The sequence below is a fragment of the Erigeron canadensis genome, chromosome 5 (assembly GCF_010389155.1).
Source record: "Erigeron canadensis isolate Cc75 chromosome 5, C_canadensis_v1, whole genome shotgun sequence".
Taxonomy (NCBI): Eukaryota; Viridiplantae; Streptophyta; class Magnoliopsida; order Asterales; family Asteraceae; genus Erigeron; species Erigeron canadensis.
This window is the reverse complement of record NC_057765.1, coordinates 5,963,093-6,107,271: the sequence shown is the minus strand read 5'-3', so window position 1 is coordinate 6,107,271 and position 144,179 is coordinate 5,963,093. Positions and strand designations below refer to the sequence as shown.

The following is a 144,179-nucleotide window of genomic DNA, read 5'->3' as shown; positions in this document are numbered from 1 at the left end:
AATTTTAAAAGTGTTCTCACCGGAGTGTTACCCTATATATAAGGTGACTATCAAATGAGAACCAAATTAAAATGAGAACAAATGAGAACAGTTAAAACCTACATTTTGATGCATTAAAAGTCCATAAAACTGACATAGTGCATAACTAATTATCATTATTTAAGTGTTTAATAACACATTGATCTGTCAAAATCGAAAAAATTACGTTTATTGTTAGATGCATCATTTTTATAAATATGCATCCAAGATGGGTGCACAAAACAAAAAACGTGATTTTTTCAATTTTGACTGATCAATGTGTTGTTAAACACTTAAATAATGATAATTAGTTATGCACTATGTTAGTTTTGGACTTTTAATGCATCAAAATGATGTTTTTAAGTGTTCTCACCGTTCTTATTTTAAAAGTGTTCTCACCGGAGTGTTGCCATATATGTATATATATATATATATATAGGACCCATATTTTGAAAACCCATTTTTTTGTAAAAACCTTGAGAACTCTTAAATTATGTATTGAATCAAATGTTTTTTTTTGTTCATTCACATGTGAAACGTTATAAAAATATATGTTGCAGAAGAAAGTTTTTTCAAAACCTTATATATACCCAGTTGTTAACATGTGAACGAAAACGTGAACATATTCACTCACAAGTTAACAAAAAACTATTTTGAAGGTTTTATAAAAAAGTTTCTTCTACAACATACTTTTTTATATCAGTTCACATGTGAATGAACAAAAAAAAAACATGTGATCCAATGCATAATTTGAGAGTTCTCATGGTTCTTCCAAAAAAAATTGTTCTCATAATAAGGAAAGTCTATATATATATATATGGGGAAAGATAAAATGAGTCCAGCTTATTTTGAGTCCAAAAAAAGTCCATTGATTTTCTTCCATCTCCTCCAATTCCAACCACCGCCACCATCATCTCCGACCACCACCATGATCATCCGGCGATGACGACCATCTCTGGCGAGACTTACACCTGTGTAAGTACAACTTACACATGTGTAAGTACAACTTATGTACACAACAATGAAGGTTAAAGGCGGAGCCCGTCAATCCATGGCACTATGGCAGTGGCCAAGGGCGGAGCCCGTGAGTCCATGGCAGAGCCATAGCGGCTAAGGGCAGAGCCCGTTAGGTAGATCACCCCTATGACCTATTACCCTCTATGATCTATCACACTATGACCTATCACCCTCAATGACCTATCACCCCCACCAGCTTTGGTTTACGAATATCCTTAAGAGCGAATCCCGCTCCGAATCATAATTTTTGACAACTACCACCAGTCACCATCATCGCCGGAAAGTTAACTTACACATGTGTAAGTCTCGCCAGAGTTGGTCGTTGTCACCGGAGGATCAAGGTGGTGGTCGGAGATGATGATGGTGGTGATGGTCGGAGTTAACTTACACATGTATAAGTTACATAGACTTTTTTGGACTCAAATTAGCTAGACTCAATTTATCCCACCCCTGTATATACAAGCTAACTATTTCATAAATAATTATATTTTTTGGGTTTCCTGCATCATAATTGAATAAGCTTTCATTTAATAAGACCTTGTCCGGCACATGCGGTCCTTATTTATTAAAAATAGTTGGTACTTTTAAAATACGAGTGTTACACCCGGTGTGGGGAACGAAATTATTTTGATAATTCATTGTCTATTTCCGAGCTAGGGTCCAATTTTTTAACATTTTCTAATATGACTCTTATAAGTATGACAAACAAGTTTGAGAATTGTCCTTCGCAAAAAAAAATTTGGCTCCGTTTCTGGTACAGTACAACACCCTACAGTTAATGGTAACAACTACAAAAGTTTATATATGGATCATCACCCAATAATAAAAGATGCATGCATAGTAATCTTGCATGTTATCGAAATTCTGTGGCCCTACTTATAGTAATATTGTTAAGAAAGAATATTAATATGAAGTAGTGATCTGACATTCACATTAATTAGTTTAATTATCTGATGAGTTAATTAAGCATCTAATAATGCAGTTGTTAGATTGAATTACAATTAAACCAAAAAACAAGTGACAGTGTTTACATTGATAACTTAAAGTTGTAACAAGAATTCTATTTCTTTGAAATAACTCGATCCATGTTGTGCATGATTGGTCATGTGATGTATATGCAGTTAGTTATTACATGAAATTGAAGGATATGATTTAGATGAAATGTTACATCAATCACCGTTCATAGAATTAAAGTCAACATATATGCAATGAATTTTAAAAGTTCAAGTGATCGAGTTCTCATAAATTTAAACTCTTTGTTATGACTGGAGTACGTAAAGATTTCTTTCTCATCATAAATTTGAATTCTTTGATTCATATGTAAACGAGAGCAAGTATCCGCGCATTGCGGCGGTGAAATAATGATGGTGATAGGTCATAGAAGATGATATGTCATAGAGTTTTATAGCCAAATGTCTTAGCCGTACAGGCTCTGCCCTCAGATTTAAAAAATTTCGTCGAAAGTATATCGAATGACATCTCTAATTAAAGAGCATGAAATTTTAAGAACACTCATATAAATTTTATAATTTATCGATGTACGGTTTTTGAGATAAAATTTTTTGAAAGAATTAGAGGAATAAAATGATTTATGGAGAAGAGGGAAAGTTGTAGGCATTGATGTATGATACATCATGCATTATCATGTGTATATTGTTGAAATTGAAAGTTGAAAGTTGAAACCCTATTTGCTTTATAATATAGTATAGATATATGTACGCTAATTTCATATATAAAGGTGTCATCAAAACATCCAACATGAAGGTGTCTTTAAAACAACACTAGATTTAGATCCCGCGTAAAACGCGGGCCTGTTAAATAAATCTGTTTTCGGTATATTTGATAAGGTGAAAGAATTAAAATTTGAGTAAAGTATATTTGTTTTTGTAACCAGATTAATCTTTATGCAATACCTCAATTTGATTGGAATAACATGACACAATTAACCGGCAAGTTATGTGCTTATTATATACTCATATCAAAAGTGGATCATTGTAGGAATGTAGAAGAGGTAAGCAAAAGATGAGTTCAAAAGTGAAAATGTACAATCATCCCAATCAGATCGACTAAAATTAAGCACAATGGAAAGACATTATCTCATACTTTCAGTTTTAACCAAATCCAAGTTGATTCAACGATAAGCTAACCCAAATCCAAGCTGACCCGAATTCAAGCTGACCTAAGTCCTTGATTCAACTCTAAGCTGACTCAAATCCAAGCTAATTTAGCTCTCTTGTCTTGTTCCTTGTTAACACGCAAGGCAAACCTCCTCCATTGCAGCTACCTCCCTCATCTTTTTTGCTGGTTGCCTCCATATCTTTGGATTGCTGAACTAAACATGTACCAAAAATGTGACCATTTCTCCTGCAAAGGATGTAAATAAAAAAATGTTTAAACCTGGACTTGTTACCCAACTTGTGCATCATGTCACTTTTATAAAATACAAATGATACATTCAGATTTAGGACCAAATTTTATCACTTTATGATCAAATGTACCATTTTTAAAGCTAAAAGAGCAATCATCGTTGTTGACCATCTGGAAGGGTTTTATCTTTATCTAATATATAAATCTTAATACACCAATCAATGTAATCATCCAAAATTTGTGAGCATTTGACAATAACCTTACCATCATGATAAACATAAATAAATAATTCAGCTACCTAAAACCTTCATGCACTTTGATGTTGGATACAAAGTTCATTACTTGGAAAGGACACCTGCCTACCGTACACTATCAACTAATGCAATTTACCCTCTAAGTTTATCATTAAATAAATTGTGTTGTTTCACCCAAAGAAAACTAATCATTCAACCTCTAAATATAAATATAATCAATAGCGTTGTTTGTTTATCCAAATATTAAAAGTTGCTGCAGATAATCATTTCCAAAACTAAAAAGGCAGATCCAAACACCGCCTAATAATCATATAGATTATTCATTGAAGTGTAACGGGTACCTGGTGAAGAAGAGGGGCATATTGCAAGCTCTTGATATCCTCTACTCGGCATTAGGTTGAAAATGGGAACCATAAAAGCTTCAAGAAGATTGCTCTTTCTTGAAGTAGTTTTAACCCCAACTTCATAGCCCCTAGCTCCTCTGCCAAATGCTTTACACCATTTATTCAGAACTAATATAGCTTAAATTACTCCAAATATCTAAAAAATAGTTACCAATTTATTGATATCATATAGCAAATGATTATGGACCAGACTAAAACCCACACTTTGTTTGCCAATACCAAATCTTGGAATTCCATACATTACATTTTGAAATTCCATCATTTTAGATTTGAAAGTATGAACATAAAATTACATTTTAACAATCATTCATGCTTCTCCCTAACCATTTAAGCTTGCAAGTGTACATAAAAAATATATGCCTTTTGTCCTTTTACATATATACACACATACACAAAATAAATATAGTATATATAACAAACCTTGTAGAAAAGAACACTTGCAGAATTGATCGAGTTAAAGTAACAAACCTGGTAGAAATGAAAACAATAGTCATATTGATGTTACTGTTCCGTGATATCTGTAACATATAAAATTGGCAGGCAAAAGATTTACGTAGCAGTGACGAACTACCTCCTGAAAAATTTGTGGTGAATCCTTAGGGTACAAAGCTTTCAATATCACAACTTTCACATTTTCCACACTTTATTTCCAGTTTGACTTCTAAAGTCAAAGTTGGATTTATAATTTCAAAGCATATAAGAATTTAATGTCATGCTTTTAACCTTTTGTAGCACAACTTACTTATTTGTGGTCATTAGGGTACAAAATATACCAGTAATAAACATGATACCAAATCCTATTGTCTCAACTCGGTTATAAGTATAGTATAGGTTTCTTACATCATGAGATGCTAGTGAAGAAATGAAGACATTCTTAGCCTTTGTTCCGCACTGCTAAAAAGGTAAGGCATGATCTCTCATCAACAGGCCTAAATGATAAGTACTTGCTTACTCCGTATTTCTCAATCCAAACTCATTGCATTTGCCATTCCATAAAGTGAGACAAACTCAAGTTAAATGAACACATACAATCTAACAATGTAAATACTATGCAAATGCAAAAAGTCACAAACGCAGCAATGTCGGTGTAATCGACTAAGAAGACGGGTTACTAAAACTTGAAACGTGTAATTACATGGTAGTATAACAACTTTTATTATTACAGTAGAATTCACAGTAGCCTTTATATACTAATTCAAAAATCCATTTATAAAACATAAGTGATGACACCACTATGTAGCTCGAATAAGGTATACCTTTCAATCATCACCTTCATTTCTCAAGATGCTTTATTTCCTTGAAGCCTTTAAAATCATCCTCTTTAATTTATCTGCCTGAAATAAAAACCATATGGAAAATTATTTAAAGCTTATTATGTCATCAAACCTATGAAAATCTTCAAAACCTTTAAGAACTAAGATTGAAATCAAAACTCCCATGTCTTCCAATTATATTACAAAAAGATATAATCACATACACCTTCATTATCTGATTCATATCTCTGCCTCTTCCATCTATGGTTTCCTCAGTCAACAAGTTCATATCTAAAAAAAATTCCGTATACATAAATAAATAAAAGATGAACAGAAAGCCGCGCGGGGGGGGGGGGGGTATATTATTTGGTTGGTTTACCATAAAATGCATGGGGGGAGGGGGGGCGCTTTTAGGTGGTGGGTGCATAAATGTGCATGAACATATTAGCTATTTAGCTTCTGTAAGTATTCTTTACACCCGCTATGTTATATTTTATGACGAGTTTATCGATTAGTGACCAAAAAAAAAAAGAAGCAGCATATGTATAACGCAGAAATTTAATCTCGTGTAATAAAAACTTTCCATACCTTTCGGTATTTATCCATACGCCTTCTATCTTCACCTCATCTTTTCCTCGTTTCACATGTATCTCATCACTGCCCATGAGTGGATCAAAAGCAATATATTACACATAAATTATGAGTGATGATTCATATAAAGAATTGAATTGAAAATCTTATGGAAAAAAACTTTGCAAGGTAATATATAGAATCACCACTTAACTCTTTCAACACATCTATGCATAGACTTTTGAGTTTGAATGTAATAATTATGAGTTTCGATGTACACCTAAACATGAAACATGGCATGGCAAGAGAGAAAACTCACAGTAAGATGTAAATGGCTACTTTGTTGAATTTTTTAAATCCAAAAATATTATATGTCAACACCTTAACAAATCCAAGTTGTTTTTGACTTTATGTCCAATCATATTATATGTTTTTATCAAACCCAGTTTTCTAAATTTGTTTCCATAACATTAAATTTATGAGCAACAAAAAGAACCACTGAGTTAGCTACAATCGAACATGTACCTTACTCATCCAATCTTGTAGCAGCAACCCTAAAGTTTTCAAATTTGCAAGGTATCGTATCTCATAATCCTCAGTATAAAATATATCCCCATCAGTTTTGCAATCCGTTCTTTTTACCTACATAACGGAAATACACTCATATCAAAATGTACACACACACACACATATATATATATAATATACATATATACATATAAACAAAATAATTTGCAAGTAGATATCAAACACTAAACATTATTTGCAATAATTGCCGGATCTTTAAACTACAAAGTTCACCATTCCTACAAGTATTCTTCTCTATTATTTTCAAAATACAAGTTAAAATCCATCATCAACGGAATCAAAATCTATTTTTGGAGTATAATAACTTACTCAATCTCGAATTTTGCGTCCATATAATATAGCCTTCTTCTTAAACCCGGTTCTTGAGTTTAACAAATTACGATCCTTTGATCTATGGTCTATATCAGATTCCTCAAGCCAGGTTCTTGAAAAGATGAATTTTAATGAATTAAAAAATTGTAATATAGTGGTTGAAATCTGCAAACATTATGATATATACATGAAGGAAGATGCAAACAATTTTAATTAAAACAATTTTAATTAATTCCTCACCTCGATTGCACTATAACTGCTGAAATCTACAAACATTATGATAGATTTGTGTATATATTATATGATAAACACAATCAATTCTATTCTTCCACAATCAATTCCCACCTAGTTTTGCAACCTTCAAAATTCATCATCGGATCAAAGAGAAGATAGAAAGAAAAAGAAGATGTAAGAAAGTACACATCTTTTGAGATCTGATCACAATAAAAGCTTTTTATTTTTTCTCTCTCCACTCTCCCTCCACTACCTTCCTTTTCTGGTTCAAACTCAAAAGGCCCGCCCAAATTCCAAATACCCTGAAACACTTTTATATATTTAAGATTTTATACACATAATTTACACACATTTAAAACACCATCAAATACACACTAATTTCATCATCACCTATGTCACAAATTAGTACGGATTAGTGTCATTGCTTGACAATTAAGACTTTCTTATGTCACTAAGTTTCCTTCTTTAGTAGTATAGGAAGATTTAGGAAGATAGGAAGATATTTACATGTAAGCAGTAGGATATATAATATAGTAATTGCTTACATATTAGTTCTATTATAGCTGTTCATGACTGGGATTAATAATTGTTAATATCACTACTACAAAAACGATTTTTCGGAACACTATTTTAGAACGGTTATAATAAAAAACCGTTCCAATGTTAATAAAAATATTTTTTGAAACGGGGCATAAGAAAACCTTTCTAAATTTATTACTTTGTTACGCCTTTTTTTAAAGGCACAAGGTAACACCACCAGAAAGAAGGTCAATCCCACCAGGGTATTAGCGGCGACGTCGCCGCTAATAGTGGGTCCCTGGACAGCCCTGTACATTTGACTGACAAAGCACATTTTCGACTCGCCACATATGAGTATTAGCGGCGATGTCGCCGCAAATAGGTATGACGTGGCCACTGAAAAACATGATGTGTCCAACAACCGTGCCGCTTGTCCATGGTCCCACTATTAGCGGCGACGTCGCCGCTAATAGTCCGACATGGACAAATTCTGAACCATACGGTCCAATTAGATATTTGTAGTTTAGGTATATATATAATCTTCCTTTCATTATCAAAAACACTCAAATTCTTTCCATTTCGCAAAATCGTATTCAAAGCTGCAGACGAATATTGATATCTTTTGCACATTCGTTTTCAAACCTGCTGACATTTATATTTCGCACAGGTATATTTCTTACGTAAACATATATTTATATATATATATATTATGAATATAGATATAGATATTATACCTATGCGTAAGTTATGTATTTAGTATGGATACCGTCAATAGTTACTGAACCAAATGTTTACTGAATTGATTCAGATGGATAGTTTTGAGGATATTTGGGCAGACCAATAAAATTACACTAGTATGTCACCACGGTGGACCACGCGATAAGAGGTTAATTGGGCCACCATAACGGTCCAACAAGATAGGCTGTCCCTTTACTTTGGAAGGCCGCCTCGGGCGTGATGATGGTTGGAGGGTAACTGTCAAGGACTAGAGACACAATCATGATCCAACTGCCGATTTGCATGGAAATGCATACGCGAGACGGATGACGGAAGAAGAAAAGAAATATGTGGGAAACCAATCGGATCGCGGTTTGTACCCACGTCAGATCCTGGTAAACCTCAAACATGAATTTTTGGGAAACCTGACTCGAAGAGGAGACATTACCAACTTTCTGAAATCGAGACGAAGGTCGTGCCAAGCTGGGCGTACTCCAATGCAGGTACAAACATCATATTAGTGATTATGTACTACGTTGTTGGAAGTGACTTGTTTACTATATGTTGTTCACTTTTCGCAGGTTATGTTCTCATTGGTGCAAGAGAAGAACTACTTTTACCAGTTCACTACAAATAGTAAAAATGAACGGTTGGAGAACCTTTTTTTCATGCATCCAACATCAATGACCCTATGGCGCGCTTTTCCCTGGGTTATTGAAGTTGACTCCACGTATAAAACCAACGTGTACAACATGCCGCTTGTTGAGATTGTCGGCGTGACTTCAATGGGCAGGACCTTCAGTTTAGTATATGCTTTTATCGTAAACGAGCACGAGGCTAATTATCGATGGGTGTTACAATCTCTGAAGTCCACCCTTGTTGAAGGCTTTGCCGTTCGTGTCGTTCTAACTGACAGAGAGTTGGCCCTGATGAGAGCATTGAAAGTTGTTATGCCTGAAGCGAAACAATTGTTGTGTAGGTTCCACATATGGCAAAACATAACCAAACACTGCGAACCGACATTGCGGCTGAAAGATGTTTCCATTGAAAGGCTTAAGGTCTGGTGGACAGGGGTCTATGAATCTCGGACTGTTGACGACTTTAACTCAAACGAGAAAGAGTTGAAGAAAAAATTGAAATATTTTCCATCTGTCTACAACTACCTGGAAAGATAATAGGTTGTCCCCGTACCGAGAGCAGTTTGTGTCATGTTGGGTCGATGAACATCTCAACTATCAGAACCACACCACAAACAGAGTGGAGGCTGAGCACCACTTGCTGAAGGAAGAGTTGAAGGGGAAATGTACGTTTACCAGAATTCTGCAATGTGTTGATTTTGTCATCATCGGTCAAGATACAGAAATAAGGGGGCAACTAGGGTATAGTAAGGGAACCAGCAGGGTAAACACAACTACAACTGTATGAAGGCTCTGCTGGGAAAGGTTTCACATAAAGCATTGGACATAATGGGCAATGAAATCGTTCGCTTAGATAAACAACTGAACAGGTGAAAAAGTGCGGGTGCAAGGTTCGGTCAAGTTGTGGGCTAGTATGTTTTTATATATTTTTTTTAAATCATAAAGACTTAATGTTGTAAAGTTATTGATATCTAAAAATGCAGAGAGTCGTATCCAGCCGAATGTGATAGACCCGTTTTGGAGAAAGCTTGACTTAACGCCGGCGACATGCGTAAAAGACGTAAACGATGAAGAAGATGTCCATGAAGTCGTAGGTCATCTTACGAATTTCTTGGTTAAGCAACCCAAGCCCCAATGGAAACATTGGTTGTTAAAGATAAAGGACATTTTTAAGCCGGGTAACACACAAGTGAAAGATCCTCTCGTTCAGAAGATCACACGCGGAAGACCAGTAGGGTCGAAACAAAAGCCGCCAAAGGTATACCAAATACATCATAAACTTTTTTGGTGATTAAAGAAATAATATATAACAACATGATTTTAACTAATTGTTTTTTACTAATGGTGTAGGTGCCCGATCTAAACAAAACCCCCCTTGGTTTCGGAAATCCAAGTCCAGTCGATCGAGGGAAGAAGAGATGTCCGATTTGAACAAACCCCCACCTGCGCAGCCCGCCAGACAAAGTGAGTACGCTCTTACCACATCACGGTTCGACAACACACATGACTTTTTTGATGACCCGCAGGGTGCGCGACACAGTATGTATGAGCCGTCCCAATCCTGTCGTCTCTCCGAGAGACGAAACTTGTTTGGGGAGCAGTCCGAATCCGAGTGGGTCAAAGATAATCCTGACTTTTTCGGAAACATGCACCCATATCCAGGTCTTGATGATATATATACATTCGGGGAGCCGTCCCAATCCTACGGGGTCGGGGAAACACCATATGTGACACAAAAATTATATGGCTTCGGGGAAACATCCCAATCCCATTGGTTCAACTATGACCAACCATATTCCAACTTAGTTGATGACTTCTTCGGGGCACCACCGACACAACCAAACTACACACCCATATATGAAACAACGCATGAACAGGTGTCAGAGCCAGAGTCAGATGCCAGTTGGGTTGAGTATGTTGCAGAACCGATGAACGCCATGCTGTCCACAAATTATGATTGGGTACTTCTAGAGCTACCATCGTACTTATGACCTTACGTTGTGGGCGCACAGAATGTAAAAGGAGATGGTAACTGTGAATTTCGAGCTACCACTGTTGCTTTGGGGCTAGATGAGGACTACGGTTCAGAGTGGGTTCGTATGAAATTGCTCGAGGAGTTTGAATCAGACCACGATGGGTATATGGAAATGTTTGGGGACAGAGAGGGCCCACGCATGTTACAGGCACTGAAAACATCTTATTATAAACAATGGCGACCCGAGAAATTTTGGAGGAGTAAAGTGTGGTTCCATATCCTCTGGCGAATAAGCTGGGTATAATAATCAACTGCATAAGCTTACGTGACCCTCGCACCGTATTCCCGATGCATCATGGGTTGGATGAATTAAAGTTAGGTCAACCGATAAGTATTGCTCTCATAAATTGCGAAACTGATTTTGTTGCAGTGCAATTGGCAGGCGAGTACCCTATGGCTTTCAAGTGTCCAGAATGGATTCACCACGCTACCGGTCCTGCACGTGCAGTGGCATCAATGTACGCACATCGAGAACAAGCATATCAGAATTGGATGTCTAAAAACTGCCCAAAAATACCAGCCGGGCCTCCTATTGTTATAAATGATTAAATTCTATAGATGTTGTATATATGTTGGGTATTATGTATTATGTTTGAACCACACCATATGTATTATGATAGAAAACGTAGAAAAAAAATTAGTACATATTCAAAATAACGTTACAAACCTTAGAGAGGAATAAAACATATTTAAAATACTACATAAACTTTTTAACGGAAACCGTCTTTAGCTTGCAATTTATAATATGTTGCAAAGTCCATTTTTTTGTCATTCAACTTTTTCTTAAGTTCGGAGGTTATTTCTTCGATCTTTGGTAATGTCATTTCAAGATATTCGCAATGCATATCTTCACTTATAATGGTTTGCCTGTCCATTTTCCTTTTTTATTTGATTTTCTTCTTATGTTCGACTATTCGTTGTTCCATAAGAAGCTTACAATCATTAATTTTGTGGTAAAGCTGATACCCATCGTCTATATCATCTTTACATTGCGCTTTCAATGCATGAAATGTTACCCTAGGTGGTGATGATGGCCCAGATGAAGATGAAGAAGCCATTACCTTTTTTGATAGGAGATGGTGATCGGCGGAAAATGGGTAAATGAAAGAAATATGGAGAGAATTTCGTATGTGGCCGGATGGTTTATATAGAAAACGGCACCTTATCCGCAGATTGGGACGGGACGATTACCGATGTGCCATGTGGCAGCATTTGCGGCGACTTCGCCGCTAATACGAAAGTAAAGACAACGTTTTGAACCATTCACTACAAGAAAAATCGGATTTGGCCACGACGAAAGTCGTGGCCAAAAGCCATAATTGTCGCAGCCAAAAGTTTTGGCTACAAAATTAGCCACGACAAAAAGTCGTCACCCTATGAGCGAATCCAATTCTTTTAGCCACGAAATTAGCCACGACAAAAAAATGGGTCCCACACCCGTAAAAAATAAATGGAAAAGAAAATCGAAAAATATTTGGTCACGATTTTTGCCACAACATTGTCGTGGTTGAATATTTTTTATTTTTTAGAAAAGATAAATTTAAAAAATATTTGGCCACGACTTTTGTCACGACATTGTCGTGACTAAATATTTTTTGTTTTTTAAAAATAAATTCGAAATTAGTATATTTAGTATTATGTATTATATATAATAGATATATAGGGGCCTCTTAAAATATGAAAATTTTTTTTATAAAAACCATAAGAAATTTTTTCTACATAAGGGTAACATGGTAGTTCAATAATCATTCATTATATTAAAAGCAATTAATATTAAATAGAGAACCACATAAAAGTGCATCGGTTATATTATTCTTCCTAATTTTACTCCATATCATTATCATCATCTGAGTACCTGCATCATCATCCCATCTCATACAACTTTGAATTGAAATATTGGAGTAATATTTTTTATTTTTATAACTGCTCAGCACATAATACTTATTCAAATTATTCCTACATTTATATTATTGTATTACGGACATCATCATTTGAAATACACTTTATTAATTCATTGTCATTTGTCACAATTGAACACAGTAATAAACAGATTGATATATGAATACATTACCACAGAACATATCGCACATTCATAAATGAACATATCGGGATATACAATCATTTATGAATACAAGTCATTCTTTGTGTGAAAAGGGTACATGTACATTCATATATGATCTTCGAAACGAAACAATTCCGTTATCACATATGAACACCAGGATATCACCGTTCATATATCAACAAACCCAAATAGATTTCCTCATTTTGCATATTCTAAAAACCCAAATATAATGTTTCAATACTCACACGAGAACAATAATGGGTGTTCATGAATGAACACAAGTCATTTCTAGTGTGAAGGTGGTATGCTCATATATGACCATGGAAACATTCATATATCTACATAAGAATATAAAACGTTCACTTGTAAATACATGTGAATCACGTGAATACTCCATTATCTGAACTAGATCTTGAAAACAATCTATAATGTTTCTAGCCGTTGGGTTATATAACTATTATCAAATCAAATCACAAAACACGCAGCGGAATATAAATTCTATGTAGTTTATTAATTAACCAAGAGAGAAAACGTGTACCTTAAATTGGAGAGAATAAAGCAAGAAACCTTTATAATAAGGTTTAAATTAAACCTCTCTACGATTGCACACACAACGTTGGAATGTATGTATGCTAGTACTTGATCACGAACCGAACAACCTTTGTTAATCACCCAATTACTCGAACCAAACAAAAACCCGAAACCCTTTGTTATTGTTAGGATCGGCCGAAGCCAAGAGAGAGGGAGAAAGAGAGATTTTTAGGGTTTTAGAAAACCTTATGAATTGTGTGTAGAAAATAATTAGATTTATGCCTCTATTTATAGGACTAGGTTTACTTGATGACCAAGTTTAGGGTTTATAAAACCCTTTCCTTCTCCTAGTTCGACCGTCCCCCTCCTAGAATATTCTAGAGGGTTTCCTAATTGTTTCCTAATTACAGCCCTCTTTTGTTAAGTCCGTTAATTAAGTACTGTTAACTATTTAACATTTAACGGACGAACGTTAGTTCTTCGTGATCAAATTAATTAATAATATACATTTAATATATTAATTAATTATAATTACATTCATGTTGAGGTGTGACCTCGTAGGCTTAAATACTTTCCGAACATACGTTCATTTTACGTGATCATATTCTAACACTAGCATGGCTACCTCGGTTTGCCTTCTCTTACACCCCGTTCTCTTTTGCCTTTACTACCCTTTTTTTTTCCTTCAACCCCTGCACACATATGAACAAGAACTTATATATGTCTATCACATATGAACAAACTAACATCAGTTCATATAATGTTCTTTCCAATCTCTCCTGTTATGTTTTTTCGATCTATTCCATATCTATCATCTAAAGTTGAACCAATCGTTGTTCACGCTGACGAATGCCAAACCCTTTGTTACGTATACATATAAATATCATCACTGATGTGATCGAACCCAAAAACCTCACAAAGTGTATATTTAAATAGCTAATAACCTGAATGCTTGTTCGCAGATACTAGTCGATTCATGATACATATTGACATATTGTGTTCTTTTAATCTTGTTTTTTAGGATCACTTTTTTTAGAGGGGTGTTTCACGAGTTCTAGTGCAGATGGATTGAGTTTGAAACAATAAAAGCTAACTTCACGTAATTAATGACTAGATATAAATTGCTATATTTTAAATTTTATAAAAACTATTTGGAAATTGACATTCACACCCTTGATTAATTAAATCCAATGATCCTAAATGGTTCTTATACTTCTTACATAATTAGAGGTTCTCAAAGTAATGACACACTCTCTCTCTCTCTCTATATATATATATATAGTGAAAAGTTATTTTGATAACTTTTTTTTGTGAGAACTTTTTTAAATCAAGCTCAACCAATGATTATTCTTTACATGAAAATTGTTTTTTGATTATTTTCTATATAACTTATGTGTAATTTTGAAGTATATAATTGTGTGGAGGCATTGATTATCATCCGTTATACGATTATGTGGAGATTTGGATTTTTGATCATATGTGCATGAATATTGCTATGATTACATGTGATTGACTTGCATACATGTGATCATAGCAATATTCGTGCACATGTGATCAAGAATTCAAATCTGCACATAATTGTATAACGGATGATAATCCATGCTCCACACAATTATAAACTTCAAAATTACACATAAGTTATTCTAGAAAACAATCAAAAAATAATTTTCATGTAAAAAACAATCATCGGTTGGGCTTGATTTGAAAAGTTCTCAAAGGTTCTCGCAAAAAAAAGGGTTTTCAAAATAACTTTACCCTATATATATATAGGGGTGAGTTATTTTAGGGACTCGTGCATACTATATATATAATTAGATGATCATGGTGGTATGTAAGTTACAAAAAACACGAGTCCCTAATGGTACCTAAAATAAGCAGTCCCTAAAATAACTTTATATATATATATATAGAGAGAGAGGGAGAGTTAGGTTATTACGAAAACTAAATATTTGTCGAGAATCGCGAGAATTATTTTAAACCATTAGATGAAATTAATCAATGGTTAGTAAATAGTATGCATTTAAAATAACAAATAAATAATTATAAAATATAAAAGGGTAAACATGAAATTATAAATTAATCAAGAAAAACGTATCTTACAAAACAAATCTCCTATAAATTCGGCACCCACATTTAATAATTCAAATAGTTACTGTATTTGATTTTAAAATTATTTAATAATTGTTAAGGTTAAGACTCTTATCCATCCATACACATACTTTTTTTTTTTTTTTTTATTCACTAACACAACTTCGTCAATTTAATTAATAATATATGTTACTAATAATAATATAGGATTATGAATACGTTTCGGTATTTAACTTGTGAAACTAATTCTTTTTTCGAAACTATAAATTTTATGATTGGTACACATGTAAATTAACATGTTCAAAAATATATACGTACATTTTTTTAATACAAAGTTTCCTAGTGTATTTAAAAACACATACAGTCAAATCTCTGTAAATTAATACTCGATAAATTAATACCTCAATAAAATTAATAAATTGTCCAGACTCAACTTAAGAGAACTAGTATAAATCAATACTCGATAAACTAATAACTCGCTAAATTAACAAAATATCTCAGTCTCAATACTATTAATTTATATAGGTTTCACTGTATATGCATTGTGTTCACATGTGAACAACTTTAATTAACACATGTGTATGGTGATGTTCACATGTGTACTACTTTTATTTACACTTTTATTAATGTGATTTATGTTTAAAACTTTATATTATATATATACTCGTAATTGTTAAGATTTTGTTAAACGATTGGACATAAAGTGTCAAATTGTAATTTGTTTTTAGCATTTTATTTATTAGTAGTACAATATTAGGAAACCATTTACAAAAGGAACACATAAAAATTATTTTTGTTGCCATCAATATTACTGTACATTATAATCAAATTACATCTTTTGAATTTTACTTTACTAGGATAAAAAAAAAAGTTTTCAAACGTGCGGAATGAACAAACGTGGGAAAAAATTGATTAATGTTGTAATCATAAAAACGGGTAAACATAATGTTTGGAGATACTTAAGGGATTCAAGGAATTAAATAAATATTTATTGTCATCTAATTATTAAAGTACAAAATTACTCTTATTTTATATGGTTCTTATGGTTCTCGACATATATATATATAGGGTAACATTCCAGTAAGAACGCTTTTAAAATAAGAACGGAGAGAACACTTAAAAACATCATTTTGATGCATTAAAAGTCCATAAATTAACATAGTGCATAACTAATTATTATTATTTAAGTGTTTAACAACACATTGATCCGTGAAAATAAAAAAAATCACGTTTTTGGTTTTGTGCATCCATCTTGGATGCATATTCATCAAAATGATGCATCCAACAAAAAACGTGATTTTTTCAATTTTGACGGATCAATATGTTGTTAAACACTTAAATAATGATAATTAGTTATGTACTATGTCAGTTTTATGGACTTTTAATGCATCAAAATGTAGTTTTTAAGTGTTCTCATTTTTAAACTGTTCTTATTTAATTGTCCCCCTATATATGAACATATTTATGTATTTTGCATCAATGTATTTATACAAGCACTAATATATCTATATTTTCAAAAACAAATTATTATTTATCTTAACTACAAAATTAAAATTTATATAAATAAATTAACATTATCATCATGATAGTATAAAATAAACCCACAAATTATTCATACAAAGCAATCAAATCCACAAATTTTCAGATACAATCATACACAAAAATACAAAAGATTTACAAATAAACTTTTCTTAATAACAAAAAAAAAATCAAGAAATATCTAATGTTTATTATGCACCTGAATTAACATCCAATCTCATTAGTGTTGGGCAACTACAATACAAAGGTGTAACCTTTGTGATTAAGAATGGGGTATGCAAAGTACACCATCCAACCAAGGGTCTTATACTTAATTCACCCATGACCAAGAATCGTATGTTTCCAGTATTTGGTACCCCTAGTGTGCAGGAAAGATGTAGGCAAGTAAGTAATATGTAGTGTATCCCAACTATGGCACAAAAGGTTTGTCCATATCAACTACAAAGCCATTAGAACAATGCAGTTCAAGAACATGGTTGAGGGCCTGCCAAAGAATGTTGAAAGGTCACAAGTGTGAGATTTGTGCTATTGGCAAGCAACAGAGGGAAGCCATTCCCAAGATGACCAACTGGCGTGCTACAGAAAGGTTGCAACTCATACACACCGACATATGTGGGCCTATTAGACCTTCCTCCAAAAGCAATAGGAGGTATGTTCTGGTATTCATAGATGATTTTACTAGAAAAACATGGATTTATTTGTTGACAGGCAAGGGGGAAGCATTTGAATATTTTAAGATATTCAAAGCATTGGTTGAGAATGAAGCAGGAACCAAAATCAAGTGCCTTAGGAGTGACAGAGGTGGAGAATTCACCTCACAAGAATTCAAGGAATTTTGTGCGAAAGCGGGCATCAAGAGACAACTTACAGCAGCCTATACCCCACAGCAAAATGGGGTGGCATAGAGGAGAAATCGAACTCTCGTGACATGGTAAGATGTTCACTTGCAGAGAAAGCACTGCCCAGGTATTTCTGGTCTGAAGCTGTAAGTTGGTCACGCCATGTATTAAATAGATGCATCAGTAGAAGCTTAGACGATAAGGTTCCAGAAGAATAGTGGACAGGTATAAAACCTAAAGTTGATTACTTTAGGGTTTTTAGATGTGTATGCTATGCCCACATACCTACCCAGTTGAGAACTAGTGATGAATCCAAGGCATATAGACTTTATGACCTTATTGCTAGAGAAATTGTTATTAGTAGGGATGTCACATTTGATGAAGAAAGGAAGTGGAACGGGAAAGATCAAGAAGTCAGCAATGAAGAATTGATCATAGATTCAGAAAGTGAGAACACAGCCTAATGACACTACAGGAGATGGAACATCGCCTCTGATCAATGAAACAAACTCACAAGTTAAACCGAATGGCACTCAAAACCAACAAAGAAAAGAGCAACAGGAGTCACAGTCAGGTACAAATGAAACCACTAATGAATCTGATGTGCAGGGTACTGAATCTGGTGCAAGAGTTAGGAGGCCACCTAGATGGATGGATGATTACTACACTGAATTTATAGAGGAGGAAACAGGATTTGTTATGTTCAGTTCCCTTGATGACCCTACAACTTTTGAAGAAGCATGTAAGGAGGAGAAATGGGTGAGGGCAATGGAAGCAGAAATGGTCGCTATAAGGCACAATGATACATGGGAACTGATGGAAGCTCCTCCAGAAGCAAAGCCGATTGGAGTCAAATGGCTGTTCAAGACCAAGTACAATGAAAATGGGGAAGTGGAGAAATATAAAGCTAGATTGGTAGTAAAGGGGTGCGCTCAAAGGAAGGGTGTTGATTACAATGAAGTATTTGCTCCTGTGGCTAGGTGGGACACTATAAGGGCGATGTTAGCTATCGCGGCAAGGAGGAAGTGGACTGTTTACAAACTAGATGTGAAAAGTGCATTTTTACATGGAGAGTTGAAAGAGACGGTGTATGTAGATCAGCCACTTGAATTTGTAAAGCCGGGGGAAGAGAAGAAAGTTTACAAGCTGAAGAAGGCGTTATACAGGCTCAAACAGGCTCCTAGGGCCTGGTTTAACATAATTGAAGCATATTTCAAGAAAGAAGGATTTAAGAGGAGTGATTTTGATCACATTTTATTTATAAAAGAAGTGTGACACAAAATATTAATTGTTAGCTTATATGTGGATGATCTTATTTATGCAGGAAATGATGTTATGTTGCTGGTGATGATACACCCCTCCGGAGCTCTATCTCCAGAGATAAATCTGCTAGAATTACGGAGCTCACTTTCGTCTGAACGGAGCTCACCTCCGTCAGAACGGAGGTCACTTTAGGAAAACGGAGCTCATCCGTTAGAACGGAGGTCCGCCCAAATATGGAGGAAATCTCTTATTATCTTCCTCCTAAAGCAAAGGTAAGTTTTCTTATCTTTTATTATTATAATATATCTATAATATGGCATGTAAATCCCATAAACATGTCATAACATATCTTGTACCCACATAATACGAGGGTATCCCCCTAAAACCCTAACTTATCCCCCAAGGTAAGTTAGTCCTATAAATAGAAGTATCCCCTCATGAATAAAGGTATCATATTCTCTCTACGAGATACGAAACCTCATTCACCCGATCATCCGATCACCTAAGGTGGTCGTCTTCTCTACAAAGTCAACTTCACCGCCAACCCAAACACACCCGATCTTGTGGCGTTAAGTTTGACCAAGCTTTACACCGATAGAGAAACGCCAACGAATCGGTTAAAAACCCTCACCTTGTTGGATCAAAGGACCGTACGGTTCTTTGATTCATCAAATTGGCGCCATCCGTGGGACCGTACATTATACGTTCCCGTCTCTACCGCCGGGTTAGATCTTCAACAATTAACGTCCATGAAATCCAACGATGCCGATTAAGATAAAACCTAGTGTATTTGTCACCGGTGAAGCCTTGTCCTGGACAAAATCTTGTGTAGGTTATCACAGACGATTCTTTGCGACCCAAAGATCAAAAAGGCATGTGCTGTGATAGTTATCATGAACAAATTAGCCTCCAATCTTGTGGCGTTAAGTTTCACAAAGCTTTACACCGATAGGGAATCGCCAACGAATCGGTAAACCTTGGCGATAGAAGGATCAATAAGAACACGTCTTGTGCTAATTTTCACAGACGGAGTCTCGGCGACAAGGCGAATCTTGTGCATATTTTTAGGATAGTCTTGCAAAGGAAAAACAACCAGCTTCCGCGAATTTGAAGACGTTCATGATCTTCGAAGGTAAGTTTTTATTTGTGTAATTTTAGTAGTCTAATGCGATCTTCTGCAAATAGAATCTCCCATCAAACTGGGGGGCTTGATGATATACCCGTCCGTAGCTCTATCTCCGGAGGTAAATCTGCCAGAATTACGGAGCTCACCTTCGTCAGAACGGAGCTCACCTCCGTCAGAACGGAGGTCACTTCAGGAAAACGGAGCTTATCCGTCAGAACGGAGGTCCGCCAAATATGGAGGAAATCTCTTATTATCTTCCTCCTAAAGCAAAGGTAAGTTTCCTTATCTTTTATTATTATAATATATCTATAAGATGACATGTAAATCTCATAAACATATCATACCATATCTTGTACCCACATAACACGAGGGTATTCCCCTAAAACCCTAACTTATCCCCCAAGGTAAGTTAGTCCTATAAATAGAGGTATCCCCTCATGAATAAAGGTATCATATTCTCTCTACGGGATACGAAACCTCATTCACCCGATCATCCGATCACCTAAGGTGGTCGTCTTCTCTACAAAGTCGACTCCACCGCCAACCCAAACACACCCAATCTTATGGTGTTAAGCTTCACCAAGATTTACACCGATAGGGAATCGCCAACGAATCGGTTAAAAACCCTCACCTTGTTGGATCGGAGGACCGTACGGTTCTTTGATTCATTAGCTGGAAAGTTTCAAAAAGTCTATGAAAGAAGAATTCGACATGACAGATTTGGGGCAGATGAAATTCTTCTTGGGAGTAGAGATTCAGCAAACTGCAAAGGTGATCACAATGTGCCAAAGTTAATATGCGAAGGATATCCTCAAACGATTTAGAATGTGGGAGTCAAGCCCAGTCAAAGTACCGATTGTTCCAGGTACCATATTGACAAAGTCAGATGCAGGGGAAGAGGTGGATAGCTCAATCCACTACACGGAGGAAGATGGAAGGGCTCCTTTTTCGGTAGCCGTTTGAGTCGGAGGAAAATGCCGGCGTTTGTAGATCTAAGGAATGGGCTCCTTTTTGCGGCGGTTTGTAGTGAAGAAGACAGAAAATGCTGGCCGATCGGGGACGATTGTAGCGAAGAGAGACGGAGAGTGAAGACATAAGAGATAGAAGGTGCGTGTGTATGTGTTTTATGGGGAGAGAAGGGGTAGCCAGCGGTATTAGTGGATGTGTGTAGAAGAAGAGGATAAGACCGTGAGGAGTAGCCCGTCCTTTTTCGAAAATATCATCCGTAACGCCCCCGTAACGCCTGGTATCGGTCCCGGGGGGCGTTCCGCCTGTTAAAATTGCAAGCCCTTCCGATTTTGAACGCGTCTAAATGAGCCCTCCTTTTTTGTTTTTTTCTGCTTTTTCCCATCCCAAGGAAAAAAATTTTTTTATAACCTCTAAATTTAAACACTATATATACATACACATTACCATCTAACAAATCAATCCTCATTTTATCTCATATTCTTCTTATTTCTTTCATTCTTCTCCTAATATTTATACACTCAAACAATAAATGGCTAGACCTTGGACAACAGATGAGACTATGAATTTAGCGAGAGCTTGGCTTGACGTAGCCGAAGATCCAAGCGTAGAGGCTTTCCAACAACAAAGAACATTTTGGAACTGTGTAAGGGAAGTCTTTATTAATCTCCAAAATCTTCAAGGCAAGCAAAGGAGCCTTGAGGGTGTGCAAGGAAAATGGCGGAAGATGCGCCACTCAATTCACGAGTTCGAGCACATCTATGCTCGTGTGAACAATGAAATAAACGCGATACGTGTCGAAGTTGCTTTAGATGAGTATCGTATGACGCATCCTGATTTTCTCTACCTCCCGGAGTGGGCATTGCTACGAGCTAGTCCAAGATTTATGATGTGATTTTATCGAAGATGTTTTAGTTTCATATCTATCTATGTTATTCTGTTTTACGTTTTTTGTGTGTTTAAAATAAATGTGTTTTATATATGTTTAAAAAAAATGTGTGTTTAATGTATTTATGTTTTACTCGTTTTTAGTTAATGTATTTATGTTTTACTTGTTTTTCTTTGATTTAATATGTCACCAAAAATTAAACACATCACATAGAACATTACATTTATTTTGATAACATACGTAACACTACTCAGTAATTGCGGAGTAGTGAATTATAATGAGAATGATCCATACTTTTCAAAAATAAAATAAAATAATAAGAGTCATAAATTTCTTCATAAAATTCAATAATAAAACATAACAATGGATTAAGTAATAATTGCAAAACCTCATGTCATTATTATCACCAAAATTTACTAACGGAAGCACCGGCATTTCGAATAACCCAATAAGTAAAATCATAGTAACCATAATCAATGTGAAGTCTTAAACCTCAGCATTAAAAGCACACTAATTATGAGCATATACCATAACTTTAACCATAATTACTAATAGGAAACTCAAAAGTCCTTATTAACATATAAAAATAACATTACATTCAACATATCATAAATTACCTCATAAATTCCTCATTTCTTTCACTCAACATACATGCACCATAACAATTTCAACATAATAAACATCAATGCATTAAGCCCCTCATAAATTGAATCACAACTTTTCTTCTAACTAAGCAATTATAACTCAACTTTATATTATATATAGATATAGATTTAAGTTGAGATATCTACAGTAAATTTGTCTTTTTTAAATTTTTATCTCACATTTTTGTGGTTCTTTTGATTTTTGTTCCAAACTTTTATTTTTCTTATATTTGCCCCTCTTTCTTTAGGAGTATCATATATATACCAATCTATGTTTTTTTAACTACAGAAAACTTGGATTGTTTCACATTTTTGTCACAAAACGTTTAACATTTTTATTTTTTGTCACATAATTTAATTTCTTTTACTTTTAGCATGAAAGATTTGTTTTGTTTACTTTTTATACTTTTATTTTTTTAACTTTTGCCACGAAAGTTTCATTATCTTACTTTTCACCACATAACTTTTTTTTATATAACTTTTGTCAACAATCTTTACCACATAATTTTTGATTTTTTAACTTTTGTCACGAAAGTTTCATTTTATTTAGTTTTTGCACATAACTTTGAGTTTTCGCCACATAACTTTCAATTTTTTTAACTCTTCGCATGAAAGTTTTGTTTTCATTACTTTTTATACGTTTTCTTTTTTAACTTTCGACACGAAAGTTCCAGTTTCCATACTTTTTATCAATTAACTTTTGAATTTCTAACTTTCGTCAACGAAGTTTCATCTTCTTAACTTTTTACTACATAGCTTTAAGTTTTTCAAGTTTAGCCATCAAAGTTTTATTTTCTTTACTTTTTATCATATAACTTTGAGTTTTCGCCACATAACTTTCAATTTTATAACTTTTAGCACGAAAGTTTTCTTTTCGTTGCTTTTTATGCTTTTCTTTTTCTAACTTTCAGACACGAAAGTTTCATTTTCCTTACTTTTCACCACATAACTTTTGAATCTTAAAATTTTGTCAACAAAGTTTCATATTCTTAACTTTTTACCCCATAAATTAAAAATTTTCAACTTCAGCCACAAAAGTTTTACTTTCTTTACTTTTTACCATTTAACTTTTCTTTTTTTAACTTTTGCAACATGTGTAAATGTTACGTAATGTCTCCCGGAGAAATGCTCGGGGGACAAATCTCGTTCAATTTACATATTGAGTTACTAGTTATGCCCTAACTTCCATTAACTAACTTCATAGAAACTTCTTAATCGAATTTTCACCATCCCACAATTTAAATAACTATGCCCTAATAGATAATAATAAAAATGCTTCGTATTTTTAATTTATTCTAATAAAAAAGGTCAGAGTTTATAAAACTTACTTTGGAATTTAATGTTGTAGCGAAAAAGAGATATCTAATAATTTAAACACACTAAAGAAAGTTTAAATTTGGGTACTTCATAGTTGGTAATTTCAAAAAGAAACATCATGCATTTGGAAAAAAATATGTCTTGCGTGTCCGTGACTCCGTGTGAAGTGAATTAAAAGAAACAAAGACATTGTGGCTCGTGGGCTTAAGGACTTAATGTTTTCGGGTTAGGGCCTAAAGAATACAAGCAAGAAAAAACATTTGCGCTGTTCTTTGAGATTGGGCCTTTCCCCCCTTCTGGTTTCAAGCTGTATCTGACTATCTGCCACCGACTGTCAAGCAAAAGATGCGAAAGGAAACATGAATTTACCTAATGAGATTCGATCCTGAAAGATGTTTTAAGAGGAAAAACCCGCCTTCTTAAAAAGCATTGGACAATAAATTTCATAAGGAAAAGTTTCAATAAGAGATGTCCTTTATAGAAGAAAAGGCATCTTCAGGAAAAAAAAAAATGGTTAGATCCTCACCCCATGAAAATGTAGGTCTTTACCACCAAACACCACCACCGAATAGACATAATAGTTCACTCGTAACCATTCAATTAATATATATAGGATATGTACATATAGACAAAAAACAAGTGTGTAATAACGATTATATTCATTCTATATTACATATTTCTTGTTCTTGATCCTACTGGGACAACAGTGGCATCAGAGCACAGTTTTTGTGATTTGGAATCAACCCCAAATCACCAGTTTCTCGTTTTAACAAAATCAAAAAACATACCTTACAATTGGGTACAGTTCTTACTCAATTCCGTTAGACTGCCGTTTTTCAGTCACTTTGATTGTCGTTCTCAATCGCCGTTACAACCATTTTCGTTGTCGTTTTCAATCACGGTTTTCTTTTTCGATTGCCGTTTTCAATCGCCGTTACAACCACTTGATTGCCGTTTTCAATCACCGCTTACAACAACTTCGATTGTCATATTCAATCGCCGATTAAATTCAACTTGATTGCCGTTTTCAATCACTGTTACCAGATTGCCGTTTCAATCGCCGTTGATATAATCCATCCAGAAAAATTGTTTGTCGTTATCAAACAATAAGAAATTCAGTCACTTTATTTTCTTCGCCGTTACCGAACAACCAAAATATCGAAATCGTTTTATCGATCCGTTACAAACATTGAAACAATAGTGTTTCAATCAGAAAGCAAAAGAAACCGTTAATTGTTCGCCGTTACGTAACAACAGACCATCGATCAGATTTTAAAATTGAAACTGTTGTTTCAATCAGATTACTAGAAAGATAAATAGAAGATAACTTCATTCAGAAGAAGAAAATCGATTCAGAAGCATATCGATTCAGAGAGACTAGAAGAAGAACCCTAATTTTTGGGGGGTTTTGTGCGATAAACAGGAAGAAGGGGGAAGCAGATCGCATCGAAAAAGAAGAGAGAAAGAACCGCCGTTTGATTGGATAAAGAAGAAAAGCAAGACCAGGTTTTTATTATTAAACTCATCTTGTTTTTATCAATAAATTAAATTAATTTATCCGTATAAAGAAAAGGTGTCATACAAAAGTTGAAGAGCCTTTCAATTATCTCAAAGGCTAGTGTTTTCTATTGTGGAAAACATATAGTAAAAAGATTTTTCAAAAGGATTTATTTTATAAAACTAAGATTGTTTTAGAAACTTTTATAAAATAACTATGGGTAAAGAAGATGCGGAGAGTTCGAATAACGATAAGGGAATAGGATCGACACACTATTTCCAATGCCCAGTGTTGACGACAACAAACTATACGATATGGTCGATAAGAATGAAGATCATTTTACAAGCAAATGGTCTATGGGAAATGATCGCGTCCGATAAAAGTAAGGCTGATGAAAAGTGAGACAAGACCGCGATTCGGTATCAATTTCAAGGATTACCCGAAGATATGATATTGCAAGTAGCAAGTTGCATAAATGCAAAAGAAGTTTGGGATACATTAAAGACTCAAAATGTTGGAGTAGATTGAATACTGTAACACCCCGCTAAAGCGGAATATACGGGATGCACAGATAAGCACAATTGCACACAGTACAAGTTCCAACACAGCCATTAACATTAACAAAGAACAGAAGTACGATTGTTATTACAGAACATAAATGAACTTAGAATAGTCAATATCTGGAAGACAGAACAATTGTCTTTTAAGAACAGAACTTGAACTGAAGTAGCAAGGAAGGTCATTATAGCTCCTGAACTTGTACGCTCGAACAATCACCAATAAGGATGAGCTTAGAAAGGAAGACTCCTATGCTAACAAGATCTACTTAGCCTAGCCTGAAAAAGCATGTAAGTTCAAAAGGTCAACTACAAAAGTAGTTGGTGAGATTCACATAAAGTACGTTTAGTTTACATATACGTATATATGTATAATAAGAACAAGATCATAAGTTTTGTACATTGGAACAAAGTACTTTGTAATAATAATAAGAACTAGGTCAAGATCTGCACTTTGAACTTAAGTACTTTATAATAATATGAACTAGGTCCAGATCTGCATTTTGAACGTATGTACTTTATAATAATGTGAAAAAAACAAGAACATATGATGAACTTTAGATATAAGTTGTCACTGCTAACCCGATTGGCCAGAACTGAACTGTAATGTAGTAATGTGCTCATATAGCTCAAGTACGTCAAATAAGATCTATGTCAGAACAATGACATGAACAAAAACAAGTAATATGCATCCTCTTGAATTGTGGAGAATGAGGGTGGGCCTACCCTAAACAGCGTTGTCCATAATTACCTACGGTTCATTCCCTGAACTGTGGGATATGAATTTGATAGCAGTGAACAAGAACTGAACAAGTACATGTACGAACTAGGACAAAATAAAGATCAAGTATGGTAGTATAAATGTATTTAAGATCCTGCCCATTCAAGACTTAAATACTTCTTTAAACAGTTTAAGAATCATTTCATAAGTAGTTCAAGATCAAGCTCATAATATAGTATGTAAAATAGTTCAAGAACATATGTACAAGTACGAAAATAGTTTTCATGCTTTTCAGTCCCCGATAAAGAACTTTGAACAAAATGTACGAAAGGGGGATTAGTGAACTCACTATCATCTGGTACAAGCATAGAGAACTAGCACAGAGAACAAGTACAGAGATAGATAAGTTATATCTATCACAATCCAAGGACGTCTTGATGGATGCCTAAGTACATATCATTGATCATAAATAAGTACATATATTAATTCATGTGATTAATTAATCACTGAAATGTCCTTGATGAACTGATGATTTGCTCCTTTGAAGATCTTTGAACGTTTTGACTCAAAAGAGTTTAATTGAACTTTAAGTACATGAACCGGACTTGAACTGAACGTCTTTAAACTCACACATAAGTACTTATCGTGTTAATGAGTTGCACATGTCTTTAATAGTGAACTTTAGCCTTAAGAACTCGATTTAGTTGTTCATAGAATTCGTACTTTAGTAATCAAGATAGAACATGTCTTATGTGTACTCAATTAGGGTTTGTACTTTGTACGTTGTTTTAGATCGACTCATGAACTAGCTTGATGTTATTAAGTAGCCTTTAATGTGTTTAATCGAATGATAATGATGTTATGAACTGCTTTGATGATTAAGGATCAAGTGTGGTGTGTTATAGAACAAGTTCAAGTTGTTTATTGAATGCACAAAGTCGTTCTAGGGTTTGGAAGTACTCAAGATCGTCTCATGTTTTGATCAGAATCGTCCTAGGGTTTCAGAGGCACCAGATCGTCCTAGCTAACACAAGATCGTCCCATTAGACCCTAGCAAGATCGTTTTAGCTGACAAGAGGTCAAGATCGTCCTGGTTGCACTTCAAGATCGTTTTAAGGGAACAAATATTCAAGATCGTTCTAAGTACATTGAACAAGATCGTCCTAAAGGACAGGAACAAGATCATCTTAGTAGACCACTCAGGATCGTCCTAGGTACCCAAGCAAGGTCGTCCTAGGTACCCAAGAACAATGAACAAGTACGAGATCATTTCAAGAACAAGTGTTTGAGCTAAACCAATCCAAAGGATTAGTTACCCATTTAACGTACCAACAACATCACAACACCACACAAGATCGAATGAACAAGAACAAGAACCAAGATAGCAGCCTAGGACGATCTTAGGACAAGATCGTCCCATCTCAAGGTCGTCCCACTGCCCAAAACGGGCTGGAACAAGAACAGAACATTGCACGAAGATCTAGATCGATTCCGGGACTTGTTAGAACATAGAACTAGTACATATATGCACAATAACATTAACCATTAACACTTTTAACGATTTCAAGACCATCTATAACATGAACAAGGTGTGGCACATCAAGAACAAGTTTTCCTTAACTTTCAAAAATCGATTTTGTAAATTAAAGCATGTTATGACCCAAATTTGTTCACATAAATGTTTTTAAACACATTTAGGCACAAACCCATTAATCATTAACACGATTTCATATCAAAATTGGACCAAAACATCAAGAACATGAACTTAAAAAAGTACACTTTTAATTTGATCAAAAACTCATAATTTGTTGTTGTTACCTGAGATTTGATTCCGGAAATATGTTTTGATTATCACAAGGATGCTAAAAGTACAAATGATTTTGGTTTAACAATCCAAAATCAAAAGATGAATTTTGTGTGTGAAAATGTGGCTGCACTATGTGTTTCTAGAGTGAGAAAGAAGAAAGAAGAAGGAGATGAAATATGGTTGTTCCTCTCTCTAGGTTTCTCATCCTTTTCTTTATATATCTTTCCCATATTAAATGAACTCAATAAATGCAAGGACCATTTGCGAACATTTTGGTCTAAAACTTTTATGAACATGAACGTTTATAATCCGAACTTTAATATTTCATTGTACTTAGTCATGAACTCGTCATATAAATCAAGATTTAAGATCAAATTGACCTTCATATAAGCGCATAATTTAGGTCTAAAGTACGTCAAGAACTTAGATAATTTGAACTGTCTAGCCGTTCAAGTGGCGAAAGTACGTTTCAAAGAACTTATTAAGAACATTTGTAAGACGGTTGTTACAAAAGGCGAAACTGCAAAGTCTTAAATCTGAATTTGAGATGTTACAAATGGAGGAAGATGAAACTATTGATTCATTCACCGCGAAAATGACAAGTCTCACATCACAAATGACAAGTCTTGGATCAACCCTCGATGATGCAACTCGTGTGCGGAAACTGTTAAATTTTGTACCAGAGAGGTTCATTCAAATTGTGGCATCAATTGAGCAATACTCGGATCTAGATAAATTAACTTTGGACGAAGCTATTGGAAGATTAAAGACCTTTGAAGAAAGGATAAAGATTAAGAAAGGAAAGATCTTTGATCATCAAGATAAACTATTATTTACAAGACATGACAACAACAATGGTTGAAGACATTGCTATGATAATCAAGGAAGAGGAAGATATGTTCCACCACATAACCGAGGTTATGAAAATTCAAGACAATATGGAAGAAACGATAATTATTAGAAAGATACATTCAAGAGCTACAATGAAGAAAAAAATCCCCTCAAGATCAAGAAGGATTTACAAGGAACGTAAATAATGTAAGATGTTATAATTGCAACAAACTTGGACATTAAGCATCAGATTGTCGACGAAGACCTCAAAGACGACAAAGAGAAAAAGTATCAAACCTTGTGGAAGAAGACGTGGAACCACAATTATTAATGGCATCCGCAAGCTTTAACAAGAGTCAAGAAAAACTTGGTAATGATGCGCCAACAAATCAAAGCAATCCCTTTGAAAATTTCTACGGTGACGAAGACTTAAAGTGGGGAAAAATTCTACTAGAAAGTTATGAAGGAAGACATGATCAAGAGCAAGAGACTAAAGAGGCATAAAAGATCAACAAGTCGAAAGCAATAATATGTATAAAAAGCCTAAAGTCAAGACACACTTTTGGAGCACTATCACTTCAAAGATGGTTCAAAAGATCAAGCATAAGTTGAAAGGAAATTCAAAGTACAAATGAAGATATTGCTCACAAGATTGAAGATTAACTACTTCAATGGTTAAGGGGGAGAATGTTGGAAATTAACCATTGACATAGTTAAAAACGAAGACTTATAGGCATGATTATATTAGTTTGTAATTAGAAGGTGTGATTATATAATTAGATAATACTTGAAAGGGTGTAGTGGTTGGCCAAAAGACACAACCATCACCACCGTAGGAAAGGGTGGCGGTTACCACCAAACACCACCACCGAATCGACACAATGGTTCACTCGTAACCATTCAACTAGTATATATAGGATATGTACGTATAGACAAAAAACAAGTGTGTAATAACGATTATATTCATTCTATATACATAGATTATTACATATTTCTTGTTCTTGATCCTACTGGGACAACAGTATCATAATATTGTGCTTAACTTGACACTTATTGCTGAAGCCTAAACAATATACTTGTACTACATATGAAACAGTCAAACAGAAAACTTAGTACAATCGCAAATTTATAAATTCAAACAGTGAGAGGGTCAATGCTTGTGGCTCAGATCTAACTTTAGAGTTTAGACAATATACAATTCTTGCATGATAAACTAATTCACTTTAGTATATCCGTTATGTGGTATGATCGGGTTTAGCATTGTTGGTTGGTTAATAACTAAATAACTTTGGTGGCCAAACAGCCTCGCGTTCAATTTATATGCCTATTTGGCTTTTTAGTGAATCTTTTGATGAATTTTTTTTCTCAATTCAAACAGGCTTTTATAGGGCTAAGTTAAAAGAAATAGTTTGAGAAGCTTCTTTTCAAACAACTTAAAACCCAAATAACCCAACCCATGGATACCAAAAAATTGATAAATTCTTGAGCTTGGCTTGATATTTTAGTTCGATTTTTTTATGTTTTCAGTTTACAAGAAATTTGATGGATAATTTGGGTTGAATTTGTGTTAGTTTGATTAAAATTTAATGTTAAAGAAACCCACGGCTGTAATTTGTGAATTTGGGCTACAAAGTTGATGTATGGGCTTGAGCTAAAAAGCTTTGTCAATACAGATTGCCCTGCCTTTAAAAATATTTTTGAGAATTAAAAATTGAAGTTTGAAATATAGAGTAAAAAATTAAAATGGAAGCAAAAGACGTCAATGATCATTTCAACAGCTCAAAATTGTCCAGGAATCAAATTTACAAGTGAATAACAACAAATATTCAAGACATAAACAAGAATGGTAAGACAATATAAGTAACATTAACATAATTAACATAACATAAAACTAACACGCGTTCTTAAATTAATAATAATAATAATAATAATAATAATAAAAAAAAAAAGAAAACATTAACATAACACAATACCTAAGAAAACTAGTCAAAAGACTCGGTGAATTGCAAAACCATTATTAGCATACTTTAACACTATACATGTTGTGATGCATATGGAACATACCAATGATCATATTCTTACATATATATAAATATAGAAGCATATCTTATCTTATAATAGTATACTTTGCAACATATACAATTAGCTATAGAGTTTATTCACTAGCCTTAAACCTTAACCGTGCATTCGGGTGGAAATCCTCGAGGAAATCGCTTAGTATCGGTGCAATAGTTGTATATCATATGGTTTTCCCGAACCCATTTTAGTTTTTGGTCACGAGTAGAATCTAGTCCAAATAGAACTGATCTAGCTTTAACACCAAAGTTCCTATATGAAGCGGTAAAAGGGGATTGGGTCCAGTCAGTCTTGACTAAGCCGCCTCTCGTTGCCCACTCGTCGGCATTCCATAGACTCGAATATAGCCTCATTCGTTGATGTTTTGGAAATGGAACACCAATTGATTCCATGTTCTTGAATTCCCTTATTGGTGTTTCATCTACAAGAAAACTTGACATAATATTTAAAGCTAATCAGTAAAATATGGTGATGATGATTTTAACTCACACACCTAAAAACTTGGTTACATTAATCTCCTAATTAAGTATATCTTCTAAAATATTCAAATGCAAAGAAACACACCAAATCTTTTAAAAGCGTAAAACCATAGATTCTATCAAAAAACTGTCAATGTTATAACACTAGCAACATAGTTATAAAGCATATTCAGCATATCTAAATAATTAACTCGTGTTAACAAACAAAAATTTACAATCACTATCAGAAAAATGTGATTTTATTATATGAAAGAGTCATTTTCAGAAGAGATACATTAATTTATGTCATTTTCAAAAGAGATGCATACTAAAATAGCCATATAGTTTACAAGTTTTAACCTTTTACTAAGAACTATGTTGATATGTCACACAAAGATAAAATCATGTTTCCCTACGTATATACAAAAATGTGGCAAATTTACGCAAAATCGGAACATAGTTTTTCTCAAAGTAAAACCACATGTTTGGTAAAAATAAGACATGTGGCTATATGCTCATTTCTTTTTTCATTCTTTTAATTTAAAAAATGACATAAATCATATGTGTGAACATTTACATCCATGAAATAAGATTTAGAATGATTAAAATTTCATTTTTGCAAATTTAATATTTTTAATGTTTATATCACATTTGTCACTTTCAGTAAAGCTTTTAATAAATATATCCAATGTACGACGACTTTCTGGTAATATGAGGTGTAAAATGTAACTTACATAATAGTTTGAGGAGTCCAAACGATGGAGTAAGTGTGGAATTTAGAAGTCGGGTCAAACCACATTCGAAATTGTTGCTCTCTTTCGCCTTTTCCTTGAGTATAGACGTTGGTATGAAGTGTGTACGGTTCACCAGTTGAATTGCCCAAAAACTCAAAGTCTATCTCATCATGGGTCGGCCCTTGCGACGACAACTGCATATGTATTTATAAATATAATAAGTTACGAATACATATATAAATTAAGTTAGACTCAAAGGCAGAACTAGTTAAAATTTTCATTTTAAGACTTTTTATTGATAAGACTCTAAAACTAATTAAATATCCACTATTTTATTGGCATTAATTATATGTCTGTACTATCCTTAAATCATGTTAATTTAAATATGACAATTAAAATATAGGTGGTGATTTGTATGTCATCAGCCACTTTAATTTAACCTTACAATAACAAACATGTATTAAAATGTTGTATAATACAATAATGTGAAACATATTTAATTTAATTGTGTATGATTAAAAAATAGTGATGTAAAGAATAGTGATGTAAAGATTACTCATATCTTTTAACCAAAGAATAAAAATAAAAGTTGTCAATGTTAACGATACTTAATTTTATAGTATGCAAGGAAAAACATAAAATTATTAGGAACAATATACAAGGAAAACAACATATATACATAGTATGCAGTGACGGTTCCAGCAGAGTTTCCAGGTACAAGTTTTATTTGCATATCGATTCTCCCAAAATGATACTCTTTTTTAGACTGAAATCCCGAGCCAGAAACTCGATCAAGTGAGAGTGTAAGAACATCACCAATGATCTTACCACGCCCACCACCCCAAGTTATGTCAAAATGTTTATTAAAGTTTGTGGCTCTCGATTGATGGACAAACAACAATAAGAGTTGAAATGTAAATGTAAGAAATAAACGTGTTTTTTGTGAGTCAAAAGATATATAAGAAAATGCCATTTTGTGTAACATGATAAGTTGATATACCCTATGTACGGTGTGTATTTATACATGTATCAATGTAGACACGTGTAATGTGACCCTTATTTTTGGATTAGGATTGGCTGACATAGCTAAGAGTTTGTATGTAGAAATTTTTTTTGTCGGTTACCAATACGGTGATAAGCTTGGATTCTGAATCTATCGTACATATATTTATATTGTTTCGGAAAACGTAATGTATTTTAAAAAAAATTTGTATCAAAGGTTATATAAAACCGCTTCTTATCTACTTTTTTTTTTGTGTCGAATCAATATCACATAAGCAATTCTTTTATCAAAAATATCGCCAAATATAACCTCCAATTATAAATCATCTTCTTTCACCTCATCATCAAATTTTATATTATTCGTAACCCCACATATTTATATTACTATATAAAAATTTTCACTTCACAAAGACAAAATGTTAAAAATATCTTCATGTAAAATAACCATTTTACTATTAATTTTTCACTTCATTATAATACATTTAATGAAATATTTTATAAAATAAATCTCTTTACTCCTAAAACAACTAAACTACCTCTTTTATAGATGGGATCTTCTAAAGTTAGTTGAAACCATCTTGACCTTTACATTAAAATCAAATGGTTAAAATTTAAAAATTATTTTTGAATCATGACCATTGATTTTAATTTAATAGTCACAATCAGTAAAGTTGATGATAACTTTAGAGGATTTAAATCTCCCTTTTGAATCAATTACTTTTACAATAATAACCATAATTCTATTACCCGTCACACCACCACTACTACCAACCACCATCATTGTCGTATTACGCAAATAAAATGTTAGTATATATTATAATTAAAAAACTCATCCGAGCCCAGTCTTGATCATCGACCACATCAGCCTAGAGAAAATCCCTTTTGATGCCGCCTTTGAGGCACCATTTGCATATAACGTCTTTAAATAGGCCATCAAAACCGTCCATGAAGATGCTCTATAGACAAAACTTCTTAAATTCATGACGTTCATGCAATTTTTAAGTTTTTAAAATAACTTTCAACTATTTACTTTTACTTTACGATTGAAAAAAAGTGAGTATGTGGCTGTTAGACACTCAACTAGCTTAAGTGAAAAATCCTTCAATGTTAATTTTTTTTTTATCTATACTCTTTTATAAAAATTACCACATCCCTATTTTTAGAAATAATTACACAATAGTTGCATACGGAATAACTAAATTATCCTTAATAAACACTCACTATGAAAATATTTTTTATAAAATATCAAATTTGCCCTTAATGAGGTTTTTTTCGAACTATTTTGCCCTTAATGAGTTGATTTTCATTTTAAACCTTTATTTTAATTCTACAATCACAAATTCGCAATTACCTCAACCTACACTACTTGACACCGCCACCACCTCCAATAGTACCATCACCGACACCACTAGACCGCATTCCCAACCACCACCGCCGCATTGCTCGGGTACCATGCTCGTTTAGAATAAATGATTTGGTCTCCATGTTTTTATGTTTTAAATATTAGTATGTGAGAGACTTTTCACCCAACTTGCGTGTCTAACAACACCGTAATCACTTTCCCAATATATATGATATATATATATATATCAGATAAAATAAAACAAATATTAAAGTAAAACAAATAAAATACTAAGTTTCTATTCACTAAAAATCACCGTGCATCGTGGAAATCATCATGCATCAATATATATACTTGTGATTCGTGAATCTTCGTGCATCAATTTTACCATGATCTAAGGGTCAAAATCTTGTTTTATTTGTTTTACATTAATACTTGTTTTACAATAATCAACCCCTCTCTCTATATATATATATGAAAAAAGTGAGTGTAAGGTTGTAACACACCCAACTTAGGTGGAAAAATCGCTCACATATTATTTTTTAAATATTTTTTTATAATAAATAAATATATATATATATATATATATATATATATATATATTCGTACCATCACCGACACCACTAGACCGCATTCCCAACCACCACCGCCGCATTGCTCGGGTACCATGCTCGTTTAGAATAAATGATTTGGTCTCCATGTTTTTATGTTTTAAATATTAGTATGTGAGAGACTTTTCACCCAACTTGCGTGTCTAACAACACCGTAATCACTTTCCCAATATATATGATATATATATATATATCAGATAAAATAAAACAAATATTAAAGTAAAACAAATAAAATACTAAGTTTCTATTCACTAAAAATCACCGTGCATCGTGGAAATCATCATGCATCAATATATATACTTGTGATTCGTGAATCTTCGTGCATCAATTTTACCATGATCTAAGGGTCAAAATCTTGTTTTATTTGTTTTACATTAATACTTGTTTTACAATAATCAACCCCTCTCTCTATATATATATATGAAAAAAGTGAGTGTAAGGTTGTAACACACCCAACTTAGGTGGAAAAATCGCTCACATATTATTTTTTAAATATTTTTTATAATAAATAAATATATATATATATATATATATATATATATATATATATATATATATATATATATATATTCGTTTTGGTGTATCGGACGCTCGGATTAATAAAATCTTGTGAAGTCGACTCAATATCTAGTCCGAATATCAAAGGAGTGATTTGAACCATTTATCTCTACATGGTAAACAGGTAAAGTAACTTCTAATACCGTTTTTTACGGGTTTGAGTCTTAATACTGTTTTCGTCGGTGTATCGTGGAGGTTGGGATGTCGGCAGTCTTACCCCTACCAAAGGTGAAAAGATTGTTTTCAGATTTTACTAAAGATAGAAAATGACCTCCAGTTTTGTCGGACATGAAAATTGAACCCATAACCTTTATCTTCGGGAAAAAAAAAAGTTCCAACTGATCCAACAATTTGTGTTCCATTTATCTCTACATAGATATTATATGACACGGAGAGAATGAATGTTTTTTTCCCTTAGGTGGAGCCGTGGAGGTGACACATGAGATTGTGGAAACAGGTTTTGCAGGAGTAGCCGTTGCCAGCTGCATATACATAGATAGTTATCGAAATGTTTTGCTCTGGGACTTTCTAGTTAGCTCAAGTGATTGAGCACTTGTCTTACAAGCAAGGGATTTTGGGTTCAAGACTTGGGAAGTACATAGGAAGTCTTCCTATGAAGGCTTGGCTTGGGTATACCCAGGTTCAAGTCTGAGGGGGCAGGGTTTACCCCTATTAATCGTCGTGCCTTCGGGCGGATTAGTAGGGGGTTTTCCCCCCATCGGGTATTTGAAATAGGCATTTCTACTTCGAGGGAGCTCTCTAGCGCGGACCCGGTTAAGACAACGTATGCTAGACCTCCCGCTGTCGAATCGCGACACGAAGTTCTCAGGCAAAATTCACCTTTCAAAAAAAAATGCTTTGCTCTGATATCGATCACTGGCGTCCGCCTTATCCACAAAATATATAAGTTTCACTTCATACAAAAATAATAATAGTAACTTTTTTATAGATTGTCTATCGACTATTCGTCTTTTTCACAGAGTCTAATGTACATGGGAGTCCACCGACATGTTCTCGACGCATTTCTCCTTTAATATATATAAGAGATTAGAGAGTAACAAACTAATTACAAAAGTATTTTTACAAACTCGTAATGTTCCACTATTGAAAACAAAAAAATTGCAGAAAGAGAAAAAAACAAAGTTTAATTTGATTGGAATCATTGATACAAATATAAATTAATTTCTTAATTAACTCATATAAAGTAGGAAATAATAATCTTATTCCTATTTTGAGATTTTGAGTCATCTGTCAACGTGTCACGTATGCGTTAGCAAAATCCTTTTTGCCGTAACTTCCGAATTATATGTCAAATCATGGTTAAATTAGCAAAAATAATAATAATAATAATAATAAATAATAATAATAATAATAATAATAATAATAATAATAATAATAATAGTTGTGATCATTTGAAAACTAAAATTTTCATAAAATTAAAAAACTGGTCAAAACACATTTTGATCTGAATTTAACACATTATGTTTTTAATTCTTTTTTATAAACACATTGTGTTAACTTCATATCACAATGTGTTAGAACAATTTTCTGATTTTCATGCGCAATAAAAACACAGTGTGACTTAAAACTTAACACAATGTGTTTTCAATAAAAACACATTGTATTTTAAAAAAACACAATTAAAGCACATTGTGTTAAATTCAGATCACAGTGTGTTTTGTCCCGTTTACTATTTTCATAAAAAATTTAGTTTTCAAATGAACATTTCAACAAAATTCCTTAATATAGTTGATAAAATATAAAAAGTTGTATAGTTTATAAAAAAATAAACTAAATTTTGTATAAGTTTAAAAAACCAACTTCATAACAGATCCACAAATTTTACAATGCCCCGATCTAGATAAACTTGCATTCAGGGGCTGGACCTTCAGGGAACCTCCACTTATCCGTGCAATAGTTATAGACTCTATGATACTTTTGCACCCATTTTAACTTTCTCGTGGCTGCAGTGTTAAGTTTTTCACGGAACCATGGCCTCGTGGTCGAATTAGATAAGCACGAAGACCCTTTCGACGATGACCAAATGCAAGCATCGGCGCTAAAGTTCTTGTATGATGCGATAAATGGAGCACGGCTCCAATCTGTCTTGACAAGCCCACCCCTCGTGGCCCATTCTTCGGCGTTCCATATACTTGAGTGTATTCTCATAGGTTGTGTGTTTGGGAATGGAACACCAATTGCTTCATTGTTTTTAAACTCTCTTATTGGGATATCGTCGACATAGAACCTAAAATCAAGACGTTAAAAGATAGCGCCATAACAACGTTGCACATTAGACAAATACGGATGACTAATAGTGAAACCAATGATATTCTCTTATCTGATCGATTTTTGATAATGTAAATCCTTTAAATAAATATGTTGTCTTTTTTAGGAGACTTAGGTAAAATGTTATATGTCCTCTGTTCTTTGGTAAAATTATGATATGAACGAAACTTGGTGATTAACTAACTACATTCTTTCTAATTATACATTTATTCGCGAGGATATATGAGAGTATTTTCGACTTACAATATACGTTGAGGGTTCCAAATGACAGTATAAGTGTGGAAATCCGTAGTGGGATCGAACCAAAGAAAGAATTGTTGTTCTCGATCACCTTTTCCTTGGCTATACACATTGGTATGTAGTGTGTAAGGTTCACCACTTGAATTCCCTAAAAATTCGAAATCTATCTCATCATGGAAATCGCCTTCTGAAGACAACTTCAACATAAAACATGTGAAATGAGAGACAGAAATAAGTAAAACATCACAAAATGTAAGGGTCGCCTAGCAAGGATATAGTTTGAGTACGTTACGTGGTACTTACATAGTAAGCTGTAACGGTGCCAGCAGAGTTCCCTTCGACCAATTTAAGTTGCATATCGATTTTCCCAAACAAATACTCATCTTTAGACCGAAAACCTGACCCTGATCGTTTGTCAAGGCTAAGAGTGAGCAATTCCCCGTCCTCAACTATATTGGCATGGTCCTTTCCCCATGTGATCTCAAAGAGCCGATCAAAAGTACCATTTTTCTGGTCAGGGATCCTAGAGTACTATGATAAGATTACAAAATTTACAGGGATTGATAACTAATGTACCAATGTATTTCTATTTTTATTAAACTGGTTATTACCTAATAAACTTTCAAAATGTGTATATGTTTGCACCGTAATTTTTTTATTGCACCGTTTCCCATCAAATTTCAGAATTATTCATTTTCATTTTAATTAGCTTACCATAGTGTATCCGGATGTTGCCTCGGTTCCATGCTATAAGAAACAGGACTTTGATCAAAAGATGTGGCTTGGAATCGACGTGGACCTCTCCTGCTATGTGGAATATATATGTCAACCTGTTATGCAAAAGAATCATCCAAATTTAGAGGAGTGCTCACAATAATCTCTTCTATGAAATGCTTAAATAAGAAATTAAGAAAATGCCTTGTAGAGAAGGAAAATAGAGACTATCAGGAAAGCAAGCAAAGGGAAGCAACTAGGGCCGATGGCACGAGAACGAGCAAGGTTTGAGCTTGATAGCCTTGACGACGATGATAGCAAACCCATCGGTGGTTAATGTCGTGTTGTTGCAGCCTAACATGGTGTTTCTTCAGATCATATCTCTATGCCTCATTCTTGTAAACTTTCTTGTTTGAGGTCTAACCATTTTCTTTGTCATTTGTTACAGTTCCACATTTTAAGTAGAGTTACAAACCAGCCATTTGGCGAATATATATGCAAATTGTTGATTAAAATAGAAAATTTGGTGTTTAACAAAATAAACGGAACGGACTGAATCTTAAATCAATGGAGGGAATATCTAAATTAATTACACATTATATTTGGAAGTTAATTAATGCTTAAAAACATTAATTACACATTATATTTGGAAGTTAAATAATGTTTAAAAACAACCTAAAGGGCTGTAGATAGAAAATCCCATTATTACATTTTAAACTTTACAAATTTTGACTATAAATATTTATATTTATGTTATATAATAATTGATGAAAGTTATACAAATGGAACGCACATCAAAACACAATCAATTCATATAACTTTCATTAGTTATTATGTAACATAAATAAAAATATTTATAGTCAAGATTTATAAAATTTGACTTTAAAAATTTAAGAGTGGACAAGTTTAATGGAACGGATGGAGTAATATTATTGGATAAAGTTAATGGAGTTACAACATGTCGTAATTACTATTCTCAGTGAATATATTGAGCGATAAGCGATTATATCATCACATCATCACACATTCACACGTAAAAGCACTCAAAATGATCCCGGTATCGTTATCAACTATTCTCAGTGTCAAAGTGTTGGTACATCATGTATCACCAATTGGTTTTTAAGTAGAACCACTTTAGGTTTATATCGAGTTTCCGTATGAGTTAAGCTAGAAACAATGGTATTATTAATAGGTTAGATGGTGATGTAACACGGTTTGACTTATGCTATCTTCTTATCTTAAAAAGGGTATTAGGTTGTGAATAGATTATGATGTAACATGTTTTAATCTGTAGTGTTAAGTTGGTTAAGTGCCATACATTATTAACTTTTTCAATTAAGGAGGGTTTTTTTTTTTTAAATTCAATTAACTGGTTTTTCAAGATCATAACTTTTGATTATATTATATTAGACATAACATTAAAGCCAATACTTATGAACAGTGTCATCGTCACCTGATACTATTCTATTGGTTGATTTTTAAACCCATGTCACTATTCGGATTTTGCTACATTAGATCCCCGGTTTAAGTCGTCATTGGGGTGTTAGCCCATTGGTTAACGTGCTTTTCCACAATGTGATTTATTCATGGGAGCTCATATATTATCTATCTATACTACTAAAGGAGATTAGATCATGACCTAGGCAAAAGGTATGTGTCAAACATTTAGGGTGTCCACATAAGAAAAATGAGTTGGTTGATGATGCAATTAACTTAGATTTTCTATTTATTAAATTAAATTTTTAATTAAGCTTAGAGCTTCCTTTATAAGATTCTTTTATTATCTACTTTTTTATTTATTTGTAATCTTGGGCTTTGAAAACTTTCATAAGAAGATTACTATCTCTTTCCATACATCCAGCCATTTTCTTTAAAGTACAAAATACAACTTTTTTCTCTCACTTTTCACATAATCAAATGTTCTCCATTTGCTCTCAATCTACAAGGTAAAAATTCATTCTAAAAAAATATTCAGTGTTTTTAATATTTATTCTGATCTTTGAAAATAGTTTGACAAAGTTATTGTATTTATTTTTTGAATTTGATTCCGATCTATACATGTAACAACCGTCTTAGAAACGTTCTAATTAAGTTCTTGAAACGTACTTTCGCCACTAGAATGGCCAGACAGTTCAATTTGATTAAGTTCTTGACGTGCTTTAGACTTGAATTATGTGCTTATATGAAGGTCAATTTGATCTTAAATCTTGAGTTATTTAACGAGTTCATAATTATGTACAATGAAATATTAAAGTTCGGTTCATAAATGTTCTTGTTCATTAAAGTTCTAGTTCAAAATGTCCGCAAATGGTCCTTGCATTTATTGGGTTCATTAAATATGGAAATGTATATATAGAAAAAGATGGAAACCTAGAGGGAGAAGTCATTCACTATTCATCATCTTCTTCTCTTTACTTTCTCACACTAAAACACCTTGCAGCCACATTTTTCACCCATAAATTCATCCTTTGATTTTGGATTGTTAAATCGAAATCACTTGTACTTCTAGCATCCTTGTGATAATCAAAACGTATTTCCTGAATCAAATCTCAGGTAACAACAACAAATTATGAGTTTTTGATCAAATTAAAAGTGAACTTTATCAACTTTATGTTCTTGGTGATTTGGTCCAATTTTGATATGAAATCGTGTTAATGATTGATGGGTTTGAGTCTAAATGTGTTTAATAACATATATGTGAACAAATTTGGGTCATAACATGTTTTAATCTACAAAACCCAATTTTGAAAAAGTAAGGAAACTTGTTCTTGAGGTGCGACACCTTATTTATGTTATAGATGATCTTGCAATCGTTAAAAGTGTTAATGGTTAGTGTTTATGTGCATATATGTACAAGTTTTACGTTCTAACAAGTCCCGGAATCGATCTAAATCCTCGTGCTAAGTTATGTTCTTGTTTCAGCCCGTTTGGGCAGTGGGACGATCTTGGTCCCCAGGATCGTCCTAGGCTGCTTGATGTTCTATAGGTCATGTTCGTTCGATCTCGTGTGGTGTTGTGGTGTTGTTGGTACGTATATGGTTAATCAATCCTTTGGATTGGTTTAGCTCAAACAATTGTTCAATCAATTGATCATGTGCTTTGTTCTTGTTCATTGGATCATAGGATGATCCTGATCTGAGTCCTTTAGGACGATCTTAAGGTATGGTGCACCTAAAACGATCTTGGCTAAACTAAGACACTAAGACGATCCTGAACCTTAACTTGTGAAACGATCTTGTACAATGAGGCAACTGAAACGATCTGGTCTAAGGCCCTGTAGGACGATCTTGAGTCACCTAGGACGACCTTGGGTCACCTAGGACGACCTTGAAGGGTCACCTAGGACGATCTTGCATCCAAAACCCTAGGACGACTTTGTGCAACTTTGAACCAACACGTACTTGTTCTATATCATACCACACTTGATCCTTAATCATCAAATCAGTTCATAACATCATTATCACTAGATTAAACACATTAAAGGCTACTTAATAACACCAAGGCTAGTTCATAAGTCGATCTAAGACGACGTACAAAGTGCAAACCCTAATTAAGTACATTTAAGACGTGTCCTATCTTGTGTATCAAAGTACGAGTTCTACGAACAACTAAATCGAGTTCTTAAGGCTAAAGTTCATTATTAAAGACATGTTCAACTCTTTAACACGATAAGTATTTATGTGTGAGTTCAAAGACGTTCAGTTTGAGTCCAGTTCATGTACTTAAAGTTCATTTAAAACTCTTTTGAGTCAAAACGTTCAAAGATCTTCAAAGGACCAAATCATCAGTTCATCAAGGATATTTCAGTGATTAAATATTACATGAACTAATATATGTACTTATTTATGATCAACATGTACTTAGGCATCCATCAAGACGTGCTTGGATTTCGATAGATATACTTATCTATCTTTGTGCTTATTCTCTGTGCTAATACTACTAGTGCTTGTACCAGATCACTGTGAGTTCACTAATCCCCCTTTCGTACATTTGTTCAAAGTTCTTTATCGGGGACTGAAAAGCATGAAAACTATTTTCGTACTTGTACATATGTTCGTGAGCTATTTTACGTACTATATTATGAGCTTGATCTTGAACTACTTATGAAATGATTCTTAAACTTTTTGAAGGAGTATTTAAGTCTTGAATGGGCATCTTAAATACATTTATACTACTATACTTGATCTTTATTATGTTCTAGTTCGTACATGTACTTGTTCAATTCTTGTTCACTGCTATCAATTCATATCCTACAGTTCAGGGAATGAACCGTAGGTAATTATGGACAGCGCTGTTTAGGGTAGGCCCACCCTCATTCTCCACAGTTCAGGAGGATGCATATTACTTGTTCTTGTTCATGTCATTGTTCTGACATAGATCTTACTTGACGTACTTGAGCTATATGGGCATACTATTACATCAAGATTCAGTTCTGGCCAATCGGTTTAGCAGTGACAACTTATAACTAAAATTTTATTATATGTTCTTGTTCTGTTCATACTATTATAAAGTACTTATGTTCAAAGTGCAGTTCTTGACCTAGTTCTTACTATCATAAAGTACATATGTTCAACGTGCAGATCTTGATCTAGTCCTTATTATTACAAAGTACATTGGTTTGACGTACAAAACTTATGATCTTGTTCTTCTTATACATATATACGTATATGTAAACTAAAAGTACATTATGTGAATCTCACCAACTACTTTTGTAGTTGACCTTTTGAACTTACATGCTTTTCAGGCTAGGTTCATAGTTCTTTAGCATAGGAGTCTTTCTTTCTAAGCTCATACTTTTGGCGATTGTTCGAGTGTACAAGTTCAGGAGCTATGAAAACCTTCCTTGCTACATCAGTTCAAGTTCTGTTCCTAAAAGACAATTGTTCTGTCTTATGAATATTGACTATTCTGAGTACATTTTGTTATATTCTGTAATAACTATCTTACTTCTGTTATTTATTAGTGTTAATGGCTGTGTTGGAACTTGTACTGTGTGCAATTGTGCTTATCTGTGCATTTCGTATATTCCGCTTTAGCGGGGTGTTACAATACAAATGAATGAACAAAAAACCCTTTGTAAGTTTTTCTATTGGCTTCTTCATCTCCATCTTCTTCTCGGTCATCCATTTTCATCAATCGATTTTTAATGTTAATATTGATGTTGTATTTTTATATGTATATGCAATGTATTTTTAGCTTATTTTTGTTTTTTTCGTCATTATCATGTTTGAATGTATAGAACTATAGAAGGTATGTTTTATATATTTCAGATCTGCTTATTTATCTTGCTAATTTTTTTCTTTTTATTATTTTTTTTAGATCTGAAAATATAGATGATGGCTCATATTTTGAAGATGTTTAAGCATTAAAGCTTAAAAGGTACCTTATCTCATGGAAGTGTTTCATAGGTCATACCATTTTATATATTTTTTTAGTTTTTGTTGAAATTTAAAGTTTTAATATTGAAGATAATTCATATATATTGTGCTTACTATACTTCAAAATATATTTAATGAGGTACAGTTAGATAAAGTGTTAAAAATAATTCTTGGTTGGAGGCTTGAAAATCCATCCCTGCCAAAAGCTAGATATGTTTAATTTTGAATGATTTATTTTCCAGTTTGACATAATATCATAATTAGGTACAGTTTTGTGAAAACTTTTGTATCGCAAGGTCTTCATTTTGTAGGTATTGGAGAGGCTTGATGCAATTCTTGATGTTCGTTGGGCTTATGACTCAAGTTGAGATTGATATTATCATCCCAAAAGGATATTCAGGTAAGTGTCTTAGTTAATAAAGGAACTTATGTGAAATTTTGATACATGGAAAATAAATGCAATAAGAAAGGTGTAATATTTATGGTTGTTTGTTGAAATGTATATGGGTAAAAATTTATTTAGTAACTTTAATTTTTCAATATAGGTTTGTTTACTTTTACAACTAACAAGATGGGTGGTTTAGATTATGGGTCAAAATGGGTTTGGGTTTCTGGTATATGTCAAAAAGTTTGCTACATTGATTTTGTTAGATACTTCTTCAAAGTGTGTTAACATGTTTTTTTAATTGGTCATTTTAGTTGGTTTAGTTGAACAAAATTCAGTTGGAGATCATGTGAACAAGTCATTCAAGTGAGTTCATTTTACTCAGTGTCTAATAATTAATCTTAGTGTTGGATTTGTCATGAGCTTTTGTTATTTGTTTCCATAAGATCATGTCACATGGGGTGTAATAGTCAACTTTCAAAAGGTACATATATAGATTCAAATGACTTATATATATATATATATATGTGTGTGTGTGTGTGTGTGTGTGTGTATGTGTGTACTGTGTCTTTGTAATTTAGATGATATAAATAAAAGTCCACAAGATGCAAACTACATTATGGATTTTCTTATTAATTAAATTTTCAAAGATATTTGAATGTAAACTAAGTTCCATCTTTGCTGCAATTGCAGGGTTCATGAACATGTTCTCCAATGAGCAAAAGAAAAGGCCAAGGCCTATAGATTGGTCGTGTACTGCCAACAGAAGATAACTACGAAGCATCATGAAGTCATTGAGTGACTATTTAATGTGAGTCTATTTATTACATTACACTTATGAGGTTATTAACCAGATTTTTTGTGATTGTTACATATGCATCTTTTCTTAATTTTTTGATTAAATTACAAGGTTTTTTAAGAAAGGTAAAACTATTGAGTTAGAAAGAAATGGGCTGGACATATAGTTTATTGAGATATATATCTCCTATTGTTGCTCTTGATATCATAAAAATCTAAAATCGTAAATCAAATTTTTATACAAGTATTCTATAATATTGTGACTAATAATCAAATAATAACAAGAAGACAAAAGAAGTCAGAGATGATGGAATGTTATAGACAAAATATATGTCTTGAGTGTTCTTTTTGTTTTTTGTCATTATGGTTAATGTTGCATTTATATTTGGATGGAAGAAGCTATTTTGTTTTTATATTTTATTTTTTACCATTAGTACTAACTATTTCATTTTACTATTAAGTACAAGAATTTGGTCAAAACGGTAACCTTGTGTGTAAGTATAACTTAGTGACAAGATATTTCAGGATGATAATAAGTACAATGGTTGACCAAGAAGTAGGTTGATTAGGAACATTTGCAGGGTAACTTTACATGGTTCTCATGCACAAAAAGTACATAAGTCGTATTACTTTTCTCAAGAATTCAAAATTTTGGTTGTTTTGGTTATAACAAATTCATATTTTAATCTTTATTATTACTTATTTTAGCCGTATTGGTTTCTTTTTCGATTTTTTGTTATATATTGTGATGATTTTTTTTTGGTTTTGTTGCTTACCAGGACGTGGATTAAAAAGATACGAATTCTATTTTATACCTTTTTTTTCAGGTAAAAAAGACCTGGATTAAGAGTTTTTTTGGGAATTTTCAACTTCAATATTGAACTTAGTTGATGTAATCTTTTATTTATTTATTTAGAGTATTGTTTTGGTTTAATGTTTAGTATGACTGTTTTGTTTGTATTATGTCATTGGATATAGGTTTGTTAATTTATGGGATGAAACAGAAGGGGGAATTAGAGGGATGTGTGACTTTTCTAATTAGGAATGTAAAAAAATCGGATATGATATTCCTTCTAGAGAGCCAAATTGTATGTTGATTCAACAATGATGTATTTGAAGGTGAGTTAAGAGTTTGTAGGTTATGACTATACATTTTAGTTTTAATTTATTTATATACATATCTTTAGTTAAGTGTTTGATTCTGATGTACTTAGTGAGTTAGTGATAACCATTTAATTTAATGATTTTGACGCTTTTTAACAATTATTTTTGAGATCATGTGTAACCATTCATTTTTTGATTTTATTGTAGATGCCCTATTGTTTGCTAATAAATGTTTTATCAAAATTTGGAAAACTAAAAGAAGCTATATTGATGTTTAGTGAAATGAAGAGAAAAAGCATGAAACATATGTGTCTCCTTAAACTTCCCTCATTATTATCTATTCTCAATGAATTCCATAATGATTGATTTAGGGTATCTTTTATAAAAGTTTGTCTATGATTTCTATATTTGAAGATATAATTTGGGTAATTCCTATATTTTAATTTGTTCAAATTTTGAAATAGGTAAATATAGACAATTTCATGTAGTTAGAAGCAATTTTTGTAGTATGAACTTATTTTATATGACGGCTAATTTGACTGTGTTCTTACTATTTTATTGTAGGTTCAAAAGAGTTTTAGAAAATTGTGTAACAATTAGAGATAAGCTTCTTTTAATTAAAAAAACAAAAAGGATACAAAACACGATTCCGGTCTAAATAGTTTTACAAACTAAAATATGTTAATAAGAAATGATTATTTGACTCCTATAAATAGTTTTTAAAACATACTTTGATCAGGGTAAATGTTGGCAATAAGTCCACAAGGACCACGTACAATTCATGGCCTCTTTTTATTTTGGTTATCCAATTATTTATTATTCATATTAAAATGGATTTTCTTTTATGTCTCTTTTTAAAAAATACAGAAGTTCTTAGTACTCTTCATTTTCTCGGAAAAACTTAGATGAAATAAGGAACGTCCTAAAAACACTTCTTTTATAAAATGTTAATGGATAATCCATTTATCATGAACAAACAGTTTATAAAAATAAGGTCATATATTTTTTACATTTCTGTTAATAAAAATTGTCCAAAGTATAAATTTTTGAACAAATAATCATTTTTTTTATTGTACTAATTTCCAACACCATACTGCTTCACATAAAAAAAATTTCTTAAGTCATCCTCTTACCTCCTTTAGTAGAATTAGTAGATACTAGATACTTTCGTCTAAATATATGTATGTTTATCTTTGACTAAGAATATAGTTCTATATATAAAAGTAATACCAAAATCTAAACATTATGTATAACCACTTAGAAGTAATTGGTAGTATATATAAAAGTAGTAAAACCTAAAAAAGCATTCCATGAATTGCCAAAAACCTAAAAAACATTCCATGGATTGCCAAAAATTATTTACACTAATCAAATTTAATGATTAATATAACAAGTAACATAACATATAATTGACCAAATTGGTTTTATACGTAGGCATATGCAATTTGTAGCGTCAAAACAAATTTATACAAGGTCTACGTATTTTCCGTGTTTCTATATGGGTCTACATCTAGTATTATATTATATATAACATTAAATCCAATGCTTATCAACAGTGTCACCGTTAGTCTAATATTGTTCTATTGGTTGATTTTTAAACCCATGTCACTAGCTATTTGGATTTTGCTACATTAGATCCGGTTTGAGTCGTCATTAGGATGTTAGCCCAATGGTTAACGAGTTTTTCCACAATGTGGTTTCTTCATGGGAAGCACAGGTTCGAATACTAACACATTTAAATGTAGCGAGGGGACCTTAGTATTTAGCACATGAGGAGCAAACCATATAAGGCATTACAAGAAGTCGAACCGGCGTGAGCGCATCCGCGTGGGGCACGCTATCCATTTATCAATTACTGCCTTTTAAAAAAAAAATCATGTTTAAGATTTTATTCCAGGTTCTTAGACTTTTTGTCAACAGTAACTCGCCTATTTGGATTTTTGTCACATCGGATTATTTTTGGTTTTTTGAACACCTTTTCCTTTGAAGTCATACAAACCTTTTTATGGTACACCCCGTACTAACACTTGCATTTTACTACAATACATTTGTCATATCACATCCCGTTCGGGTTTCTGCTGCAGGTTACTTTTTGCTTTCTTGCACACTTTTAATCAAACATATTTATGACTCAAAGATCTTTAACTTGACGGTTGAAGGTTCAACACAAATACATAAAACACGTAACCGTTTAAAAAAGACAATTGAAGTCCCGCGATACGGGGTGCGAAATTTACTAGCTATATACTAAAGACCATGCTTATAAATAGTAACTCACCTCGCATGCATGGCGAGTTGCTATCTGTCCATCACCCGCACCGTACTACTATTGGGTTTTTGCCACATCGCTTTCCTTTCGGATTTTTTTTATTAAGTGTTACTTTTTTGTTTTTTTTTTCTTTTAGAGTCATTTAACCTTTTTGTGGCATACCCCGTACCACTACTTGCATTTTCGACATCACAACCGCTTAAATTATTAACTATTATATTTATGCCTTTTTCCATATCACATCCCATTCGGTTTTCAACAAGACAATAAAGACCCCGCAACGTGGATCAAAAATTTTTCTAATTACCATTATACATATCCTAAAACTCCTGCAATGGGAGTCGTGCCACGCTTTCTTTATTTCTTCTTTTTTTTTTGCATTTTTTGTTTTTCCAACAATGGTCCCTATATATTATATAAAGTTGCAAAAATGATCCTTATCATTTGTACTTTGCAGTTTTAGTCTTTTTTCATGTTCACTATCTCTGATCGTCTCTAAATCTAAAACCTTCAACAACCATTATCCAATGTAACAAATCGTTTGTCTTTATTCGTTTCTTTATACTTGAGGTGAACTCTTTTTTTTCATTTACGACACATACATCACAAACTTTTAACTTTTACATGTATCAATAATTACTAATACATCAACACTCAATTACTCATTAATTTATGCTATATTATATGTGTTAAATGATTTCTTTTGATAATATATGTTTTGTTTTAGATTTTTGTTTTTGGCTTATGCTTTTAAATAAGTCATTCATTTTTTATTATAACAATTTTTTTTCCCACGTATAATAATATAACGTTAGTACATTTCTGAATTTTTTTTAGTTTGTCACACTTTAAGTTGTTTAAGTTTACATGTTATCGAATATAAAAAATGTAATGGCTACTGAGGTAACGCCCGAGTGACATATCTCGTTTATACTATACTAAAAACATATATGCTTTTACCATTTCTTATGCATAAGATACAACATCATCTTCTTTACACTCTTTAATTGCATTTTACATGTTTACATGTTGAAAAAGCTAAAAATATATCCCTTCCTTATGGTATTTTCTTTTTAATATATATACTTAAAAATATTGTGATATATATAAGTTCTTTAAGCATGAAATGTACAAGTTCTTATAGCACATATTAATTTTTAATAATTTTTATTTTATCCCCCCAAAGTTTCTATCTTTTAACTTTCACACCACATCAAAGTTTTCGGTTTTATTTTTTTAACACTAAACTTTTAGGTTTTCATCAAACAACTTTCACACAGTTACGGTTTTACTTTTAAACATTTGGCTTTTTATTATTTTTATCCATTTATATATATATATATAGTGAAATATAACGTTTTCAATATATAATAACTTTTATCATCGTCACGTCTTACGTTCATGTAACATTTAAAACATTAATATAATTATTGTATATGTTTTTATACATCTTATTATTCTTTTACAATTTTTATATTGTTATTGCTACATGTTTAGTAGTATTTTTTAAGGAAAGCTTATATCTTTTAACTTTTACACCACATCAAATATTTCGTTACATTTTCTTGACACTAAACTTTTGGGTTCTCATGTTTCAATCAAACAACTTTCACACAGTTATGGTTTTATCTTTAAACATTTGATTTTTAATTATTCTCATCCGTCTTTTTATATATATAACGTTGTTAATATATGACAACTTTGATTATCGTAACGTTTTACGTTCATATAACATTTAAAACATTAATATAGTTATTGTTATGTGTCTATACATGTTATTACTCCTTTTTAAAAAACTTTATTGTTATTACTACATACTCAATTGTCTTCTTTAAAATTTGGATTCAAATATTTGACATAAATTTAGGTTCAAAACTTTATCGTGTAAAATACGTATCCCGCGACAACGCACGGGTAAAAATAACTAGTTCTCAACTAAACCAAAAAATCCACCATACACCGATGGTTTTTTAGTGATTCAAGGCTACTATTGCTCGTAATAATAATAACAATAAGAGAAATTGTCACAAATTGTCCTTGTGGTTTGCTCGATTCGTATTTTCGTCCCTGAACTTTTTTTTATTACTAAGTGTCCCTAGGCTTTTCCATTTAATTGCCGGACGTCCCTGCTACTAACAAGCGTCATTTTTCCTCCGTTAAACCCCTCATGTGCAATGCACATGAGGGTATAATCGTCAATTTCTTGACCACAAAACTATTTGTGATAATGATATAAAAGCATACATATACAAAACACCTTTCTTCTTCTTCCTCCTCCTCCTCTTTCTTTTTCCTTTTCCCAGCCACCACCATCACCATTCACCAAATCTACCAAACATGTTTTTTTCCATCTTTCTAGATCTATAAAAATTCAAATCCAATATCTACGTCAATAATCAATTTCACTTTAAATCAAACAATTAGCCATTTACAAAAATAAGCTTTGCATCATAAGGCATATGCCACAATATAGAACCAAATTCCACAATGCAATAACACGAAATCAAGGCTCAGATAGTCATTAAAGTGTCATCATCGAGCATTAGAAAATTATGGCGTCCAGAAAATGTAGTTAATTTGAGCCATCGTCCCACTTTATTACCGTTTTTGAAAAGCGTAAACACATTACATAATTATAAACTCTTCTGCTCTTTTTAAGAGCGACATACTTAGTTTAATCTACCTTTTCAGTTACTACAAAAAAGCCAACGTTACTGTAAAAAAAAGATCATCAAGTCAACAACTAGATAGTTGCAAAAGATGTTAACATAATAATACTTGGTTGGCTTTTCCTTTATCTTCATTTAATATAGTCCACCTACCATCTCTTAGTTGGTTGTTTATTGTTGTTAAAGAGTAAATCTAAAATCTCAGTGGATAATCCTTCAATTACATAATTAGCATGCTATCTGACATCAATTATTACGGAGAAATTGAATTAGGATGGAGCTGAGGTTTTTTTTTTTTTTTGTTTAGGGTTAGTGAATAATGAGGGAAAATCATGTGTTTATAGAAAAAGTTTTAGAGAAATTGTGATGGTAAGGCTTGATGAATGGTGATGGTGGTGGCTGAGAAAGGAAACAAGAAAGAAGATGAGGAAGAAGAAGAGTATTTTATATAAGTTTTATATCATTTATTACAAATAGTCCCTATGGTTAAGAAATTGACGATTATACACTCATGTGCATTGCACATGAGGGATTTAACGGAGGAAAAATAATGCCTCTTAGTGGCAGGAACATCTGGCAATGAAATGGAAAAGCCCAGAGACACTTAGTGATAAAAAAAAAGTTCAGGGACGAAAATACGAATCGAACAAACCACAGGGACGATTTATGATAATTTCTCTAATAATAATAAACCTTGAATCATATATATCATCATTAAACAAAAAGTTTAACTATAAATTGGGGTGCCAGAGACCTTGGTGATAGTATAGGACCAAGGCGACAAATTTAATAAAAAAAATAGACCCACTAGCAAGCTAGTGTGACGGTCTTTTCCACTCCCCCTCCAAAAATAAGATTAATATCAAGTAGGTCGATGACCCACATATAAGAAGAGATACTACACTTGATCTTAGCTAAAAGGCCGAGAAAGGTATGCTTCTTCCCCTCCCGGCTCGTTTGTTTTATACCCCACTCATCCTCATTCTAATAACAGTTTTTTCTCTTTTCCAGTTCAAATATCACGCCCATAAAACTATCCGTCTATCTATTACTCTTCTTGACCAACCGTTAATATTTATGATAATGAACTTTCACCATATATATGACAAAAGTTCTTATCTAGGACTATTTCTTTTACATAGATACTACGTCCAATGCCTGATCCATTTGTATTTTATAGAAGGTGTGTCGAAAAAATTATATAAACCTATCTACTATACTTTGAATTTACCAAAGGAAAAGACTACTTCCTTTTCTTCTCTGTAGAAGATGATCATGTTGCTCTTGGTGGGTTTATGCCTTTGACCTCAAGATCATATAGAATCTCAACGGATAATTTTAGTTCCTTTGACTAAAATTATGAAGGATGGTTATATCATTGGCATAACTTCCCTCGCATGATTTCTCCCATCTAGATAAAGTAGATAATCAGACACAACCATGGTTTGTTTTACAAACCATGTCTATATCAATATAAATATGGTTATATTGATCAGGTAAGCGAGCATCCTTTAGAGCTCGGACACCACAGCCATCTAACATATGTACAATTATTGTGACAACCGTCATTTGGGAGTATTTTCCCGAAGTACTTATCCGATCGTTTATAGTTCAATCCATTCATCTACGCAACTTATTATTAGAAAATGTATTTTTAGGGCGTGAATGCCATTAGTCTTTAGAGCATTATTAACGCAATGAGTGGACTTATGTTTTATCTGGACTTTATGAGCATTTAGACTTTAGAAAAATTGCACGTGGACTCGAGAATAAGAGGAATACTAGTTATCTTGTGTAAATGCCAAATTAAGTGAAATACTTAAAATTTAATCAATTAAAGATTTAATAAACAAATATGGTCATGTTTATATCCGTTGGAAAGCTATTGAAAAGTTACATTCAACTATGTCGACAAAATAAATTTATGAGTCACGAGTCTTCTTCAATTGTCGGGTCAAACTATTCTAGATGAAAGTCAAAGGTTGGTCAATTAAAGGAAAGGGGTAACAAAACCCCACTAACCCTAACCCTACCTCTCATTTCTCACACACATACAACTCCTTCCCTCTCTTTCTCTCTCAACCGCCCCTCTCCCTCTCTCTCCCTTTCTTGGCCACCACCCACAAACCACCACTAAACCATCATCCGGCCGCCATACAACCACCACCGAACCACCACAAATCATCACCAATCTTCATATTTTCTTCATTTTTCTGTAAGATCTTGGTATTTAAAGGTTTATTCATCATAAAAATCATGTTTTTCTCCTATTTATATATATAACCGCGGCTCTCTCTCTATATATGTGTATAGATCCGACCTTTTTTTACACTCCTATACATATTTCGGATGTGTGTGGGTATATGTATACATAGATCCGAAAATCTTTACTTATATATATAAATCGGTTTATGTATGTATAAAATACATAGATTTGAAAGTTTCTTGGCAAAATTTAGTCAAAATTAGAGTTGTCAAAGTCAAAATTAAGGTTTTTGGTCAAAGTCAAAATTAAGTTTTCTGGTCAAAAGTCAAAACTAGAGTTTTCTTGATCATAGTAAAAGTATAATTGGATCCAAAATGACGTGACATCGGAGTTAATATGGACATTGGACTTAAGTATATATATATATATATACGGATTAATTCAAATGGACAATTATATATATATATACATGGACTAATTTAATAAGAACATATGCATATATATATATACATGATACAAAGATCAATGGACTCGAAAAGACCAAATAAATTATACGTTGGTATAATAAAGAATCAATGACATTGATATTAAAATATGATTTTATTAAAAAAAAGAGTATTTCTTTTGGACAATTTATAAGAACAAATGAGACTATTATTAAATATTATGACGTTGACGAGATATAATGACATTTCCTAAGATACTAGTATAGGACATGGACGTGTACAATTAAATAAGCACTTACTGGGTGACTTGTGGACAATGTAGGACTATTGGACATATGTTGAGCATGTTTCAGGTGTACTGACTGTTCCTGTTCTTGTTCATTGACTTAGGGTACTTATACTTGTGCTGCTTTCAGGTAAGTTTCGTAGCCCCTCTTTTTACAAGTTTTGGGGTGGAAAGTATACTAATTTTTCAAACAGTTTTGTCGATTCTATTTTATGTTCAATATTGAGCATGTGCGTATAGAGTTGCTTTGCCATTTGACGTGTTTGTTCTTGATTGTATGTGTGTGATTATGTGATTGATGGTTGTGCTTAATTGACGTGCTTTTTGTGTGTATTGGAGACTTGAGACTTGAGACTTTGGACTAAGGCAGGTACCATAAGGCCAGACTTTGAGACTTTGACATGCTTGTGATGTGCTAGTACTAAGGCAAGTTGTTTAACCGTAAGGCCACATAGCATTACTAAAGGCAGGTTGTTGAACCAGAAGGCCACACTTTCCGCACTTTGGACTTTATGTGCTTGAGACTTGAGTATCTTGACTTATGGCGTAACTCTGCTCGTTATATATTGAACAACTACCTCTTTTGTACTTAAAGAATCGACATAAAACTTATTTCATTACTTTGCTTTTTGACTAAAACCTACGAACTCACCAACCTTTGTGTTGACACGTTTTAGTATACTTTTCAGGTACTCAGACTATTCAGGGATAAAGACTTGCATGCTAGACTGGACTTCGGAGATTTATGCTCCATTGCTTATTGTCAAACTTTAAGGCTACATGCCTTGGACTATCCCGTTTATGCACTTATTGTATTAAGCTGTTCTAGCATTGTTATGCCTTTGAACTCATGTTTTGAGAATATATTTATTATATTCTATTTCATTTAGCAGTATCTATGTAATTCCATGTCGTGCTGTACTTTTCATGACACCTCATGTTTCCGCCACAATTATTTACGCAAGTGGCACCAATGGAGATCCAAAAGGTGTTATACTGACTCATAAAAATGCCGTAACAATTATAAGTGGCCTTGATCGTTCCATGGATCGAACAATTTGAGGAAAAAGTAATAATTGTTCTTGTTATCATTACCAGCTTGTCCATTAACCTTTTAGTCTCATAGACACATATTTGCTGACTGTGTAACCAAAATAGATGACCGTGTAATTGAAGAATATTTCTTCGATAAAGGTGCTTTCGTTGGGTTCTACCATGGGGTAAATTTCACATCTCATGCGTTATAGTTAATTTTAACGGTTGCTTTGACATTATGTCTTACATTTACCTCATATATGTCGGTTCTTACCTTTTGAAGGATATAAATACGTTAAAGGATAATATGATGGAGGTGAAACCAACTTTCTTGGCTGGAGTACCTCTGTTTTTTAGGCGTGTTGAAAGGACTAGAAGAACTTAAACCGAGGAAGAGGAAAAAAATATACAACTAGTATAACTTATTCTCCTTCTCCAATCCTTCTTTAGTATTCTTCTATTGTGAATCTAATTTAGGGGAGATATTACGAAATGGATCATTAAAAATTATTGACAGGAAGAAACATCTGATAAAGCTGTCACAAGGAGAATATGTTGTACTGGAGCATTTAGAGAAACTCTATGCCATTACTCGATCCCATTGTTGAAGACGTAAACATCTTCCGCTTCCTTTTACTACTCACTACTATACAAAGGTTTAACAACCTTAAATTCAAAATCTTTGTGTTCAGATTTGGGTATACGGGAATAGTTTCAAGTCATCATTGGTGGCGGTAGTTGTGCTAAACCAAGAGCATGCATCAAAATGGGCAGATCATAATGTGTACAAAGTTACCTTCCCCGACTTGTGTACACTCACTCAGTTACATGATTACGTCATCAGTGAACTTAAATCTACAGCAGAAAGAAACAAGGTATCGTTCCTTGGCATTATCGTTTCTTTCTATTTACTGACTTTTCTAGTTATATACAAATTTTAAAACGAATTAGGCAAGTGTGTAATGTATAAATGTGAGAGATTTATTAAGATGCATGAGAAGAATATTATCTTTCATAGATAAATTGTGTCATCGTGAATCAAAGGGTAATATGTGGTGTAACAATTGTGTCACAATTCATATTTCTTTTAGAACAAATTACATAAAGGTTACATTTAACTTAAGTCCATATTAACATTGAAGTATCAAAGTATAATTACAAAACTAATATTGAAATTTATTCATATACACAATCCTTATGACAAAGAGTATGAATAAAGAATTGCCTCTATACAATTCAGACACAGTTAAATACATATTCCAGCCAACACATATAATTCTGACACTATGAAATATTTATAAGCTGCAAAACAGAACCAAGGTGGTTATCTGCTTAACCCATGTTGCATTCTGGCGGATATCCTTGAGGAAACCTTTTAGAATCCGTACAATAGTTATAGATCATATAATTCTTCTGTACCCATTTAATTTTCTCTTGGTCACTACTATCCAACACCTCTGACAACCATGCGGTGTTGCCAGAGGCCGAGCCACTCGCACAAGAGGTTGACGTGCCAGACGTGGCTACACAAGCCTCGGCAGTGAAGTTTTTATATGAAGCAGTGAACGGAGCTTGGCTCCAATCCGTCTTTACTAGCCCGCCTCTTGTAGCCCAATCATCGGCATTCCATAAGCTAGAATGTATCCTCATTGGTTGGTTCTTTGGAAACGGCACTCCTTTTGACTCTTCGTTCTTAAATTCTCGAATTGGTGTGCCATCAACGGAAAATCTAGTAATGTCATTAGTAAAAATTGCAAGTTAGGATCCAATATTTAGTTACATATTATGCAAAGTTCATTTCTAGCAAAAAATTTTGATACCTAAATAATGATATATTTCACAAGTTAAAATGTATTTTCTTTTAGTTAAAAGTTAATTTTATTTTAATCGATAAGCCATATAACTTAAACCCATGGGCGGCCGTGGAGAGGTACAATCCTGACCACGCCCACTAGCCCATTTATCTTTGTTATTAGGGGTTACAAAATTTTCTAATTTTTTTTATATATACGAGCATAGTATCCGCGTAATGCGGCGACAGTAGTGTGGTAGACGGTCTGCTTTATTAAAGATTTTGAGTAGTTACGTAAAGAAAAAAAAACAAACAAAAAGTCCAAGGGCAAATAAGGTATTTCAAAGACAGAAATATTTAATAGAGGAGGGGGATTTGCTTTATTAAAGAGTAGAGATAGAGATAACGGCCTATATGATTTTATTACAGTATTATTATAATTTATCGTTATTATGTTAGTCGTCATTTATAAAAAAAAAAAAAAAAAAAAAAAATAGTTATGTCATATCCAAATTTTTTGAGGCCATGACCTTTGTTTTCCAGACTTGTCTTCGGCACTTGAATCCCCGGACCAGCATCAAGTCAAACCAAACTCATGAACGTTAAAGTTATTACAAATATATAGTGTGAATCACTTACACATGCACAAGTTAAAGTGACATGCGGACACTTACAAAATGAGTTCGGGGTTCCAAAGAATAGAATATGTGTGGAAATCAGCCGTCGGGTCAAACCAAAGATAGAATTGTTGTTCGCGATTGCCTTTGCCTTGAGTAAACACATTCGTATGTAATATGTAAGGGTCTCCACTCAAGTTACCCAAGAACTCAAAGTCGATCTCGTCCCAATTCGTTCCCGTTGAACTCATCTGTAAAACAATCATTATACATGAAATTGAAAAAAAAAAAAACAAAGACTCTTACTAATTAACATGTACTTACATAATATGCCGTGACAGTACCAGCCGAATTTCCAGCTACGAGCTTAAGTTGCATATCAATCTTCGCGAATAAGTATTCGTTTTTCGACTCAAACCCTGAGCCAGAGGATTTGTCTAGAGAAAGAGTCAAGAGATTGCCGTTGTCAAGTATCTTACCACGTCCATCGCCCCAAGTGATATCGAAATCATCATAAAAATTGGCATAGACAAAAGAAGTACATACAAGACATACCAATATGAATAAAGTTGTAATTTTCATAGACAAAAACAAAGCCATAGATTTTTGTTAAAAAAGAATTTTGTTGGTGTTTTCTTGTGACCATTTTCTATATATATAAATATGTATGATATAGATTTTTCCAAGAGAAGGTGCTAGCTAGCTAATGAAAGTTGTTATTAACTAAAACAGCTGGAAAGTGAGATTAATTAATTTTATTTCACAAAGTCTAGAAAATTAAATGGTTTAGTAGAATAGTAAATGGTCAAAGGGTGGATCAACAGTCCTGAACCATATTCACCCACACTAGACACGTTTCCATTGAGACTACCGGACCGGACAAAACCGGGTTAGTAATGCACAATAAGGAAAAAAGGTCAAAAGCATTGAATGGTTCCAAAAAAGTCAAAATGCATTAAGTGGTTCAAGATTCAAGAAGGCGACTTGGAATGGACCGGCCCAGTTGGATCTTTTCCAAACCAGGTCCCTACCAACTAATGTAATGTAAAAGACATGGTTTTGTTGGCCTATCATTTTATCAAAACAAATACAGTATATAAATTATCCACCAGAAGCTAGACCGGGCCCCTCTTCACTTTAGCCCAAGAGTTCTTAGGTGAAACATTGGCATGGTCTTTTCATTTTTGCTCATCGGTAGTCAAGCAACGAGCGATGCCGTCTTCAAGAATGCAATAAAATTTTGGGGCTCGACTCGACTCTTGAGAATAAAAAAATGTCTTCAGTAATATAAAACATAATATCATGACAATGAATGACTTTGATAATTAAAACAAACTATGGCGTTGATAAACTCAAACATGAAATTATAAAAAAAAATAAAAAAATAGATACAATAAAAGCATAAAGAATTTTAAAACTATTTCATGAGATAAAAAATTTTGGGGAGTTTATTAGTTGTTAAAAAAAGATAATACTAATTAATATATTCAAGAATGTTTTAAAGTTGGTTAATCATATTGTCTGGGAGCTAAATTGTAACCACCACGAATAAGTATACGGGATTAATTCGTTATTGATAAAAATGTTTAAAAAATCATATTCATATACAGTGTTCATCTTCACTTGATTGCAACTATGAACTAATCTCTATTAATGTTTTCCTTCTTTGAATCAATGTGAGACAAGGAAACAAGTTTCCTTCTCCCTCTCCTCCTTGGTTTTGGCGTCGACCTAGTGGGACTCGGGTCGACTCATGGTGCTTGATGTCCGATCCCGTTTTTTACCCGATCCGCGATTCCGACTGGCGGATCATTTCCAAATCTATGTTTGGAATATTTTAGTTATCTTCATTTCTAGTGGATTTCTTGTTATTTATATAAAGTTTGACTAAACTCTCCTCGTTCTTTGTGTGTGACCCTAGTGGTTCATGAATATGCATTCGTATAAGTATATTTGACATATTCTCATAATTACAACAATACCTAGTAAGTGTAGTGTGTGATGGTGTTTTTTCTTTTAGTATTTAAATTTATAAAAATGTTATACAAGTAATTATCTCAAACTAAACACACATTTACGGGCAAAGAACCCGATCAAATGTAGTATAGTAAGTGATAAGTACAGGATCGTTCGTATGGACGCTTGCACTACCTAATCTAATAATATGTGTAATTCTAGCGGTTGGTGTGATGAGCGGCAATTATATAGACTTTTGGCGCACTAGTTTTGGCCATTTTATAGTCATTTGAGTGAACTTATGATACTTAATGGCATACATATGTGATTTCAGGTTCATTGCTCGTGGCATAAAGGAAAACCTCAAGAAATGGCGATGAAGGACTTAAAGGAAGATAAAGGATGGTTAGATGAAGATTCGGGTCGAGATTCAAGACTTAAGATGAAGAAACTTGTGTTGACATAAAGCCTATGACCACGTGTTAGTATTTTGGGAATAACTTCTTCATACGAACTCCATTTCTGACGAATAAGCTATCCACGGAAAGGCGAGAATAAGTTATCCACGGAAAGGCGAGAGAAAGATCTACAACTTTCATGTTGCACCTGAAGCCTCCAACGCCACTGGAAGTGATCCTGAAGCTTACCAGCGCCACTAGGGACCTCACCAGTGCCGCTGGGAGTGCATGAGCGCCTCTGGAACCTAGCCAGCGCCGCTGGGACTTATGCCAGCGTCGCTCCCAAATTCGGTCAGATCTGAAACTTCTCAAAAACCTATAAATACCCCTCTAAAACCCTAGGGCCCAACAACACTTCCTCTAGACGACTTGAGGGCCGTTTTTAGGGTATTTTCACTAGATCTAAACCCTCCTAACACCTCCATATCAACCGATAATCAAACATCAATCCTTAAAAACATAATCATCAATCAAGAAGGAGGTGGTGTACGTCGTGAGCGAGAGTCACAGCCGCAACAGTGACGGCCAGTAATTCGACATCAATCAATTCTCTATTTCTCTGTTGGTACATTATGGATTTATATATTATTGATTGTGATTGTTCTTTTATTATGAGTAGCTAAATATTTAATCATCTACTAAGATGACGTGACATGATTATGTGACGGTTGCATGCTAGATACACTTAACGTTTTGTCGTGATCTTAATATATTTAATCCTTGTTCTTTAGTATTGAATTGTTGGTTATGTTTGCATGCTTTTAATGATATTATTTGTGTGTCTTCATGATTTTTATTGTCTAAGGTTTAGATAGTCGGCTTTATGTTATGGACTGGTAAAGAATAATTTAATATTAATAGGATTAAACGTATTAACTATTAACGGATTGGTGATTCGGTAGACAAGATTGTTATTTAAATAGTTAAACAAACTAATTGGTTAGGCAACTATAGGTGGATAGGGTGGTACTCACACTTGTAGCTAATCGGTTAGGGGGTTTGGGTAGGACATACATAATTGTTAGCGGAAAGGGTGGTACCCACGTGACCAAGCCTAGTGACTTATTTAGATCCCAACTATTGTATTGAATAGTGCAACCTGAAACATGTCATGGATCTGATTCGAGGTAGATGACTGTTAATCTTTCTGTTTAAACAACCCTCTTTCGATTAATTCCTCGAAATTACTGACTAGATCTTTTTACTAACTGGTTTCAAAAGCAACGTGGCAACTCGGTTACAAAACCCCCCAACCAATCTTAGAATTACTTAGTCTTACTGTAACAATTGTGATTCTTGACTCTTTGACTATGTGTATATTTGACTAAGTATTAGTTAATCAATATATGTTCTAGTGCAATATGAGGTCCAATTGGGTGCAATGTGTTCATATGGGTCAACTTGTTGTTCGATTCGAGAGTTATGTACTAGTCGAGGTCATTAGTTGGTGCTAATCGATTTCATTTAGATAACCTTTAACTTTAACTAGTAAATGAATATGGACCCATCCAAGATAACCCAACCCTACCCCCACCCATTCATCTTTTCATCCATTCATTCATTTCTCTTATCATTTCTCTCCCACCTCACTAAATACACTCAAACTCACTCCCTCTCTAATTTAATTCACCATCTATGGTTGTTCAAGGCAATTTAATGTAAGAATAATTTACTTCTTCCTCATCTAAACATCATATCAAAAATTTAAAGTTTCAAGGTGCAAGACTAAGTTTCAATTAGGTCAAATTCGGATTTGAGCTATTGTAGAGGTTTTGGTAAGTGAAACTCATCTCATAATCATCATTTTATGTTTATTAACTTGTCTCTAGTTGATTTCTAGTAAATTTGGGTCTCAAACTGAGCCAAGGGTCGAATTAGGGTTTGTAATGGGTTAAAACTAATTTGGAACTAGATTTGATGTTTTGAAATGAAATCTTGGAATGGGTTGTGTTCATTTGAGTTTGTTTATGTCCAAATGTCTGGATTCAAGCTTGAAATCGAGTCCTAGATCCTCCTTGGTCGACTATGGGGTCTAAATGGGTGTTTTGGGGGTGTTTGGCTCGTAAATCTGATGCTGGTGCTGATCTGGGTTGACTGCGACGCAGTTTAATGAAGCTGCGAAGCAGCAGAATTCTCGACATCAAGACTGCGACGCAGTCCACTTGATGCGACACAGTGGGCCCAGTTTCACCTAGTTGATTCCTAGCTTTCTTTCTAATGTCCTAGGATCGTCCCGACCTTTCCGGAATGTACTCTTAAGACTTTATTGGTGCCCTGTACATCACAAACGAGTCGTCCAAAGTTGAGCATCATTTTTGGAACCTAATTCGAGGCATTAACATAAACTACATAAACGTATAACTTTTGTTTGAGGACAAGGCAACCTTGGGACGACTTCAACTTGATTCTAAACTATTATATAACCCCCCTAGTGACCTTGTCGAGTCCCGGAAGCCTTTCCAAGCCATGAGACCTAGCTAAGAACCTAGTTAAAGCTTTGTTTTGGCTAATAATGCATATATTGAATACGTTCTTAGGTTGTGGGTGCGTGGAACAAGTTGATCACTTATAATCTCATCTTAACTTGATATTAGCCTCTTTTGCCGAGCAAGGTGAGTTTTCGTAGCTTTCCCTTACTCTTTTAAGAGTCGGGCTGAAAAGTGTACTTCGTGAGTGATGACATTTGTGATGTACATGTTGTGTGATGGTTTTGTAGACATGCAAATATGTTATTCGTTGTATGGTTACTTGTGTATGTATAATGAGTTTGTTTAGGATAGTTAGGTATATATGAAGGATGATAATGCCTTTGAAAGGTTGGAGATGTGGTGGGAAGGCTGCGGGTGACCCTATATATAAACATTAAGGGCCTTTCAAAAGTAGTATCATACGAAGTATATACACACGGCGTTTGGTTATGTATGGACAATGATGGTCATGGATGATCAATTTATGTGCAATGAATACAAGGAGGGGCATGATGACAATACAAACGGGCATTTTAGTGCTTGATGACATTAAACGGGTACGATACGTACTTGATGACAATTATGGATGACATGAGAACAATTGAGGGACATTGTGTGCAAGTGTTTGACCATTGGTCACGTTAGATACTTAATTGAAGTCTAAATTCTTGTTCTTTATGTTTGTTTATGTGACGGGTGGCATTGGTACGTGTTCTTGTTCCTTCATTCCTACGAACTCACCAAACTAGTGTTGACATTGTTTAGTACACTTTTCAGGTAACCAAGAGAATCCAAGAGCTTGATTTCATTGCTAGGAGTTGGACTATGACCATGGATCCGTGATTCATTACCCGTTGATGGGACCTCGCTTAGGATCATGAGCCATCTTTTGATATTATTTTGTAAACTCTTGATGGTTGTATGCTCCTTATGCTTTTGTGACATTGAAAACTAATTGTTGGGTTCGCGGAATCCTTTTATATTCATATAGTCTCGTTCTACGATAATTCCATCTTGTGTCATGCTTTTCAGTGCACTTCGAGCCTAGCTCGGGGTGTTACACTTACTTAGTTCTTAAACATAGTCCCTGCGAATGAACCTGGTCTTACCTATTAGCTATATTACAAACGAACGGATCCACTGTCCATGAGTGTGTGTTTAGTATGGTATTTCCTTGATTTTATAAATTTAAAACTTGACTGGTCCTAATTATAAACAAACAATACATCATGGTGGTTGTCACGATTTCCTATCAAACTAATAAAAACTGAAAAGTAAACAGAAGCCGCAACCGCTTATTCACTGACAGGCTTAGTCTAACAAAGATTTGAAAAAGCAAATAACAGTAATAAAATTAGAGTACTTGTTTGGCATCTCAGATCTCATGGTACGACCAGATATCATTCTACCTACTTGCTAGACTCTTGAAAACTTAATCACGGCTCAGATTCTCATTATATTCACTTTGCCTAAGTAACTAGTGTTCTCTCTAGACTAACACTACTAGAACAAATTCTCGTTAAATTCATTGTTTAAGATTTAATTACCTAAGTTGTGTTACTAATTCATCTTTTAGTATACCCGGTTCTTAAGCCATGACCAGATAATAGTTCCATCCGGTGACCATAGTGCACGTTTCTATGTCACTGGATCGCGTCTGACATTGTTACGCATCATGTTCAATTTTTCCTAATTACTATGATTCTGGATCCCTCAGTTATAAGTGAATCACCTTTTACATCTAGTTATAGACCGACTAGTGTTTTTCATCTTTATGTATTAATCCTAGTGTATGATTATAGACCGATCATCATAATTAAATCAATACATGAAGATATAGAACTGATAATAATATGAAGAACTAATAAAACATGGATCTACGATAAACAATAAAACACACTCCAACAAATCTAACAAATAAAGTAATATAGATAAACGTTTACATGATCACATAGATCCAAACAAGTATCCAGCCTATTAGCCAACCATATTAAAGGAATAACAAAGTATGAAAAGATGAAAGACATTGTTTACCAACTCAAAGTAAATAAAAGAGAAAGATCTAGGTAGAAGATAAAGATCGAAGGTGTTAGAAGCTCCAAAACCTACTTGGAATCTGCAAAGTCGACCTAGGTTTCGTAGGCGGTGGCTAGGGGTTGCTGAATTGACTCTCTTTTAAGGTTTTGAGGGTTTCTTTGACTATAAATCGGCTGAAAGTAGGTTGCTGAATTGGACCGCTCAGCAGCGCTGGAGATGGGCTCCAGCGGCGCTGGGCCTTGCTTCTAATGGGCCAGTGGCACTGGCAGCTCCTACTGCTCTCCGATTTGCTTCGTTCGACCCTCGAATCACATCCTTGTGTCTTGTAACTTCATAGGCCTCCATGTTGAGCTGTTTGATGTCATTTACCTTCACTCGCATCTTCGTGAACCTGCGTATATATTGAATCCATTAAGTACCAATAGTTCCGGAATATTAACTCATTTTAGACATTGAAATGTGGCCTTTTGATTATCGCTAAATGAACGCTCATTAGTGTGCTAGGTGTACAAGCCATGCATTCATCACATATCACATTACAATTGCCAATACGTACATTTCATAGCATTGCATAACATTTCATAATCACATGATAGCATTACAAGCTACATTACACAATACATAGCCCATATAACTTCCCGCATAATCCTGAGTTACCATAGCATTACAAGATATCATTGGGGACGTTATTATATAAACACTATGTAGATGCAGATTACATTCGTCTTAATGGTATTAATATGTGGGCAATGATAATTCAAGGTTTTGACTGGCCAACTTATGAAAAAAATGGTGTGATTGGCAAATATACCTATACAGATATGCCAGGTGATAAAAAGAAAAAGTAAATTATTGAGGGTAAGGCTCTTTCAACTCTTATTATGGCCCTACCTCAAGAGAGTGGACATTTGTTCAAGAAGTACACAATTTCGAAAGAATTGTGGGACGCCCTTGAAAAGTATTGTGAGGGCAAATTCACTTTAAAGAAGAATCGTATTTAAGCGTCTTAAGCGTCAGCATGAAGCTTTCAATGGTTTGAAAGGGGAAACTCTATATGAGATTATTACCCGATTCAACCATCTGACTACTAAGTTATCACATTTTGAAGTTGTTTACCCCCAGACTGAGTTAGTTGATAATTTTTGGATTCCCTACCAAAACTTTGGACTGAATATGTTCATCTTCTTCAAGATGCTAAGGAGTACATTTCATGAGATTTTGAGACAGTGCTTTGAAAAAACAGAGAAATGAAAAGAATAATCAAGGATATTCATGCAGATTTCACTCAAGATCCGTCTTTGTATCATGCTACTTTAGTTCATTTGGCAAGTACTTGCTCATGGACAAATGCATTCCTAAGTGGTGTACAAGCTTGAAACGACAAGACTCGATAACTTGAAAATACGAAAGTTTTTTTTTTTATACATATGCCCCACTGCCCCACAGTGAGGTCGAGTACTCCCACTGCGCTGCAGTGGGAAACCTCGGACCAAAACTGGAAGAACCCCACTGCGCCGCAGTAGGTTTGACACACTCCCACTGCGCCGCAGTGGGAGGAAAGGAAAGTCTGGCCGTGGGATTCCACTGCGTCGCAGTGGACAAAACCTCCTCCACTGCGTCGCAGTGGCCCATAGTTCAGCAACATCAAAAATGTACTCACTTGAGATTTAACCAAAACCTTCAAACCACAAACAAAATTATAAGCAAGTTACATTCCAGAATTGAAAGTAAGAGAGTTAACCCGAAAACATTCATATTTGTCAAATTCGTTTGGTCCATGAACGACCACACAACCATATGGGTCGATTACCCATTTTGACATCTTACAACCAAACCAACTATCTTTAACAACTCCAAAAGACATGAACATGACCATTTACAAAATATATCAAAATATGACCAATAACAACCAAAATGTACCATGAGCCAAAGTCAAGAGGGACAACTAGGTTTCTAACCAAATTATGCTATTCTTCCGAGAATAGCCAAAGTACCTTCCAACTATCTACAATCCCTAGCAACTTCGTTCTCTATTCTTCAAGACAAGCAAACCTAGTTCCTTCTTCCGGAACCACCTATAATCAAAAAGGTAAACATCTGAAAGGTAAGCGAATGCTTAGTGAATATGCTTGCATAATATCATATAAACGAAGGAGGGCAATGCTCAAGGGACTGTTGCATATGGACTATGGCACCGTCGTGTCATATCCATAATACTCACCCTTAGGCTAGGCATTACATGGATCCATATAAGCAAATGATTACAATCACAACAATTATAACAATAACAAATGCTCCACATGAGCCTATGGCCACCAATTAGGCCTGTAATCAAACTCAACCATAAACATGGGACTTAACGCCAAATCAATTACCACCACGGACTCACTCAACATGATTGGTAATTGACCCGACGAATATACAATATATGCAAGTATACTCACCTCTTTCGTAGAAACAACAAATAATCAAGATAACCGCAAAATCACAATATCAAGCTTTCAACCTATCATATATCATAATGCATACATAAGAAGATGTTCACTTTCCTAGCTATCTCAACATAGCTCAACAACCCTTTCACTAGCATTCTAACCTCTAACCCATTTCACTAAGTCATCGAGTTGCTTATTTAACAAGTCTTTTCATATAAATTCCAAGGTTTCATTATCATCATCATTATTTCAATTACTAATAAAATCACCATTTTTCATAGTTGGAGTTTCACTACCAATATTCTCATTTAAATAAATTTTAACATAAGCAACTCAATAACTAACTCATTATATACAATAATTTGGGGGGATTTCATACATGGACTCATCACTAGCAAAAACCCCCAATTTCATATTCTCAAAAACCCTAATACCTAGTAAAGAAGGGAAATTAGGTTTGGAAGTGATTACCTCAGGGAATACAAGACCAAATCAATACTTGAATTCACAAATTTCTCCTCCCCCTTTTCCTTGAAATAGTCGACCACCACCACCACTAACTAATCCACACCCTAACTTGTAAATTCTTGAATGATATTAGATTATGGTTCTTGATGAATTTTTGATTTGAGATTAGAAGTCAAGTTTGCATGAATTGAGATTGGATTGAAGAATCAAAGAGGATGAAGAAGATATTGGAGTAAGTTAGCTGATGGAAGTGAAGTGGGAAAGTGGCTGGCATTCTAATGTGATGCCACGCCCCTTTTTACTTTTGTGTGTATTTTACCCGTTATCCGTTAAAGTTCCAACTAAATTAACCCCATATCCAACAATAAAAAATTAGGAACTTATTTTAATGTCAAAACTACAAAAAGGGTTATTTTATTACCTTAAAATTATTGGGGTGTTACAAAGCTACACCTATAGTTGATGCAGATGGACTTGCGGGATATGTTGCTTATGAGAATTCTACTACTACTGTCAAGAGCAATTCTCAATCTTTTCATTCCATGCCAATGAGTATGAGTTCTGTAGAAGGAAGAATGAATATATAATTCGCTTTCTGCTCTGCTCACGAAGCATATATCAACAGAAAGGTTAGTGATCCTACATTAATAGATGAAGACTAACTAGATAGATCCTAATGATTTAGAAAAAAAAATGGATTTACAGTGGCAGTTACCTATGCTAACCATTAAACTCAAAAGGTTCATTCAAGAAACTGGTAGATTTTTGGCTCAAAGTACTAACGGTTTTGACAAATCTAAGATGAAATGTTATTCTAATTTAACGAGTCACTTAAACTTGAACACTTATAATTTATAAGTTTGATATTTATTATCATTCTAATATTAAAACCATTCTGAATTAATTATGCATGCTACTTAATAAAATCTATACACAAAACTTTTGAGACTTCTCTAATTCATTTTTTTTATGAGATCGTAGCCGTCATCATCTTAATAATAATAATTTGATGTATAAGTTTGGTTTTTCATTAATAATTGATTGGTGGGTTTTCGTGTTCGCATGATTAGCTAGTTTTGAGAACAATGTTTTATATTATTTAAAGTTTCATTAGTTTATATAGTATGTAAATTAAAATTATTTTGAATCATAATACAAAAATTACTTTTGTAACAACCGTCTTAGAAATATTCTAAATAAGTTCTTTGAAACATACTTTTGCCACTAGAACAGCCAGACAGTTCAATTTGATTAAGTTCTTGACGTGATTTAGACCTAAATTATGTGCTTATATGAAGGTCAATTTGATCTTAAATCTTGATTTATTAGACGAGTTCATGCTTAAGTACGATGAAATATTAAAGTTCGGTTCGTAAATGTTCGTGTTCATAAAATTTCTAGTTCAAAATGTTCGCAAATAGTCCTTGCATTTATTGAGTTCATTTAATATGAGAAAGGTATATAAAGAATGAAATGGAAACCCTTGAGAGGGAACCACTATTCATTCTCTTCTCCATCTTTCTTCTCTCTCTCTAGAAAAACACCTAGTGCAGCCACCTAAAACACACACAAAATTCATCCTTTGATTTTGGGTTGTTAAACCAAAATCGTTTGTACTTTTAGCATCCTTGTGAAAATCAAAACGTATTTCTGGAATTAAATCTCAGGTAACAACAACAAATTATGAGTTTTTGATCAAATTAAAAGTGTACTTTTTCAAGTTCATATTCTTGATGATTTGGTCCAATTTTAATTGAAAATCGTGTTAATGATTAATGGGTTTATGTCTAAATGTGTTTAATAACATTTGTGGGAACAAATTTGGGTCATAACATGCTTTAATCTACAAAACCCATTTTTGAAAGTGAAGGAAAACTTGTTCTTGATGTGCCACAACTTGTTCATGTTATAAATGGTCTTGAAATCGTTAAAAATGTTATTGGCTAGTATTAAGGTGCATATACGTACTAATGCTATGTTCTAACAAGTCCCGGAATCGATCTAGACCTTCGTAATGTGTGATTGTGTTGTTCAGCCCGTTTTGGGCATTGGCACGATCTTGGATGGGACGATCTTGTCCCAAGATCGTCTTAGGCAGCTTACTTGGTACCTCGTACTTGTTCGTTCGATCTTGTGTGGTGTTGTGATGTTGTTGGTACGTTTAATGGGTAACTGATCCTTTGGATCGGTTTTGCTCAAACACTTGTTCATGAAACTAGATGTGATCTTGTTCTTGACCTTGAAATATAGGACGATCTTGTGCTTGTTAAATGGGACGATCTTGACTTGACAACTAAAACAATCTTGACCTAGTTCGAACCCCAAAACGATCCTGAGCATGTACTTAAGATGGTCTTGAGCCTCCTTACTTAAAACGATCTTGTATCTTAACACTTGAAACGATCTTGTGCTCTGTCCACTAAAACGATCTTGTACCCTGTTCAATAAGACGATCTTACTTGGTCTAGTGAGACGATCTTGAACATGAAACACCTAGAACGATCTTGAACTTGTCCAGTGGGACGACCTTGCAACCAAAACCCTGGACACCCTTGTATTCATCAGGAAACAACACGAACTTGTTCTATAACATACCACACTTGATCATTAATCTCTAAACCAGTTCATAACATCATTATCACTCGATCAATCACACCAAAGGCTACTTATTAACATCAAAGCTAGTTCATGAATCGATCTAAAACGATGTACATCGTGCAAACCCTAATTAAGTACACTAAAGACATGTTATATCTTGATTATTAAAGTACAAGTTCTATGAACAACTAAATTGAGTTCTTAAGGCTAAAGTTCATTATTAGAGACACGTTCAACTCACTAACACGATAAGTACTTATGTGTGAGTTCTAAGAAGTTCAGTTCGAGTCCAATTCATGTACTTAAAGTTCATTTAAACTCTTTTGAGTCAAAACGTTCAAAGATCTTCAAATGACCAAATCATTAGATCATCAAGGGCATTTCAGTGATTAATTAATCACTTGACCTAATATATAAACTTATTTACGATCAATGATATGTACTTAGGCTTTCATCAAGACGTGCTTGGATCTTGATAGATATAACTTATCTATCTCTGTGCTTACTACTGTGCTTGTACCAGATCACTGTGAGTTCACTAATCCCCCTTTCGTACATTTTGTTCAAGTTCTTTTATCGGGGACTGAAAAGCATGAAAACTATTTTGTACTTGTACGTATGTTCTTGAACTATCCTACGTACTATATTATGATCTTGAACTACTCATGATATGATTCTTAAAAGGGTATTTAAGTCTTGAATGGTCAGGATCTTAAATACATTTATACTACTGTACTCGATTGTTATCATGTTCTAGTTCGTACATGTACTTGTTCAGTTCTTGTTCACTGTTATCAATTCATATCCCACAGTTCAGGGAATGAACCGTAGGTAATTATGGACAGCGCTATTAGGGTAGGCCCACCCTCATTCTCCGCAGTTCTGGAGGATGCATATTACTTGTTCTTGTTCTAATCTAGACCTTATTTGACGTACTTGAGCTATATGAGCACATCATTACATTACAGTTCAGTTCTGACCAATCGGGTTAGCAGTGATAATTTATATCTCAAGTTCATTATATGTTCTTGTTCTGTTCTTACTATTATGAAGTACTTATGTTCAAAGTGCAGACCTCATGACTTAGTTCTTATTATTAAAAAGTACATTGGTTCAACGTACAAAACTTATGATCTTGTTCTTGTGATCGAGTTCTTATTATACATATATACTTATATGTAAGCTAAACGTACTTTATGTGAATCTCACCAACTACTTTTGTAGTTGACCTTTTGAACTTACATGCTTTCCAGGCTAAGCTAAGTAGACCTTGTTAGCATAGGAGTCTTCCTTTCTAAGCTCATCCTTATGGCGATTGTTCGAGCGTACAAGATCTGGAGCTGTGAAGACTTTCCTTGCTATTTTAGTTCAAGTTCTGGTTCTTAAAGACAATTGTTCTGTCTTATGATTATTGACTATTTTGAGTACATCTCATGTTCTGTAATAACTATCGTACTTGTGTTCTTTGTTAATGTTATTGGCTGTGTTGGAACTTGGACTGTGTGCAATTGTGCTTATCTATGCATCCCGTATATTCCGCTTTAGCGGGGTGTTACAACTTTTGTATCATTTAAAAAGTTTCATTAGAAGGGTTATTGTTTAATGTCTATTACTATTTACAAAAAATGTGAATCATGTTGATGAAAAATAGTTTACAAAGAACTTGAAATAATTGTATTTTTTTACATGTGTACAAATTCACATGTAATTGTACAAATTTAAGTAAAATTAGAAGTGAAAAAATTTATCACAGGCATAGACCTCAAATTTAATTAATATGTATTAAACAAAGATTAAAATAGACGATGAACATGTTGAAACAGTATATATGTGTTATATACTATTAACCACATTTATATTGTTCACATGTGTACACAACCAATGTTCACATATGCATATGATCATTTTTGTTCACATGTATATGCAACCAATGTTCACTAACGATCATATTTATCCACATGTGTATGCAACTAATGTTCACTAAAGATCATATATGTTCACATAAGCAATTTGAAATTAGTATGTAGACGCTAAAAATCTTTGGTGTATAAGAGAATGAATATTGACATCTACATGTCTAAAATCCAAGATGTAGTTAATGTGTCGAAATATAATTTTTTTATAGTTTGTGTATAAGAGAATGAATATTTTTTACATAAAATTTTAACTTGTAAAAAATATAATTTGTCGAAATATACACATGCATGTCATCAAAAAATTTTATTATAAGTGTTCATATGTGTACATTTTATATTCAATATGTTTATATAGTTCATGTTTTTCTATTATTTTTATTGTATAGAATGTTATTATATATGGCAGGCTTGTCATTTAAACTTTTTATTATTATTATTATTTTTATTATTATTATAATAAGTGTTAATGTGTGTTCATATTATAAAAAAACACTTGAAAATATTTTCTTATAATGTAGGAACGTGCATTGGATAGAAAATCAAATATCGAAACAATGCATTTGAATCTTGAACTAATGGGGTAAAAAAAAAAAGAGAAATGCTATATGCACTAACAAATTACAAATGTTTTCTATACTAACTTATGTGGAGGATGAGGTGGTTTTTCCATGTCATTTAATTAATTTAACAATATATACTAACCTAACTCTAGTTAAATTTTTGGAAATTCTTGTATACATTATCGCAGCCTTTTAATCTCCTCTCTTCCTCCGATAGTAAATATGTTTTTCTCTCCCCATAAACAAATCCAAACCAGAATCACCAAATAGGCCAAGAAAACTGAAGATCGTCATATACACAAAGAAGATAAAGGCTACAAGTAAGGACCGTCGATTGTTATGGGTTTCGGTATGATGCCTGATTATTTTCGTTGCAAATCATTTTTCATGTCCTAAGACGATTCAAACATGTATACTACGAGTATATTATATTGAAGTTTGATTAATGGATCAAAGAAATTGTATATAAGTTATAAATTACACCAAGTGTTTGAGGAAATTCCAGTTTATTCGATTGAGTTTTATTAGTTGATTATGACTTTTTTGGATAATTCCATAATATTTTCAGTTGAGTTTTTATAACCATGTGATTTTTTTATATTTTTTTTCAAGTTTATCAAGAAAGTTTGTAACATGAAAAGTACCTGATTAATTCAATGATATTTGAGTGAGTTTTATTACTCCAATGTAGCATAATCTTGTATTTAGTTTTCATATTGATTTGATTGTTTCAGTTCAAAAGTAACTTATAGTTTTGATAATGTTACAATGATGTATTCTAAACGGTCAAGTCTTAAACCTTTGGAATTCAGGTTCGGGTGCTAAGTATCGCTGGCAACCATACGATGGTACATGCTATACCATTCTTGTTTTACTGTTTTATGCAACCTTGTTTTGAGAATCTATAATTGTTGTGCAATTTTGCTACTAGTCGCATAGTATTTAAGGGTTAACAAGTTGAATCTCTTCTAACATTCAATTGAACAAAAAAACAGAGATTGTCAAGATCCAAATTATTTGTGGTTTATCTATGATTAATTGAATTGCAGCATCCATCAGAAAGTTTCATATATCGTCAATTGATAAACTTTTTTTTTGTGATGTGTCCATAGCTAAATACATGAAATGGCCAGCCTTAATATTAAGACTTACAAAACATCATTTACAAATTGTTATCACAAAAACACCTTAGTTAGACCACTCCACAGGCCCCGGTTAAAATTTAACAATGGTTAAAATTTGGGGTGGTAGAAGTTAACGGCGACAATGGAGGAGATAATGGACGGAGAAGAAGATAAGGATTCACAAAGGAGGGAGGGGTTTAATTTTTTTTTTATATATGTGAATATAGATTTAGAAAAGATGAAAATAAGATATATGAGGGTTGTGATGTGTATATGACGATCTTGGGTTTTCTTTGCCTATTTAGGAATTCTGGGTTAGATTTGTGTATGGAAGAGAAAAATGTTTCTATGATCGGAGGGAGAGAGGAGATTGAGAGAGTGTGAGAAAGATACAAAAATTTTCAAGAATTTAACTAGAGTTAGGTTACAATAAATTGGTAAACTAATTTAAATGATATGGAGGCTCACCACACCGTCCACGTATGTTAGTGTAAAAAGAGTTTGTAATTTGTTAGCATATATAGCATTCCTCAAAAAAAAAGGGACAAAATTATGTAATCTTACTAAATAGGTTAGGATAAAATGATTACTAAAATACCCTTTTGGATTTAAAAATAAATTATTGATATTGAAAAAAATTGATTGATCTAGAATAGTTCTCATGGTTCTTAACAACTTTTTAGTTCTCAATCCAACTTAACTTATGACATATATATATACAATAAATCTATCTTAACCCTAATAATCCTTACGCACCTTACTTCTTGCCCTTTTTGTCATTATAGTTTGATAGGGTTTCAATCAAAAAGGGGAAATACGACTTGTGGCAACACTTCCAACTAAGATTAGGAAACTTGGGACTCAAGATCGAACTCACAAGGAGGGGAGTTAGGATTTTTTGATGACTTGAATCGTATGGAGGAAAAATCAGATTGGGTTTGTATATATAAAAAAAATTAGTTTTTGAAATTATATATAACTACTAAATCTCAAGGTCGGTGTGTCAGGGGGGAGTAGGGGAGTACTGTAGCTAAAAGTACTCCCCCTAATGCATAAGGTACAATTAGCTATTGCACACCGAAATTAATTTAATGGTCTTAACGGCTGTTAATAACTAACGGTAGTTACAAAAAGGTATTTAACGGAGTTTGTTTTCAAGTTTAAGTTTTTTAACTTTTGTGACCAAAGTTTTGCTTTATTTTTTTTTTTTGCCAAATAACTTTTGGTTTTTAAGTGTTCCTATTCTTATTTTTACCACATAACTTTTACTTATTAAACTTTCGCCATGGAAACTTTCTTAACTTTTGTAATTTTTTACACATAACTTTTTTTTTTTAAGTCTCGCTCCGAAAATTTTCTTTTTTTTTGTTTTTACTACATAACTTTTGGTTTTTAAATTTTGTCACCAAAGTTTTATTTTCTTTACTTTTGACCATAACTTTTATTTTCTTAATTTTTTGTCACACAAATTTTGTTTTTCGGCTTAATGTTTTTTAACTTTTGTCGTGAGATTTTTGTTTTTCTCTTGGGGCAACGTCCGGGTAGAAATACTAGTTATATGACTAAAAATAAACTATAAACATAAATAAATATATATATCAGATTTATTATATAAAAAAAATAATATTATTATAAATCTATATAGCCTATCATAGCAATTTAATTCTTTTTTCTTTTTGACAAGTACGGATCGAACATCACAACGGGGGGTCTTAGACTATGTTGTTTTAACTATGTCCAGGCTAGAGAGATCTCTCACTTTATACCTTATATGAGGACAAACCCTCTATTAATCCATCAAAAAGCACGACAATTAATTTGCCTCCTCCCATCTCGAACCTGGTCCCTGCAAAAACAAGTCTTCATTGAAAGACTTCCGTCTTCCTATGTTACTGGGCTATCAACCTAATGAATATAAATACAATTAAATAGACAATGAAGGCTAGATCAACTGGTTGGAGTCATCTCTAGTTTTACTTCAGGTCATAGGTTCGACTCTCTAGAGGAATATATCTCGAAGATTTTTCTCATGAGGCTTATGATCTCCCTATCAAGTACATGTAGAGTTTACCATGATATGATGAGATGTACCCTTATGTCAAATACAGATTAAAATAAAAATAAAAACACTCCATATAATAGAAATAAATGAGCTGGGCTTTTCAATAAAAATATAGGTCTAAGAAGAAAAGAATATTGGGCTTTTCGAATCTAGGAAATAGGTACGCACCCTTCTCATCTCTTCTCCAGTTTCTCCCTTTTCTTTCATCAACTAAAAAGATACTCGTCGGATTTGACTTCAAAAATCGCCGTATTTGTGGCCGGAAACATCATATCTTTGGAAAGTTTTCGCCGGATTTTGACCGGATCCGATCCGGTGACTCTACCTCTAGCAACTCCGGCCACCCTCTGAAGATTTTACCCTCTGGTATGTACATCCTGTTTCAACAGTTTATCATCATTTTTTTTTTATTATTTCGGATTTCTCTAATCTTTAATTAGCTAGTTCATAGTTTGTTTGCTTAGTTTATAGTTTATTTACAATTCGAGAAATTTTTTTGATTATTTTGATTTTATTTGAATATTTGATAAACAAGTTAACTAGGGTGCGTTTAGTTGCGGAAAACACCTTGTTTTCCATTTTTGTTTTCTAAGAAAACGTGAAAAACAAAAAACGCGTTCAAATTGTTGTTTTCCAAAATAATTTCCATGAAAACAGAAAACACTGTTTCCACTTTCCTATGGAAAATTAGAAAACATTTTTTTTTTTTTTTATTGTTTTCCATTTTCTGAATTTTGAAAACCTCACATTGTTTTCCATTTTCTAGTTTGGAACGCGTTTTCAAAATTTTCATTTTTTTTCTAGAGATGGAAAACTCCTTTCGTTTTCTAGAAAATTAAAAATGAAAAACTAGAAAACATTTTCTGCAACTAAACGCGCCCTTAGTTTTTTCAACTTGTTAGAATGGCATTAATCATTCAATTTTTGATACCTATTACGTTATATATGATTTTAGTTTTCCCATCACTCATGCTTCACCTGTTTTTCTTTTTTGTGAAATCTAATGATATTTGCTTAGTTCCTTCCATCATCTTGTTTGTGATAGAATCAATTTGCGATACCTGTTAAAGGTTACTCCACAATAGTATTTTTATTATACTGAGTCGAATCGAGAAGAGTCTATGGTTCATTTGTTTCAGGCGTTTAAGTTTCTAATTAAAATAATGGGGGCAGAGATGTTGATTACCGTATGAGTTTATCGATATCTAACTGCCTAAGAATGGACTTAACATATTTGATTAATAATAATTTTTGAGTGGGAGGTGTAGTCCTTTATAATTCAATTTTAGTTTATTGTGATCGATATGATTTTGTTATCCAAGTTGGCTTGCTTACTTGTTGTATCTTCTTTGTTCATGCTTTCTCACAATCTCACACTTATGTAATTTAGGAATCATATCATGTCATTGTATATAATGTGATTTTCTTGTTCATTTTGATTCACATGTTACTGCATTACATTGGTTATGTTTGTTGCTGACAGGCCATGACAAAGGAGAATGACGGTGGTGTAGCGGTTACGCATACCGGACGAGCTCGGCGGCGTAGGGGTTCAAACGAGGCATGACTTGAATTCATTTATGCTCATTGTTTAATGTTTAAATATCAGTAATAATTTTTTTTTCTCGAGAATTATAGATAGATTGACCCGTCCATGTTGGATAGCAGGTTCCAGCTGACGTTGGCGAAGCAAATGGAACCAAGATGCTCGTAAATGATCAAAATAAGTATAAGTCAATGTTGGTTCGTGCTTATTCGACTTTTTGGATGATTGGCGGCTTTATATTTGTTGTCTACATGGGTCATCTTTATATCTGGGCCATGATTGTCATAATTCAAATCTTTATGGCGAAAGAACTGTTCAATTTATTAAGAAAAGCACACGAAGACAAGCAACTACCTGGATTTAGGCTTTTAAATTGGTAAAAAAAAAAACTTTTTAGTGCAATATTGCTCTTAAAATGATAAGAATAACAAACACTATTGGTTTTTCTACTTTTCTAGGCACATCTTCTTCACAGCGATGCTATTTGTATATGGCCGTATACTTACTCAACGACTGGTAAATACGGTTACAACAGACAAGTTTTGGTATAAACTTGTGGGCAACCTCATCAAATATCACATGGTTACCTGTTATTCATTATATTTAATAGGTTTGCAATTTTGCGATTCTATAGTATTTCTCTCTCTCTTTTTTAATTTTATTTTTTTATTTCATATGGTTGCTTATTAGACCTTAATGTTTAACAAGACACTAGCATACATTATGTTTTGCCATCTTTTGAGTTGTGAATGAACTTTAATCTTTTATTTATATTGGTCCAGGTTTTGTGTGGTTTATACTTTCACTAAAGAAGAAGCTGTACAAGTATCAATTTGGGCAATATGCATGGACCCATATGATTCTTATAGTGGTTTTTACTCAGTCGTCATTCACAGTTGCCAACATTTTTGAGGGAATTTTCTGGTATACAGGATTTCTCTCTATAGACAGCTATAGCCCATATATACGTTAGAGTTGTAGCATAAAGAATTCTACTAAGGCTCTCATAATGAAATTATAGTTATAGGCTCCAACTATTTTCCTCCATATCCCTGTAGTCCAAGGTTGTTTTTTTTTTTCTTTACAAGTTTAAGAAGCCAATTGCAATGCAGGTTCCTTCTCCCAGCATCACTGATTGTCATCAACGATATTGCTGCCTACATCTTTGGTTTCTTTTTTGGAAAAACCCCATTAATCAAGTTATCCCCTAAAAAAACTTGGGAGGGCTTCATTGGAGCTTCATTTACCACGATAATATCTGCATTCTTGGTGAGCAATCTCTTCTTTTAACTTGTATAGTTTACACAAATTATGATTTCAATGTAGATTGACTGATAAAGTATGTTTTGATGCTACACTCTAAACTTATATTGATCATGTTTTGCTTGTCTGCAGCTTGCTAATTTTTTTGGTCGCTTCCAGTGGTTAACGTGCCCTAGAAAGGTGATATCACTATTTTAAGAAGCATATTTTAGTTGGATTGAAATTAGATAATATCTTAATTGGATTGTGATGCAGGACCTATCAACTGGTTGGCTACAATGTGACCCTGACCCTCTATTTAAGCCCGAGAATTTTGCATTACCTGGATGGCTTCCTGAATGGGTAAGTATAATTAAGTATATTTTCATAAACGTTGATGTTTGTCTTGAGCGGGTAGAGAGAATTTTTTCCCATTATTCGGGTTTTGCTTTATTTCTAAAATCAATGGGTTAGCCAAAAGAGTAATAGATCTAAGTAACCATCATGAGAAAGGAGTTTAGTGGATTAAACGGGTCTTAAGTTATCCTAAATGTGATCAAAAATACATCGACTGTTGATGTCGTTCTATTATAAGAAGTCATATTACTAGTTTTAGTAGCTTTGTAAGCATATTTAACAAGTGAATCGTTTATTAAATCGAATAGTTAGTTATGCATCATTGTTTTGGCCAATTATTGTAATCATTTAGTTGTCTATGTTTTGTAATAATACATTTTTCGCATGAAAATCATCCGAAACTCACCCCCTCATTTAATTTAAGATTCATCTCATTCAAATTTTTTTGCTTTAATAATATTGTTTATGAAAAATTTATTCTTCATTTTTCCCTTCTGAAAACTCGAAGAGTTTCACAGCAGAAAGTTCACAATGATCTCCATAATTTAGGCACCAAGTAAGCACTATTTGGATGCCACTAGTCTCCAAATTCATGTTTGTTGGGCTGTATCAGTCGGCATATTATTAACAAAAACCTTGAATTTGCTTTAAAGTTTTTATTTAAAATGATGGTAGCTCAATCTACTTTAAGTTGGCACTAATTATTTTGTTATGCATGTATGTTTTCAGTTTCCATGGACAGAGATCCAAATTCTGCCAGTGCAATGGCATGCATTGGGCCTTGGACTTTTTGCTTCAATCATTGCACCTTTTGGTGGCTTCTTTGCTAGTGGTTTCAAAAGAGCCTTCAATATTAAGGTACAATTTGTTTTATTTGCTGTTATTTCTTCATTCATATATTTATTTAGCTTTTTGTCATATATTTGTAGGATTTTGGGGATAGCATTCCTGGACATGGTGGAATGACTGACAGAATGGATTGCCAGGTAAGCAGGCAGCCCTATCTATTTTCTACTTTTTTGACTTAATCTGGCATATGGTTTTATATAAAACTATTCTAAAGTATTTGAGCTAACTTGGAAAAATAAAATGAATAAGACTTGCACAGTTTTTATGAACACTCCAAAGAAGAGTGTTCCAGTTACCTTTTTTCATAAGCATTATTTTTACGTAACTGATCCTTATGGGACTTTGAGTGAGAATCTCCAGAATTGCTTCAAACTGCACTCTATTTGCTAAATCCTCTATTTTACTTGCAATGTCTGTTAAATGGCACAGTCTACAGAGAGTTGTATCTTCTTTTCTCCAAATAATTTGATGTAAAAATTGGTTGCTTGATTGTCAGTTGATTATTGATTTTGTCTTTTAACTTGTTCGACTTGTAATGTAGATGGTGATGGCCGTCTTTGCATACATTTATCACGAGTCTTTTATTGTGGCCCAGAGCGTATCTCTTGGGATGATTTTAGACCAGGTATGCCACCCAATTTTGTTTATAATTTAGATATAAATGTTGTCTTGTTCGAAAAGTGGTGTGCTTGGGAGATGGTTAAAATACTCGGGGTAATTCTTTAGCATGGGTTGGTGGTGAGGTCTGGTTGGGTGAACCCACAAACACATTTTTAGGTAAAATATTATTAATTATTGTGTAAAATATTGTTACAAAAGTATACTACTACAATAAGGTTATCTGCAATTGAATGCATTATACATTTTACATGATTATCAACTTGTTTGACCCACTTTACCCATTTGATATTTTTTGTTAGTTAAATCTTCTATCTTAACTCACTTGACTTCTGAGATGTTTCATAAGGGATTAGTGTGCCGGAATGCAACAAACTATACCCAAAAGGTTATAGTGTGCACGAACTAACGTTTTTTTTTATTGTATGCATAAACTTAGTAAAAATGTTCAAATCATGCAATGTGTATACGTGGCAGCCCGTATGAGCTGCCACGTGTAAAAAAAATTTTTTGAACAGGCCACGTGTAAGGTTTTTATTGGTCGGTCACAAAAAAGTTGCATGATATAAACTTTTTTTATTAAGTTTATGCATACAATAAAAAAAAAACGTTAGTTCGTGCACACTATAACCTTTTGGGCATAGTTTGTTGCATTCCGGCGCACTAAACCCTGTTTCATAACCCATATTGACCCATGTGTGTATATATGGATACATGGTAAAATAAATCTGACTGAGATCTTGTTGTTACAGATAGTAATGAATCTCTCCTATGACGAACAGAGAGAATTGTACTCTAAACTTGGACAGATTATTAAGGATCGACAATTTGGTGAATCTTAGAGAGTATATTGATAATATTGTAACTTGGTTTCCAATAGGTTTGTTAGAATGCCAATAGGTTTGTTAGAATGCGAGCAGTTGTACAGTGGTTATTCTTGTGACCTCAGTTCGTTTAAACTTTAAAAGCTTGTTGTAATCTGTACGCATATTGAAACACCATAATATGTGTTTTAAGGTTAGCAATTCTTATTAGAGCCGTGTAGTGTTTGGCTCTATATACTATGAAGTTATTTTATATTTTCTGTAATATAGACCTTACTCCTTGCTCTGTTAGCAATATTAGTCTGTTTGTAGGCGAAAATGACCTTAAGCACCTTTTATGTAATTAGTTAAGGAACATCGAGCTCGAACACAGAAATCTAATAGCGTTTTGATGCTTTTTTGGTTTTCGATGTGTGAAATTGGTTTAAAAGATATATCCTAACTACCAAATAAGTTGACTTGATTTTCATGTTATGGCATATGGGTTTAAGTTCTTTTGTACAAGTTGATTATTGGTTCAATACCATCTCAAGTGTTTTTGAATTGGGCATCTTTTACGAACTGTGTTATGAAATGTTGCCAGACGTACAGATGCAAAAACTATGCATTTAATTTGATAACTGGTTCATATATGAAGCATGCCAACTCCACGCAATATTTATATGTTATAAATATATATAAAGTATTTTGCCCATTTTGAAATTTTAATTCATGATTTGAAGTACCTAAAATACAATCTTTTCTTTATTCATTAATTTAAACATCCTTAGCTAATATACTTATAATACCCCTCAAATTTCAATCAATCATTTTTTTTCTCTCTTCTTCGTAAATCATTTATTCCTCCAATTCATTCAAAATATTTTATCTCACAAACCGTACATCGATAAATTATAAAAATTATATGGGTGTTCTTAAAATTTCATGCTCTTTCATTAGAGATGTCATTCGATGTACTTTCGACGAATTTTTAAATCCGAGGGCGGAGCCCTTACAGATAAAACATTTGGCTATGACACTCTATGACTTATCATCTCCTATGACCTATCACTCCTACCATCTCACCGCCGCAATGCGTGGACACTTTCCCTCGTATGTTATAAATAAGAATAGATCTATTGACAAAGGGTAACCTAATCTAATGGCAATTGTTGTTAGCATACAAACCTTAAAATTGCCTGTTGTGTAAAGGAGCATGTGATCAAACATTTGTTTTCTGTTTTCAAAAGATGATAAAAAGGTAGGTAATAATTAAAAAACCAACGTTGCTATACAATGCTAAACCTCCCACCAAAGGTCATACCATGATGTAGTTGCCTAACCACCCATGGATAAGACTGTTAAACAAGCCCAAGTAATTCTCATAGAGCTACCACAAATCAATTTAAAGATATATATTGCGGTAGCACAATAAACAATAGTACTTATACATGTCGTAATGTGGCATGATACATGACATTTCCAAGAGTAAGTGTCATATCTGACAAGTGAAGGACACTAAACCTTACTTTTCAAAACGCTGCAAGGGCAATTAGCGCCAAAAGAATATAGGGAACTTTTGAGGTAGTACTGTAAAATGCATCATTGACGTAAGCGAAAGGAATCAGTATTCTCTCTTGATTAAACTATTAACAATACAAGGTATATATAATGGGAAATGATATATCTACCACCACTTTTATTCATCTACAACAATGCATGCATAAAAGATATGTACTTAATAACCTACCAATATTATAAAATAGAAGATATGTACTTAATACAAATGTATATAATGGTCATAACAAAAATGTACATAATAGTATACTAAATGACAATATACAAAAGATATTGTCTCTATATCTCAAAAACATATCTAAATACACATTTTTCTCTCTCTTCCTTCACAATGACAAGTTGTGTAAAATAGCAAAATGATATTGAAAATCATAAAAAGTTGATTCCTAACAAATAACTATTAGTTTCCGTCATATCATACAAGTATCATGTTAATAAAATCTAATCAAATTATATCAAAATGATAAATACTTATACTAGTTTTCCCATTACAATATACGGAGTATTAGATAAAAACTCCTCCAAGTAATGTATAGTATTCAAATTCGTAGCCGTTAATCCCAAAAGGGCAAAATCCACAACACCCAACAAAAAGAAAATAATTGTTCAAAAAATCAATCAAAAATAAAAAATAAAATAATGTTCCAAAAACACACTTCCCTTCTCTTCTTCACTCACTCCCGCCACTTCCTCAGCCGCCGCCACCGCCGTCAGAACAACAAACCACCGTATCTCCACCGTCACCTATCAACACTTTCACACACACTCTCACACCCAATTTACACAATCTGGGCATCCAACACCGGTGTTGGCAAGACCCTTGTTTCAACAGGCATTGCCGCTTCTTCTTTCAAAGATAATATTTCCAGTTCCAAAAAAAACAAACTTATTTACATCAAACCCTTACAAACCGGCTTCCCTCAAGACTCCGATTCGGCTTTCGTGTACCGGAAAACCCCGGAAATTGTATCCAACTGGTTTCCACAGTTAGCCCTTTTGGCTTCTAACCAAACCCTAAATGTTTCTAACCAAATTCTTGAAAATGGGTCTTGTAAAAATGGGTTTTTTGAAGATGGGTTTTGTGAAAGGAAGAAACTTGGGAATGGGAATGGGAATGAGTTGATATGTAAGACAATGTATGCGTGGAAAGAGGCGATATCGCCTCATTTGGCTGCAGAAAGAGAAGGGGCAAATGTTGCGGATTCTGATGTGTTGGTTTTGTTGGAAAAGTGTTTGGAAATCGGCGTGGTGGCGTGTAATGGTCAGAAGGGGGAGAGTAGTGTTTTGACTTTGGTTGAGACGGCTGGTGGTGTTGCGAGTCCTGGCTCGTCTGGTTCTCTTCAATGTGACTTGTATCGGTGAGTTGAAATGATTTCTTAGCAATATTGGATTTCGTGTTTATTAATCGTACCAAACCATAAATACTTTGTAAAATGCAATTCTAAACACCCTTTGAGAATTCCTATAACAGAAGTGTTTTGAATTGAATGGGATTTTTAATTGGATATACCACGTTATGCAAACATCTTATTAAAGATTGAGTTATGATTGGCTTTTGGATAGGTTCTTTAAAAGTAATTTCTTGACTTTAGGAATTCGAATTAGGTAATCATTCATCCATTTGGGGTTAAGAAAATATGGCCTTTTTTATATGTGTGGATGAATTAACCATTTAACAGTGTTTTATAAGTGTGCTAACTAAGATCTTAGATAAGGTAGTAACAAATATATGAATAGAATCGATTTCATGTACATGCACCATTACAATATAATATGAAGAAAGAAATAAAGAGAGGGGTCGGGCGAGCAGAACTAGTTTGTTCTCCTTCGCTAATTACGGGCATTGTCTTGTCAATGTATCAGTTACACATATTGTTTGTCTTTTTGTCTTGCTAATGGCTAATGGTTATTCATAATGAGCTTGATGAGCCTTGAAAGTTGTCTTTCGTATATCGCCTTCAAACATCCTGATTTGGTGGTAACCAGAACGTAAATCTAGCTTATAAAATACCACATATCCATGTAATTCACCGATTAGCTTCTCTATCACAGGAATGGGAAACTTATCCTTGATGGTTTGCTTGTTTAACTCTCTATAATCCACACACACGCGCAACTGTTACCCTTTTTCTTAACCATTACCACTGGTGATGAGAAAAGGCTCTGACTGTTTCTTATCACCCCTGCTTCCAACAACCCTTTGAGCATAACCTTTATAGCATCTTTCTGGACTGGTGGATGCCCATAGGGTCGAATTTTAATAGGTTGAGCTCCCCCTTCAAGTGGAATTTGGTGGTCATGGCTCCTTTGTGGAGGTAAAGCGGTAGGAGTAGCAAACACATCCTCAAACTGAGAATTAATTGTTGTATATTAGGATGAGAATCCTTCTCTTCTTTTGATGTTGTCTCCTTCCCAACAAACTATTAAGCTCAACTGGATATGCACACAATGTCATAGAAGACAATTTAGCCATCTGTATTCAAATGCTTGTCAATCTGCTTACCATCACTCCACTTAGTAAGCATATGTGAAGAGCCTCTTAGGGACGCCTTTCTGCCTTCATGCATAAATGCCATTCTCAATTTTGTGAAATTCCATCTCTCCTAAAGTTGCTAGCCATTGCACGCCTAAAACCATTTCACAACCTCCAAGAGGAAGCAATATAACATCTATGGTAAAAGTTTCCCCTTGTAACTGCCATTGAATACCTTTACATTCAAAATAACTAGTAATGGCATTATCATTTGCTACTGCTACAGAAATTACGAGTGCTACCAGAGTCAATTAGCATGTGAATAGACTGCTTTTTCAGATGCCCTCGAACCTTCCTTGTTTCAAATGTATATACACCCGCATCCAAAGAGATATGTGGAGTCTGATCTTGGTGTATGCTAGACCCAGGTTCCATCTCATAGTTTGTGGTCTCCCAGTCATTATCACTCTTATTATCAGCCACAATTTTTAAAGAAAAATACTTTTCCTTGACAAGACCAGGGTAGTATTTTTGGTCACAATAAAAACACATGTTCCTGGCCCTTTTTTCCTCAATCCCCTTTTGAGTCAACTGCTTTCGTTGGTTCATGTTAACAATAATGGGCAACAATGTCAATGGTTTCGTATCAATGTAAGATGTAGAATTGGGTGTATATTTGGAGAAGACATGCCTAGTGTTTGACTTAAGTCCCAACTGAACTTTAGCATTATATAACTTGGATAAACAATAAGCATCTTCTAAAGCTTTGGGTTTAAACTTAATTTCTATCATCTCCAATACTGGCTTTAGTCCTCCCAAGAAGAAACTGATAGCCTGCTGCTCAGAAATATTCACCTTGCTGTAAATCAACTCAAAGGCATCTTGGTAGTCCTGATAATCATCTTCTTGTCTCAAATTCCTGAGTTCTGCATCTGGATCTTCCTCAAGAAATCCAAATCTTTTACTAATTGCTTTTTCATATAAAGATGCATTGGAACTAACTCCACTTTATGAGCATCTACCAGTCCATCCACCTTAAAGAATTGGTGACATCTATTAAACCACCCTTTAACATCATCCCGCTAAACTTAGGAAATTCAACTTTTGATAATCAGCTATATCGCGACGCCGGAGGTCTTTGACGGATAGATCCACCATCACCACCCTGCAGAGTAGGGCTTGATTGCATTGCGGCTGTTATTTCCACCATCTTTGCACTCATCTAAGCCATGGCAGTTTGCATAGCAGCAATAATTGTTTCTTTAATAAATGTGGGTAGAATCATCCATGGTAGTATTCCTAGTGGAAGCCACTATTGAAGTATTGATAAACTTCAGTCGATCAAATTAAGGGACCAAGAAAGTGCTCTGATACCAATTGATACAAACCCATCCCATAATAGGCTCGTGTCAAGCCATAAGCTAGGTGTAGAACTCACTCCCAAAAGCTAGCTCAAAGGAGGAGGGGACACCTAGGCTTATAAACCACCAACCAATCCCATATTTGGCCGACGTGGGATCGTAACAGTTAGTTTCATCATAACAATATAAATATCTATTTTGACATGAGACACTTTCCTTTAATAAAATGTCATAAATCATAATACATTTGTGTAAAGAAACTAAAGCGTGATTACAACTACAGTTGATACACAAAAACTGAAACAGCCAAACAGGTATGTTATCTTCGGCTGCTATGTTATATGATCTTCATAGTGACTTCTTTATGCTTCAGTAATATTAACTTAAAGTTTCTTATAATATATTTGTAGGCCATTTCGGTTACCTTCTATTCTTGTGGGTGATGGAAAATTAGGCGGTATTTCGGCTACAATTTCAGCATATGAAAGTCTGACAATACGAGGTTATGATGTTGTTGCTATTGTGTTGGAAGATCATGGTCTCGAAAATGATGTGCCATTACGATCATATCTGAGAAACAGGTGAAAGCTTTCAACTCTTTTTATCTTATTTTTTATGTATGGAAATGCTCTTTGTTTCTTGTGGATCCTTGTGTGTATAGGTGTTTTGTTATTTTCCTCTATAGTTCAGAGAACTCAAATACGTCTTTCTCTCTGAATTTGCAAGGGTCCCAGTTCTTGTTCTTCCATCAATCCCAAAAGATCCAATAGACAACTTGATGGAGTGGTTTAATGAATCACAGAGTGTGTTCGAGTCACTTAAGGGGATAATGTTGTCATCATATCAAAAAAGAATATATAGACTTAGTGAAATGCCAAAGAAGGCACAGGAAATTTTTTGGTGGCCGTTTACTCAGCACAAACTTGTACCAGAGGAAAAGGTCACTGTTATTGATTCTCGCTATGGAGAGAACTTTGCAGTTCACAAGGTTGTCTTCTAACTTGGATATTTTGTTCGTATTTTTGATAAAAAATCTTGAAGAGGTGGCAATTTCAACCCATTTTCTAATGAATGAACTTATCTGATTGCCTGTCACTCTAATGGGTAAATATAAATGAAAAATTGTTGAATGGTTGACAGGTTAAATGATAGCTTTTATATCAAATGGACAAAAAGAAGTTGTGGATCAACCCACCCCATCTGGACTAAAAATTCTTTGTTTTGACCTGTTTTACCCAACTTGCCCAACAGCTTGTGCCCGAGGAGAGGAATTCCAAACCATTTATTAGAAAATAGGTCGTTTTTAGTTATGTCTTGTTAATGGGTCAAACAAGTGACAGTGAAAATTAAGCGTTAAAGGAAGCGTGTCAAGTTTTAAAAGGCACCTGTTGCGTAACGCGGTCTTTCCAACCCTTGAATTGCTTTACTATTTTTGAAAGGTTTTAAAAAGATATATAAAGGGTGGTAACGGGTCAACATGATTTGAACTTTGATTTGTGTACAGGTGAAGGATGAGAACCGTATGACTCAAATGTTTGACGCTTGTGCAAGCTGGTGGACACAGGGCCCTAATGCTGCTTTACAGGTCAGTGTGATTTCAAATATCATTGATCCCTTTACGAATTTGATGTTAGATGTTTTTCATCAGTATTAGAGCTAGAAAATTAATACTTTAATAGAGGGTATTTAAGTTACATTTTTTCTGCTAAAGTTATATCAATATTCAAGCTCTAGCTTGAGCTAGAATCTGTATATTGATGTTAAAGTTTGAGTAATTTGTTCATAATTGTATTATGTTTTAGAAGGGTTTCTTCGTTTAGCAGTATTTTATTATTATTTATTGGTGGATGGGCTCTGCAAGATTCTCTAAATGGTGCTTACTTATTTATGTGGTTCAGACTAAGCTGGCACAGGATATGGGTTATACTGCTGCCAGATTTGGGCATGTAATGTTCCCTGAAAATGTTTATGAGCCAGCACTTGAATGTGCTGAACTTTTGCTTAAAGGTGTAGGAAAAGGTTGGTTTTTTCACTTCCATTGACAAACATGTACATGAATTTAGAGGTGGCAGATCGGATGGGTTGGGTAGCAGGTCAAAAAGGGTGGGGGTAAAAGTGGTTATTTCTTCTTACAGATCAAATGTGCTGTATTGATTTACGATCAAAGTGCACTAATAATTTTTACAAAACAATATCTATAATATTGTATTAAGCATCTCTCCAGCTTACCAACCCTACACGGTCATATCACCAAAAATAATTCACACTAACCAAACCCTCTCTATCATTTTTTTTTCTTTTTGCTACCGCCGCCACATTGCACAGGTACAACTGTACAAGGCTGGCCATTACAAAAATAACATAAATCTTTGAATAAAATGGTTTTAGGAGATTGTATGCGCTGAAACTAGACTTCATGTGACCTTCTACCTGCATGACCTCTACGATTCATTTGACTTATTTTCATTGTAGAATGCGATATTCCATAGTTTTACTCCGTTTGAAATATAACATAATCCAATTTTACCCATGTATTAGTGGATGATCCGAAACTGCTACGTCTATTGATCTTTAACACTATTAGCTACTCTTCCATTTAGAACTGGTTTTTGTACCAACTAAACCTAAGCCAATAGAGTGTCCTGTTTTCGTAGTCACAATGTTCCCAATTTTCATTTCTGTAGGATGGGCTTCCCGGGCATATTTTTCGGACAACGGATCTACAGCAATTGAAATTGCTCTCAAGATGGCATTTAGGAAATTCTTGGTTGATAATGAATTGCTTTTGGATCTTCCGCAGGATAACACTCTTGAAAATGGTATCGAGCTTAAGGTATATGTCTGTATGTTTTCAGTGTATTGGACTTTTCCATTTATGATTCCAGACTCTTATAAGTTTATATGAGAATAGGTCATACGAGCCATTATTAGCAAGGCTTATCGATAATATGCTACTTTCACTCCTCTTTAGGTTGTAGCTCTTAAAGGATCTTATCATGGAGATACATTGGGTGCTATGGATGCACAAGCCCCATCTCCCTACACTGGTTTTCTGCAGCAACCATGGTAGGTTTACTTTTTTCTCATTATAGAGTTATTTTTTTTCTCAAAATATTAAAAATTTTAAAAGTTCTTCATTTATCATTACACTTTTTTGTTCAAACAAGCAGAAGTTACATTGGCATATTGCTAATGCATTGATGCATCATATTCATAAGAGATTTTGCCATCTGTAAAATCTGTTATAATTGTAAGAAAATTCATTTCTTTTTTTTAAGCTGTGAAGTACTGGTGTGACGGATTAAAGTAATTTTTTACGTTCTGCTCACTTTATGATAACTAATTAATGCATTTTTTGTTTACAAACACGATGTGATTACAATATTCATCTATCTATATTTATAAAACAATATAGGCCTTATGCGGTTGTATATAAGTATATTATATGCTTTGAAATTTCCTTAGGGCGACTTTCAAAACAGTTTACTACTTTGACAGATACCATCTCCCTTTTGCCAAATTATGTGATTTGACCCCTTTGATATGAAAGAAAACCGGAATGAACCATTTATAAATAAGTGAGACGGTCGGTTGTACTCTTGTTTTTATATATCTGTTCAAAAGATATGATTAAATTAAACTTGCAGGTACACTGGAAGAGGCTTATTTTTGGATCCTCCATTAGTTTCTATGTGCGACGGAGTCTGGAAAATAGCCATTCCTAGAAATATATATGCCGAAGATGTGATTTTGGAAGATACATGTAAGTGAAGTACCTGTCAGTCTTTTTGTAATGTGTTTTAGTAATTTTACAATACTCACTTATTATTTTACCTTTTCAACAGCTTTTAACTCACGTGATCAAGTTTTTAATAAAAGCAGACATGGTTCAACCCTTGCTTCCATTTATTCAACATATATATCACAAGAACTGCAGTCAAGTTCTGGATCAACAAAATTTTCTTATGCCGGCGCGTTAATTATAGAACCAGGTAAGTGCATGTTTAACTATTTTTTAGTAGTGGAGGATTTCTTGTTTGCAAGTCATTATCTTATTACCATGACTTAGTTATCGAGTTTAAGTGTTCCATGTTCGTGCTACCTGCAACAAAACTAGATACCTAAAGTTAAAATAGGATTAACCATCGACCCTTTCTTTTAGCCTAAGTTGAGAGACTTTCACTCTCATTTCACGTCTGTATTTCTTTTTCTTAAATTCAATATAAACCTGAACATCTTATTAGATTAAATCACAACTTCAAAGACAAAAGCACATCCAAACACTATTTCTACTGGAGATGATTATCTGATTTTAATCTGATTATTCAATATCACATCTGACACATATATCCAGAGACCCCCTAAATCTGATAAAGTTATGACTATACTTAATCATGATGTACTTGATCTTTAATAGATTAATTCTATGCAACTTTAAAAGCTTCTATATTATGTAAACAAATATTCTGGAATAACTTTTTTGCTCATTTTTATATTCACAGTGTTACAGGGGGCTGGTGGCATGCTGATGGTTGACCCACTGTTCCAACGCATACTTGTAAAAGAATGTAAAAATAGAAAAATTCCAGTTATTTTTGATGAAGTTCTTACTGGTTTTTGGCGCTTGGGAGTAGAGGTTTGTTGATTTTACTTCACCCACATACATACAAATAGCGAAAGAAGTGGCAATCGGCCCATATATATCAAATGCTCGAATTCGTTGCATAAAGGATGCTAGGCTAAATAATGGGTCAAAGGGATCCTAAAAAAACTCAAAAGTGTTTCTAACACATATGACATCAATAATCGTTTTATTAAAGGATGATTGTTCTAATAATCTTGTATTTTCATCATATATGATACGTTATTTGCTAATTATTTATTTTAAAACATGATTAAATTTATAAATTTTTTGGGTCAACCAGCCTCAAACTAAAAATGGCCCAATTTTCGTGTTACATGATCCACATGAACAGCTGATTTTCTGCATTTACCTAATTGCACATCATTGCTACCAGAACTTTGATCTGTTTGATTTCTTTGTGAACTGAGTGAAAAATGATTATTTTTTTTTTCAGTCTGCAGCAAAGTTACTTTTATGCCAACCAGATATAGCCTGTTTTGCGAAGTTATTGACAGGTGGCATGATACCATTGGCTGTTACTTTGGCAACAAATGATGTTTTTGACTCATTTGTTGGTGATTCAAAGGTATGTAATGATCCTATCTTCCCGCATCATTGTGATTGTCGCTTTAAAAAAGCTGACTTGTACTTTTTGTGGCAGCTAAAGGCTCTTCTGCATGGACACTCGTATTCAGCGCATGCTTTGGGTTGTGCAGCTGCTTGTAATTCCATTAAATGGTTCAAGGACCCTCAAACAAACCCTAATTTAATTGCAGAACAGAATCAATTGAGAGAGGTACTTAGAAACATGATTATACTTTCTCTGTTTTCTGCCCCCCTTCTTTTCCCCCTATTTGCTACGCATATGGGTCGAATGGTTTAGAAGTCATCCTAAGTGCATTCAAATGCATCAGTACCTCTTAAATTACTTCAGAAAAAGCCAGGTTAAATTTTTTTACATATAGCCACCATTTTGCCCATTGCTAATTTCAAGAAATATCAAATAAGTGTTTGGTTGACCTGACCTGTTATAACATGTATTAATGACAATGTTTTGACCAAATCATCTAACCCATCGGCAGAACTTTAAACTGCAATTACAAATGTGTTCATTGTCAACATCAGGAAACACATTGACGTGATTATCCCGGTTCACAAAAATAGTTCTGTTAAATGCATTTTTACTTTGTTATCAAACAGGGAGGTTAAGAATGTGTTTGTATATCTGATACTCTTGCAGTTATGGGATCCAGAGCTAGTTCTGAAGATCTCATTTCATCCAGCAGTCCAGAGAGTGGTTTCATTGGGAACTCTCTTTGCGGTAGAGCTTGAAGTAGAAGACGCTGATTCCGGGTGTGTACATTTCTGCTCTTCACTTCTTTTTTTTTACATGTTGTCTATAAAGGTGGAAAAATGGATGAATGGGGTGGGTTGTGTAACAGTTCAAAAAGATTAATTTTTTAAGGTTTAGGCTGGGTTGATGGAAAGACTTTTCGTCCAAAATATTAAAACTATTATTGTTAATAATTAGTGTGCTAAATAGAAGTGCTCTTTCTTATGAAAGTCTTTATGTTTTACCAATCTTAGGTTTGAAAAATGTTTGGGTAGGTCAAATATACAAACTACTGCTCAGTGAATCAATGTGTCTAACATTTTGTATCTTTCAAATGCAAAATTCGTAATTGTAAAAAGTTTTCAGAGATTGATCAAAAGATAGGCAACTGATTCTGTGTATTAATGATTAAAGGGAATGGCAGAGAACAAATTACATGTCTGGTATCGAAAGTAGAATATGGATCACATCCCTTCTATAATGTAAAAGCTTACAGGTTGCAAGATGGTTGGGTTGTATGGGATAAGCTGATCAAAATGATTACAAAAACACTATTAGTATATCAATAACCTAATTTCGTTGCATTAACTTCGGAACTTTGAACTTGTCAAGTGGGTCAATATTGCAACTTCTATTTTCTATCCTTTTTGCTCATGTTTTGAAGGTTAAATCCTCGTATATATAGGTATGCATCACTATGTGCAACATCTTTACTTCTAAAGCTTCGGGAAGATGGTATCTACATGAGACCCTTAGGAAATGTCATCTACATGATGTGTGGGCCGTGCACATCCCCTCAAGTTTGCTTGCAAATGCTAAGAATTCTCTACACAAGACTTGATGAGTTCAGACAAGAAAAGATCCAAAAGGTGTGTGAAGTACAATCTTGATTGCCTAGTTACCAGTTTGCTTGTACTGAGAACATGGCATTTTCGAGGTTTACATTGAAACAATATGGCTAGGCGACATTGTTTTATAGTCATAGGTGCAAATGAGTAACCATATATATATATAGATAGATAGATATCAGTGTATGTACGTTTATGTGTGTACTATGTCAAACAGTTAGATTAAACTTGAAAGGCAAATGAATGGACATTAATGTCTTTACTAAGAACCAACTCTTGATCCACATCATTTAGCATTTTCATCATATTTGTGCAAGGTTGAGCACGGCGTGAGTCTATATGCCGAGTAGGGCTAAATTTTTTGTGAAAAAGAAGTAAAGAACCACAAGCTTCCTATATTAAAGAAGAAAAGAAATACGAAAAAGTTGAGAAATATGGACTTATTTGAGCAAATTCAAATCAACAATTGATGTGTATGTATGGAAACAAGGCTATACCAATTTCTAGACTATTACATGTACCTTGTGGTTTATGATATAGTTTCTAGTAAGTCTAGGATTAAACACAGGGAAAACGTTATATTAGCAATCTTAATAATATTAATATATATAAAGTGAGGATTTTATGACCGAGTTGTCACGTTTTTTTATCAATTACTTGTAAGTTGTAATCCATTTGAAAACATTAACAATAATTAAACTGGTTTAAGAATGCCATGAAATTTGAGAAAATAAATTCGTTTTTGCATTTTGGAAAATATTTGTATTACTGTAAGAATGAACATTTTGTGGAACCAAGCGTAACCGGAGCAAAAGTGTTTAGCTTAAGGTCATTAGAGTTTATAAAATAGTTCGAGACTATTATTGGTGGAAAAGAAATTGTCGATTTTTACCATTAAAAATTTACCTTCTTGGCAATATCTCATGAAAATTAAATTGTATATGTATGGAAACAAGAAGCAGAATATTGTCATACAAAATTATCACAAAACTCAGTTGATTTAAGGGTAAACAAACAAGTTTGAACTTGTTCGTGCGGACTACTTCGATTGTGAACTTGCAACTACCTTGATCCATAACGAAATGGTTTTCCCACAAATATTCTTCCGGCCCCAATTTATCTATCTCAACTAAGTAACAACCTTATATCCTTCCCAATTGTAACACCCCAATGATTTTAAGATAAATAAATTAACCCCTTTTTGTAGTTTTGACATTAAAATAATTTTCTAGTATTTCAATTTTGAATCGGGTGTTAATTTAGTTGGAACTTTAGCGGATAGAGGGTAATATACCCATAAAAATTGAGAAAAGGCGTGGCATCAAGGGAGAGATGTCAGCCATTCCATTACCTTTGAATCACCATTCCACTAGTCCTCCCATTACCTTTGAATCACCATTCCACTAGTCCTTCCATTGCCTTTTTCTATCTTTTTATCTTGATTTCCTTTCAAATCATACTTCATTTCAATTCAATTCTAGAATCATTCAACAATATCAATAATCTTTCATCATTCTTCTAAATTCAAAGATTGAAATTGAAAGTCTGTGGTGGTGGTGTGTGGATCAAATTCAAGAAGGAAAAAGGGAGGAGAACAGAAGTATGATTTTAATTCTCTTTAAATGTGTTTATCGTAATTAATCAAATCCTTCCATAGTAATAATAATAATTACTACAATTAGTTAACTAGTTAATTGGAGATTTGAGTGTGGGTATGTGTGGGTGTCGAATCACACGAAGAAAGAAAAGAGAAAGGAGCTTGATTCTAGTTGTTTAATTTCATTATAGTAGATTTCTTTTTTAAGGTAATAATTCTTCTAACCTAGTTTTGATTTTTAGCTCAAGAATTAGGGTTCATGCAACCATCCAAATTGTATTGATTTGTTAGGTTGAAAGCTTTGCACTTGTTGTGGCATTCTTGATTGTTGTTAGTCACGGAGGAGGTGAATAAATTCGCATACTCTTATATGTGCGTTGGGTCGATTACCATATGATGATGGATTCCGTGTGTGGTAATCGATTTGGCGTTAGGGCCTAATTTTGAGGCTGGGGCCTAAGAACCCCATAGTTGAGTTGAGATGAGGCCTAATAACCTCTTTGATTATTGTTTAGCGTATATGGATCCATGTATGTGTTTGTTAGCGCAAAAATGAGTATGCAAATGATGATATGATGGTATCATTGGCTACATGCGATAGTCTTTTGTGTTTTTGCCCTCCTTCGTATATATATTTGTATGCAAGTTTATTTACTAAGCATTCGCTTACCATTTTAGTTGTTTATCATTTTATAGGTGGTTCTGGAAGAAGGAACTAGCTTAGTCGATTGAAGTGTTAATATTGAAGTTGCTAGGCTTTTGAAGGTATTTTGACCATTCTTGAAAGAATGGTGTTTGTTAGAAACCTAGTTCATCCCACCTCATTTGGCTCTTGGTACACTTTGTGTCCTTTTTGTATGAATGTATTGTAAGGCCATTATTTTGGGTTTTGGAACTCCTGAATTTGTAAGTTGTAGTTGGTGTTGTGTCAAATGGGTGTTTTGACAACTTGGGTAATTTGTACATTTGACCCATTTGGTGGGCAATGTAATTGTGATTGAAGTATTGATGTTAAATCATGATGTAAAGATGTATTATACAATTTGAAGTCTTAGTTATGGTTTGAAAAGTTGGAAATGAGTTGAATGTCTCTCAGGAGATTTAAAGTGTCAAATTGTGGATTTGAAAATGAGAACTGGAGCAGCAGGTTCCCACTGCGCCGCAGTGGGGGATTTTAGTCGCGCAGGTCAGTGAATTCCCACTGCGCCGCAGTGGGGAAGCTCTGTAAAATATATATATATATATATATATATATATTTTGTGTTTTCTCTTATCAAGTCCAGTCCTTTCACCAATCAACCCCTAAACTAAATAGAAAATTATGAAAAATACCCGTAAATGTTTTTCATGCAAATAAACGGACGGTAACAAACTTCACTAAACTTTACACACAACTAAATGGATCATAAATAAACTTATAGAAACTCTCATAATGAGATTTTAACTTGTAGATTTCACACAAACTTAAATCGAAATTTACGAACAATCTTTCTACGTAAACTTCAAACGAGAGCTATAGTTAACGAAACAACTTGCTCTAACTTGCAATATACTACAAATACAGTAACTAAGTAATATAAAGTGATTTTAGGTGTTGGTGTTTTGAGAACAAAAGTTAAAACAAAGTTGAAAGCTTCAGAGTTTTTAATGATAACTTAGAAATGGATCAATGAAACTTAACGAGACTTTAGGTAATGATTTTAGCACTGATTTGGAACTGTTTTGTGATTGGAAACTGAGTATTAATGACTTTGGATACTAGTGCACACTTCTTTAAATGCGTTTCCGTTTTGTAGCCATAGAAAGCGACCGAGCCTCGTCACTATGATATTATTGTTGAGGTAGCATGTTCCTCATTAAAGATCAATAATGGTAGTCTTCAACGGCTCCACTGAGTATAGTCAAATCAAATCATGCGGAAACGACGAGAAACTTAAATTCAAAATTTTGAATCTGCACGTCCATCTAACAAGGCCATATCCCCTGTCGATGTCAACCTCTAATGAGTGTAGAGGTCCCCCTCTAACGAGTTCTGGTTCCCTCTAAAGAGGTTTTTACTATTTTGTCTTTAGTGCAACTTTGACTTTCTTATCCGTTTAAATTTTATTTTATCTAATTTTTTGAACGGCCGTTTAAATTGTTTTTGATACATTTCTTCACTAATTCTTGTTCAATCTTTATTTTTACCTACATAATACTTATGCAAATAATAATTACCCAAAATACATTTAGTTATAACCAAATGGGTATAAATATTTTTTAAAAAGACCAAGTGACGCTTAATTAAATATGTATCGTTATCAACAATCATGAAAATCTTGAAACTTCACTTCACAAATTGAAAGAAACTTTACTTCGATTAAGATCATCCAAGGTATTCAAATTACTTCCGCAGTTGGTGATGTAATATTGTTTATGAAATCGTGGTTTGTTGGCGTTTTTAAAAATAAAAGTATTAATAACAACATTCGAATTTTTTTAAAAAAAAATTTGATGGATAAACATTGAAATTTTATTGAAATTCACATAAATTTAGGTGAGATTTCTCACAAAATCCTAATTTTACCATATAATTTGTGGTAAAAAAAACCACGATCATTTCCTTCCAAAAATTCCAACAAAAATCAATTAATTAGAGAATTAGAAAGAAAAATTAAAAAGAAAGAAATGTTTAAAAAACATATTACAAAAATATATGGTCTACATAAGACAGCTACCACCACTACTACCAGTGGGTCTGATGATTCACCGCTCCTCAGCCACGCCCAAAACAACAATCATTGTTCCGACATGACGACGACCATCGCCACCCTGTCTTCTCCTTCTGTTTCTGTACCTCGTCGTTCTGTCTTCCTTGGTGTCGATGTCGGCACCGGCAGCGCTCGCGCAGGTCTCTCTATCCCCTTCTCTCTTATATAATTATAATATTTTTTTTCAGAATTGATCATTGTTAAAAAGCACCCCGGTATCATAATCACTCTATAAATGATTCTGAATCTTTGATATATACTTATGTGTGTATATATATAATATATATTTATGTGTACATATTACAGAGCTTAAAAATAAAAAAAATTCAAGTCTTTGCCTCCAAAATTAAAAAAAACTTTTGAATTGCTTTGTTGGGACATTTGTCGACTTGAATTTCTGTATATTTTTTGTTGTTTAATTTAATTTACTCATATTAACACTATGTTTTAGTGTTATTAAGTCATAGCATTAGCTAGTTTCCTCCCGAACAGGTAGTGGGACTTCCACCGCCTGTCATGCCCTCGGATTGACTGTGCTGGTGACGTGGTCAATCTTTACCGGACGATGAAGAGGCATGCCGCTGAGCCCAATCACCACTGGCGTTCAAAAAAAAAATGTCATACCATTTTGTTTGATGAAAGCCATACTTTTGAGAATCTTTTTTCTTTTCTTGTTGTATTCTTATTACAGAATCGTGCAATTTATTACGACCACTTGTCTATAATAAAGGCAAAAAAAAAAAAAAAACAAACAAAACAATCGAAGCTGTTCATATGAATGCATGGATGTTAAGTAGGATTAAAAAGTCACCATAAATTTATGTTTTGTGTATTTTTGGAAAAAAGGGAGGAGCTTTTTATTCCTTGCACTTGCAAAAGAACTCTATAACTTCCTTATGTACTTCAGTTAGTCTTTATAGCTTACTGGGTATTGCAGGCCTTTTTGATGAGGCTGGAAAACTTCTGGGTACTGCTAGCAGCCCGATACAAATTTGGAAAGAAGGCGATTGTGTTGAGGTAAGAAAAAATGGTTTCGTTGGTAGTATGTTTAATCTTTGAATATTTTGTGTACGAAATAAATATTAAGTAGAATAGATTGTACTTTACTCTCACATGTTACCCTTAATTTTTTCTGTCCACAATCATAAAAAATATAGACTGAACTTGTTGAAAATGTTACATATGAGTAATATTTGACTAGTAGTAAGTTGAACCATTCGAATATCATGTTTATGAAATAATTATTAAATAAAACACTCGTAGACTGTACTGTACATATAATTTATGTCAACAACCATTAAAAGTATTGATTATACTTGTTGGAACTGTTACATATGAGTAATCTTTGACTTTTGAGTTGTGTATATTGCAAAATGGAAATAGATAAATATATGTTCTTTTGCAAATCCAGCAATCTTCAACTGATATTTGGCTTGCGATCTGCACTGCTGTTAAAAGAGCTTTATCTCTTTCTGACGTTGCTGGCGAACAAGTAACTGGGATGGGTTTTGCAGCTACATGTTCTCTTGGTTAGCTCACATTTAACTCTAGAAGAGGCAATTCTGACCAAAAGTGTACTTATAATGCGTTCATTTTATGTTTATCTTCAGCTGGTCACACTGGTAATATTAAAAAGGATTAGCTTAGAAAGAAATGGGTTTAACTCATCTTAAGTTTCCCAAAGTGTATTTACAATGCATGAAACTGCCAAAACATTTTTAGAATTTGGTTATTGATTAATAATATATATAACTTTTAATTATATCTGACACGGTAGTAATTCTTAAAAAGGGTCAACCTAATCATACAACCTATCATATATTCATATTACCGTCCCAACCTGTGACGGAACCTACACAACCTGCCGATTTTTATCTCTCTACTAGTTAGTAGGTACTTAGGTCGGATTTTAATATATGGCTTGCTTTCGTTATGCAGTTGCTGTGGATTCCGAAGGTCAACCCGTGTCAGTATCCTGGAGTGGTGATACTAGAAGAAATGTGATAGTATGGATGGACCATAGAGCGGTAAAGCAAGCTGAGAGAATAAATTCCTGCAATTCACCTGTGTTACAGTACTGTGGTGGTTCGATTTCTCCTGAGATGCAGCCACCTAAGGTATTTGATGAGATAATGACAAATATATTCTCTCACAATGTTGAAGAAGTTACAAAGAAATATTGTTTCTCTTATATCTTATGTGCTAATTATTAGCCCACATCTAATTGTATCCTTATTTTATTCCTATAAATTGGATCAGTTAATTTTATATATTGGAGGTGGACTTTAGTGGAAACATGGAACATTTTATTTTATGTGCCCCCTCTTTGGTTTTCTAACAAATTTGGTATATTTGGTAAGCAATCTATCTCATTCATGCCTCCAGGGGATAAGAAAAGGGTGATATTAAACACATTTAGTTAGATAATCTGTTTGCACTTATGTTGTTTGAAGCAGTATGTTTGGATCCCACATTGGCCAAGTATGGATTTGGTTCCGCTTAGTTAGATAATCAGTTGTGCTTTATATGTTACGATCCCACATTGGTCAAGTATGAGATTAGTTGGTGTTTTATAAATCTAGGTGTCCTTCCTTCTTTAAGCTAGCATTTTGAAGTGAGTTCTACACCCTAGCTTATGTCTTGATCGAGCCTATTATGGATGGGTTCGTATCACTCTAATACTTAGATAAGCTAACCATTATAGTATTTTGGCAAGTTATGAGATAAAAATACTAAAGAAGCCATTTATATGTATAAAAGAGACATCTTGTGAAATAGGTAAGTTCATTCTATACGTATATAATCGTTCAGCATGCTGCATGTAAGGAACAGATGATCCAAAAGGACCAAAATTGTAATAATCAAATACATGTAGTTGCTCAACATTAAACACTCATCATCCATCCATCCATCCCTTTGCTTCTATATTGTTTTGCATCATTTTTGTTTATAATTTATATTATTATTGTTATTATAGCTATTGTGGGTGAAAGAGAATTTACAAGAATCTTGGTCAATGACGTGGAGGTGGATGGATTTGAGTGATTGGTTGTCATACAGGTAAACCGCAGATCCTTTTCAATTTGCTAATTCAATTCACCCCTCTTTTCTCATGTAGCCAAAGTATCAACATTTTAGTATCTGACTTAATTCCAAGTTAGTTGGGTATTTTTGTCTTTTGACTTTGGTAATTTGTATTATCTTGTCTTGTTACTCAAAAGCAGCTCGCATCTCTTAGGATTAGAGTAGAATGCGGAAAATTGAGAAATAAGCTAATGTGTGTATGTTTACTTTCTAAAATCAGTAGTTATTATATCAAAATTTTTTGCCGTCTGTCATTTTATGTGGGATTGTTTCTGATTTGAAGAGAATTTCTGCATCTTTATGTTCTTAATCATAATCTATAACACATTCTATTTGGTCTCCATAATCTTTATAGAGCAACAGGAGATGATACCCGCAGTATGTGCACAACAGTTTGCAAATGGACATATCTGGGTCATGCACACATGCAGCACATTGATGAGAATAGCTCCCGAGACATGGAAGCCTGTGGATGGGATGATGACTTTTGGGAAGAGATTGGTCTTCGTGACCTTGTGGATGGGCATCATTCCAAAATAGGTATGCTTGTATTTACAGTAGCGGTGGCACCTTAGAACTATTTACATACAATGGGGCGAGTGGGTAAAAATGTGCCGAAAGTCATTCCAAATGTATTATAATGCATTAGACCTCCTATGTTAATGTATCACCTTTGACTTGCATTCGTACTATGTATCCATCGCCTATTTATAATTGACGTACTTGAGAAAGGTATTTTAAGCAACCAGGTCATATTTATCTTTTTGTAAACTACATTGATTTAAAACTAGATCGTTAATTCTTTCTTTTTTGTTGTTGATCTTCTTTGTCCAAGTTCTCGATACAAAGGCTCATTTTTTGCTTTGATATCCAGGAAGAAGTGTAGCTTTCCCTGGTCATTCCCTCGGCAACGGTCTGAGCTCTGATGCTGCAAAGGCAAGAAATTTTTAAATGGAGAACTCACATTGGTTTCAAGTGGCGTTCCATTGAGGTTCATAAATTAAGCAAACAAAATCTTGTAGTTGGGAGATTATGAACATTATTTTCCTGACTTCTTTGGAATATGATAATGATTATAGATGCTTTTCCACTCAGAAACGTCAGAAAATAGGTTAAGGTCACATCAAACACACGTTGAATATGATCACAACTTTTGTTTATTTCAGTTTTAATCCATCTTTTTTTCAAGTAATACAATATAAGAGGATTTATGCACCAGAAAAAACACCTGGCCACCTTTTGACCCGTCTCCTCTCTAAGATATTATCGTTTTGAACTTCATGTGCTGGACTTACTAGAGATGAAAATTATCCAAACAGACTATTCATGTTACATGGGTTCGAGTTGCTACCACTATAGTTATGCTCATCAGTAGACTTAATTTTCAGGAATTGGGTCTTCCTACAGGAACCCCAGTAGGAACATCGCTGATTGATGCTCATGCTGGTGGCGTTGGAGTGATGGAAAGTGTGCCCGACTCTAAAACTAATGGTTATTCTTCAGTTTACCTTGTTTCTTTCTCATACAATCTATTAACATATAAATTGGATGACTGTCAACTTGTTTAAGATGAATGTTAACATTTGACCCATTTAAGAGAAAACACATTCCCTATTCAAAACAAAAAAAGAAAGATAAAGTGCATCTCCAATTACCTATTCATAAGTAAATGAGGCAATGTTGTCACCTTTGAATTTTTTTATTGACGAGTCTTGATTAGTATGTTACTTGCCAGAATCTGATGATGATGATGATGCTATATGCCGGCGTATGGTGCTGGTATGTGGAACATCCACCTGTCATATGGCTGTTTCAAGGAGCAAGTTGTTTATCCCAGGTGTTTGGGGACCATTTTGGTCAGGTATACCATTGGCCTGTGACAAGAGAGTTCATTATATAGTTTTTTTTATTGTTTCCCCTATCAATGTTCATTTTAATATTGACCATCATTCCACCTGCTTTTAGCACAGTGGAATTATTTTAATATCTTGTCTCATACTTTTTTTATGCATGTAGCGATGGTTCCTGAGTATTGGCTAACTGAAGGAGGCCAAAGTGCTACTGGTGCACTATTAGACTATATAGTTGATAATCATGCTGCGTCTTCACATCTGGCGAACCGTGCTGCTTCCCAGAGTAAGAGTTGATTGAGTATATTGAAACTGTCATATTAACTGCATATTCTAGTGACACATTAGGCAGCATAAAAATGATGACTGAAAAAAATGATATGAAGAAGAAATGTAGGCTTTCTGGTGAGTGCTTTTCAACTTATAAAAATGAAAAGGTACAAGCAATGTGTAAATATTTTTTAAAAATTGGTGAATCATATTGCTCATATAAATGGGTCAACTGTAATTTGAAAGGGTTGGAGTATCTGTCTTAATTATCTTATGGTTCTTTTTATTTTTATTTTTTAGAAAAGCTACTAAATGCTTACGTGGTCCTAAATTCATGTAAACATTCCAGATATTTCTCTGTTTCAAATGTTGAACGACCTACTAGCACAAATGATGCGTGACATGGATTCTCCATTTATTGCTGCTTTAACGGCTGATCTACATATCCTTCCTGATTTCCACGGTAACAGGTAAATGTGGTAATGAAGTGTATTTTTAGAGGTGGCAAAATGGACGGAGCAGGAGGGTTAGATAGTTGGTCAAATAGATCAGGATTGGTTTCGGCTGTCGCCTGACCAGAACACTTCCTGTGCAAAATATAAAGCATATCAAATTTATGAGTTTTCCTTAAGGAATTACGTTACATTATTTTCAAATTTGGGTTGAGCAGAATAGAGCACTTTCTGCACTGGTTTATATATTTTATTCTTTATCCTGATTGTCATATGAATGGATAAATTATTTCTATATTTGCTCAAAATGATGTAGGAGGTAAAACATTACCCTTATAAATGAGTTGGAATTGATATTTCTTTCGTCAGCCAAAGTAGCTAAGTTAAAATATTTTGTTCCAGATCTCCTATTGCTGACCCAAATGCAAAAGGAATGATTTGCGGTTTAAATCTTGATACAAGTGAAAGACAGTTGGCTCTTCAATACTATGCTACTGTACAGGGCCTTGCATATGGTACACGTCATATCATAGAGCATTGCAATGAGCACGGACACAAAGTAAGAGTTATTTCAGTGTCAGTATGAGTTGATATCTATATTAGATGATATTAGAGATGGCAATTATGGTCTATTTTTTTTTCCAAATATGTCGATGTGGATTATGCTCCCTTTCTAACGGGTCAAATTTAGATCCGTTGGAAACGGGGCTGTTGGGTTAGACGGGTAAAAATTCAAAACAGCCCACACAGGAAATGTTTTGGTCTGATGAATTTCACTGTTTTCAAACCATAATACCATACTAAAATTGCTTATTTTGACAAACTTTACCCATTTAATATAAAAGCATGCCTCTGATTAACCAATTGGCAACTAAATGGGTTGAAATAGCCACCTCTACCATGGGCACACAGTATAAGTGGGATTAATGTGGCTCACTCCAAAGGAACACATTAGTTTGTGTTAGTTTCTGTTTTCGAAAGTCATGTTACATTCATCCTTGTTCATGGGTGGTATGTTTATAGTATCTAGTATTTGCGTATGAGTTTATTTCTTGCTTATGGGTGGTATGTTTTTTAGAAAACACAGACGTTTAAAGTTGGTACATTTGCACATATTAAATTTACAACTGCAAATCTCAAAAAATAGGTAATATGATTCCATGTGTTCCTAGTTAGGAGAATGTAAAATAATATTGAACAAGGTATTATAAGTTAAATTTTCAAGCATAAAAAGGTAATATAATTACAAAAGTTTTAGAAAATGCACTTCTTTATTACATGACTATAATTGCAACATAGAGTGGAACAAAGTTGACAGGTCAAATATCTCCTTGCACACTCTTACCCTTCATTTTTTTTGTGTAATCAGATTGATACACTGCTAGCTTCTGGTGGACTTTCAAAGAATGCGTTGTTCATTCAAGAACATGCCGATATCGTTGGTCTCTCTCTCTCTCTCTCTCCCTCCCTCTCCCTCTCCCTCCCCAAATAAGGGTTTTTCTTTATAATCAACTGGTTAGATGCTAAGGTTATAAATATTAGCTAAAAGTGGAAATAGGTCAAAGGTGTCGAAAATCTCCCAAAATGTTCTCAAATCTCAGATACTTCAAACCTTTTATATTATTACCTACAAGTGGAGATAGGTCAAAGGAGTCGAAAATCTCCCAAAATGTTCTCAAATACTTCAAACCTTTTAAGTTATCACAATAGATAACCAGATTATGGTTGTAAAAAGTGGTTTTATAATCATATTTGATTCATGAATTATCCACAAAAATAAGTAATTAGGCAAAAAAAAATAAAAAAAAAATAGAAGGGCTGGGCCTACGCTCACTTGCGCGAGAATCTCCGGCATTTTGGTCAGCGGCTAAAATAATGATGGATTGGCCTAATCCGATCCATAAGAAAAGAATTGAACAAGTTGTGACATGTTACTTGACTTGCCCAGCTATTTTGCCAACTCTAGTAACCAGGAAATCAAAGTTGAAGCTCAAAGCATATGTCTGTATCAAGTCATGTTTTGTCGTTTCTGCTTTTTATGAAGTTAAGGTCCTTTACGGGTATCCTTTTACAATGAAGACGTTCTCACTTTTTGTATTTTTACTTGGTAAACGATCAAACTTTGTTGGGGATCCTGCACTTGGATTTCCGGAATATGTGTACTCTGTCAGCAGAGGTGGCAAACTTGATCATTGATGAAGGGTGTCGATTTGTGTTTTATATTTTCTTAACAGGTCAAAAGGGCAGACATGGAAAACTTAATTGAATGAAAGAAGGGAAAATGGGTGAAAGTTGCCCAAGGTGTATTAAAAAGATCATTAACATAATATTTATCGTTTTGTTATGATACTGATGTGTATGCAGGTGTGCCAACTCTACATAACCCATTTCCGTTTGTACTAAAAGTTTACCATTTCTGACCTTTCATTTAACTCATCCAATCAACCCATTTTTCCATATCTACCTGTCATTGACAAGTTTCAATCTAATTTGTATAGCCTAGGTTTTACACTATGGTGCATTGCCATATTATACATGGGCGGCTCAATGGGTCAAACAGGTTGAAGGTCTTTCAAAGTGTATACAAATGCATAGAACTATCTAAATAACTTTATTAAAAGTGGTTGCATAAGTTTTCTCTGTCTGCAGATTAACAATATGTGAATGTCAAATTAGAAAAGAAAGTGTGGATCAGTTTGATCAGATCCAGTTTGCCACACATAAAATTTACCAGTAACCCGACTGTCCATTTTGCTACATGGAATAAATATTTTTTCATTAGTAAGCATATTAACAAGTTTAAGGTTATTTCCATGTGTTATACAGGTTGCCCGATAATTCTTCCACGGGAAAGTGAGTCGGTGCTATTAGGTGCTGCTATTCTTGGTGCTGTTGCTGCAAAGAAATATTCTGGGCTCAGAGGGGCCATGAAGGCACTTAATGCAGCTGGCCAGGTATGAATTTTGCTATGCACATTGTTAAGACTTTGCTTATGCTGTTCTTGATTCTTTATAACTTGGTGTACGTATGCCATAGCTACAAAAGTAAATGGAATATTTAATTTTTTAGTACACCTCTTGTCTGGAACGCATTTCTTATTAAAACTAGGTCGTTGGCCGTGCTCCACCTAAATCCTTAACATGTATATCATTGGTGGCAAAATGCGTGCTCTGGGTGGGTCTGGTTATCTGATAAGTAGGCAAGCACTTTCATGTCCATCTTATAGAAAGTTTTGTAAACATTTGACGAGTCAACTTGGAAATCCAAAAAAAAGTAATTTGATGAGTCAGGTATGTTTCCAAAAGCTATATAATTTACAGATTGTACTGATTTTCTTAATAAACAATTTATAAAGTTTTATGCATTAACAAAATACTCTTTTGACACCATTGACCATTTAGATTATTAATAATTAATGCATTAATTAGAATTACAAAACTACTATTATTTTTAAATTAATCTAAATCTTTGAATAGTTTTTCTGAAGGTTTTATCTTTAATATTAACTTTTGGTGATGTTAAACCGATTTCACCGATTACCCTTGTAACAAATTTTCTCGCTTCACCTGTTTGTAATTAAGTACAATTGGGTTAAAGTGCCACCTCTGGTGGCTCCCCTGCCCATTTTGCCATTTGTAATTGGAAGGTTATATGTATTGTGGGGCAAAACAAGAAGTTTGGAAAAGATAAAACTGAGTTTATCTAACCATCTCTTTTATATTTACAGGTCATTCATCCATCGGAAGACCCGAGAGTGAAGAAGTACCATGATGCCAAATACCGGATATTCAAGCAGCTTTACGAACAACAGCTCTCCCAACGTTCAATCATGGCTGAAGCGTTGTCCTAGATTTTCAAATCACCAATCCTAGTATATTTGTTAATGGGCTGTCTGACCAAGTTCCAAATCTGCAAACTGATTTTTTTTTTCTTCGTATATAATTTCAATTACAATTTCTCATACTCTGTCACAATTAGATTTACTTTATATTTGTAAAGTAAGTCAGCGTGTCTTTTGTAGCAACTTTGCATATGCATAGAACTCCCATAGAAATGAATTGTTATGGAACTATCTTGTGTCTAAAATTCTCATGAAATAATATCAATTTCCATTTTTTAAAAATATTTATAGATTATAGGAGTTAATTTGATTTTAAGATCGTATAATGCTTGTTTCTTTTCTCATTTTTTCAAGCATTGAACTAATATCTACAAGTTGCAGCCTTGCTTCCAAGATCAAACTTGCAATCATCTGCTTATATATTATCGCAACATTAATTCATAAAGTTTATGCTCAACGAAAAGAATACTATTGTTATCATCAAATGTCTTTCATGAAAATTCCATTCATTTAAAGAAAAGGCATGAAATAGGCATGGAATGGACATATTTCACGAAAAATTTCTTGTAGTATTTCAATTTTGTTTTGTCAAAAGAGTTTTGAGCCAAAAAAATTTGTGAAACAAGGGGATCCGGCAATGCCACTGCCGGACTCGCAAATCTAAAGCGAAGCCGGTAGTGGCAATACCGGTGTCAACATCCAAGAACGAAACCGGTGGTGCCAATACCGGTCTCGCTGAGTCCGTCCTCGGGAACACCAGTTTCGCTTGTGTCACAGTTGAGGAACAGGGTAGCAGGTGGTTGGAGTTGACAAGGCACAGACTTTCAATTATTTTCGTCGTGTATATATATATATATCTCAAAGGGTATGTGTTACTTTAAATAAAATCCACATCTAAATTTATATACAAGTCGAGTTATCATTTTTCTAAAATAGATAATGGATTCTTCGTCGTCATCTGATACTTCATCACCTCGTATGTTAACATTTCATGCATTGAAAGCGCAATGTAAAGAGGATATAGAAGACAAGTATGAACTTTTCTACAAAATTAATGATTGTAAGCTTCTTATGGAACAAAGAAAACTGGAACATCAGAAGAAAATCAAAGAAATAAGGAAAAGGGGTAACAAAATCATTATAAGTGAAGAAATGCATAGCGATTATCTTGAAACGACGTTACCAGGTTTTGAAGAAATAACTTCTGAACTTGAGAAACTGCTAAAGTTGATTGACAGAAAAATCAACTTGGCGACATATTATAAATTGCAAGCTAAAGACGGTTTCAGTTAATATCGTATAATAAAGTGTATGATTTTTTTACTTTTTTCATGTAACTTTTTGATTGGTTAATGTAATGTTGATTTAATATGTATTATTTTCATATTAATTTTTGATCCATTATTATGTATTATCTAAGAAAACATAATATTTAACTTTATTGACAAACATATATTTATTAATCAAAACATACAAGATAATACAAAATAGAATCTATCTAAGGCCACCCGTTCCACATCTTCGTGGTCTGCGAGTTCTTCGTGGACGTACATTTTCTTCTCCTTGTTATTCTTCTTGTTCTTCTTGTTGTTCTTCGTCATTTCCTAGATTTGTAATTGGGTTTTGAGAAGAACTTGGAATGTCGAAAGCTTGCATTAGATAAGGAGAGTAGTTTCGTGGCGGTGGACCAGAAAACTGGTAATCTTGTACATTGAAGAGATTGTCAAATAAATTAATCGGAGTAAAAAAACCCGGGTTCTGAGGGATATGCTGGGTGCCAGAACTTGAGGCACCGCCCCATGAGGGATATGTTGGTGCCAGCCTAAACACAGATTGGCCACCAAAACTCCCCTGGAAATTACTAGAAGGACCAGCAGCAGCCCATGAATTACCTTGGAAATTTTGGGCGGGGGGAGGCATTTGAAAATTTTGGGAGGGGGGAGGCATTTGAAAATTCCATGAGGGGGGGCGGCATTTGAAAATTTTGCTTCTCAGGAAAGTTGAAATTTTGTGAACTATAATTCATACGTTCATTCTGACGACTGTTTGTAAATACCTCCCTCAGTATTGTCCTGAAATCCGCAAACATCTGGTTGTAATCCGGATTGGCCTCTTGTAAAAGACGAGCTCGCTCGTCAACCTCTAACAATCCCTCTGCCTGTGCAACATAAAATATTTACATATAGCTTTTAATTTACATAAAATATTAACATATAGCTATACTTACATATAGCTGTTGATTAACCCCCAGGTAGGGTATTCGCCTTCACGTTGGGGCTGACCTGGTTTACCAATGATCAACACGGTACGGTCCTGATACCACCGCATATAGCCCCCCTCAGTGGTGGACCCCTCATCTCCTAGGTGGAGCCGTTGATGTCGGTTGTCCCATTCGTCGACATACCTACTATTTCTTTCACCCTAGTCAACCGTAGGTTTTCTTCCCTTTAAGAGTCTACGAAGGTCAAGCCACTGTCTTGCTTCCAACAAACCAACTTCATTTGGAATGGTTTGTATTATTCCAAACTGTCTAGCAACTCTCTGTGCTGGGTGTGGTTCCACCTCCTCCCAATGTATCAACGCGCCAATGTATGGCCATATGTGTTGACCATCCGTACAATATGGAGGTAGTAAGTGGAGGAAGGTGGAATACGGGGTCCACGAAAACTGTATTGTAAAAATATAAACGAATTGTAAATTTAAAATAACTTAAAAGTATTTAAAACATAGAAATTAATATATATTACCTGTTGGTTTGTTAACGCGTTAAAAAATGACCGGTAGGCACTTAGTACATGAGGAGGTGTATGAACATGGGAGAACTTTCCATGCCATCTATTTGCTAAACACTCGCTATAATTATATGGCGGTGTTTCTTTAAAAGGGGTGACGCGTAGGGCAATCCCTGACATTCTTTTCCACGCCCAATACTGCAACAACAACAACAACCCATCAATTCCCTTTGTATCTGGCTTTGTAGCCTTAGAAAGATTCCTGTACAAACAAGCAAGAGTTGCAGAACCCCAACTCTTACGACCTTCATAGCCAGGTCGTCTACGTATTGTAAATAATTCAAACTTATATCAAAGGTGTTTGAATCATGAACAGCTCCGAACCACAGAGGGCTAGAATAATCATTCTAGCATTTTGCAGGCACAATTCATCGTTATTTTCATCAAATGGCTTGGCTATGCGTTTTGCTAACGTCTCCAATCTGATTTTACCGTTGCTCAAATTATCTGCATAATCTTCATCATTAGGGAAAAACCCCAAATAATCCATACACATCTCATTCCAGAAGTCAATATTTCTGGGCTCCGTAGCCCACTCACCAGTCACAGCTGGTCCATCTATGGGTAAATCCCACATCACCTGCACATCTTGCAGGGTAACGGTTGCTTCACTAATTGGCAAATGAAACGTGTTTGTATCGGGCCGCCATCTTTCAACCAACGCGATAATGAGAGGATGATCGATTTTGTGGACCACTGCCATCAATACACCCTCAAACCCAACATTTCTGATATGGGTCATGACCTTCTCACATATTGTTTTCGCTGTCTTCATCTTTGCAAGTTGTAGCATGATTCCTCCGTCACCTTTTCTACATCTTGGCTCCCTCACTTGGCGTTCATGGAAAATATTGTATGCACGATGGGTATCTTTAGTTTGTCGCCACAACAATTCAGGATTTTTTGGTACACAGGTAACGTTAAGAGATGCCATTTCGTATTGAAAATATAAGGTTTTTGATGAATGAAAATGTTTTTGCTTTTTGAAAATAATGTGTGTTTTGTGTTGTATGTGACTATCTTTTAGAAATGCATGTATATATGGTTTATTAAAGTCTTGCATGTGACTATTAAAGCCTGCAAAGTTTGGAAGTGACTATGCAAAGTTTGGAAGTGAGTAGTCATTCATTCTGCACCCTCTGCCTCCCTCTGCGCATGCCACAGCGAGATCGGTATTGGCATCACCGATCTCGGTCTTGGATGTTGACACCGGTATTGCCACTACCGGCTTCGCTTTAGATTTGCGAGTCTGGCAGTGGCATTGCCGGATCCCCTTGTTTCATAAATTTTTTTGGCTCAAAACTCTTTTGACAAAACAAAATTGAAATACTACTACTTCAAGAAATTTTTCCATATTTCACACTCAATTTAAAATTTTCAACATGTGAAGTACAATGGTCATAAAACAAATTTTGAATAAATATAATATTTTATGCTTTAAGAGGGATTCATATGAAATTAACTATTACTTTTGAATGACACACAAGTCTTTATTATTTGTCAAATTTTATTAAAAATATTTGTTAAAGTCAACCCAACCATTTTGGCCCTAGATATTATATGTTTTTTCGCCTTTTACCGGTCTACCATTTGGCTATCATGTTGCGTTGATACTTGTTCCTTCACATTTTCACTTGAAACAAATGTGGAATTGAAGTATTTCAAGTCATGGAGTTAGGAGTAAGCACACATTATATAATCATGATATTACAGTTTGTTTTAGTTTTTACTCAAGCCACTCGAAAAAAATAAGAAATCTAACTAATGATGTGTGACATTTTCGGTACTAATAATCGGCTTTCCCATACTGAACCAGTACCAAATTGCTCGGTGCCAAAACCGATTTAACCAAATCTCTAAAACCGATACCGAATCTCTATTGGTGCCGATTTTTTATACCGGTACCGGTTTAGTTTCGATATTTGGTAACCTTGCCCATCCCTACATAAGTTAAAATTACTCAAGAACTGCTTACACATTGATGGCAAACAACTAAACATACCTTAAAAATTGAAAAAATATATTAGGAAATTAATCAACTTCCAGTCAATAATAACAAAGAGCTTACAAGCACCTCCTTGATTTGACTTTGAGAAAATTCTGTTGCTGACCTGCAGAAGAAGAAGAAGGAGGGAGGGATGAAGTGTAATCAGACAACACTTTTATTAGGCGGCGGCTGCTCTAATTTCATCATCAAACGATTCAGAGGTAATTCCATCACCGAACCAACCCTTTCTTCCGCCACTTTTCCATATACCAAAAAGTTAACAAATTGGAAGATGCCCTCCACCTGTTTGATGAAATGTCACACAGAAAACCTCTTCCTTCTGTTATTTATTTCAATCAATTATTGAATTCCGTCACCAAAATGAAACATTTTTCACATTCCATTCGTGTCTTTAAACAAATGTGTTCCCTTGGTCTCCCTGTTGATGTCTACACCATGAGTACTACCATCAAGTGTTGTTGTCAGTTGCGTCGAACCCAAGACGCTTTCGCACTTTTAGGCCTAAGTTTTAGACGATGTATTGTACCAAATGTGTATACTTTTAGTACACTCTTAGACGGGCTCGTCTTAGAAGATAGGATTCTTGACGCGGAGATGTTGTTCAAGAAACTCATTAAACATAAACTATGTGAGCCTAATGTTGTTATGTATAACACAATGATTAAAGGCGTTTGCAAGTTCGGTAATAATGTTACTGCCACGTCTTTGCTCAGGCTCATGGATCGAAACGGTTGCAGACCTGATGTTGTTTCGTATAATACTATTATTGATAGTTTTTGTAAGGATCAAATGGTTGATGATGCCTTTAAGCTATACAAAGAGATGGTCTTTCAAAAAGGCATCCCACCGAATGTGGTCACATATACCACTTTGATTTCCGGTCTATGTAAATTAAGTCAGTGGGATGAGGTGTATAAGATACTGAAAGAAATGGAGGAATATAGGATCTCTCCAGATGTTCATACCTACACTATATTAGTTGATGCATTATGCAAAGAAGGTAAGGCGAAAGAAGCCGAGGATGTTATCAAAATCATGGTTGACAAAGGTAAGGAGCCGGACATAGTGACTTACAACTCACTTATCGATGGTACTGTTTGCGAGGTGAGATGACCAAAGCAAAGACTGTATTTGATGCCTTGGTATTTAAAGGTATCTTCCCAGATGTTGTTGCTTACAACAGTTTGTTAAATGGGTATTGCAAGAAGTCTATGATAGATGAGGCATTGCATATGTTTAGTGAAATGACAAGAAAGGCTCTGAAACCCAATGTAGTTACTCACAGCACCATGATACAAGGGTTATTTAGGGTTGGACGTTGTGGAGATGCACGCAAACTCTTTGATGAGATGCGAGCACAAGGCCAAACTCCAAATGAATTGACTTACGGAATAGTACTAGAGGGTCTCTGCAACAACCATCTATTAGAAGATGCAATCTCTTTGTTCAATTTAGTGAGTAATAGCAAGCTAAATTCCGATATTGTTGTTTACAGTATCCTTATTGATGGTGCAAGCAAATGCGGGAAGCATGAGATTGCAAGAAATCTTTTTCATGACTTGGCAGTGAAAGGTTTGCAACCTAATGTTTGGACATATAATGTCATGATCAGTGGCTTATGTCGCGAAGGCGTATTGGAAGATGCAAAGCAGTTGTTTCATAAAATGGACGGGAGTGGTTGCCCACCAGATAATGTTACCTACGGTCTTCTTCTCCAAGGATATCTAAAGAATAAGCACTATCATGATGTCGAAATGCTTTTGCATGAAATGGTTGAAAAAGGTTTCTCACTGGATGCTTCGACTATGTCACTGTTAATTGATCAGATTGCCATTGGATCTTTCCAAAACACTCTGCTTAAGTTGATAGGTAAACTAGTGCCAAAAGAATTGCTGGAGACTCCTAGTTTTTTTGGCTAGCTCAGTAGTTTGACGGAGAATATGAAAAGGTGTTTGAGGAGCTCGAGTTTTTGTGTAGATCAGAAGTGGCGGTTTGGTGTTGACAGCCAAGATGTACCACCAACGTTCAAAATAAAGCCTAATAGAAGTCTACTCAGTGGTGAGTATACTTAAAAGTTTACCAGCACGATCCTCTCTTACATATGCATTCTTTATAAGACAACTATATATTTATGTGTACAAAACTAAATTGTTCGGGAATTATTAATTATCCCCACACTAGATGCATGAGTGCTCATGCTTAAAAACTGCTAATTAAGCTAAAGACTTTAGAAAACACACTTTTAAGGCCTCAAACTTATTATACACTCTATACAAAAAAGACAAACACACACACATTTAAATATATATATATATATATATATAGGGTAACACTCCGGTGAGAACACTTTTAAAATAAGAACGGTGAGAACACTCAAAAACATCATTTTGATGCATTAAAAGTCCATAAAACTAACATAGTGCATAACTAATTATCATTATTTAAGTGTTTAACAGCACATTGATCATTCAAAATCGAAAGAATCACGTTTTTTGTTTTGTGCATCCATCTTGGATGCATATTATCAAAATGACGCATCCAACAAAAAACGTGATTTTTTTTTATTTTGACGGAACCATGTGTTGTTAAACACTTAAATAATGATAATTAGTTATGCACTATGTCAGTTTTATGGACTTTTAATGCATCAAAATGTAGTTTTTAAGTGTTCTCATTTTAAGTTGGTTCTCATTTGATTGTCACCCTATATAGGGTAACACTCCGGTGAGAACACTTTAAAATAAGAACGGTGAGAACACTCAAAAACATCATTTTGATGCATTAAAAATCCATAAAACTAACATAGTGCATAACTAATTATCATTATTTAAGTGTTTAACAACACATTGATCATTCAAATTCGAAAGAATCACGTTTTTTGTTTTGTGCGTCCATCTTGGATGCATATTATCAAAATGATGCATCCAACAAAAAACGTGATTTTTTTTGATTTTGACGGAACCATGTGTTGTTAAACACTTAAATAATGATAATTAGTTATGCACTATGTCAGTTTTATGGACTTTTAATGCATCAAAATGTAGTTTTTAAGTGTTCTCATTTGTTCTCATTTTAAGTTGGTTCTCATTTGATTGTCACCCTATGGTAACACTCCGGTGAGAACACTTTTACATCATATCGATATGTCATGTTTTTAGACCTGCAAGCTAGCTCATTTACATGTGGAAAACATCAAATAATTAACAAGGAATTTGACATTTCAATATTAGTGAATTATACATGAATGTTACATGGATTCATGCATTAATCGAAAAGGCTGATTTTAAAACTTCAGGTCCAATAAAAGCTTGAGATGCCCTTATAGATAGCACTTTAGAGGGAGCTGAGGTATTTCTATATAAATAAAGTGGTTATCTAACAAGATTTTTTCCCGGTAATTACACGTGTGAAGGGAGTAATGAAGAGTATATGGAGTTTTGTGTTCCATTGTATGAAGCAGCAATTACCGGTGATTGGGAAGCTGCAAAGCTCATCCTTGACAAACGTCTGCAGGTGGTACAATTTGTTATCACTCCATATGGTAATATAACACTTCATCTGCAGTATTAAGTGAGGCTACCAAGCAGAGTGAAAGTTTTGTGGAAAATCTATTAATAATGATGGAAGTTGAGGGCTTGGAAATTCAGAATGACGATGGCGAGTTGTGGCTTTCATGGTTGCAGCTGCAAAAGGACATGTTCATATGTTTGAGGTAATATTGAATAAGCACAAAGAGATATTGAGCATACTCCCTGATGAAACGTTGGGCACACTCAATTCAAGTGCTTTAGGTGGAAATCATGGCATGACGTTGCATTTCTATAATGTTCTTGAGAAGACGCCCCTTTTGGTTTTGGGGAGAGGTTAACTGGTGTTTGTTTTTCATCAATTGCGTTCAAGGTGATTTATTTGGTACGGAAATTTTCCATATATACTAAGACAATTTACTCCTAATTTTATTGATTCAAGAAATCAAACCTAGATACATATGACTATATGAGTAGCATATTTTTTAATATCGAACTTTAACTCTCGTTGCATTAGAAAGCATGTTCTAATCTAGTTTTGGGGCGGGGGGGCGGGGCAGAGAGGGGTGTAGGGGAAGATACTTAACTATGATGTTACATTGTACACTAAAAGTTAATTATGTCGTGTAGGAGATAGAGAAGATGGTGGTGCCTTCATTCAGAAATTCAATGAACGATGATGGTGAAACACCCTTAAGATATTCTCAGAGAATAACAAAGAGAGTTTTCAAAGGCTTGAAATTGACAAAAGATTGCATGGTGGTTGCCACCCTTATAATCACTGTGGCCTTTGCAGTTGCTTACACAGTTCCTGGTGGCTACAACCAAGAGACTGGAATTCCTATCTTTCATCATGACCCTAGTTTCTTGGTTTTCATAATAGCAGATGCATTTTCCTTATTTACTTCATCAACTTCACTCCTGGTGTTCTTGTCTATCCTCACATCTCCTCATGGTCAACGTGATTTCTTGTACGCAATGCCTAGAAAACTAATGATAGGTCTAGTCACACTATTTATGTCTGTAGTGGGCATGATGGTCCGCCAGCTTCTTTGTGCTTTATGAAAACACATACAAATGGCTACCGATTGTCATCAGTGTATTTGCAGCTACACCGGTCACCATATTTGCTGCATTACAATATCCTTTTGTGATGGATATGTATCGTTCCATGTTTGATTCTAGGTATCTTTTTAATACTGGGAGACGTGTAATTTACATCAAAAACAATAGGTTGTAAATGTTCAATCTTCGACTGTTACACAAGTGAAGTAATTGTTTGAAGGGTGTTGGTGTATCGGCTTGGTTCATGTGTATCCTGTTTCTAATAAACATTAATTAATCCATATATATGATGTTGTTGCTATCAGCTGTAGTTTACCAATTATAAGGCATACACACATTGCACGATCTTTATTTTAAATTGGTTGTTTGTATATCTTCGCATACACACTTGCAGTTGCTTTCACAGTTCCTGGTGGCTACAACTAAGAGACCGGGATCCCTATTTTCCATCATAACACTAGTTTCTTGATGTTCATAATAGCAGATGCATTTTCCTTATTTACTTCATCAACTTCACTCCTGGTGTTCTTGTCTATCCTCACATCTCCTCATTGACCAAAGTGATTTCTTGTACACGATGCCTGGAAAGCTGATGATAGGTCTAGTGACACTATTTATGTCTGTAGTGGCCATGATGGTCACCTTTGCTGCCAGCTTCTTTGTGCTTTATAAAAATACTTTTAAATGGCTACCAGTCCTTATCAGTGTATTTGCAGCTACACTGGTCATCATATTTGCTGCATAACCTGCATTACAGTATCCTTTTGATATGGATATGTATCGTTCCATGACTCCATGTTTAATTCTAGGTATCTGTTTAATACTGGGAGACGTGTACTGTTTAATAAAGATTCAATCTTCTGCTAGACAAGTAAAGTAATTGTTTGAAGGGTGTTGGTATATTCACTTGGATTATGATCTGTTTAATAAAGATCAATCCATATTTACGATTCTGGTTCTATCAGCAGTAGTTTAGCAATCCTAAGGTGTGCACATTGCTCGATCTATATTTTAACTTGGCTTTTATATCTTTGCATCCCTTTTTCAGAGTCTTCATTAGTAAAATTTGCTTTGCTGTGCTAAAAAAAAAAAGCTAGGCTACATATCAGCAGTATTTTATTTTTTTGCAATGCACTTAGCTGGCAAGTGGCAATGTACTCGCTTCCCATACACGACCAGTTAGGATAGTAGTACTGGATGGACGTCATTCCAAAACAGGTATGCCTGTAGATACAGTAGTGGTGGCACCTTTTAACCAGTATATATACAATGAGGCGATTGGGTAAAAATGTGCTGAAAGTCATCCAAAATGTATTATAATGCATTAGACCATCTATATTGCTTTATTGGGAAAAGTTCAAGTGTTAGTGTGAAATTGTGAAATTATTTTAACAGATAGGTTGAACACGGTCCCTTTTACTCATAAGTACCACTTTTAACTACCATTGGTACTATGTCTCCATCACCTACTTCATATTTGATGTACTTGAGAAACGTAACGTATTTCAAGCAACCAAGTAGTAATATCTATCTGCTTGTAAATTGCATTGAGTAAAAAGCTAGACTGTTAATTCTTTCTTTTTTTTTGTTATTGATCTTCTTTGTCCAATTTCTCAATTGAAAGCCTCATTTTTTGCTATAATTTGAAGGAAGAAGTGTAGCTTTTGCTGTCCATTCCCTCAGAAACGGTTGGAGCCCTGATGCTGCGAAGGCAATAAGTTTTTCAATGTAGAATTCACATTGATCTCAAGTGGAATTCCATTAAGGTTCATTAATTATCCCAAACGTTTAGGGACCATATTGGTCAGCTACACATTTGGCCCATGACAGGAGAGTTCCTTATACATAGTTTTCACATTATTGCTCGTGTAACTATGTGTTTAAAAGTTGGTAAATCATAATGCTCATGTATCGGACCAGTGTAATTTGAAACGGTGGGAGTACGTATTTTATTTTTCTTTTAGAACAGCTAGTTAACAGAATATTTTTCTGTTTCAAATGTTGAACGACTTGCTAGCACAAATGATTCGTGAGTTGGATACTCTATTTATTGCTGCTTTAACGGCTGATCTACACATCGTTCTTGATTTACAGGGTTTCAAGTAAAGGCGGTGATAAGATGTATCTCTAGAGGTGGCAACATGGATGGGTCAGGAGGCTTGGATAATTGGTCAAATGATTAAATATATTTGTTAATCGGCCGTCTTTGACCAAGTTGCAAATCTGCAAATTGAATTTTTTTCATCGTGAACAATTTCAATTACACTTTTTCATACTCATAGTTTCACAGTTAGTTTTACATTATATTTGTAAAGTAAATTGCGTTTGTAAAGTAAATTGCGTTTCTTTTGTAACAATTTGAATGCATATGCATAGAACTGCCCTAGAAAGGATTAAGGGAGTTCCCATCCCACTCGGTGTTCCTTTTCCATTTGCTTCCAATTACGCTTTTTTCTTAAAATGTTTAATTCTGTGCAGCATAATAGAAGATAAAAATTTAATGATTTTGTTATGTAAATTTTAGGCATTATGAAGATTTTGCATGTCATTTAGGACTTTCAAGTACGATTTTATTAATTCGAATATTCCATTGTCATCCTCTACATGCTTTCTATGCAACTTATGTGATGAAACAACCCATGAATTCTGGAAAAATGCCAAAGCTAGCTAGCAAGTTAGTATGCCTGTTGGCTTAAAGCTCTTAGCTTGTTTCGCAAGCTATGACGGCAGGATGTGACCTTGCCTTTCCCCCTAACACCTCTTTCTTTTTTACTCTTTCGCACACTCCCTTTGGTCCCTAGTAACAAGCTGGTGTCAACTACCATTTGTACGACTACTTAGCCTCAAAGAACTATGGAAGCTCACAATCCCTTCCCCATAACCACCAGCAAAAAGAAGCTCACTCAACTTATTATTTTGTATTGTTGGGTGCTTTGGAAATCCCGGAATGCATCTTCTCCAATAAAAGACCATCTCTCCGCTTTGCAATAATAACCGAAATAAAAACAACAATTATTCTTGGTTAGCCAATAGATCGACCACCAATATTACTTGGTCTCAATGGAATATCTTTAGTTTCTAATTCCTCTTGTATTTCATCTTCTGTTTGTCATATGTATTTTTCATCTGTTTGTTATATGTATTTTTCTAGCTGCTTGCTCGTTATTTACGTCAATAAAATTGTTAATGTTCAACAAAAATAAAAAATAAAAAAAAAACACTTTATGAGTTTATGATATTAAAAATGGTGAAAAAGTTTACGTCACTACATCTAGAACTTTAACAAAGTAAAACCAAAAGTATAACTTAAGTAATACGTCACTACAAGAAATTTGGGTTTTTGTGACGACAAGCCATGGTTCCCAAAGCTTCGTCTCCGAAAGTGTTTCGCGACGACAATTAGCGACGAAAAAAAGGGGCCCACCTCCGGATAAGAAAAAAGGAAAAGAAAATAGAAAATTATTTTGCGACAACTTTAGTGACGCACTAAATAATTTTTTATTTATTTTTTCTAATTAAAAAATAATTTATTTAAAAATATTTCGTTAGAGGTTGTCGTCCCTAAGCATTGGAGAGAAATATTTCGTTACGGGGGGAAGTGAAATTTTCAACTTTTTTGGGAAATATATTTGGGGACGACAAAGTCGTCCCAAAAGTCGTCCCTAAAAGTATGGCGGGAAATTTTTGTTTAGGCGGGAAAACGAAAAAAAAAAATAAAATAAAAGAAAATACATTTGTGGGCGACTTTTGTAACGACAAAATCGTCCCCAAATCTTTTTTTGACTTTTTTAGTCAGTCTTAAATTTTTTCAGTTCCAACAAAAATTTAATTCAAAAAGAAATTCCAAAAATATTTAGGGACGACTTTTGTGACGACAATGTCGTCCCCAAATCATTTTTTGACTTTTTAGTCAAAGTCTTGAACTTTTTGTCGTTTAGCGACTTTTTGGTGACAACATTTGTGTCTTCCCTAAAAGATTCGTCCCCAAAAACCAACTTTCTTGTAGTGCGTTGTGAGATTAAAATTAGACAAAAGTTTTTTAATATTAGAAAACTAGTACGTCCTAATACCCGGTAGCTATATAAGTTGTATCATAAGAAAATTCGAGTATGCCACGTATATGATTCGTGAGTATGAAATAAATTGTGGTTAAAGTAAATCGATGATCAAAATTAAATTATAATAAACAGTAATGATAAATATAGTATATGTTTAGTTAGAGTTTTGGAATTACCTTAAATTTTTAGAATTACATCAAAATCAAAACTTTTAACCATAGTGAATGATGGCAAATAGCCTTGTGATTTTGGATCGTAGAATCAAAATTTTGAAGTCTTCATGTTAATAACTTATTATAATTAATTTAAGTAATATGTGTTGAAGCATTGAGAAAGGAATAGACAATTTATTGATGAGAAAACGATCAATCAAATAAGGTTATAATGTATTTTGTATTAATAAGCCAAAAGTTCGAGTTTAATTCTAACTCTAATAAGGAAATTGAATTTATATATATAAAAAAAGGGGTAATGGAGGGAACTCTAGCCCCGGTACCACAATTGGATACCCATCGGCTCACCCCGTATGAGTCAAATGATGCCGGTACAATACCTCCATCGTAGTCCCCACATGATCTGGGCACCCCGGAGATCGAACCCGCGTATTTAAACTTCACATGTGGGTCTAGGCTTTATTGGTAACGGGTACGTTAAAGGAATTTTTTTTTGTATCAAGCGGGGATCGAACTTGAGACCTTAAGGTTAACAAGTGATTACCTTACCACTAGACTAACTCCTTGTTGATAGGAAAATTGAATTTATATACAACTTTAAAAAGCTAATTTAACAAAATAAAGAAATTAAAAGGACACGTATCGATTAAGGATTATGTCACATGTTATTTCAAGATTATGTCAATCATGTTTTAGTTTATTGGTAAATCACTTTGAGTAGTTGGCAAAACATATTCAAACAGAACCAAGGGGCAAGGGTAAATAAGTAAGGGGGTGTTTACGATTAAAAAACAAATTTTGTGTTATCAAAACCTTCAAATTTCAATTCTTTCAACAAATTTTAATTCTGTTCAAAAATATTACGTGAAATATTTAGTTATTAATCTTATAATAAAGACAATATAAATTATTCATGAATACCAAGTCTATAAATTTTGATTTTTATAATTTTTCTAAAGTATAAGCTTTAAAAGTCATTGTTTCCCATTAATTTTACATATAGAAAAAGAATGTGTCTATCTATATATATTTATATGTACACACCTATTCCTGTTTTTGATATAACCCCATATATATCTTAAGCAACTTTGTAATCGATCGATGCTAGTAGGGGGACTGGGGGTGCTTAGCCCCTGCCAACCATTCATGCTTTCCATTGCAAGCCTAGTTCATAGCCGACTAATACAAATGTCTTTTTGAAGCAAGTCACCCCCAAGGCCCCAATTTTTGATTTCTAGCTATGACTGTTCAAGTAAAACCATTATATTTGGTCCATAAAAGTAAACCATCGTAATAAAATTCTATTTTCCTAACATTTTATTAAATTGTTATGTTTTTCACATTGTATTGTATACAACGATCGGGAAAGAAATACGGTTGAGCCTCACTCAACGTGAAATCCTGGCTCCGCCTCTGTCAGTGATCACATATATACAACAAAATGTCCGATGATCAAGCTCCATCTTTCTCAGGCATGTGGAAAGGTGACCCATCCTATGACTACAAGACTCGTGACGCGGCCCCATCGGTTTCATACTATGCAAACACTCGTCAGCCATCACTGATCGTCCACCACAACTACCATCCTCTGCTCAAATGTCACTATCTTTCCAGTGTGTTGTCAACACTCGTAATACACCCGTAACCTTTCAACCTCGGACACCATAGAAAAATCTACCACTACGTGATCAAGTGGAACCTCAAGCAAAGAAGTCGGATGTCAAGACATTTGATGAAAAAGGAGTTGTTAAACCACAGTCCGTTGGAACTACTGTTACTCGTGTTGACAGCAGTTGATGACCCATTATTGTACTTTACTAGTCGTATTCGGTTGTTTGTTGTTATAGTCTTCATGTATTTAAGTGATTAATTGTTTGATGTTGCATGTGTTTGGTTGCAAGTCTGATATTAATGTAATTTACATTTGTTGCTGGATCTAAACGTTGACTTTCGAACGATACAAATTATTACTGAACTTTCTAGCTAGTTTCTGAAATTCGTATGAAAAAATAGACTAAATTGAGTTAATTTGGTGTTAAGATCGTATAATGCTTGTGTATTTTCTCATTTTTCAAGCATTGAACTAATAATATCTACAAATTAATGCCTTGATTTTAAGATCATGGAATATATAAGCATGAACCTGAAACTAGCTAGTAATCATTCTCTAATTGGTTACTGCTCTACTCTCGCCCACTAAATGCTTGTGGCAATTTATTTATGAGAATATAATGCTATGATTAATTTACTTGTATTGATCTCCTAATTAAACACAATGGTAAAAAGTGGCCCAAACCCCTTTGGCCCATTATTGCCAGATCGATTATCCTTTAGTGGTGGGAAAAATTCGACATGAAATCTGCTAATTAAATATGTGACCACTTAATTTGTAGGTTCATCGTCTTGATATATTGGGAAGTAGCTAGTGGAATGATACGTGTGAAGATACTTAGTAAAGGTACCGGACACTCGTCATATATAGGAACCCCAAAGAGAAAGCTAGGGAGGGTTAAACTTATTTTTTTTTATTGATTCACACAAAAGTATGGTACTTTTGACTAGATTCCAATGACAATTCTATTTTGTTACTATATGTTTTTTTAACACTCTCTTCACACGTTTTCTAGAAATCGTTGGTGTACCAACCTTAAAATTTATTTTTATTTCTAGCCAAAAAGTCTAAAATTTTGTTTATAAAGCATTGGTTTATCTGCTCTTCCAGTTTTAATTCACATTTGTATATGCATTGTTGGAAAGATATTATTAATGCAGCTAGACTAACTCTTGAAAAGTGACTTGCAAATTTTGAGGTGCACTAAATTGATCTCTACTATATATATATATAGACATGGTTTTGTGTACATGCTTGTCAATAATTTAAATGATCGATTAATTAGCCTTGTATTTTTATTTTGCAGATCAGTAATTAGTAGCAACTAGCTTGCTGTTAGATGGATCCCAAAAGGCACTCCGGTTCTGACCATGTCGTCAATATTACGAGTCAAGAGCAAGAACTTAACATTCCAGGCACTCCTGGTCACAGGGTTACGTCAGAAGTGGTGGGTTCAGCCAATGGCCCGAATACCGAGATCCAGGAGCCTCAACCTACAGATGCTAATGCAAATACCCCCGTACCACCGACGTTGAAAATACGGCCAGATAGAAGTCTACTCAGTGGTAAGTTCTACCAACAATTAAAATTTAAAATTTACTAGCACGATCCGGCCGGCCTCTTGGATATGTATTCTTTGTATAACAACTATATATTTATGTGTACAAAACTAAATTGTTTGGGAATCATCAATTGTGCGCACACTAGATGCATGAGTGTATCATGGTTAAAAACTGATTATTAAGCTAAACATCGTTAATTAACAAGAAATTTGACATTTCAATATAAGTGAATTAAACATGTATGTTACATGGACTCATGCATTAATCAAAAAGGCTGATTTTAAAACTTCAGGTCCAATAAAAGCTTGAGATGCCCTGATAGATATATAGCACTTTAGAGCGAGCTGAGGTATTTTTATAAAGATTAAATTAAAGAAAGTGGTAATCTAACAAGTTTTTTTTTTTTTTTGTAAATAAATGCGTGAAGGGAATAGAGAAGAGTATATGGAGTTTTGTCTTCCATTGTATGAAGCAGCAATTACTGGTGATTGGGAAGCTGCAAAGCTCATCTTTGACAGACATCCGGAGTTGGTACGGTTTGCTATCACTTCAGTTGGTAACATAACACTTCATCTTGCAGTATTAGGTGAGGCTACTAAGCAGAATGAAAGTTTTGTGGAAAATCTAGTAGAAATGATGGAAATTGAGGACTTGGAAATTCAGAATGACCGCGGTGTCTTGGCTTACATGATTGCAGCTGCAAAAGGACATGTGAATATGTTTAAGGTAATATTGAATAAGAACAAAGACATATTAAGCATGTTCCCTCAGAAAACGTTGCTAGCACTAGATATGAGTGCTTCAAATGGAAGTCATGACATGACGTTGCATTTCTATAATGTTCTTGAGAAGTCATCACTTTCGTTTTGGGGAGAGTTTCAATGGTGTTCGTTTTTCATCAGTTGCGTTGATGGTGATTTGTTTGGTATGAAAATTTCCAATATATACTTTGACATTTACTCCATTTTTTATTGATTGATCAAGAAATCAAAACTAGATACGAGTAGTATATTTTCAACATCGATCCTTACGTTTTGTCAAAACATATACCACTTTAATTTCCTTTTTCTTTTCCATCTTGTATGTCGCATCACTTTTACTGCATCCTCTCAATAACTGATGGTCAGATATTGCATTAAAAGTCTTGGAGGACCACCCGATTATCGGTACTAGTTTCAGGACTTGTTTTACCACACTACATGCTTTGGCTCGAAGGCCTGATGCAATAAATAGAACAGAAACTGATACATATATGACTTGGAGATTCGCCTATTCAAGTAAGCAATATAGCTACTATAATCACACACACACACACGCACACACAAATTAAATAGTCAAATACCATATGATTTAAAACTTGCCTTCAATGAATCATCACTACTTTTATCTAAATTTGCAATTAACTTGATTTCTTATAATTCTTTTTTTTTATTGTCCTTTAGTTCTTCCTTGCTTTCATGTGAAGAAAAACTCTCCTGAAGTGGATGATCAAGCTTTGAAATTAGTACAAAGCCTTTTGAAATTGTATCCCAAATCCAGTCAACATGATATACTTGGCAATTTTAATATGCCTTTTAACGACAAAAATATTCAAGAAATGGGTATGACTCCTCGTGGACTATTATTTACTGCTGCAGAAATGGGCAACACCAAATTTGTAATTGAGCTTGTTAGAATGTTTACCAATATCATATTTGAGACAAAAGCTGGTGGCATAAGTATATTTCACATTGCTATTATGCATCGTAACATAGGTTTATACAATCTATTGTATGAGACTGGCTCACACCATGGTCCAATATCTACATGGCTAGATAATAAGAACAACAATATTCTTCATTTAGTTGCGAAGACCTCAAAGGATACAACACAACTTCAAACAGTGTCAGGAGCGTCTCTACTAATGCAACGAGAGTTATTGTGGTACAAGGTACGTATTCACCCCCAAACTTTACTAATATATGACAAAGGTTCTTGCGAGAACCGTAGGAGCTTTGAAATTATGTATTACATTCCTAATATCTTAGCTTGTCCAATATTAGAAAGAACACAAATCAATTATGTTTCATAAATAAAACTCAAAGCATTGGCAACCTGGGCAACAATAAATGTCACTACTGGGTTAATTGGGTTGGGTCACGATTCAGCGGGTCAAAGGGGTCAGTATCTTGCAGGTCAAGAGACTAAATGGTCCAGGGGTAAAAGGGTCTTTGAATTGGACGTGTAGTTGTTGGAGTCATTTGCTGCAAGTCAGCTGTATGACTTGATCAAGGTTGACAGAGAGAAGAGGAAGTATAAAATGAGGAATTTGGATCTGTGGCTCTATTTAGTGTCTTGTAACCCTTTTTCACTTTGAATACATAAGCTTTTCTCATTATTCTATTTTGCAAGTTTTTTACATACATGAGTGTGTTGTAAGTAAATCAACATCTGTATCAGAGCATAGGGCTCGTGAAGTTAAGGTTTCAGAGTCGGTTTTGAGAAAGGGTGTAGCCCTTGGCCATGGGTAAAATGCCACAGCAAGTAACTGAGTTTTGGGTTCAATTATTTGCAATCTTTTTTGGGTTTTCTAATCAATATATTTACGGGGTGTTTCGGGACAGCAGGGGCTGTTTCGGGACTGTTTTTACAGCAGCAAATGGAGACGGGGAGTTGTTTCGTGTCAATGATTGTCGCGAAAAAATACATGTTGGGACGATGGGGTGAGGGTTGAACACCGGTTATTGTTATTGTTATGGAAATGGTGTGGTGATGATGTGGCCATGGCACTAACACCTTGGAGTGGTGGCATTACCATTAGTAATGCTTCTTTTACCGGCTTGCTTACGGACATAATGTCTATACCGTAATGGTCTGTGTGGCCAATGATGCAACATTTTTGTGACCTCATAACTCTTTTATTTTTATAATAAATAAAAGCATATATGCATCTAGAGTGGCGAATGCATCGTCCAATGCTAAACATTGTTATGAAAGCTAGTTAACTATAATGCTTTATTGTTTGACTACAAGTTAATTTAATTTGTTATGAAGGAGGTAGAGAAGATGGTGACTCCTTCGTTCAGAAATTTAATGAACGATGATGGTGAAACGCCCTATAAGATATTCTCAGATAATAACAAAGAGTTAGTTTCCAAAGGCTTGAAATGGACAAAAGATTGCATGGTGGTTGCCACCCTTATAATCACTGTGGCCTTTGCAGTTGCTTACACAGTTCCTGGTGGCTACAACCAAGAGACTGGAATTCCTATCTTTCATCATGACCCTAGTTTCTTGGTTTTCATAATAGCAGATGCATTTTCCTTATTTACTTCATCAACTTCACTCCTGGTGTTCTTGTCTATCCTCACATCTCCTCATGGTCAACGTGATTTTTTGTACGCAATGCCTAGAAAACTAATGATAGGTCTAGTCACACTATTTATGTCTGTAGTGGGCATGATGGTCACCTTTGCCGCCAGCTTCTTTGTGCTTTATGAAAACACATACAAATGGCTACCGATTGTCATCAGTGTATTTGCAGCTACACCGGTCACCATATTTGCTGCATTACAATATCCTTTTGTGATGGATATGTATCGTTCCATGTTTGATTCTAGGTATCTTTTTAATACTGGGAGACGTGTAATTTACATCAAAAACAATAGGTTGTAAATGTTCAATCTTCGACTGTTAGACAAGTGAAGTAATTGTTTGAAAACATTAATTAATCCATATATATGATGTTGTTGCTATCAGCTGTAGTTTACCAATTATAAGGCATACACACATTGCACGATCTTTATTTTAAATTGGTTGTTTGTATATCTTCGCATCCTGTTAATTTTCAGAGTTTTCATCAGTAAAATCTTTGCTTTACCTTTTTAAGGTTACATATCAGTATCATCATTAACTAGAAGAAAAAACCATATCTACTGACCATATCAACTTAATTTAAAGGGAACCATTTTATTTTAATATTTTGTAATGCGCTTTAACAGTGAGCTTGCAAGTGGCACTATACTAGCTTCCCATACGCAACCAGCTAGGATCGTAGTACTGGATGGGCATCATTCCAACACAGGTATGCCTGTAGATACAGTAGTGGTGGCACCGTTAACCAGTATATTTACAATGGGGCGAGTAGGTAAAAATGTGCTGAAAAAGTTCGAGTGTTAGTGTGAAATATATCTTAATATATAGTAGTTTGTAATTATTTTAACAGATAGGTTGAACACGGTCCCTTTTACTCCCATGTACCACTTTTCACTAACATTGGTACAAGTAGTTAATTCTTTCTTCTTTATTATTGATCTTCTTTGTCCAATTGCTTCATCGAATGGCTCATTTTTTGCTTTAACTTGCAGGAAAAAGTGTAGCTTTTGCTGTTCATTCCCTCAGAAACGGTTGGAGCCCTGATGCTGCGAAGGCAAGAATCTTTTCAATGGAGAATTTACATTGATTTCAAGTGGCGTTCGATTGAGGTTCATTAACTATCCCAGGTGTTTACGGACCATATTGGTCAGGTACACATTTGGCCCATGACAGGAGAGTTCATTGTACATAGTTATCTCTTTTTTCCCCCTATTTATGTTCAAATAAATTTTGACTATCATTCCATCTGCTTTTAGCACAGTGGAATTATTTTTATATCTTGTCTCAGTGGAATTTTGACCATCATTTCATGCATCTTCATGTCTGGCGAACCGTGCTGCTTCCCAGGGTAAGAGTTGATCGAGTATTCTGAAACTGTACGTCATGCTACTTGCAACATATGTCCATTTACACTCATTTAGGAAGCCTAAAAATGATGACTGAAAAAAAACTGTATGAAGAAAGAAGTGTAAGCTTCTGGTGAGTACTTTTCGGCTTGTAAAAAACGTGAAGGTACGAGAAACGTGTAAATATGTGTTTAAAAGTTGGTAAATCATATTGCTCGTGTAATTTGAAAGGGTGGGAGTATTTTATTTATTCTTTTAGAACGTACAGCTAGTTTATGCTTAATTAGGTGGTCCTAAATTCATGTTAACTGAATATTTTTCTGTTCAAAATGTTAAACGACCTGCTAGCACAAATGATTCATGACTTGGATACTCTCTTTATTGCTTCTTTAACGGCTGATCTACATATCGTTCTTGATTTACAGGGCTTTAGGTAAATGTGGTGATGAAATGTATCTCTAGATGTGGCAGGCAATATGGATGGGTCAGGAGGCTTGGATAATTGGTCAAATTTTTATCATGATTGGTTTCTGTCACCACTCATCATAAATATTTAAAAATTAAGTAGGTACGATAGACGGCAGGTGACAAGTTTAATACAATATTAGTGAGCCCTATATCAATAATTAAGAGTTAAAAAAATTAGGAAATTAAGAAAATGATAAACAAAGACAAATGATCGTGGATTATAATATGTGGTGGTTTGATTTTTATAATTATATCCTCTTCCAACTTTCTTTCTTAATTTCACATTGATTGTTGATCCTTTTTTGCAATTCACCCATTGTTTGATCAATACAGACATCCATAATCATGTCTGGTTCATCTTCGGACATGTCCATAGAGAATTATGGTAGAAGTATTTGGATCCCAATAGAAGAGATAGAATCAGCCACTAACAACTTTGCTGATGAAAATCTTGTCAAACAAACTCCTTTCGCAAAGATTTACAAAGGACAACTCATGATGCAATCATCACCCAAAGAATTCATCAATATTGTTGTACGGGTACATATGCAGATAGAAACCGCGATGCACGAGTTGGTTATGCTAAAAGTTCTTAGGCATAAACATATCTTTCCTATTTTCAAAATCTCTGATACGAAAGACGCTGGATTGATCATACACAAGCACGAGGCGAATGAAAGTTTAGACAAACATCTAAGTACACTCACTTGGATGCAGAGACTGCATATATGTGTTGGGATAGCACGTGCGTTGACTTATCTTCATTATGTTGCGGAAGAAAATCATAGTGTGATACATGGTAACATCAAGAGCTCCAAAATTTTACTTGATGACAAATGGGAACCCAAGTTACATGGTTTCGGATTTGCTGTTAGAGCTAAAAGGAATCAGCTTTATCTTACCGATAAATACAACGGCTCGTTAGCATATAAGGATCCTGCATATGAAAAAACCAGAGGTTTGACTCATAAGTCAGATGTTTTTTCCTTTGGTGTTGTGTTGTTTGAAGTTTTGTTTGGGAGGAACGCGTCATCTGTTCCAAGCACTACTACAAATGATCACAATGATGATCATTTGTATTTTGCTCAATTGGCCCGGGTTCATTACGAAGAGAAGACACTAGATGATATGATCAATCCCGATCTCCGGGAACAAATGAATTTGGAATCATTAAACATCTTTTCCGAGACAGCTTATTTCTGCTTGAAGGAGCAACGGTCAGAACGTCCAGATATGAAAAAAGTTCTCCAAAGACTTGAGGCAGCGTTAGAACTACAATACAAACATGATCAAAATCTTGTAAGATATATCATCAATTCCTTGAATTCTTATTTTAATACTTCTTCCCGTCTCATTTTAAATGTCCAAATTTTATTGTTTAAGTCTTTTCCCTCTTAAATATTTTTTTATTATTATATAATACTTAGAAAAAAATTATATTAATAAAAAAAATACATTTAAAACCCAAATCATTTATATATTTTACATTTAACATCTTTTAGAATATAAACATAAAAAATTACTATCAAAATTGAAAGACAAATACTCCAAAAATTAAAATGAGACATGGAGTAACATATAATTAAGTTTGTTAATCTTGTTTTCCTTCTTGTGATTATTAACATTATAGGAACATTCAGAAACTACAACATCCAACAACCCCAAGGTAACATCTTAATCTCATTGGAAGTTTTTTTTTTGTTTTACTATAGTAATTCATATCTAATATTTAACATGAAAGGTATAAAATAAAAAATTACATAAATAAGTTATTATTCAATGAGTTGGTATTTCTGAACTTATTAGAGAAAAAAACATTATTCTTAAACCTTTAATTCGACATACCGATTATAAAAAATTGAAATACTAATAAGTCATTCAGTCGGATGGTGTTTCTAAGCACTCTTAATGGGTCCGGATCAGAACGGGTTTAGATTATCGTTAAACCGGGTCAGGTTAAATGACTATTGACATCCGAGTCAAAAACATGTTTACATGAATCACTTAATATTTTTTTTTTCATGTTTTTCTTTCTTGTCTTTTAATAATATTACTACTTTTTTAAGTTACCCTTAAAAATAAAGTAGTTACGTCTTTCTTGTCTTAATATTTTCATTTTTTCTTTTCAGGGATTTTGTGTTTATCTTTTTTTTTAGATGATGTTTTACAATAAAGTAGTTACGTCTTTTTTGGTTAAAAATTTTAAATACGAGTACTATCTTGTTAGCTTTTGGATGTTTTAAGTGAGTTCTACACTCTACCAATATTTTGTTGTATAGCAACTAAAGTTCAATGAAAGATCACTAACATTTTTGTAATCCCCATAACATTTAAATGATATAAAAACGATCATGAAAACACGTTATAAATTTTTATATTATTACACAAAATAAATTCCTAAAAACACGTCATAAATTTTACATATCATATACATAAACATAATATCTCATGGGGAAACCTTAAGTGACACATCTTGTTATTTTAGGCAATAATAAAATCCTTTTTTTATATTACAGTACTTTTGAAACAACTAATTATTTATTGTAAAGAAAAAATATGGAGAGAGAATGGATTAATCTTTCATTAACAATAGGGGAATATGTATACAACTTAACTAGACTAGGCTCCAAGAAAATAGAGATTAAGGAAACCAAATCTCCTTATAAAACATCCATAATGTATATCTAATTAGTTACAACACTCCCCTTTGGATGTTTGTTATACAATACGCTTAGAGTTGTTGCCTCATTAAAAACCTTGCTAGGAAAACCCAGTGGGATAAAACCATAGTCAAGGGAAAAAGAGTGCAACGTGTATTGTGTCTCCCCCTGATGACGATATCACTTCTGATCTTTAAGTTGATGCAATCCAATATCTTGAACTAACTTTCTTGAATGATAAGGCTCGAAGTGCCTTAATAAACAAATCTACATATCTCTATTCTTCTTTGATGTATCCCTCTTTAAGATGAATAATACAAGCTCCATCACCTTTATACAAAATTAAGCGTTGTTTCTTGGAGATTACTGCAAGATCCACAAACGTGTATGACATTCCCTTTTGGATGTCCACTTGAAAGATTATGCATTGTTAAAACCTTATTAGATAAAACCCAATGGGACAAAGATCTAATGAAGGAAAAAAAGTACATAATTCCTTAGATACGCTCAGAGATACTGCCTCGTTAAAAACCTTACCAGAAAAACCCAATGGGATAAAATCATGGCTAAGGGAAAAAGAGTGCAATGCGTATCTTCTCCCCCTCATCATCACATCACTTAAACTCACTAGTTAACAAAAATCAATATCAGTGACCAAAGTCTCAGGTTATCGTAATAAGTGTCTCAATAAATCAATTTGATTTTATCATGAACCAACTTGCTATATGTTGATTTCTCCACATGTGGCTCACATATCCAATTTAAGATTTCAACATGCGTCAAACATTTCATTTAAGTACATAACCGTACTTCATAAGTAAAGCTCTGTAAACAACTTTAATTTAAATAATGTATGATTTCATACATCAGCAATCGATAACTATCAATGTTTTAACAAAACTTTTTAACCAATCCATTGTGATCATTATCTTTGAAAACCAAGGGGGTTTTTCCAATATCATATGACCTCATAGCCATGAGCGTCACTTGTCCATAAAAAAATATAGTTTCCTCTTTTAGCTATTACGATGCTCAATTATATTGTCCTTAACATAGCAATTCGTAAATCAAGACAGTCTTTGTCTTTTATCTTACATTCATTTCTAATAATTCAATTTGTATTGGACACTCTTTCGGAGTTCCATTGAAACTCATATCATATTTAAATCCAAATTTCTTTATAGAGTTTTATGAGCAATCATAGAGATTTTTATGGCACATTCCAATAAATATGAACTAAGGCGATTCTATCACATAGGTTATTAAGCTTTTCAAATCACGAAACATGCTTCATGCATTTTATATATCTCATTAAATCTTAACGCCAAATGAGCTCTTTTCGTATTCTTTAGACGCAAATCAGATATCTTATTTTGCCAGACTTTCAGTAGATCAATAATTGCTTCCACCCACCATATGACATTTCTTGCCCATAATCAATATAAGGTCTGTTCAACAAACTATGTGTCATACTTCAATTCAATATTTGAACATAGACTGATTTACATCATATAATTTAAGCACTTCAAGTTCTTGGACTTCATGTCCAAATACTAGCGTCTTTTCATCATTGGTCAATCATCCATATCATATCACTTATGTCTTTTCATCATTGGCCAATCATCCATATCATATCACTTACGTGCATGCATGCTTTCAAGATCCTCACCATTATTTATAATACTTAGCGCTATATCATATACAATCATTCCCGACTCGCTTTTATTTATTTTTCGATTCCACAAGTCTCTAGACATGCCGCAATTAATTGAGATCTCATTATTTTCAGGTACCCGGGGTTTCTCAAAAACCTTTATGTCTAGTTTCTCATCATCAATCTTTTATGAGGTCTTTATACTTCGACTTTGACCATCTTAATTTAATGCTCCTTTTTTTCGAAGGCTTTTATTTGGAATCAACTTTTCTACCACTTTCAAATGTGCGTAGACTCATTACCAATCGGAGCATTAGCAGCTAATATTTGTGATTTAATCACTATCTCTTTTTAGTTAGTTAACATGCTGGCAATTACTAAATGTTTTGAATAAATTATTCCACAAACTTTAGGTTTATATTCATTGATGTGAGGATATTTGATAATTCATTTCTTACTCATTTCAACCGTTTTCCATCTTTCCCTAATATTGGAACATCTCCCCCTAATGTTGGGAAAACTAAATCATATTCATGAGAAACATAAGCCATAAACAAATATCTCAATGATGGCTTTATTTACTATGTACTCATCTTTCATGTTTAACTCATACCCAAAATAGCCATACTAGTGTCTTGTTAATCAGATATTTTCGAACTCAATCAGAACATGAGCCTATACACTTCCAAAGCATGACTATATTCCCAACATTATTTCCAACATTTTTTAAAGTCTCATCTTTGTGCATTATGGTGGAGCAACTTAATCATATATTGCACATTCAAAACTCTTATGAGACATATGTGGTTTTTGACCATAAACCAATCTCAATGGGGAGGAAACATGATAATCTCTTGGCATGATGCGAATTCAAATTATTGCATGTTAAATAATAACATGGCCCCAGAAACTACAAGTCATTCATTTTGCTCTCAAATAATCTTTGTAAAATTAATCGTTATTGCCAATAATATTCAAATATGGAACATGCTCCCAATCTTATAAGATAAGCAATCGATCACGCAAACTTCATGTTGCGACTTTATTGACCCATTTAGACGATACATCGATTTGAAACACTAAATGGTCTTTTGGACGATGTATTATAAACTTACATCTCCTTTTCATATGTTCCATCAAGATAAAAAGATTCAATCATTATCGTTATTGGCATATAGTTTCATATAATGCAAATGATCTCAATTCAAATAATCACTTTAAAAATTTCTTGATTCTTTTTCTATACATTTCGCATCAATCATTGACCCAGGATGGTCCATCCGGTCATGCCAATCAATCATAAAATCTTGAGTCATAAACCTCTAGTTTATGACCACATGTGCTTCAATTGCACTTGACATTTTAAATCATATTGGAGAATATAGTACATTATATCGGTACTGTGAAGCTTTAATCTTCTTCAAATTGATATATACTCTTTTTGAGTTTTCACACAATACAATATAATATTGATATTAGCCTCTAACTATATCAAATAACAAAAAATGTTTTGTAGCAGTAAAATAACAAAATTTGCTAAGTACATATATGCAATTAATCATTCAACGATGTGTCGTATACGCATATATAACCACGTAACTTACACATATATGCAAGAGTCAAAACAATTCGTGGCAATCAAGATATATTTTTCTCGTATTACATGTATCCGTCATTCTTGGCAACTTCACAATATTTGATGTACACATATATCGTTTTCGTTATTCATGATCTGACATTTAAGTAATGTGATTTCAATATTCAGGTCGATCATAATGCGTACCTTCATCTTTTTGCATAGGGTCATTATTTATTCATCTTTTCATAGACATCTCATTTTATCACCTTAATAATGTCATTAATCAAATAATCAATATCTATAAACTTCTTGTTTATGACACTACCATCGATTCCTAGGTTTTAAATAAAATGAGTTGGCTGTGTGACATAACTAAACATTAAAACTTCAACTTATTTCTCATGGCTCTGTCATATATTAAGATTGATCGACTCTAAAGCGACTTAAGCGCTTATTTAATTAGGCCACAACAATCCAAAGTATTTTAGCCACATCCGTACAGTCATACACATAAACCATAAATAATCTATAAGGCTAAAAGAATCAACATATAAGTGTACATGACTCAACATTTAACAAGCAGTTCATACATCCATTGAGAATTTTAAGATATATTGTAATTGCTTAAAAACTTATATGTATAGGATACGAAAATAAATTGTTTCGTATCATATCTTAATAATGATTTGCCACTATAGCCATTATTCCATTTCATGTTTTAAGTTCTTAGCATACATGTTTTAAGGAAAAGCTGCAAAGACATACAAGGATAATTAGCCGAGCTTGAAAACCATTACACGTGTTAAATTCTTAGGCAATCATCAAATCACAATTCCGTCAATTAACTAAAACATACATATTATTACAAACGTGTTTTACAAGGGTTGGATACTTAGAGTTGATCAACTACCATCACTGAATGTCACCATAACTTGCGACAACCAACCCGACTACTCATGACCCACTTACATGATTTTTATATATCAATATTATACTATACAATAGCAAGTTCTAACTTAGCATGTTTTGAAAATAATATATGAATCCGTTCTCAATGTTCTACCGCTACACATTATTGTTTATAATAATTTTTTGTAAAATAATAGATCACTTTCATGTTTATAAAAATCGATTAGGCTTATACAACAAACTTGGGCCCCAAAATCAATCAACATTTTATTGATTGATCAATCAGTATACTAAGATAGTGAGGCAACTTGTGACAAATAATCTTCTTCCAAAACGTAAGAAGTACAAATAAGTACATGTATAACATGATTGTATAACATGGTCTTCAACTTTACGAAGAAAAACAAAGAAAACTTTGCTTAAAGATTAAAAAAAAATCGGTTCTGAGAATAGTTGTCATGTATTTGATGTTTCGGAAAAAGAAGAGAATTATCGAAGATGAACTAATTTTCCAAATATTAATGGTAATATTAATATACCATTAATTAATCTAGTTAACAAAATTTTTATTTACATGAATACATCAATGGTTACTCTGCTTCACATTATTATTAATTAATTTTCCAAAAAAAACTGATGAGATGACAAATTGATAAATGTTCATAAGCAATGTCTGTTACCAAGTTCATTTTTAGAAATAGAATGCCCACCATCAGAAGTTAGAACTCTTCCATAATTATAATATATATTTAAAAACAAATTATCGAAAAGCGTGTAAAGAATAATATATTTTTTATTTTTTTTATTTTCACCACATAAGTTTCAATCTTTACATTTTTAATACTAAACTATAATACTTTTATTAAACTTTTTAGCGTGTAACGAATATTATATTTTTTATTTTTTTATTTTCACCACATAAGTTTTAATCTTTACATTTTTAGCACTAAACTATAATACTTTTTAGTAAACTTTTTGTTCTATTTATTTTAATCACAAAACTTTTAATCTTTACACTTTTAACACTAAACTATAACATTTTTTAATAATAGTATACTTTTTATTTATTTTACTTTCACCACAGAAGTTTTAATCTTTACACTTTTAGCACTAAACTATAATACTTTTTAGCATGTAAAGAATAATATATTTTTTTATTTCTTTTATTTTCACCACATAAGTTTCAATCTTTACATTTTTAAAACTAAACTATAATTTTTAGTAAACTTTTTGTTCTATTTATTTTCACCACAAAACTTTTAATCTTTACACTTTTAGCACTAAACTGTAATATTTTTTAATAATAGTATACTTTTTATTCTTTTTACTTTCACAACAGAAGTTTCAATCTTTACACATTTAGGACTAAACTATAATACTTTTTAGTAAACTTTTTATTCTTTTTATTTTCAACACAAAACTTTCAATCTTTACACTTTTATCACTAAACTATAGTATTTTTTAGTAAACTTTGTATTCTTTTTATTTTCACTACAATATTTGAACTCCTTACACTTTTAGCACTAAACTTTCATAGTTTTAATTTTCTTTTATTTTAAGGTACGGGAAAGCGTGTATAGAATAGTATACTTTTTTTTTTTTTATTATTTTCACCACAATAGTTTCACTCATTACACTTTTAGAACAAACTTTTTATAATTCTTAATAAACTTTTTAATCTTTTTATTTTCACCATAATATCTTAACCCCTTACAATTTTAACACTAAGTTTTTCTACTTTTTGATAATCTTTTATTTTAACTACAACATTTTAACCTCTTACACTTTAGCAACAAACTTTTTAACACATATTAAAAAGAAATGTACGAGAAAACTTGTAAAGAATAATAAACTTTCTATTCATTTTATTTTCACCACAACATTTTAACCCTTATACTTTTAGCACCATATTTTTATACTTTTTGATTTTCTTTTATTTTCACCACAACATTTAAGTCTCTTACACTTTTAACACTAAACTTTTATGTGAACGACTTTCACTTTCACACAAAACTTTTACAGTTCATTTTTAACTAACAAATGTCAGTTTTTAATAATTTGAATAATACATGTTTTCTTCAAAAAATTTACGTCACATTATCTCTTGAATAATATTTTTATTAAATTGTTAACAAATGTAATGTCTCCCGGGGCAACACCCGGGTGACATATCTCGTTTAGATAATCAATGTAAAGATGTCATATAGGAGTAGACAATTACCATTACCATTATATTTAAAAAGTAACTTTTGTATGTGAGGTAAATACAGTGTAGCTAATAGTATAAGAGTATATGCATATAGTACAAGTTAATAAAGCTAAAGGAAAAAATGCTATCAAGTCACATGTGGTTGTGAGAGATTTCATAAAGGTTATGGGATCCATCGTATAAGAATTAGTTTCCTCATCAAAGAATTTGGCCTTTTGTTTTCTTTTTATTTACTTTTTTTGAAATTGAAGTTTTCTTAACATACATAAACTTTACAACAAATATATTTAGGATAAAATGATTGTATTATTATATTTCAATAAAAATAAAAATATATATTATAAGCTTTTCAACAAATATAAATACATATAGAGGGAAATGAATACTCAATTTGGATATAAAACGCTCACATTTATTAAATAGAAAAGTTGAGAGTATTTCATTTATTTAAAGTATTAAAAGTTAACATATCAAGGTTTCTCTTTACCTAAATTAAATGAGTATTAGCCTCATACTTATTTTTTCTTATATATAAACGAGAGATTGGTTTTGCTAATACCTTTTATGTTTTTTTTTAATTGTTGGTTTGTTTTATTTAACATTTTCTTTGTTTATATTTTTTAAATAATATATATATATATATATATATATATGTTTTAAAGTCTAAAGCAAACATATATACGATGGATTAATTGTAATATTCTCTTTAAATAATTTTTTTTTTGTGTGTATAACAAGTTTTTGGACATAAATATCTATAATAGAGTAGTTTTGGGTTTTTTTTTTATTAATTGGTTGTAAATTTGACTTTGGCTTTGTTTTTTTCTTATGCTTCGGTTTAGTTCTTTTTCTTTTTTTTTTTCTGTTTTTCTTAATAGTGATTTTTGACAAAGTTTATAGCAAACATATTTAGATTAGTTTTGTTTTATATTCTTATAAAAAAAAAAATATATGGCTCCGCAGCAACGCGCGGCATAAAAAACTTGTTTATGCTAATTTAGTCTAAGTTTTTGATGCTGAGTGAACTCTTACTAAAGCATGATCATCCCTTTTAAAATCTTTATATATACTAAAAGATAACTGACCTAATAGCTTATTAACTAATTATAGCTTTTAATTTTATTAAATTGAGCATTGATGATGTCATATTATATTTACTTTATTTATCTTAATTGAATATAAATATATACAATTGAATATAAAACAGATTCCTAATATACGAGTAATATGTATGACATAAATTAAGATAAAATTATTTTGAGAGTACGTATAAGAAAAACAAAATAATGAAATCAAACAAATTACGTAATAATTTTTTTTCTAAAAAGTTATAACCTTGCGAATTATGTTGAATATATTATAAAAATCCCGTGTATTTGACACGGGCCTAAATCTAGTAAAGACACTATACATCAAAATAGCTTAACAGATGTCGTTTTTCCATCAATTATTTTTATTTTTTTTTCCCGGACGGCTTTACAATCAATTAGTTAACACCAAAATTTCATACGGAAAGTTAATATGAGAAACATATAAGTAACATATATTATACACATATTGTAAAAACAAAACAAGTATGAAGGTTTTTGTAATCTATTATTTTATACTTCAAATAATAGTTATCCAGATCAAACCAATTGTCGAACTAAAAATGATCGTAATCAAGTTTAGTTACCATTAGCAACAAATTCAGACAATTTATTCAAAAATTCATAAGAATAGCACAGATAATAGAAGAATGAACAAAACATATAATTTCTCCTTAGAATGAAACAATCACACAAATTCAACTACATGTCGAGATAAATAAGACCGTAACCAAGTTCAAGTACTGTCAGTAGTAAATTCGGACCATCATTATTCGAAAGAAAAAATGCTTTGCCAAGAACTTGTTAATTAACATGTGTTTATTATTCTTTAATAAAGATCAAATATATTATATAAATATAGATTAACAAGTCAACATGTGTTAAAAAAAAAATTGATCGATCTAGAAATCATGAGAAGGGTTTGAATGCTTACATGATACTTCGGAGTGAAGAAAAGAATTGAACAATTGTTATGAATTGTTTCGGATACATACACAAACAATTAATCGGCCGAATGATATGTTTTTATTTTTTTAGGTTTAGATTGTAAAGAAAAAATTTGAAAGAGAGAATGGATTAATCTTTCATTAACAATAGAGGAATATATATACATCTTAACTAGAATAGGCTACAAGAAAATAGAGATTAAGGAAACCAAATCTCTTTATAAAACATCCATAATGTATATCTAATTAGTTACAACATTATTTTATTTGCCTCTCATAGGTCATAGAGGATTTTTTTTATCGAGTTACATAGGTTTTAAAAATTCTTTTTGCGGCTCAAGTTTGCCAACATCGAATGACCCAATAATTTCTTCCTTCCTTACGTATTTAATTGATACATACAACCAAGTTTTAAAAACTTAATAAATTAAACAAAATATTTTTATTAAACACTATAAAGATAAGAAAAAATAAAATGTTAAATGAAGTCCTTTAAGGTTTCATTTAACGTGCATACAACTTTTGTATTTTTTCATATCAAAAGCTCACTCCTTAAATTTTATCATAAGTGTATAACTATTTAATGCACCTTAGCGAAAGTACTCATAACTTCGTTTAACAAAGACTCTAGGAAATAAGGGACAATTAAACATAAAACGGTATTTTAGAAAGAAAAATGAAAACTTAAATACAAAGTGGATAGATTATATGTTGACTGGAAGGTCTTTTCTATCATTTAGGTAAAAATGGAAGTAGACTCTCTATTTAGGTAGAGGTAAGGTTTGTTTACATCTTAATCTCCCCATACACCGTCGAAGTATTGAGGCTCAAAACCTGAGAAAGGGAGCACTGAGCAGTTTCTTTTGTTACATGTAAAAGTAAATTAATAAATGTAAAACTACCGGTTCATTTGATTTACAAGTTATTAGATGATCTAATTAGAACATTAAACTAATTAAGGGAAAAATGTAAACAACTTGGTTAATTTTTAAAGAACAAGAAAAAGTTGCATGATTGTTCTTGTAACAGGTGAAAACTTTGGATCACTTAAAAATTCGACTAAGCGACATAAAGTTGGCAACGAACGATTTTTCCAACATATATTGCATTGGGTCAGGTGGATTTGCTACCGTGTACAAAGCAGAACTTGAGGTTTTTAATGGCGAAATTTCACCAACCATAATTAAGGGAGAGAAAAAAATTGAAATGTCTAAGAGACGTTGCACTGTAGCTATTAAACGTATCTTTGGTAGGGCGGACGGGCTAGCAGGAAAAGGGTTTTTGGCTGAAATTGAACTACTTAGCAAGTGTAAGCATCCAAATATAGTTTCTCTTATTGGATTTTGCAACGAAGAACCTGAGATGATTTTGATTTACGAGTATGCAACTAATGGAAGTCTTGAAGCGTATTTAGGAAACACTGATAAGATTACTAATCTTACTTGGGCTAAACGCATAAAGATATCCATTGATATTGCACGTGGATTACATTACCTTCATAAAAGCACGGAAGACAAAGAATGCATAATACACAGAGATATAAAGAGTGCCAATATTTTATTAAACGATAAGTGGGAGGCAAAGATTGCAGACTTTGGGCTCTCCAAGCTACACCCTACCTATAACCAACGTAGCACACTCATTAGTAGTAATGTTGCTGGTACCCAAGTATACTTGGATCCAGAATATGAGAAAACTGGTCACTTGAAAACTAGCTCAGATATTTACTCTTTTGGAGTAGTTTTGTGTGAAATAATGTCTGGGAACTTGGCATATGATAATATCTACAACACAATTGGGCTTCCGTCAATAGTACAACAATGTTTTAATGACGGAACTATAGAGGAATTGGTAGACCCACAGATAAAGGAATTTGATGATACTTTTGTGCTAAATAATGGGCTCAATTACGATTCGTTATATAGATATTCAAAAATAGCAAGTCAATGTGTGGCAGAAGCTCAAGCTCACCGACCAACGATTGAAATCATAATCAAAGAGCTTGAGAAATCTTTAAATCTTCAGGTAAGTGACTATTTCATTTTTTTTTTCTTCAGAAAGATTTGACAAGCTTAGATTGAAAATTTTATATGTATGTTACATATAAAATACGTCAATTGATAACTCATAAACATGATAAATAAACATTATAAATTAGTGAAACCTAAAATACCAATTTAAATCTTTACACTCGACGTTCACGTTTTATTAGAAAAAAGACACGCGCCATAATCTATTTTTAATGAATTAACAGATTTATAATTTGAACCAAATTTGTCTCATCAGTTTTCTTTTTTAATTTGGGCCATTTTTTCTGGGAAGATTAATGAGTTTATGTAAAACTTGAGACTATTTGCATTGTATCCTAATAGCTATTGCATACTGAATGTAACATTATGTTTTGAATTTTATGTGCACTCTTTTGAAAAGCGGACAGGCCGGTCCAACTAGTCGGACCGCGAACCAAACATGTCACCGGATTTCAAATCCGGCCCGATCTGATCTCAAAATACATTGGAAAAATAACTTTTGGAAATGCATGAAATTGGAATCGAACACGCAACCTCCCTTAGAAAGTTTATCATCATCCCCACTACTTTTATATCTATATAATTATTAAAACAGTAGTTAACCTAGCCTTTTAAAGGCCTCTTCAAATTTAAAGCTTTTTTTAAAATTTGCCACATAGGTTCTTATTCTATGTGGCATCTCTATAATTTTTGACAATATTTATTTCTATTTTATATATGTCTTTTACAAAATTCAAAAGCAAAGAAAAAAAATCATAAACTGTATAAACTTAAAATATACTTTTAAAACTGGAAAATATTTAGTTTTCAAAATAGTTATATTCAATCCTACGTATTATAAACTCTAACTATATCACATTTATCATTTGATATATTAATTTAGTTTTCTTTTTTATTATCTTTTTTTTGGTGATCATGTAAAAACAATTTTCTTTTTTATTTAATATAAGGTTTTTTTTAAAAATTT

General features: G+C 33.6%; 7 protein-coding genes, 1 long non-coding RNA gene, 1 other non-coding gene and 1 pseudogene across 12 annotated transcripts; 6 read left to right on the top strand and 4 right to left on the bottom strand.

The window, feature by feature from the left end:
- Positions 1–31,772: 31,772 nt before the first annotated feature.
- Positions 31,773–33,845, bottom strand: LOC122600494 (xyloglucan endotransglucosylase/hydrolase protein 24-like). Its single transcript, XM_043773219.1, has 3 exons — positions 33,552–33,845; positions 32,873–33,066; positions 31,773–32,112 (listed from the first exon to the last, which is right to left on the bottom strand). Exons 1-3 carry the CDS (start codon positions 33,843–33,845, stop codon positions 31,773–31,775), a joined length of 828 nt encoding a protein of 275 aa, XP_043629154.1.
- Positions 33,846–38,225: 4,380 nt separating this feature from the next.
- On the bottom strand, positions 38,226–39,955 carry LOC122601082 (probable xyloglucan endotransglucosylase/hydrolase protein 25). The gene is made up of 5 exons (XM_043773855.1): positions 39,833–39,955; positions 39,629–39,744; positions 39,218–39,437; positions 38,918–39,111; positions 38,226–38,633 (listed from the first exon to the last, which is right to left on the bottom strand). Exons 1-5 carry the CDS (start codon positions 39,953–39,955, stop codon positions 38,243–38,245), a joined length of 1,044 nt encoding a protein of 347 aa, XP_043629790.1. The 3' UTR covers positions 38,226–38,242.
- Positions 39,956–52,967: 13,012 nt separating this feature from the next.
- Positions 52,968–53,166, bottom strand: LOC122602440. Its single transcript, XR_006324260.1, has one exon. It is a non-coding gene; the product is annotated as a U2 spliceosomal RNA (small nuclear RNA).
- A 4,190-nt stretch (positions 53,167–57,356) lies between these two features.
- Positions 57,357–59,257, bottom strand: LOC122599492 (probable xyloglucan endotransglucosylase/hydrolase protein 23). The gene is made up of 3 exons (XM_043772017.1): positions 58,938–59,257; positions 58,671–58,864; positions 57,357–57,933 (listed from the first exon to the last, which is right to left on the bottom strand). Exons 1-3 carry the CDS (start codon positions 59,211–59,213, stop codon positions 57,537–57,539), a joined length of 867 nt encoding a protein of 288 aa, XP_043627952.1. The 5' UTR covers positions 59,214–59,257; the 3' UTR covers positions 57,357–57,536.
- A 17,565-nt stretch (positions 59,258–76,822) lies between these two features.
- On the top strand, positions 76,823–82,426 carry LOC122599444 (phosphatidate cytidylyltransferase 1-like). Its single transcript, XM_043771960.1, has 12 exons — positions 76,823–77,061; positions 78,179–78,256; positions 78,364–78,617; positions 78,700–78,851; positions 79,024–79,165; positions 79,354–79,510; positions 79,637–79,684; positions 79,760–79,846; positions 80,570–80,698; positions 80,770–80,826; positions 81,231–81,314; positions 82,060–82,426. The coding sequence occupies exons 2-12, from the start codon at positions 78,182–78,184 to the stop codon at positions 82,147–82,149; spliced, it is 1,275 nt and encodes a 424-aa protein (XP_043627895.1). The 5' UTR covers positions 76,823–77,061; positions 78,179–78,181; the 3' UTR covers positions 82,150–82,426.
- Positions 82,427–84,327: 1,901 nt separating this feature from the next.
- LOC122601947 (bifunctional dethiobiotin synthetase/7,8-diamino-pelargonic acid aminotransferase, mitochondrial) lies at positions 84,328–94,611 on the top strand. The gene is made up of 14 exons (XM_043774675.1): positions 84,328–85,046; positions 87,933–88,103; positions 88,249–88,510; positions 89,027–89,107; positions 89,421–89,541; positions 90,207–90,355; positions 90,494–90,588; positions 91,170–91,285; positions 91,368–91,514; positions 92,025–92,158; positions 92,601–92,732; positions 92,808–92,942; positions 93,387–93,499; positions 94,165–94,611. The coding sequence occupies exons 1-14, from the start codon at positions 84,328–84,330 to the stop codon at positions 94,367–94,369; spliced, it is 2,580 nt and encodes an 859-aa protein (XP_043630610.1). The 3' UTR covers positions 94,370–94,611.
- Positions 94,612–95,729: 1,118 nt separating this feature from the next.
- On the top strand, positions 95,730–96,993 carry LOC122602309. The gene is made up of 2 exons (XR_006324208.1): positions 95,730–96,132; positions 96,621–96,993. It is a non-coding gene; the product is annotated as an uncharacterized LOC122602309 (long non-coding RNA).
- A 1,623-nt stretch (positions 96,994–98,616) lies between these two features.
- Positions 98,617–108,453, top strand: LOC122599417 (FGGY carbohydrate kinase domain-containing protein). Of its 4 annotated transcripts, none has more exons than XR_006323921.1 (15): positions 98,617–98,814; positions 99,612–99,691; positions 100,086–100,203; positions 100,613–100,791; positions 101,652–101,734; positions 102,114–102,298; positions 102,633–102,694; positions 103,147–103,249; positions 103,494–103,619; positions 103,775–103,894; positions 104,228–104,348; positions 104,733–104,889; positions 105,700–105,772; positions 106,565–106,694; positions 107,157–107,239. XR_006323921.1 is itself a non-coding variant. In XM_043771924.1 (15 exons), exons 1-14 carry the CDS (start codon positions 98,715–98,717, stop codon positions 106,594–106,596), a joined length of 1,539 nt encoding a protein of 512 aa, XP_043627859.1. In that variant the 5' UTR covers positions 98,617–98,714; the 3' UTR covers positions 106,597–106,631; positions 107,157–107,244. The 4 variants fall into 4 exon arrangements, 3 of the variants coding, with proteins under 3 accessions (XP_043627859.1, XP_043627857.1, XP_043627860.1); XM_043771924.1 differs by having other exon boundaries at positions 106,565–106,631; positions 107,157–107,244; XM_043771922.1 differs by lacking the exon at positions 106,565–106,694 and adding an exon at positions 108,058–108,453 and having other exon boundaries at positions 98,625–98,814; positions 107,157–107,284.
- Positions 108,454–112,936: 4,483 nt separating this feature from the next.
- LOC122600351 lies at positions 112,937–117,331 on the top strand (annotated as a pseudogene).
- LOC122601081 (ankyrin repeat-containing protein ITN1-like) lies at positions 116,401–117,563 on the top strand. Its single transcript, XM_043773854.1, has 3 exons — positions 116,401–116,512; positions 116,655–116,821; positions 117,129–117,563. Exons 1-3 carry the CDS (start codon positions 116,401–116,403, stop codon positions 117,561–117,563), a joined length of 714 nt encoding a protein of 237 aa, XP_043629789.1.
- The last annotated feature ends 26,616 nt before the right edge of the window (positions 117,564–144,179 follow it).

Coding starts and splice junctions, on each gene's coding strand:
- LOC122599417 (XM_043771922.1), top strand. CDS start 98,715: ATGACGACGACCATCGCCACCCTGTCTTCTCCTTCTGTTTCTGTACCT. Junction 100,204..100,612: donor TGCAGCTACATGTTCTCTTG/GTTAGCTCACAT, acceptor TTCGTTATGCAG/TTGCTGTGGATTCCGAAGGT. Junction 104,890..105,699: donor GCAATGAGCACGGACACAAA/GTAAGAGTTATT, acceptor TTGTGTAATCAG/ATTGATACACTGCTAGCTTC.
- LOC122601947 (XM_043774675.1), top strand. CDS start 84,328: ATGTTCCAAAAACACACTTCCCTTCTCTTCTTCACTCACTCCCGCCAC. Junction 89,542..90,206: donor GCTTAAAGGTGTAGGAAAAG/GTTGGTTTTTTC, acceptor TCATTTCTGTAG/GATGGGCTTCCCGGGCATAT. Junction 92,943..93,386: donor AACAGAATCAATTGAGAGAG/GTACTTAGAAAC, acceptor ATACTCTTGCAG/TTATGGGATCCAGAGCTAGT.
- LOC122599492 (XM_043772017.1), bottom strand. CDS start 59,213: ATGGCTTTGTTTTTGTCTATGAAAATTACAACTTTATTCATATTGGTA. Junction 58,865..58,937: donor GTACTGTCACGGCATATTAT/GTAAGTACATGT, acceptor ATTGTTTTACAG/ATGAGTTCAACGGGAACGAA. Junction 57,934..58,670: donor TGGAACCCCGAACTCATTTT/GTAAGTGTCCGC, acceptor TGACATTACTAG/ATTTTCCGTTGATGGCACAC.
- LOC122599444 (XM_043771960.1), top strand. CDS start 78,182: ATGACAAAGGAGAATGACGGTGGTGTAGCGGTTACGCATACCGGACGA. Junction 78,618..78,699: donor GGATTTAGGCTTTTAAATTG/GTAAAAAAAAAA, acceptor CTACTTTTCTAG/GCACATCTTCTTCACAGCGA. Junction 79,511..79,636: donor CGATAATATCTGCATTCTTG/GTGAGCAATCTC, acceptor GCTTGTCTGCAG/CTTGCTAATTTTTTTGGTCG.
- LOC122601082 (XM_043773855.1), bottom strand. CDS start 39,955: ATGGGTTTGCTATCATCGTCGTCAAGGCTATCAAGCTCAAACCTTGCT. Junction 39,112..39,217: donor GCACCGTTACAGCTTACTAT/GTAAGTACCACG, acceptor TTTATGTTGAAG/TTGTCTTCAGAAGGCGATTT. Junction 38,634..38,917: donor TGGAACCCTCAACGTATATT/GTAAGTCGAAAA, acceptor TCTTGATTTTAG/GTTCTATGTCGACGATATCC.
- LOC122601081 (XM_043773854.1), top strand. CDS start 116,401: ATGGAGTTTTGTGTTCCATTGTATGAAGCAGCAATTACCGGTGATTGG. Junction 116,513..116,654: donor ATTTGTTATCACTCCATATG/GTAATATAACAC, acceptor TCATGGTTGCAG/CTGCAAAAGGACATGTTCAT. Junction 116,822..117,128: donor TTGAGAAGACGCCCCTTTTG/GTTTTGGGGAGA, acceptor TATGTCGTGTAG/GAGATAGAGAAGATGGTGGT.
- LOC122600494 (XM_043773219.1), bottom strand. CDS start 33,845: ATGGCATTTTCTTATATATCTTTTGACTCACAAAAAACACGTTTATTT. Junction 33,067..33,551: donor GAACCGTCACTGCATACTAT/GTATATATGTTG, acceptor ATACATATGCAG/TTGTCGTCGCAAGGGCCGAC. Junction 32,113..32,872: donor TGGACTCCTCAAACTATTAT/GTAAGTTACATT, acceptor TATTATGTCAAG/TTTTCTTGTAGATGAAACAC.